Raw genomic sequence first — 144,179 nt, 5'->3', positions numbered from 1 at the left:
GCAGTGGTTGAGAGTCCGCCTGCCGATGCAGGGGACACGGGTTCGTGCCCCGGTCCAGGAGGATCCCACGTGCCGCGGAGTGGCTGGGCCTGTGAGCCGTGGCTGCTGAGCCTGCGTGTCCGGACCCTGTGCTCTGCAACGGGAGAGGCCACAACAGTGAGAGGCCTGCGTACCGCAAAAAAAAAAAAAAAAAAAAAAAAAAAAAAATGGTGGGAGATAATGAATGAATAAAAAAATTAAATTGTTGCTGCAAATGATGGGGAATCATTGAAGATTTTAAATAGAAGACTGTCATGATCAGAATTGTGTTAGAAAGATCAACTGCAAAGATTTCCATTTTCACAGGATAAAAAAGGGATACTGTTGCTTCCTGGTATAAAATCCTTTGGTATCTGACATTTTTACTCGGGGTAAAATTTGTAATCTTTATAATTGCTTCATGTCCTTGTACTTGTCTGCTTATATAGCTTCATCTTTCACCAACTTTTGGCTCATAGTTCGTGTTCAAGCATACTGAATTTTAGCTCAGTTGTATCTTTTACCATTTGGTTCTAAAACTAGAACCAGTGTTAGAGTAGATTGTTGTTTTTTTTTAGAAGATGTTGGGGGTAGGAGTTTATTAATTTATTTATTTTTGCTGTGTTGGGTCTTCGTTTCTGTGCAAGGGCTTTCTCTAGTTGTGGCAAGTGGGGGCTACTCTTCATCGCGGTGCACGGGCCTCTCACTATTGCAGCGTCTCTTGTTGCGGAGCACAGGCTGCAGACACGCAGGCTCAGTAGTTGTGGCTCACGGGCCTAGTTGCAGCATGTGGGATCCTCCCAGACCAGGGTTCAAACCCTTGCCCCTTGCATTAGCAGGCAGATTCTCAACCACTGTGCCACCAGGGAAGCCCCAGATTGTTGTTTTTTTCATCAGTCAAAAATAACATTGAATCAGCAAATAAGAACAAGCCCATTAACTGGAATTTTGCTTGTGTTTTATGTTTAGAAGAGCAGTAAATCCCTTTTATGGGGGAAGAGAGTAACTATCAAACTTTTTGTTTGCATGCCTGGAATCAGTAAAAATTCAGCCTGATTGCTCTACTTAAGGACCTATGTCATGGTAATTCATGTTTATTGATACCTTCATTACCTACAAGATCCTTATTCATAAAAAAGTAGCAAACTTGGATTTTTTTTGTTTCATTATATTTGATAAGGAAAAGTAGATAATGATAGCAAAGATAAGACATTGTGGCCAATTCCTACATAGTAAATACTATATACTATATACATATTTACTATATACTATACTACCTAATGTATCTACTATATACATACTGTATATACTATATACCATACATAGTATGTACTATATATGTTATATATACATACTATATACATATATGTGTACTATATATACTGTATATGTATATGCATTATATATGTGGCATATATATACATGTAAACATTCGTACACTCATATTTATACATAATGCCATAAGGCTGCATTATAGATTATTCTGGTTAATGGAGGTATGAATTTAATTTTGATTATGGTTAGTTTGGTAAGAAACTGTCAATATTCTTAGAAGGGTTCAACCAATGGGCTAGTACAAGCAATAACATGTTATAATGAAAATAGTATCAGCCTGGTATGCAGGAGACCCAAATTTTGATTACAACCTTAGACACTAAAGTCTGTGTGACTTGACTCAGACACATCACTTCTCTGTGGTTCAGTTTTCTTATTCATAAAATAAGGACCTTGGAAATGTGTGGTTCAAAATAGATTTTTTTTCTTAGGTCTTTTTCTGCTCATATTATCTCACATGTACTTCTATAATTTTAAGAGTTTCAAAGCAGGCTGTAAAATCAAAGTTTATTAAAGTTTTTTTCAGGTAAGATGTAAAACAATGCTTAGGGTGTGGGAGTTATAAAGAAGTCTAAGGCTGACTTGAATATTTTAAAACAAAGAGCAGGAGTTTACAAAAGCAGCAGAAATTTCAATGGATGACATTAACATGGGAGAAAGAGTAAATAATAAAGAAAAATACAACAAGCTACATAGGACTTAGATCATTTAAATGCTAAAAGATGAAAGCTAGTTCAAAATAGCTCTAACTGAGAACAGTGACACATCTCTGCAAAAGGGAGTATCAAACAATTGCATATCATTAAGTCTAAGGTATCAAAAAGTAAAAGTGTAAGGTACTTTTGTGTATATTATTAAATATGGGTGATTGGTAATAATAAGTAATAAGATTTTTAAGAAGCCAAACATTAAAAAGAAAGAGCAACTGTAATTAAGAAGGACATGCAGAGTCTAAAGACTCACTTCACAATGAGAATCTCAATTATAGGAAAAATATGAAGAAACTAGGAGAAAGAATGTCAGAAGTGCTCCTACTAATAAAATAATAAATGGTTTCTATTAGGTATACTTTATTTCAAAAAGTAAAAGAAAACTTTGTCTATTTGCTAAAATTTAGGAACCTTTCTAGAAACTGTTTTCCATGTTCTTGCTTAATCTCAGACCAATTGAGAAAGTGAATATAGCAAGAAAGTCTTGGCTCTCCTATGTTCTGAAACTAGATTTGTATATTTGTTCATCTTTCACTAGTGTGGATTATCAAAGACTAATTGCTGGCAGTTAATCAGTTGGAGGCTGTGCCTTGACCAAGTCTTAACATTCATTCATGCAGTTCATACCTCAGATCCTCCCTAGGATAATTCCCTAAAGGATGTCAAGAGGGTGCAGGGGGGCTTCCCTGGTGGCGCAGTGGTTGAGAGTCCACCTGCCGATGCAGGGGACACGGGTTCGTGCCCCAGTTTGGGAAGATCCCACATGCCGTGGAGCGGCTGGACCCGTGAGCCATGGCCGCTGAGCCTGTGCGTCCAGAGCCTGTACTCCGCAACGGGAGAGGCCACAACAGTGAGAGGCCCACGTACCACAAAAAAAAAAAAAAAAAAAAGAGAGTGCAGGGAACAGTCCCTACCAGAGTTGATATGAACTTGCTCAGGCTGCCCTACAATTTATTTTCTTTCCTATAAATGTGGCTCTTGATAGTAATTTACTCTTATTTCATTTATACAGGAGCAGGCATGTTTTACTGTGTGCATGAGCATATGTTTGTGGAACTGAAATAAAAATTAAAAATAGGTGCATTTTCCCAGAGAACTTTCACACCTACTTATTATGCGCAGGTTGGAGATTAATCATTTGTCTCCTTCTTAAATCACTCTAGAGCTTTGAACCGATTGACAAATTAGTCATGAGGAGCAGATAGATAGAGATCAATGTATGGATTTCATCAAGAATAAAACTAATTAGAGACTGAGACTTGGACCAGTGGACAATGTGCTTCTGAATCACTGCTCTCCCCCACCTTCACCCTCACTATCTTTGGCAGAACTGCTTCTTGCAGAGTCACTGGAAAAGTCAGAGACTGAGCAATGTGAGTTCTTTCCTTTGCCCAACCAGACAAATGAAGACCAGTTATAGTTTATAAGAGGCAGAGTACTCTCCTGGACAGTGGAATAGAAGTTCTTTCCCATCCATGAGGAACGTAAGTTCCTACCCCTACTTCCCCAATTTAGGACTAGTCCATCTCAGGACACCAAGGCAACACAGTAATGACATTGTCATTTGAGTGGATCTGATTCCACTTTGACATTTCTTACTTCCTTTTTGATTTTTTAGTCATTTTACTTTAACCTTTCTGTCACCTGTCAAGTGTGACTCTTGTAAGGAACATTTCTTTTTAACCATGTCTGACAATATTTTCACTTAATTGTGATAGTCCGTTTACTGTCAGTGAAGTCACTGATACACTGGGTTTTGATCTACCATCTTTCCGGTTTTTATTTGTTTCACATGTATTATGTCCCTTATTCACATCTTTCTCGTCTTGTTTGGATTAATTAATTGAGGTTATATTTGTCATTATTATTTCATTATTCCTCTCAATTAGCGTGTAAGGCTTACATTATTTAACTATTGTTTTTAAGGGTTAGCCTAAGCACTGCAACTTGTATCCTTGGCATATTTTGTCCTAATATAAAATAGTACTTTTACCACTTTGTAGATAATTCTAGGAAATTGTAATACTTAACTCCATTTGCACCTCTCCTGTATTTTGTTTACTGTAGTCATGATTTTGTTGTTGTTGTTGTTTTGTTTTGTTTTTTTGCGGTACACGGGCTTCTCACTGTTGTGGCCTCTCGCATTGCAGAGCATAGGCTCCGGACTCGCAGGCTTAGCGGCCATGGCTCACGGGCCCAGCTGCTCCACGGCATGTGGGATCTTCCCGGACCGGGGCATGAACCCGTGTCCCCTGCATCGGCAGGCGGACTCTCAACCACTGCGCCACCAGGGAAGCCCTGTAGTCATGATTTTAATCTCACATATATTTTATTTCATTTTTGAGACATTATTATCATTTTTGTAGTCAATGTTCAGTTATATTCATACACATGTTAACCTTTTATTTTTGCTTTTTATTTTTTCCTACCTTTTCATGTTTCTACCTAGAGTCATTTTGCTTCTGCCTGAAGAGATCCTAAAGTAATTGTTTGGGTATATTGGCTGGTGACAAATTATATCAGATTTTTATTCATCTAGAATCACCTTTATTTTGCCATCATTTTAAGTACTGTTTCTTGAGAAAGATTACTAACTTAGCACTTTTTTCCAGCACTTTAAAATGCCATGCAATTGTTTTCTGGATTTCATTGTTTTTGTTGAGAAATCAGATCCTCTTTTTTTTAAAAAAATAGACACCTTTGTCTGGTTTTGGTACCAGGGCGATGGTGGCCTCGTAAAATGAGCTTGGAAGTGTTCCTTCCTCTGCAATTTTTGGGAAGAGTTTGAGAAGGATGGGTGTTACCTTTTCTCTAAATGTTTGGTAGAATTCGCCTGTGAAGCCATCTGGTCCTGGACTTTTGTTTGTTGGAAGATTTTTAATTGCAGCTTCAATTTCGTTACTTGTGATTGGTTTGTTTATATTTTCTATTTCTTCCTGGTTCAGTCTTGGAAGGTTGCACCTTTCTAAGAATTTGTCCATTTCTTCCAGGTTGTCCATTTTATTGGCATATAGTTGCTTATAGTAGTCTCTTATGATCATTTGTATTTCTGTGGTATCAGTTGTAATTTCTCCTTTTTCATTTCTAATTTTATTGATTTGAATACTCTCCCTTTTTTCTTGATGAGTCTAGCTAAAGGTTTATCAGTTTTCTTTACCTTCTCAAAGAACTAGCTTTTAGTTTCATTGATCTCTGCTATTGTTTTCTTCATTTCTATATCATTTATTTCTTCTCTGATTACCCTGTTACAAAAACCAGACAAAGATATTACAAAAAAAAAATTACAGACCAATATCACTGGTGAACATAGACTAAAAAGTCCTCAACAAAATACTAGCAAACAGAATCCAACAACACATTAAAAGGATCATACACCATGATCAAGTGGCATTTAACCCAGGGATGCAAGGATTCTTCAATATACACAAACCAATCAATGTGATACACCATATTAACAAATTAAAGAATAAAAACCATATGATCATCTCAATAGATGCAGAAAAAGCTTTTGACAAAATCAACACCCATTTATAATAAAAACTCTCCAGAAAGTGGGCATAGAGGGAACCTACCTCAACATAATAAATGCCATAATTGACGGACCCACAGCAGACATCATTCTCAATGGTGGAAAACTGAAAGCATGTCCTCTAATATCAGGAAGAGACAAGGATGTCCACTCTCGCTGCTGTTATTCAACATAGTTTTGGAAGTCCTAGCCATGGCAGTCAGAGAAGAAAAAGAGATAAAAGGAATCCAAATTGGAAAAGAAGAAGTAAAACTGTCACTGTTTGACAGTATCACTGACATGATACTACCCATAGAAAATGCTAAAGATGCCAACAGAAAACTACTAGAGCTAATCAATGAATCTGGTAAAGTTGCAGGATACTAAATTAATGCACAGAAATCCCTTGCATTCCTATACAGTAACAATGAAAGATAAGAAAGAAAAATTAGGGCTTCCCTGGTGGCGCAGTGGTTGAGAGTCCACCTGCTGATTCAGGGGACATGGGTTCGTGCTCCAGTCCGGGAAGATCCCACATGCCGCGGAGTGGCTGGGCCCGTGAGCCATGCTGCTGAGCCTGCGCCTGGAGCCTGTGCTCCGCAATGGGAGAGGCCACAACAGTGAGAGGCTTGCGTACCGCAAAAAAAAAATAAAAATAAAAAAAAATTGAAGTATAGTTGACTTAAGATATTTTGTTAGTTTCAGGAGCAAAAAGTTTTCATTTTTGCTTAAGAAATTTTCAGCTGGCTTTCCTGTCACTTATAATAAGAACAACATGAATAAAATCCTAAATGTAACAGCAAAAAAAATAGCAGTATGGTACCAGTATAAAAACAGAAATATGGATCAATGGAACAGGATAGAAAGCCCAGAGATAAACCCACACACATATGATCACCTAATCTATGACAAAGGAGGCAAGAATATACAATGAAGAAAAGACAGCCTCTTCAATAAGTGGTGCTGGGAAAACTGGACAGCTACATGTAAAAGAATGAAGTTTGAAAAATCCCTACACAAAAACCATACACAAAAATAAACTCAAAATGGATTAAAGACCTAAATGTAAGACTGGACACTATAAAACTCTTAGAGGAAAATATAAGAACACTCTGACATAAATCACAGCAAGATCTTTTTTGACTCACCTCCTAGAGTAATGAAAATAAAAACAAAAATAAACAAATGGGACCTAATTAAACTTAAAAGCTTTTGGACAGCAAAGGAAGCCATAAACAAGATGAAAAGACAACCCTCAGAATGGGGGAAAATATTTGCAAATGAAGCAACTGACAAGGGGTTAATCTCCAAAATATACAAGCAACTCATGCAGCTCAATATCAAAAAAATAAACAACCCAATCCAAAAATGGGCAGAAGACCTAAATAGATATTTCACCAAAGTAAACATACAGATGGCCAAGAGACACCTGAAAAGATGCTCAACATCAGTAATCGTTAGAGAAATGCAGATCAAAACTACAGTGAGGTATCACCTCACACAGGTCAGAATGGCCATCATCAAAAAATCTACAAACAATAAATGCTGGAGAGAGTGTGGAGAAGAGGGAACCCTCTTGCACTGTTGGTGGGAATGTAAATTGATACAGCCTTGTGGAGAACAGTATGGAGGTTCTCTAAACAACTAAAAATAGAACTATCATATGACCCAGCAATCCCACTACTGGGCATATACCCTGAGAAAACCATAGTTTGAAAAGACACATGCACCACAGTGTTCATTGCAGCACTATTTACAATAGCCGGGACATGGAAGCAACCTAAATGTCCATTGACGGATGATGGATATAGAAGTTGTGGTACATATATACAACAGAATATTACTCAGCCATAAAAAGGAATGAAATTGGGTCATTTGTAGAGATGAGGATGGACCTAGAGACTGTCATAAGGAGTGAAGTAAGTCAGAAAGAGAAAAACAAATATCGTATATTGACGCATATATGTGCAATCTAGAAAAATGGTACAGGTGAACCTATTTGCAGGGCAGGAACAGAGATGCAGATGTAGAGAATGAACGTGTGGACATTGTGGGAGTAATGGGGGGTGGGATGAATTGGGAATTTGGGACTGACATATATACACTACCATGTGTAAAACAGATACTTAGTGGGAACCTGCTATATAGCGCAGAGAGCTCAGCTTGGTGCTCTCTGGTGACCTAGATGGGTGGGATGGAGCGGGTGGGAGGGAGGTCCAAGAGGGAGGGGATATATGTATACGTATAGCTGATTAACTTCATTGTATGGCAGAAACTAAACATTGTAAAGCAACTATACCCCAATAAAAAAGTATATACAATGACATGTATCTACCATTATAGTAACTTACAGAATAGTTTCACTGCCCTCCACATGCTTTGTGCTCTACCTGTTCATCCTTACCTCTCCCCTAGCTCCTGGCAACCACTTACCTTTTTACTGTCTCCATAGTTTTGCCTTTTCCAGAATGTCATATAGTGAGAATCATATAATATGTAGCCTTTTCAAATTGGCTTCTTCACTTAGAAATATGATTCCTCCATGTCTTTTCATGGCATGATAGCTCATTTATTTTCAGTTCTGTATAATATTCTACTGTTGGATGTGCCACAATTCATTTATTCATTTACTCACTGAAATATATCTCGGTTGCTTCCAAGTTTTGGCAGTTATGAGTAAAAGTTCTTTCTATAAATATCTGTGTGTAGGTTTTTGTGTGGACATAAGTTTTCAAATACTTTAGATAAACACCATGTAGCAAAATTCTCTTTTTTTTTTTCAAGTTAAAAACAAGTTTTCATTTTCTTAAATAATTCTCATATGTACCATTCCACGCTGTGGAAAAAACATACAGTCTGGACACAATATCAAGATTTCAGAACACTGGCACAAATACTTACATCTGTGTTTTATGAAAAATTTTCTTTTTAAAGAAATTCATATCTGTGTGTATGTGTGTGGTGTGTGTGTGTAATATTTTATCTTAGTCACGGGAAGTCAGCCGTTTTACAATCAAAACAGCAACAACAACAGCAACGACAAAACACCTTTCTGTGTTTTTTTTATACTTCTTGAATTCTTAATTTGTGAGAGAAATTTTCAGCTATTGCTTTTTCCCTATTCTCTGTCAATATTCCTTACTGGGACTCAATTTAAATGTGGTTTAGTCCCAAATGTTTGTTATATTTTCCACCCCTTCCTCTTTCCAACCCTTATCCTGCTTTCTACTGATCTATTTGCCACATCACTAACATTTTCTTCTGCTGTGTTAAATCTGCATCTAAACCCATCTATTTAGTTACTTTCAATTACAGACTTCTATTTTCCTTTTAGATATTCCATTTAATTAATATAGTTAATTTTTTTTAAAGATTATGGTTAGTGGAATTTCTGTCTTGTCATTTATTCTTTGGAACGTACGTATTACTGTTTTTTTTAAGAACTATGTTTTCTAAACCCAATACCTGGGTCCCTTGTAAGTCTGCTTCTATTTTCACTTTTCTGTTCTTTTTTTGGTGATATGAATGGCAAATTTTATTTGAATATCTAACATGGTATATAGAAAACTATTTAGTCTTTACATCTGTAATAGCTCTCAAGAGAGAGTTTATTCTACCTTTTAATAGACAGGTTGAGTGGATGAAAAGCACCTTATATTTAGTGAGAGACTGAGCTGACTTGTGAGTTGGGTTAAATTGTTTTTAAGGCTTGATCCATTTCTATTTCCTCTAATTCATTGTCTTTGGCTCACTGTCTTCATGCCAAAATCATAGAGTTACAGAATCTTGGATATGGGAAGTACCTTAGAGATCATTAACCAAGTGCTTTCATTTTTACTGTAGAAGGAATGCAACAAGAATGTGTATTACTTGACAAGATTTTGCACAGGTACTAAGTAGAAATTCTGAAACTGGAGCCCGTATACCTTGCACCTCAATTTGCTGTTCTTATTTCTACTGAAGTAGTCAATATTGTGCTCTCCTGGTACACTGGTCAAGATGTTCTAACCTAATTCAGAAATCACCTCCTCTTAACTTAGGCTGATATACACTTTGCTAGAGTTTTATATGCTAGCTTATAGCATTGCTGGAAGTCTGGAGAGCAAGGCTCAGAAAATGCTCAGGGTCTAAGATAGGCAACAGAATATGGACCGTATCATCTGCAGGAGCAGTCTGCTTAAGGGTGCCTCCAACAGTGGTCCTCCTGCATCCTGCCAGATGCTGGCACAGTGGACAAACCTGGAATTCTTCATTTGTCTTTGCCTTGCTCACTCACAGTTCAGACTTCTGGGGAAAATCACCTTTTTAGCCAAGCTTTGATTGCATGATGTTTCCATAGCAGTCCAGGGTACAGAGTAAAGAATTACACGGTCACATTAAAAAAAAATATATATATATATATATATCTGAATCATTATTTTAGTGTGGTGTACAGAGCTCTTTCAGTGAAGAGACTTGGTTTTTCATTTAGAACCCAAAGTGTTCAAACATTTAGACAAATAATAGGAACACTGTCTTTCTTTTCTTACCTGTAAAATAGTGATAGTAATCCTTGCCTTTTTGTAGCTCACAGAGACATTACAAAGATCTTAGACGTCATGCAAAGTAAATGGGATAAACATAATTTTGGATATAAACTATCACAAGATAATAGCTATATTACTAAAATGAATAAAGACATCATAAGCTTCCTTTTTTTCCCGTATACCTATCTTACCTATAAACTAAAAGTGAACTCTTTGGCAAAATCAGGAAAGCTTTCATGAAGATTGGAGTAATAGATTTAAGCAACCATAAGTTGATTTTTAAATATTTTCAGTACATGCAAAAACCATAATGTATGGTTAAACTGAACATTATTTGTAGCCAAACGAGGTCCATATTTTTAGTTTCATTCAGAGCCCAGTGTCCAAAATCATTTTCATTATTAAGGAGACAGTATATCTGGATTTCACTTTTCTCTATCAGTTACTAGCAAGACATTTTAGTTTCTAGGCCAACATTCTTAAGTCCTCGGTATGTCGTCCATTATAAATATGTCCATGTGACCAATTACACAGCAGAGTAGATCTCTGTGGCAATGGAATATATATGAGACTGTTCATCCTGTAGACAATCACAGCAAAGAAGTCAATAAGAAATTGAGTATTAGACTGAAGTCTTTTTTTCTCCATCAGGTGTTTGTTCTCTGTCAAGATTAAGATTCATCAGCATTGTTATGAAATAAAATTGCAGTACCATTACTATAAATTGCTTGATACTTACTTTTCAGATTCTTTGATAGAAACCTATCTAAACAAAACATTCACATATGTAAACACTAACACACATAGTTCTATTCTGGGTCAAAGTTTTCCTCTGTATTTAATCAACCTATTATGACCATTGAAATAATATATCTATCTCCTAAAAGTATATTAGTGTAATAAAATAGCAGGTGATTTTAGGATGAACATTTATTTTAAATCAGTGACTCCAAAAGTAACAGTTTAATTTATAAATTCTGCAAGAAAAGTTGTACTACATTCCAAGATGTTAATTTGAATATTGTGATAGTTAATTTTATGTTTCAAGTCTACTGGATCACAAGATGCCCAGTTATTGGTTTAAACAGTCTTTCTGTGTGTATCTGTGAGGATGTTTCTAGAAGAGATTAGCATTTGAATCAACAGACTGAGCAAAGTGGATTGCCCTCTTCAATGTGGGAAAGCATCAATCCATTGAGAGCCTGAATAGAAGAAAAGGATGGAGGAAGGGAGAATTTGCCCTTTCTCTGCCTGACTACTTGAGCTGGGACATTGATCTTCTTCCCTCAGCATTCCTGGTTGTCAGGCCTTCAGACTTTTATCTGGAATCTACACCATCTGCTCTCTGGCTCTCAGACCTTCCTTCAGACTATACTACTGGCTTTAGCTTGTAGACATGTGACTTCTCAGGTTCCATAATTATATGAGCCAGTCCTTTATACTAAATATCTTTATATGAATCCTTATATCCTATTGCTTCTGTTTCTCTGGAGGACCCTGTAGCCTATAGCTGTAGTAGGAAGTCGTAAATGATAAACAGAACAAGTGGCCAAATTTTCTCCTTTTAACCATATCTTCTAATATTATGTTACAGAAAATAGAAATAATTTAATGATAATTTACTGACTTTCATAGGCAAGGAAAGTTTAGAAAGTTTTTCTGTGAAAAAAATTTCAAGAACAAACTAAAAGCTGTCACCTCAAAATTATCCTAAAATGATAAACAAATATGCTTTTCTCTTTGCATAGTGAGTCATTAAAGTGACAGACAGTGATATAATAAAATCCATATCATATTAATAGTTCTTGTTTAATATTTGACATTATGCCAGCAGACTAATATATTTATGTTTACTAAAATGTCTTAAAAATTTCGACTGCATTTCCTGAACATGTATAAAATCATTGATATATTTTGTTAGAATCAAAATTTGGCAAAAATATCAAAATTTGATTTTATTTAAAAAATCAATATAAAACTGAATTATTGGAAAACCTGGTTGAAAATGAAAGCATGTTTTTGGAAGTGTGGAGGTTGCTTCATTTTAATGTTTGGTGGTAATATAATGACACATCTGGTATATAGTGTATATGCCAGAATACATAGCATAAAATGTAGATCCAGAGTTTAGAGGTTAGAAATATACTCACAAAAACAAAAACCAAAGATATAAACTGAAGGCATTATTACAATTAATGTCCTGATTAAGCACACATAAGCGAAGAATTTGTCTTCTAAGCCTTATTGTATTGCATCAAATTGAACAGGTCCTACACTTGTCTGGTCATTTGAAGCTACACTTATACTTTTTAAGTATGCAAAACCAGTTTGAGGAAAACAATTGTAAAAATTATGCAAAATTCAAAGGTTTAAGTTATTTAGGTAGATGGGTAATTCAAAAATCCTTATCTGAAAATGCTAACTTTGTATTCAAGGCTGAATGGAATTTACACTCTTCATGAAAAGAGCTAACTGAACTTTAAGGTGAAAAGCCACAAAAGTCTGGTATGTATCCATGATACTATACATAGAACACCAAGAAAACCTCTTCTTCCATCAGATATTAAATGACTTTATGAATAAACATAATTGAGAATTTTCTAGAGAGCTTTGGACTGAAAATGGTCACTCTATATCACTGAGTCAGTTCAGGCAATATTAGAAAGTATTTTTGGCCACACCTGTCTAACTGCAGATCATAACCTCCTCAGCGAGAGAGCCTATCTTAGTCGCTGCCTTTAATCCTTACTTTTGTGCATAGTGCAATATTTGGGGGTTATGTTCTAAGCCTTCTCTGAAACATCATACATTTATGAGATAAGGAGGCTTTAATATGGTCTCATGAAATTTTCCTGGTCAATGTTTCTATGTCTAAAGTGGGTAATAAGGTTGTGCTGAGTTTTCCTGGGGGCACTAATTGTGCAAATTGTTGCCTAGGATTACATTCTGGGTTTCAGTGATCCTCAGAAAAGGGAGCATTATGAAAGCAACTTGCCTGGAGATCAAGCAGTACATGTGCAGAATTTAGTGAATCATGGTTGATCAGTAGAGAATCAGCCTTACATTTTAAGGGCATTCCTATCTTTATGCTTTTTAACTTAATAGCTGGTGAAAAATTGGAATTTGCAAACCCTTCAGAAAAACAAAGATGACATTTTTTTGTTTTGTTTTGGTGTCTGAGTTTTGTATGTAGGGAATGTTCATGGGTGGGTGAGAAAATAATATAATTCTGAAGTTATTCTCGTGGTAGGGTTATAACTGATAATCTGGGAAGTGTGAATTGTGAAGATACTCATAAGAGATGGTGTGATTCACAGCATTGGAAATAAATATTCAAAGTGCAGCGTTTTTTTGGGGGGTGTGTAAAGCACAAATTTGAAATTTTCCTATCATGTTTTTATTTGAGAATGCATAATCACAAATACATGAAATGTAATCATTGCATCACTTGGCTATAACAGAATTAGCAACATATGTATGTTTTAAAACATCAATTTCTCAAGTTACATATTTATTATACCAAAATTCTGAGAAATAAACTTGAATATAATTGACTAGCAGTTGGCGTCAGAATCTACCAGGCTGCAGTCTGGCATGGGTGCAAGAACCTGAGATTCAGAGATTAAGTTAAATTTCTAGCTCTGTTATTTATTAGCTTTGTTTTGGAGAAACCCCTTAGCCAATGTGAACTTCGGTTTTGTCTTTTGTCCAGGGGAGATAACTTTCTACCTCTTGGGGCTAATAAAATATCATGGAAGTTGACATACATAAGAACATCATATAATTTTTACTTACACAACCATGAAAAATGAACCTTGAATACACCATAGTTATATGGATATCAGCACTGTTCAGCTGTCTTGATTCAATCATCAGTAGAATTAAAATTTACTTAAAATCCATTGTTAACCTCCTGAAATCTTCTGATTACCAGCACTGGTGATTTCGGTTTTTTGAGTCTTGGGAATATTCTTATTCAGTTCAATTAAACACATTTATTGAGCACTTTTTAAGTATAAAGACTGAGCTGAATATGGGAAGAGAAGGAGTGAGAACGAGAGAGTGAGAGGACGAGGAGAGAGAAAGGTTTCCTGGAATAAAGATATCTGGAGATAACCCAAACTGATAATTTCAATAAAATAATAAGGATAATATGATAATAGTACCAGTTTCTATTGTGTACTTTGGGCAAGGAAAAGACCTAACTGTACTTTATTTTGACTACAACGCTGTTTCCTCACAGTAAATCTATGCTGAAGATACAAATATCTTCACATTCTTTAAGAAGAAAACTAAAGCACAGGTATGATTAGTTAGATTGTTAAATATTGCACAGCTAGCCTGATTAATTAAATTGTGATGGGTTGCACAGCTAGTAAGCATAAAATCTTGATGCAATCTCCAGTGTAACGGGCTCTTTCAGTAATTTTGGTTTGAAAGTTCATAAGTCAGGGTTTCATATTTGTTTTTCTCTTTCTGACTTACTTCACTCTGTATGACAGTCTCTAGTTCAATCCACATCTCTAAAACAAATATCGTATATTGATGCATATATGTGGAACCTAGGAAAATGGTACAGATGAACTGGTTTGCAGGGCAGAAGTTGAGACACAGATGTAGAGAACAAACATATGGACACCAAGCGGGGAAAGCAGCGGGGGGATGGGGGGGATGTGATGAATTGGGTGATTGGGATTGACATGTATACACTGATGTGCATAAAATTGATGACTAATAAGAACCTGCTGTATAAAAAAATAAATTAAATAAAAAAAAAAGTTTCAAAACCAAGGTTTCAAAACCAAGTCAGAGAAGATTTGTGAAGGAGTTGATATTCAAATCTGACTCTTAAAGAAAAGAAACACAAAGTAGGCAAATGTGTAAAAGTGGGGTTTTAAGTTTGAAAAGTATGTGAGCTGAGGCACTGACTGAAAGACAAATAACCTTATGTATGCAAAAAACTCAAGATGCTTGGTGCTGTTGCTGATAAAGTGGTAAGGTTTTAGGTGTAAAAAGGATTGTGAATGCCAGTTTATAAAGGCGGGGCATGCCCTATTTGGAAACTCTGGGTTTAGCTCAAGGACAGTGATAAGTTTAAAGGAATTTTATGTGAGAAAAGAGACAGTTGAATTTTGAATATTTATTGCTCTTTGACTATTTTAGGGAGGATGAATTAAAAGATGATGAGATTTGTGTTAGGGGGACCAATTAGAAGGATTTTGAAGTTATCCAGTGGATTGTAGCTAAAACAATGAGAGTAGAAATGGAAAGAAGGAAATGAATTTGAGAAATAGAAAGTCAAATCAGCAGGATTGGGTGATTGTGTTGGGGAACAGGGTGCAGCCTCGGAGGGGAAAGTTCTGTGATAACTCCCAGTATCATACTTAACATTATTGAGAGTAGTGCCCTCAAAAAAGGCAGGAAGTACAGTGAAGATAATGAGCTTATGGGGCCCATAAACCACTAAAGAGACTTGTTTCACAGGTGTTTAGATGTAACAATCTGAAGCTAGAGGAGTCATCTAAGCAGAGATTTGGGAGTCATTGGCATACACATAGTCATTAAAACCATGATAGTAGATGAAGGCACTCACGGGCAATTTGGGATAATGAAACTGAGAAACCCCTTCTTTCCAAGGATGGTGGCATCAAAGTAACTTGAATACCAAAGAATTCAGTACACTTGAACCTTTCCTCCTTCCTGCACCCAAGACTAATGAAGCCTTAAACCTGGTGCACTGTCAAAGGGGACCCTGGCCAACAGCTGCTTAGGAATCACCTGGGCCACTTGTTGAAAATGGTAACTTCTTTGTTCTGCCCAGACATAATTAAAGTCCTCTGAAGGTAGAACCCAGAAACACACATTTTCAAACAGTTCTCCAGGTGATTCGGTTCATTTCAAACCTAAGAAAGAGCAACTTTAGTCGGTGCTTCCAAAATAAGATTGAGCATACAAATCACCTGGGCATTATGTTGAAAAGTAGATTCAAATTCTGTCTGGGATGAAGCCTGATGGGCTTTATTTTTAGTTAAGATTCTCAGGACGCGCTGCTCCTCCAGACACACACTGAGAAGAAAGGCCTTGGAGCACATAAGGCCCTCTCAAATCAGAGCTTATCAGGTGTAAATAATCACTATATTTTGGTTATTTTTATTTTATTATTGGTACTGTTATTATCTAAAAGTAGATTATAGTTTCTGCTCCATTGATTTATTTTGGAATGCCATTCTTATTCTTTTGAGTCAATTTCCAATTTGGAGCCACAATTTAAAAGAAAAATCTCATTAATAGTACTGGCTTGAGAAATGTAATCACTTTTACTTAATGCTTTTTAAAAAGAACTCTTCAAAACTCAAAATATGAAATATGAGTACCCAAGGAGGGGAGGCAATAGGCTATTTTACAAGCGTATTTGATGACTAGACCTTTCTGTCCAGAATGCTTATTAAGATCTCAAGGGAACACAGTTGGGGAACATTGCCTGAAGCCACACAGGAGTTGACTTGAGAATTATTTTTGCATGTCATTTTCAGTTTGCTGTAATATATCTATACTTAGGCTATCGAAAAGCAAACTCTTCCCAGTGTTGTGCATCTACCTATGAACAAGGCTGCCTGGTTTCAAATCCTGACTTCATGTCTAGTTTGGATGTGCTTCAGCGAGTTGCCTAGCTCTTCTGAGTTTCACTTTACTCATGTGAAAATGGCATAATAATAGTTCGTATCTCAAAGTAATAAACACTCAGCATGTTGCCTAGTATATAGTAAGCATTCAATAACTTCTACCTTATAGCTGTTGTGAATTTAGTCCTTCTTAATTATTTTTTTACACATGGAGTTCAAAGTTTATGTTTTCAGTTTTATATATATATATATATATATATATATATATGGTATAGTTATTACCTAAGTATTATATTGGGCCTTCTTATAATTAGAAAAGAAATATAAAAAAACAAGTGAAAAAATGTGACACCTCTTACAGAGCCCTTCTTGAGTATCCCTTCTGGAGTATATAGTACTAGGATTTGACCCAACTGCCTCTTCCTTCCATATCACATGGTATTTTGAGCTCTAAGCACTTATATAGGTTCTCAACTCTACTAATTTTGTTTTTACTCCCCTACATTCATTTGTTCTTGCTTGGTTATTCCTTATAACCAAGTTACTTTTTAAAATTTAACTTAAAGTGTATATCCTTTCAGTTAATTTATGAACACCATGAATCTGAGAATAATGCCGCTTCAGTATTTACTCATAACTTAAAAGGTGATTAACAAAGGTAAATGGTTAAGTAATTTTCCACGTAACAAAATAAACATCTAAACTTTGTAAAGGAAATTTTCATGCAGAATTTATCTGAGAAGATGTTTTGCGTAGCTCTACATTTTCTGCTTTTTAGTGTATCAGATACAAAATGTACATGAATTATTGATTAAATTTGAGTCTGCTCTTAACCATTGTACTATAATAGGGAGAACCATGAGAATAAAATTACAGTGAGATATAGTATGGCTTAGTTTAGGATTTCAGAAGTGAAGATGGATACAATTTGGATTTTTAAGTCCTTAAGGGTTTTTTTTTCTGATAAATTTAACATGAGATAAGGAGAAGAAATCCAGGATTTCTTTAGGTATTATACTTGACTAACTCAGTGGGCTTTCGTACCCCTTACTGAGATGGGAATGACAAGGGAAGAAGCATTTTGGGTTACAGGTGAATCAAGAATTGTTTCTGGTATTGTTAGTTTTAAGTTGCCTGTCGACATAAAGAAAAATGCACAGATGAGAGATGTTAGTTTAAGTTTTATTCAGGTCTTACTGAGGCCTATAGCCTGGGAGACAGCCACTTAGTATCTCTGAGTAAATTGCTCCACAGAGGTAAGGGAGAAGCCAGTGTATATATGATTTTTGGGGGCTAGGAAATCCACGTAGTCAAGCACACATCTTGGTAAAAGTTTACTGCTAATCACAAAGAACAGATATCTCAAGTTAATGCTTAGTGCTTTTCTATGTATTGGAAGATGCAGAAATCTGAGGTCATTGAAATTCTTCCTGATATATGCATGAAAAGCACAAAATGCCTCTTCCTGTTTTTTATACTGAATTCTTCTCAGGGTGTACTGTCAGTGGGCCACTGCAGTGAATTTCAGCTTAACCCTTGTAGAATTGGTTGATGAACTAAACTCTTTGTGTTTTTCTTGTTCACATGCCGAATAAACACCCATGTGGGTACGTCAAGTAAAATGGCTGTGCTGGAGTCTGGAATTCTAGGCAAAGTTAGTGCTTGAAATTCAGCTTTTGGACACATTGGCATCTACTGACATTAAATGCCACATTTTGAACAGAGTCGCTTAAAGAGACGTGATTCATTGAAGATATAAGGGGTCCAATAACAAAGTCCTATGTGAATATTCTCCGAAAATAGAGGCTGAACAGCAGAAAGGAAACTGCGATGAATTGGGAAAAATCACAGTCAATAAAATGGGTAAAACAAATGAAAAACTGGAGAGTATGTTGCCACAAAGCTTAGACAGCAAAATGTGTCATGGAGGAGAATGTGGCATCGTGTATCGAACACTGCACAAACTCTAAATAAAGTGTGAACAGAAAGGCGACAACTGGATTTGACCGTGTTCATGTAATTGGTGGTCTTGAGAAAAGTTGTTTCATTGGAATGTTAGAGAATAAGGTCTGTTCGGAGAGGTTTGCAGAGAAAATGTGAGGTGAAGGAGTGGAGATAACAGTAAAATACCTTTTTTTTTTCCCAAGAAGGTTTACTGTGTTGTGTGCCAGACTCAGGCTATTGATAACCAATGTTGTGGCTGGATCGGCCCTTGTGGTTCTTATTATGATGGCAAGACACCCTTCAGCAATAACTATCAGGAAGCCGTGGAAAAACAAGGTTTATTACTTACAGATCCTGGAAATTACATGGGACACTTGGGGCCACACAGTGAGATGGGGGAGAGAGAGTTGGGGAGGGAGATTGGGGGAAGGGGGGATAACACAAACAAGAGTGTTGGCCTGGAGTTCTGCATTTATTGGGGTTGAGGGTTCCCAGGCTCCCTGTTTGTTGGTGAATTTAAAACATAAGAGGGGAATTTAAAGCATGGGAAGAGAAAAATAACAACAACCAGTGGACCAAAGGGTCTGTTATGGAAACCAACCAAGATCTCTAGAATAAAGGAGGCTGGTGGGGTAGGCAGCCTGGCTCTTTGTCTGGCAGTATATTTATTGGAGATTGCCATCTTTGAAGTGGATGCCTCAGCCATGAAAATCAGGCACTTGCATTACAAAAATGAAAAACCAACTGCACTAAGCTTGCACTAAACACTGTGAATGGCTGTTAGTATGGTTAACCAGGTAAAGTACAGGATAACAAGTTTAAATTTGAATTTCAAATAAACAACTTTTTTAGAATAATTATGGGGCATACTGACAAGTATTTATTGTCTGTTAATTATTTATATATTGAGTATGTCCCATACTTATTGCTCTATTTCTGTTTGCTGAATCTGTCAACCTTAAGTTAAAGATGACATTGTTTTTTCAAGGTCGGAAATAATAAAATGTGTATATTGTAAGTAGAAGGTCCTATAGAAAGAGAGAATGATGAAAAAGCAGATATAATTAGAGAAGTTGGATCGTCTAGATACTCAGTTAGATTGAATGAAGGCCAGAACATAAGAGGTGAGTTGGTTTTGAGAAGAAATGGGGCATTTCCCACATAGTAACCCAAAGTAAAACCAAATATGGGGCCAGGTGCAGAAAGACAAGTAGTTTGGGTGGTGAGAAGATAAAAAGCCTATCTAAATACATTATTTTTAATTGAAATATTATGACCAAGTTCATAATAACATTGTCTAAGATAAAACATCCATGAAGTCAACAGTGTGTTATGTTAGTTTATATAAATGAAACATTAAAATAAATGTATATGTGATTTAATTGGTATTGTAAGATAATGGTTATTTGGCTCATTGGCTGGGTACAGCCTGCCAGTACAATGGGACTGAAAGACACTACACCTTGTAAGTCAAACTCTTTAAAGTCTTGCCAATGTTTAAGGGATTCGTTTCACTGATGATGTTTTTCATATTGTTTCATTAGTCAGATTTAAATTGTACATAAATACTTAAGAAATTTATAATTACACATTTATTTTAATCATGCATATCAGCATAACATTGGTTACTTTGTGAATAATAAACATATTATTCATATATATTCTAATATCTATGATTATTCATGGATATAATAATGAGGTATTCATAGGCATCGATAAAATCACCAGCTAGAGTTTTTTATCATATTATATATTTATAGGTAAAACAATATGGTAACTGTCACAGGTTAAACAGGTCCACTTAAGTGTTCAGAGGCTAAAGAAGAGAGGTTCTAGTAGACTGTATTCATTGAGTGGAAGTAAATATGTTTGCTTTGGCTAAATGTGGAGTTTACCTTGTTTTCCCACATGCCTATTACCTTCTTTTTAGATGAAATGAATTCTATTATAACTTGTATGATGTTGAACAGACCTGAGTTTGAAGGCTGACTCCAATTTTTTTTGGTATAACTTTAGTGATTTCTCTGAACTTCAGTTTTCCAGTCTGTAAAACAGGCATAAAAATATTTGTATAGGCTCAGTTTGAGGATTAAAGAGATAACAAAGAGCCAAGCAGAGTGGTACCTAAATTGACTTTCAGTATAATAACTTTAGTAATTACTAGTGAGAGCCTGCTAGGGGGCAGCTATTATATTAATAAGTAGTGTGTATATATATAAATTCAATCTTTGTACTAAGTTACTAGATTAGTTCTATATGGACAGAGACTGACCATTGGCACATAATAAATAAATAATTTGTGGAATGAGTGATTGAAATGAACAAGACTGTGGAGCAGGTGTTGTAATTATATGAAATAGACAAGGAAACTAGGCACAGTGAGGGTAAGTTTAATCAGCCATAGAGTGATGAAGCAAAAATCTGACAACAGGGTTAGTTCACTCTAAAGTCCACAGAGTTCACCACCATGCTAATAGCTTCACAACTAATAGATTAATAGAAGTTATAGTTTTTTTTTAAAGAAAAAATACTTGAAGGTATCTATTAGGAGCATACAGTAATTTACCTCTACTGAAACAACGAAAATGAGATAAACCTAGTTCTATGGAAATGCAAGCTTTCATGTTCCATGCCTGTTCAGTGTCCTCATTTAAACCAGTGATGTTCTCAAAAAGGATCATCACAGTCTGGAAATATTTTTTGCGGGGTGTTTAGGTGGGAGGTGAAAGGCTTGGAAAGGTTGGTGTTGATGAGCTGGAAGATCCTGTCCCCAATTTAGATAGTTATGAGGGAAAATTGAGGCTTTTTGTTCTTTATTCTTTGTGACATTTTTGAATTATACTAAAAATTGTACACTGTCCAGGAACAGTCAGAAAATACATTTAGAGGTGCAGGAAGGGATGTTCAGTTAGTTTAGTTCTGAGAAACAAGAATAGAAGGAGCTTACTCTGGGAACCTTGTGTGTATTTCAGTTACCTGATTATCAAACTGCTTATAAATTGCATGCAGATAGAGCTTGAAGTCTCAAGGCCATATTTCCACTTACTCAATGACCCCCAAGTTCTTGTTTTTTTAGGTCCCAACTTTCCATGAGAACATGAGAGACAGTGTGGTATAGGAACAAGCATATAAACTGAGGGGTTATAGAGATGGAGATGCAACAGTTATGATTTTTTTTATTGATAATAGGAAGGAAATTTTAAAGTACCTGAGAGTTTCTTGTTTTCAATACACATCCAACCACGAGGTGGAAGACTGGAGTTCATTTGTTTGGCTGTCTACCTATTGATCTATTTACCTGGGCATTAGAAGAGATAGACTTAGAGTATACTAGAATTTGGCATTTATTTCTAAATATGTTTCATAAGCTCTTAAGAGAAATTGCAAGGGCAAAGTCATAGAGAAAAGACACTGTGATTACGTATAATTAATTGGTCATTGATCAGCAATGCCATTTCCCAGATACATCAGGTAGAATTCTTTCTGTTATTTTTATAAGACATTATATGTCCTATAGATGCAACCCAATTGAGGAGATAGAAGGCATGCACTTCTGCACACGTACACATATTCACATACAACCATTGTATATACACACAACAAATTAAGAGGAGAAAATTGATGAGTTTGTTTAACCAATGGGTTATTTAGAAACCAGTGGGTTTCTAATTGACAGTTATTTGGTTGAGTTTAACTAGTTGTCTTCAAAGTAAATACTTAAAGGTCAATCTCCTTTTTTTACCATGTTGATTTGTGTGTTGAGACAAAATTAGAGTGCAAAATTCGTCATCAGACTTGACTGAATCGGCTACTTGATTATTGTGCTCTGTGACTTTGGGTCATCTTTAATCTTCCTCACAATTAATGTACTTGAATATTGTAACCAAGTGATTAGTTAACATGGTCATTTTGTCACGGTGAATGGGTCAATCAGTCAATCAAATAATGAATATTTACTGCTTGATTGACTTAAGCTTAACCCTGTGCATGAAATAGCATTATTTTATTTAAATTCTTCACACAGATCACCAGAGAAGAAAACAGGGGCCCTGAGATTTTGGTGTAACTTTTCCACCAACTAACTGTGTGATCTTGTTCTAGTCATTTATCTTTGAATGTTCTCAGTTTTATGAATAAATATCGTCTGTGACAAGATAATCATAGTGTTTTTAATGTTCTGATATTCTAAGGGATTCTATACATGATAATCATAATTATGGAAAGGTGATAATAGCAAGTAATACATACTGAATATTTATTATGTTCCAGTAGTATAAGTCTTTTACATGTATTGTAATATTTAATCTGCACAAAAATCTCAGGATGTAAGAATAGTTAGTTTTCTCATTTTATAGATAAGGAAACTGAATTTGAAAACCATTAATAGTTTAACAAATGTTCCCATAAGTGCTAGAATGGAGCAAAATCAATTTCTGCTCACACAAATTCTGTGATCCTCTCCCTCTATTCTACAGCCACTCCTCACACATACCATCCACTAATTTTCTCTTGTTCTAGGCATGCATAAAACATAGGTTACTGTCTCAAACCTCAGCAAGGAAAATAAGTCTACCATGACTCCGACCATGGGGATGGTGACTTTACAATCAGAATTAGAAAAGTGGAGAAACTCTCACATGTGAGGTAGGAATTGCGTCTGTGCCCAGCTTTTACCACATGGGCATTATTCAGAAAAGACAACTGCCTAGACAGTTGGTACAGGCTTGGAAAACTTTAGAAACCCAGACACAACCGCAGACATGAAATTCATTAAACCTAACTACTTTAACCAAGTGGTTTGACAGCACCTCCTTCTTGAAACTCAGAATAATTAGGCAGAAGATGAGACTTCTTTATAAAGAAGGCTCTCTCTGCTGTTCACTGCTGACCTAGAATTTGAAAGCTGCTTCAACATGTATTGGCTCTTCAGAGCAAACTTGATTCCACTGATATATTCCCCCCGCCTTTGCACAGGGGAGATCAGCATAAAACCCAGCACTTTTGCTAATTCCCAGTGGAGCACAGACACCTGGAAGAAAGAAATAGTTTTACCACCTACAGGTTTCCATTGGTGAGCAGGGAAGAGAAAGAGAACCATTGAGACCAGGAGGAGGAAAAGATTAATAAGTGCTGCCGTCAACGCAGGAAAGATTTTTAAAAACAACAACAATAAAAAGTGCCTCTAGGACAGCTGTGCAGTATTCTTTTCTTCTCCTAAAAAGGAAAAACATGCCAAAACAGAGAAACAAAAGAGAACTGGAAAGAGATAAACGAAGTAAGAGGTCAAGCTCCTGGAGTTGTTAAAAAAAGTATAAAAGCAAAAAAAGGAGAAAGTGAGAGGAGAAGCAAATTTAATTTATTTTTTCGTGTGTTATATATGTGCAGGTATTTGTGACTGGGGCCATGTGGGTATCATGTATCTATGTAGAAAACAGCTCTGGTTATAAAAATAGATTATGCACATAGGAGTTTATGTACTCCTGGCATTTGTGTGTTACAGACTGTCAAGTACAGGCTCTCTAAATGACAGATTCCAAAGCAAGACTTTGAAAAGAAAACAGTAACAAGTAATTGATTTAGAAAAAAGAAACAAAGTTTGATCCTTTCTAACTACTCAACACTATTGATCTATTATTTACATGTTCTTCCTTGGCAGGTATTAGTTTTCCCCTCAAAATATGGTTGTTTGCTCTCTCTCTCTCTCTCCCTCTCTCTGTTTCTGTTGCAGTTTTAAAATTGAGGATCCCTAATTCTGTATATTTTTCTGGAGGATTCTACCATGTTAAAATGTCAGTCTAATTGTTATATTCATTTTCATATAAACACTGGAATGTGTTTTCCTTCTACACGTATTTTTTCCATTTTTAAAGGATATTCTAAAATTGTTATTAGAGATTTTGTGAATACCTACCAGAATCTAGTTTTAAAAAAACACACACTCATATCAATATATTTAAAATGAAATAAGGATTCCATATTTAACCTAATATCGCCAACCTCTTTTTCTGTATCTCTGTTGATGAAAATTAGGATGCCCCTCTCTGATGCCATTTTAAAAATTAGAGAACTATGCTGCTTCAGGTTGTATACGCTCTAGTTTACACATTTTAGTTACTTAATAATATATTTCATTTATTAATAAAAGTATGAAATGCCTTCAATCATAGTCCCAGATGCTGCAAATCATGATCTTGGAAGGAAAAAAAAAATAAGCTGCCTGGAGCCTCAGAACAGGCTTTTCTTGCTAGTATGCCCACAGAAGCAATGCTACAGAGAGAAAAGTGACATTCCAGTGATTTAATTATTGTTCCACTCCTCATTACATATGCGGCTTAATATAGCATACAGAACAGCAGAGATGACAGTATAGGTAGTCATCTTCCTCCTATTGAAACCTATAGCATACTCACACTCATAAATAAAGCTCTCAATTTATTTTTGTTGCTGCAGAGATGCCCACATTTTCCCTGGAAGGAGAAAGCGCTACTCAGATGCTATATTGCCAGTTTTACTAGCATGCGGTACACTGAGGGAATGCCCACACATTTCAGTGCTACTTTAAGTATTAGCATAATGAGTCATGTTATATATGTCCTTATGAATTATCAGATAGCTCTAGAGTTGTATATTTGCAAAGGACATGAGATGTTATCAAATCTTTTCCATTTCTGCATTATTAAATAAAGGGGCTTGTGAACATACCTCGGGAATGGTTACTGGTTGCTAAGCACCCTTGTTTATAACCGGACTTCTCACATTGCTGCTTACAGCTTATTTCTTGACTTCTGATATTTGCAAATTACTTGCCAGTCTGTCCCATCTTCCTCTGCTACATTCATCATCCTAACAAAAAGTTTTTATACTACTACTACATTGTATAAAAAAAGAAACTGTATTCTTTTTCAATGCCTGTTAAATGAAGGATGAACTCTTTTGGGTCTGCTTGCCAACCATAGCTGACTCTTTCTGGACCCTCTCTCACTGTCCTTGCACCATGACATGTATCACATTGCCCTTTATTCTCCTTTGTGGGCTCCATACATACTTCCCTCTGGTTTATGATGATTTTTCTGTTGCACTAGCATAGAATTTTCAACTGCTGTCTGCTTCCATCACTCTTTAAGTAAGCAAACCCAGCCTTTCAAGATTCTTCCAAAATACAACAGTATTTGTTTATTCTGTCTATTGATTTAGCCATCATTCATAGGCATCTATCATGTAACAGGTACAGCATTTACAGTGGTGAACCAGATGGATTCAGCAGTTGTTTCCATGAAATTACATGCTAGGAATATTTCCTCTCCCAGTAGCAATTTCTTCTTTTTTGTATTTTCTTTAGCACTGCAGTTATACTCCTATGACCCTTTCTTTCTAAAGTCCATTTTGCTTTTTACCTCATATGAGCATGTGTAACACACATATGCATATTTATGTTAAATTTGTATTTATACTGTAATGCATCTTTTCCACTTATGTATTGCTATCTAAAAGACTATTCCAAAGCTAAGTGTCTTACAATTTCATTTTCTGTCTCATAATTCTGTGAAACAGGAATTTGGTTTAAACATGGCAATGATAGCTTATCTCTTTTCTGTGATGCCTGATGACTCAGCTGAGATGGCTCAAATGCCAAGGAGCTGGAAAATCCAGGGACTAGCCAAGCATCTTTCTCTATCTTTCTCCACATAGTCTCTCCATGAGGAAGCTAGCTTGAGCTTCCTCATAGCATGATGGACTCAGGGAAGTTGGAGTTCTTATACAGCTGTTCAGGATGCCAAAGATGAAACTTCCGAAAAGCCCAAGTAGAAACATCAGCTTTCTAGAGACTGGACATCAGAAGGCACTCATTCCATATTTTATTTTTGAGGCAAGTCAAGAAAGCTAGCCCAGATTTAGGATGAGTTTAGCATCTTGAAACATTAGTCAAGGATTCTGGTTGCCCATGTAAGGAGTTTGGAAGTTGCCACTCTGTCCTAAAAAGTAAACAGCTGTACAGAAACATATTTTCAAACTATAAAAAAAATCAAAGATACAGAAAAAATTCCTAAAAGAAGCCAGAGAAAAAATTGCCTTATTTATAGGGGAACAAAGATAAGAATTCTACTTCTCAGAAACCATGCAAACAAGAAGACAGTACAGTGAAATATTTAAAGTGTTGAGGAGAAAAGTCACCAACCTAGAATTCCTGCTAAATTACCCTTCAAAAGTGAAGTAGACTTCCTCAGACAAACAAAAATTCAGAAAATTTGTTTCCAGTAGACCTGCCTTGAAAGAAATGTTAAATGAAGTTCTTTGGAGAGAAGGAAAATAAGGTAGGTCAGAAACTCAAATTTACATAAGTTAAGGAAGAGATACAAAGAAGGGATAAGTGAAAGTAAAATAAAAACTTATTCTCTTATTCTTAACTTATCTAACAGATGTTTGTTCAAAATAATGATAGCCATAATATATTTGAGTATGCATGCTTAATAATATGCAGGGAAATACAAATTAAAACAGTGGAGAAATCACTACACATCTATTAGAATGGCCAAAATCCAGGACACTGACAACACCAAATGCTGGTGAGGTTGTGGAGCAACAGGAACTCTCATTCACTGCTGGTAGAAATGCAAAGGGTACAACCACTTTGGAAGACAGTTTTATGTTGGGCCAATGTAGATTCCTCAGTTGTAACAAATGAGCCACTCTAGTGGGAGATGTTGATAATGGGCAGCGCTGCGTATGTGCAGGGACAAGGTGTGTATGGGAAATCTCTGTAACCTCACCCCCCCAATTGTGCAGTATACCTTTACTTGCTCTAAAAAATATGAAGTGTTAACAAAATCAATCCTCATCATCAAAAAATCTACAAACAATAAATGCTGGAGAGGGTGTGAAGAAAAGGGAACCTTCTTGCACTCTTGGTGGGAATGTAAATTGATACAGCCACTATGGAGAACAGTATGGAGGTTCCTTAAAAAACTATAAATAGAACTACCATATGATCCAGCAGTCCCACTACTGGGCATATACCCTGAGAAAACAATAATTCAGAAGGACACATGTACCCCAATGTTTGTTGCAGCTCTATTTACAATAGCCAGGACATGCAAACAACCTAAATGTCCAATGACAGATGAATGAATAAAGAAGATGTGGCACATATATACAATGGAATATTACTCAGCCATAAAAAGAAACAAAATTGAGTTATTTGTAGTGAGGTGGATGGACCTAGAGTCTGTCATACAGAGTGAAGTAAGTCAGAAAGAGAAAGACAAATACCGTATGCTAACACATGTATATGGAATCAAAAAAAAAAAAAAGTCATGAAGAACCTAGGGGCAGGACAGGAATATAGACGCAGATGTAGAGAATGGACTTGAGGACATGGGGAGGGGGAGGGGTAAGCTGTGACAAAGTGAGAGAGTGGCATGGACATATATACACTACGAAACGTAAAATAGATAGCTAGTGGGAAGCAGCCACATAGCACAGGGAGGTCAGCTTGGTGCTTTGTGACCACCTAGAGGGGTGGGATAGGGAGGGTGGGAGGGAGGGAGATGCAAGAGGGAGACGATATAGGGACATATGTATATGTATAACTGACTTACGTTGTTATAAAGTAGAAACTAACACACCATTGTAAAGCAGTTATACTCCAATAAAGATGTTAAAAAAAATCAATCCTTTTATGTCCCATGATTTTATGAAATAGGAATTTGGTCAGGGCATAGCAGTGATGATTTGTCTCTCAAGGATAAGAGTACTAAAGCACTGTTAGCCATTCTTAAACTACCATAGTGTATATTTTGTGTTTTCCAGTAGAAAATAATATCTTTGAGTGCAGGGTCTGTCTGAACCATCTTTGTTTCACCTCAAGATGAATATTAAGATGGTAACTAACGTTAACTTCCACAGCAGAGTCCACAGTCCCAGTGGCTTAATATTACCAAGTTAAGTTTTCATTTACATTAAATTCCAGTGCTTGTTATGAGCTCTCATTATATATATCATATATTGCTGCTCTCCTCTAAGTAGTGTCTCAAATGTGGACTGCTTCAGTCTTGTAGTTAGGCCACTGAGAGCAAGCACATGGCCTACTCGTAACCACAACAGGGAAGCAGAGAGATAGCAGATTGTATGGGGTTTTATGGGGCACATCTGGACCTAGCTTACCTCGCTTTTACCCGCATCCCATTGGCCAAATTTAGGTACATGTCTCCATCTCAGTGAATAGGAGACTAGAAGACATCAAGGAGCACTTAAATATTTGACCTAGCAGTTTTTGTCATAGACCTTTGTTTTGCTATATATACACATAACTTTGTTTCTTTATATAGGTATTGTGTCTAATCTAATATCAAGAATGTCTGGGTGATCTATAATCCTTTCCATTAGCATAATCTGCTTGTGAAAATTTGTGGGCATTATCCCACTCCTACCCCCAAGGGTAATCACTGTGCTGACTTATAATACTATAGATTAGTATTGCTCAATTTTAAAATTTACTTAAATGGAATCCAACTGTATATATCCTCCTGTGTCTGGCTTCTTTGATTCAACATTATGTTTGTGGAGTTCAGCTATATTTTTTATGTATTATGCTGAATAATATTCCATTTTGTGAATATTCCACAATGTATTTATCCAATCTAATGTTGATGGACTTTTGGGCGTTTTCTAGTTTTTGACTACTATGAAGGGGGCTGCTATGAACATTAATGTATTTTGGTGAACATATATACATATTTCCTTTTGTGCGTACTTGAGAGTGGAAATGCTGAGTCATAAATGTATGGATATTCGGTTTTATAAAATGTTGCTGGTTCCCCAAGGTGGTTGTACTAAATTATATGCCTTCTAGCCAGGTATGGGAGTTCTCTTTTCTTCAAGGCCCTAAATCTCTGTCTTCAATTATCTCTTTATTTCCTTCTATTTCGGCTTGTACTCAAGACAGCATTTTCTGATCTTATGTGTTTTCTTCAGGGTCTTGCCAAATGCAGCCAAAACACAGTACAACATTCTGTTATTTGATTCCCTTCCTCTAGATCTCCTGTCCCAGAAAGCCCATGGCTTGTCTCCTCATTTAGAACAGTCAGTGGGTTTTACAGATATCTGTCCACAGCTCCCCACAGACAACGGTTTTCTATCTGCCAATATCTGTTGCCCCACTATAGCCTGAGCACTCATTCAGTGCTACATGTTTTAGTTTTTAAAGCAGCGCTGATCTTCAAGGACTGATTACAGTACTCAGAGCAAACTGTCATTTGGTACTGTAATAAAGGAAACCTGAAATCTTAATTGATTAACATAATAAAGGTTTACTTCTTGCTCATATCTGGTTGTAAAACAGTTGGCTCTCTCTCTCGGAGCCGTGTGTCCTCTATGGTCACCACAGCAAGGAAAGAGGAAACTCGAGGTTCATATGAGATATTTTTGGATTTTTTATAAAAGTAGCTTTCATCTAAACCCTATTTTTGAGTACTCAGTCCCATAAATTTCAACCTAAGTGCATAATTGAGAAGTTAAGGAAAACATGGATACTTGGTAGCAATAACAATCTCTGCACAAGGGAGCTTGTCAAAACTTCGTAAGCATAAGTTGAATGAATGAACGTGAGGGCATAAATGTACCCTCTGTGCTATACCTTGTTACATTTGTGAGGTATTAAAAAGAAGTAATTTCTTAAACTACTTTCAAACTACTTGCTAATTACCTTCCACTTCTAATAGAGATTTTATGTATGTGTGTGTGTGTGTGTATATATATATACACACACACAGAGCTATCTATAGATATATTTGTTGATTATATTTATTATATAAATTACATATATATAAATAATAGAGCACACATCTCAGCATCAAGTAGTCAACAGCATGATAGAAGTATCTAAACTTCAGATGATGACATCAGTTTGACTTTATTTTTCCACAGAAGCACCCATTAATGTTCATAATTCTAAGAACTAAGTAAATGAAATCAAGAAATCTTCTGGACACTTATTACTCCTAAATTTCACTAAGGGGAAGTCAGTGTGAGCTGATCCCAGATTAATAAGATTGTTCCTTCTGAATACTTGTCTTCATGTGCTACCTATAGGAATTAATCCTTACTCTCCAACTCTCTACCTGATCAGAGCTAGCCACAATTGTTGGCTTTCCTGAAAGCACCTTTATAATTTATTAAACATGTTTTAATTTCTATTTGTTAATACACAAATTTGTTTAAAATAAAGCGTTTAAAATAGCTGCTCTCTATGATTTCTACCAGTTTTACTGGTGAGGTTTTTATTATCATTGCCATTCTTCAGTACTGCTGTATTTTAATTAATTACTAGTTATTTTCACCTTCAAAGATTTATTCTTTTCTATAATGAGCTAATGCTTTTCTCTACTTCCTATAGTGTTGACAGCAGCAGTGCTTACCAGTGGTTCTTCAGTGAATGTTTAGTGAATTGAAATGGATGCAAACATTGATTTTCACGTATTACCAGTTTGTAATAGTATTGTATGATTTAAATTAAGTTCAGTTGCATATAGTCAAAAGAAAAAAAATAAAAGTGAATGCACATCTTTGTTCTCTTTTCTAAAAGATGGCAGGGGAAGGCAGTCCAGGGTTGCTTTGAGAGTATGACAAATGTTTCCAGGTCTTAGGCCATTTTCTTCTTTCTATTCCATTGTTCCTAATGTGTGGCTCTTGTTCCTGTGTTTTCTTCTTTTTTTTTGGCAGTAAATTCTTTTACTTATTTATTTTTTAATAGAAGCATAGTTGATTTACAATGTTATGCTAATTTCTACTGTACAGCAAAGTGAATCAGTTATGCACATACATGCATTCTTTTTTTATATTCTTTTCCATTATGGTTTTTCCCAGGAGATTGGATATAGTTCCCTGTGCTATACAGTAGGACCTTGTTGTTTATCTGTTCTAAATGTAATAGTTTGCATCTACTAAGCTCAAACTCCCAGACCATCCCTCTTCCTCCCCACACCCTCTTTGGCAACAACAAGTCTTCTCTATGTGTGTGAGTCTGCTTCTGTTTTGTAGATAGGTTCATTTGTGCCATATTTCATATTCCACATATAAGTGATATCATGTGGTATTTGTCTTTCTCTTTCTGACTTGTTCCAGTGTTTTAAGATGGTTGGTGGAATGTCAGCCATCACATCTGCATTCCAGGTACCAACGTGGAAGAAGATACAAAGGAAAAATAGGTAAAGGACCCACACAAACTCTTTTGAGGTTGTCCAAAAAAGGCCACACGCATTCTACTTACATCTTCCTGGAATAAGCATATTTACAAAGTAACACCTAATTCCAAGGGAGTTTGGAATATGTAGTGTTTTTTTGGAAGGTCAATGCTGGGTAAAAATGTGGGGTTTTAGAGCTGTGGAAGGAAGTTTTCCACAGATATAGATCTAGGGAACCTTCAATCTTCACCAGAATCAGAAGTGGAAAAGCCAGAATCCTGGAGTAAAGCATGAGGTTCAGAGTAGTCGTTTATGATCACTGGCTTGGAGGTCAGGATGATGTAGATTTGAAGTCAGGCTTGACTGGTTTTTAGCTGTGTGGATTTGAATAATTAACTCTTGCTTAAGCTTCAGTTTTCATATATGTATAATGAGCATACTATTTCTCCTTTAATTTTTTGTGTGTTTGTGAGGTTTTAATGAGATTATTTAAGGTGTAGTGGGTTCAACTAAATTTTCTTCTCAGTATCTTTGTTGTTTTCTTATTTTTTCCAGCAATTGCTTTATTTAGTAGAAAAAAAATGGATTTGTAGTTGGAAGACATGTTGAGATTCCAGCATATACCAATCATATAACCTTCCTGAGGATCAGTGTTCTTATCTGTAAAATAGGTCTACCAACCCTGTTATGGCTGTGTTGAGAATTAAATAGAATATTGTATATGAGGTTTTCCTCTACAGAATATGATACAGAATACAGGCATAGAAAATGTTGATTCAGTATTTTTCCCTTATTTGAAATAATGTATTTTACCCTTTTATGTAAATATCGATAGATTTAAATAGATTTATTGAATTCTCAAAAACTAGAAATAGATTTATTGACTCCCCAAAACCCAGAATATGTTGAGACATTGGTGATGGCTGCTGATCTGAGTGGCATGCAGATATTTAGAGTATAGATCAGGTCTATCAAAAATATACTGTTCTATTGGGGTTTTCCTATGAAATTCAATAGCGTGAGTTTTAGAATAGAGAATGAGTCACTTCTTATCTTTACTGTGTAATAATTGCTGATTAGAGATCAAGAAATGACCTTTATTGTACTAAATTAATATAAATGTACAAACATGCAAAGAAAAATGCCTGGTGTGACACATAGTAGGGACTCGATAAATATTTGATGAGTGAATTAATTCATTCATTGGGTCTTTTCTACCAAGAAATTTTCAAGAACTGATGAGTTGGCCTCTGCATGGCTGCAGTTATGTTTCTTGTGTTTATTAGATTCTAAGTCATACTGACAGCTCTCCTCTTTACTTTTAGGTTTGGTGAATGTTACAGATTCGACTAAATGAACCATAGCAAATGTAAAATAAATCTTTGCCAAGGGGATGGTATGAATTGAGACAATTATTTCTTAGCCGCATCAGTTTCAGTAAAAACCACATAGCATTGGCGAACAGCATCGCAATAAAAAGGCTTGTTTTCCTGAAGTAACTTGACAATCATTAGATTGTTGGTTAAATTGACTTGAGAAATCTGAATCATTTTTTTTCAGTTCAATGAGTATTAATGATTTTTCTAATTAAATTCTGCTTCATGATATTAAGTAGACAGACTAACTTCTATGTTCTAGTTTCTCATCTTTAAATGAGAGGAACATGAGTGTATTATCCAAGGTTTCTTTCATCTCTAACATTTTCTCATTCTGTGATTCTAAAAATTTGCTTGGGTAACCCCACAGGAGCCCCCAAATCCAATCTTCCTCTTCTACAGAGCAGTGCCCCCCTTTTTAAAGTCTTTGCCAGAGGGCCATGCAGTTTTAGCTTGAAAAATCTCCTGCTGCATTATAGAATGCCTTTTGGGTAAGACAACTCCACTGTCAGATTCTTCTAATTATGAGACAGTTCCTCATTTTGAGACACAGTTTCTTTCTAGGTAATTTCTACCCATTTGTTACTTTTCCTCAAGGAAGCAAAACTTATAATAACTCTTTGACATTCTATCAAATGTCCACAGCTGTCATGTCTACCCTAGGCTTCTTTGAGCCAAGCTCATTCCATTTCTGTAGTCATAACCTAGCGTGACAAGATTTCCAGTCCTCTGTAACAATCTCTTCTAAATCCAGAATTAATGAGCTTCAATAGATTTACCACAAATCTGTGCCCCCTCAAACAAACAAAATCACTAAAACATGGTTCCATGGCATGGACAATAAAAATGGATTATTTATATATTTAGTCCTTTTATTTTGAAGTTAAAAAACTAGCTCTTAATTTCACTTTATAAAATATTGCTTGTAAACTTCTCCAAGTCACTTAATTAAACTTTCTGAGAATGCTTTCTCAACTGTAAGATCATTGTTATCATCATTATCATTGTCCTGTGTATCATATCTGTTATTCTGCTATAATGTAAAATGCTCTGAAATTTTAACGTGTTATACATCTGCAACTGTATAGCTTTAACAACCACTTTTGTATTTGTGCATAATATCATTGCCACATAATTTTCTTCTAAAAACACATTTAAAGATAATAGAAATAGAAAGTATCAGATCAAGGAATGTTCCTAAGAAGAGAGAGAATTTAAGCTGTATATATATGCACAAACATAACACACACATATACTTCAAAGTTTTAATAGATATAATTATTTTGTTTAGATGTAATTGCTAATCACTTTAAATTACAAACATGAAAATTAAGTGGTCATAAAAACAGCAGTGTTTATATTTACTTTTGAAAATTATAATGATGACTACCTTTAAGCCATTTAAATAAACTCTAGAATATGCTATAAATGATTTCTTTTTGCAAATTGAAAAGTTCAGAAAATTAGGCAAGTGACATTTTAAATACACTGAAGGAGGGCTTCCCTGGTGGTGCAGTGGTTGAGAATCTGCCTGCCAATGCAGGGGACACGGGTTCGAGCCCTGGTCTGGGAGGATCCCACATGCCGCAGAGCAACTAGGCCCGTGAGCCACAACTACTGAGCCTGCGCATCTGGAGCCTGTGCTCTGCAACAAGAGAAGCCGCGATAGTGAGAGGTCCATGCACCTCAATGAAGAGCGGCCCCCACTTGCCGCAACTAGAGAAAGCCCTTGCACAGAAACGAAGACCCAACACAGCCAAAAATAAATAAATAAATTAAATACACTGAAGGAAAAGTTTACAAATCCTGTGTGTGTGAATTCTCGTGGAATGCTAGACTATAGCCTGTATTCTGTGCATAAGCACCATTAAGAGGATTGCACACTACTACTCCTCTCAAGTTTAATTGGTGTCTGACTATTCTTTATATGACTTGGCAGTTCATAGGTCAGGGAGGGAATAAAAAAAAAACAAAACTCTTATTCCAAATTTATACCTTTTTTCTCTAGTAAAATTACATATATAGCTTTTAAAGGAGAGAAATTTAGTCCCTTTAATACCAAATCATCATAGAAAATTAACAGATAATGATAATATTGCAATGCATGCAGTAAACACATTTACTGAGATTTCAGCTTTGACTGCAAAATTCTAGTGGAATATATTTCATAATAATTATTCTTTGTGCAAATTTGTTTTTAATTTGTTTTTGTCTTTTGATGTGTAAGAAATCATTTAGATAAGAAAAGAAAAGTCATGTCCTGTGTGTTTGTGTGTGTATGTATGTATGTGTGTATATGTGTATATATGTAATTGTACTTAAGCCATCACCTGGGCTTTAAATGAGCTGACCAGGTTGCTTTAATGCTCCAAATAAACTTCACCACACATAGTTTTAGAGTAGTTTTGCTATTTTGCAGTCTGGTCAGTATAAGAGTTTGCTCTACTAAGAGCAACAAAAGAATCCCTCTCTTCCAGGCAAAAATGAATCAGTTCTGTGAGAAGAGTTGAAAAGAAAGTTGGGACAGCAACTGATTCATGAGTTCAAATAGTTAAGTTTTCCTTTAGAAAATGGGAACTCCATTATCATTTTAAGGCAATCAGCCTTTTTTAAGATCTTAGCTGACATTTAGTACATTTAGTACATTGTAATCCATACTCTTGTTCATCTTCTATCAAATGACATCATCAAGCAATCATCTTCCAGCAAACTTTGGTACCTAACACCATTTCATCTCAGCTTCTGGCCACAGAAAGTTTTTTCTTTCCTTCTCCCAGGAGTCCACAGGCTGTAGTATGTCTGGTTTGGAGATATTGTCTGACTGTTTTACAGAAGCTTAATCCAGTGCTGTATGGTTTTTCTCTTGGGATAACTGGAGAAAGTTTATGCTGCTGGTCACTGACATTGATGTGTATAGCATCTTGCCAGGTGTGAAGGAGGTATGAAAGTGGGTCCATCTATTAGGATCCACTGGTCGTATTGCATAATGCACCATCTAAGACTTGCCAGTCTGATACGATTTTAGAATGGCCTGTTAAAGCCACTGTAGTAGATCAGAAGAAATATTCTGTGAATAGGATGCAGTATACACACTGAACAGAGACCTTTAAATGGTTGTGTTCCCCAAACAGATGACATAGGTCCAGAAGCCAAGAAATAGACCTAGCAGTAGCCTCCCTCACCATTACTCCAGTGACATGCTTGAGGTCTTCGTGCTTCTTGTCCACAGGTCTGGGCTCTGCAACGGAGCCCTCTAGCCAGTTTCCACAGCACAAGGGTCTCATTGTAATACAAGCTACTTATTCTCTTTGGTTCTTATTAAATAAGATACTAGCTCTTTCTACCTGAGTTTGTTGTGAAGATTAAAGTAGATCAGGTATGTAAGTGATATAAGATACAGGTAGCTGCTGAATAAATATTGGTTTTTCATATTTTATTTGAAATTATATTTAATAAAAAATGTTTTGGAAACATACTATTGAGACCTTTTGATTTTATTGTAATTAAAATCTGTTATTTGGATTGTAACCCAGAAATGTTTAGAAGAGAGAAATTTGAACTCACTCTACTTTGTCTTAATGTTTTTTTGTTTTTTTTTTGCGGTACATGGGCCTCTCACTGTTGTGGCCTCGCCCATTGCGGAGCACAGGCTCCGGACGCACAGGCTCAGCGGCCATGGCTCACAGGCCCAGCCGCTCTGCGGCATGTGGAACCTTCCCGGACCAGGGCACGAACCCGTGTCCCCTGCATCGGCAGGCGGACTCTGAACCACTGCGCCACCAGGGAAGCCCTTGTCTTAATGTTTTACAATGACATCTTGAGTAGAGTATATTATTTGGGAATTCAAGATTGACTTTTCTAGCCCTGCTGTAAAGAAAAATGTCTGTTTTATAAAGATGATTCTTTTCAAGTTACTGATGACCATAAATAATCTGTGTTCTCATACATATATGTGTGTGTGTGTGTATGTATATATATATATATATATGTGTATATATATATATATATATACATACACACACACACACATGACATTTGTATTTGACTGCAAAATGCCACTAAGATATTATGCATATATTAGGTTCTGCTTCAGCTTAGAAAAGCTGAATGACTGTGTGTTTATTTTTACTATTTTTTACTTTATACTGTCTTTTGTCATAATCATAAAAAATAAGAACTTCTTTCTTATTTTTCTGGGGAGAATCATTAGAGCAGGAAAAATGAAAGAAATCTATAGTTTTAGTGAAAGAGGAGTTATTTAGCATTACTACTAAATTTGCATAACCTTAAACAACCATTTCTTTCTTCCTGGACACCAATATCTGTAGTAGACATTGGTCCATTCCAGTACAATGTTTCCTTTGGGGTACTATCACCTCCTCCACTCCCCCTTTTCTTTTCAATTTAGCAAATAATAAATGTGTTGTATGCCTACCAGGACAAAACACTGAAAGCTCTGTATGAGGTTATAAAGATGCGTAGGCGATGAGCCCTGCCTTCAAAGAGTTTACAATCTGAGCAATTGGTCACACGAGTAAGTTGTGGCATATTGCTTCAGGTGACTTAAGCAGCATTCATTAAAATATTCACATCCTTTGAGTACTTCTCTTTTCAAATTTATAAAGAATCTCTTCAATAGGAAAGGCTAAGCAGTGGGGAAAAAGACCTTTTATTGGAATAAATTGGTGGCCTTGGTTTTGCTTATGAGCATCTTTCTGTTGCTGTAACTTTCTCTCTTATGACATTTTCAGCATCATTACTAACGAGAACTTTGGAGAGAATCTCCATGTTTCCTGAGCCTTCACCAGGGTTTCTTGGTTCCTTGTGAATGGCTCAGTTGCAGTTTGGTCTTGGAATGAATTGCAGTGATTTTTTCCTTCAACAAATCAATATTTTGATTTTAGTCGGTGCTAGAATGATATACTTTGCAATATGTGGTTTTTAGGGTGAGCGAGATTCAATAAAAAGGAACACAGGGAAGACTTTTTCCTTGATCTAAACATTTGTTAGTATACTTACACATTATATTCTGTAAAGATATAGTGCAAGTTATAAAATTCTCCTTATTTTTAAAGTTAGAGTGTATTCATGTAAAGTGTATGCACAGTAGAAAAAAGAAAATCTTGAAGTATAAAACTCAAAAGAATAATTAGGTATAAATACAAGTGTGTGTGTATACATATATGTATGTATGTAATTTTAAGACTTTATTTTTTAGAGCAGTTTTAGGTTCATAGCAAAATTAAGAGACAGGTACAAAGATTTCCCATGTACCCCCTGGTCCCACATATGCATAGCCTCCAAATAGTTCAATCCAACTCAATTAGTATAAGTCCTGATACTTTAACTGGAATAGGAATAAAAAGTACTCCCTCCTTGGGGGTTGTTGAAATAATTAAAATAATACAGTGTACACAGGAAGTTGTCAGATTGGCCACCATTGGAGAAGAAAGTGCCTTAAGTTAAAGAATAGAACATTACATCATTACATCATCGTGTTCCATCACATCACATCATAGCTAAAATATGGAGAAAAGCAGAGTACTGACAATATCATCTGAACACTCATATCAAATCATGCTTGACACCGTCACTGTATGGGAACATTCTAGTAACATGGGTCAAAACTACATTCAAGTTTAGGCTAGTTTGAGTGGTTGTCTTGGTGATTTGCAACTAAAATTATCCCAAATTCTAGCATGTTTACATGTATAAAAACAAGATTTGGCTTTTTCATTGTTATGTTTCCATTTCACTCTAAAAGTACACACGTTTCTTTTGCATAGTTGCATGTAGTACATAAACTATATGGGAAGCTACTAAAGTACTTTGAGTCATAAGCTCATTCCCTATGACCAGGCTCCTATTTCTCAAGGACATTAAACTTGAAGTAAGAAGACAAATCACAAAGCATAAAGCAGTTTGAAAAAATTATCAGGGACCATATAAATAAATATATGAAATGAGTAGACAGTGTGCATATTAAATAAGGCAAAATGGATTATAGAGTAAATAGATAAAACACACACACATATTAATTAAGAGGTTATTTGAAACTGGCCTTTGAGGAGTATCATCACTCAAGCCAGTAGGTAGTTATTGTGCTTTAAAAAGTGTTTTAAAAAGGACTCATTTCTATGGGAAAGAAAATATGCAAATGAATGTTTTCTGCACTCAAGCTACTTGGAGTCTAGAGCAGAAAGTAAGATACATAAGGTAACGTGGCTTAATAGTTTTTGCCTGCACATATTTGCATTACATGGCTTTGAGTCAGGTTTATTTGCCATTTAATCCTAGTTTGCCAATTCAGTGGGTATGTGTCATTGCACCAATTACTTAACCCTCCTAAGCTTGTGCTTTCATTTATAAAAATAGCAATAACATTTTTTCATTCTTCAAAGTATTTTTGTAGAGATAAAATAATATATACAAAGTGTTGCTTTCCTTTAAATATTAGTACTCAGGCTGCTATGCCTTGTATCTTAAGAGCTATGTCGGAATTAAATGATGAAACAGTTCTATACATTCTTGCAAGATAGCAGAAATCTTTTTTTTATTGGAGTATAGTTGATTTACAATGTTGTGTTAGTTTCTGCTGTACAGCAAAGTGAGTCAGTTATACATATACATATATCCACTCTGTTTTAGATTCTGTTCCCCTGTGGGTCATTACAGAGTTTTGAATAGGGTTCCCTGTGCTATTCAGTGGGTTCTTATTAGTTCTCTATTCTATATATATATAGTTGTGTGTATATGTCAATACCAATCTCCCAATTTATCCCTCCCTTTCCCTTCCCTTCCCCCCCCTCCACTGCCTGGTGACCACAAGTTTATTTTCTATATCTGTGACTCACTTCTGTTTTGTAAATAGGTTCATTTGTAGTATTTCTTTAGATTCCACATATAAGAAATATCATATTTGTATTTCTGTGACTTACTTCACTCAGTATGACAATCTCTAGGTCCAACCATATCACCGCAAATGGCATTATTTTGTTCTTTTTTATGGCTGAGTAATATTCCATTGTATATTTGTACCACATCTTTATCCATTCCTCCATTTAGGTTTAGCAACGTTTAGGTTGCTTTCATGTCCTGGCTATTGTAAATAGTGCAGATCTTTAAGAATGATCATCAGATGAGGGTTTAAGCCAAGGCAAATGAACTCAATTTGCATATGGAATATTTGAAAAATTAAGTAACCCTAATATCAATATGAATAATATAAATATCAATTGAGTAAATAAATTGCAATTTAACCAAATTAATACCAATTAATGTTACAATTGATATATTTGTATATAAATATATATGTTATATATAATGATAAAATCAGATAAATAGGTGAGACATAAAATATATTGTAATTCATGTATTCTTTTTCTTTGGGTTATCATTTTTGTATCTCAGGACCTGGCTGTCAAACACAGCCACAGAATATTTTGAGGATTCTGGGTCAATGATCCTGCTTTCCACATGAATATAAGCCAGAAAATGTAACATTCTTCCTTATAAAGCTATCATTCTCAACATAGAGCAGGAAAAGAGTGATGGTTGGAGTGAGGAAAGCATAGTCATATATCCTGATAAATATCTAAAATGGCAGAACTATTTTATAAGATTTGTTAAAATAAGGGCCATCATCTGTTCACGTGTTTCTGATCTCTCGCTTATTAAATAGCTCTTGGATTCAACAGAGAGTAGCAGCTCTGAGTGTTTTCCTTTAGTCTCTTAAAAATATCCTAGGTTAACTGAGTGTTGGTTCACAACCTCTGGAATTCCTCTATGGAGGGCAAAGAGAGACAGAAGAGAGAGGCAGCCGCTCCAGATTGGTGGTACCAGATTCAGTAAGCAATGGAACTTACATACGAGGCTTGTCGTGGGTGGTGCAAGATGAGGAGACCTCCATGCCTTCTGGCTAGAATTTTAAAAGTTTATATAGAGGCCTTAATGGGGCTCAGTCACGTATATTGTCCAGATGGTCTCAACAACACATTACTCTTTCAAGGCTGCATCCTTGAAACAACTCCAGCTGTGGGAACAGTGGACAGCTTGTAAATTCCAAGGACAAGGGAGGGGCGTGAGGAGTCTCCAATTGTCTGGGTCCAGCTCAAGGGTCAACCGGCAAACACGTCCTCTTCAGGACCAAGTCATCATTATTTTGGGTATAATGGTGACAGTATTGTTTTAAATAATTCTTTAAGGAAACAAGAGAATCTTGCTCAAAATCTTAAAGTATTATAACAAGAAAACACTTTTATTTATATAAACATTTATATTCATATATTTAGTAAATATATTTATTCCAAGGGATCACTTGGAATTGCTTCATTGAGCTTCTTTTACTGTACTTAGAATTAGTGGTAATGATTTGCTCAGGTAGGTTCCAGGAGCAGTGTGAAGATTATCACCCTCAGTTAGCTATTTTCCAATTCATGTACTTAATGAACTTTAAAAAAAAAGCAGACTCTTTTTTAACTCCCAGTGTGAATTGGAATAGTTTTGTATGGAGAGTTCCAGGGATTAATAAATAAGTCTAATTCAATAATCAAATCTTTTATAAAAGAATACCTATGCCTACACGCTGCTTGAAAAATTTGAGTTCCAATTCATTATATAGTTGATCCTTTAACAACATGGTCGTTAGGAGAGCTGACCCTGCGCATGATCCAAAGTCCACACATAATTTATAGTCTGCCCTCAATTCCTCTGCATCTGTGGATTCCGCCAACATGGACCCTGTAGGGCTATAATATTTACTATTGAAAAATATCTGCATCTAAGTGTACCTGCATAGTTCAAACCCGTTTATTCAAGGTTCAGCTGTATATAGTAACACTCTTCAAGTCTCCTTTCCTTTCCTCTTTAATTCTCTCATGGCATAAAATCGTTCCAGGGCACCTCCTTTATCAAGTCTTTTAAATTTTCCCAGTAACTAATTCAGGAAGCTTTTCAACAACTCTTCCTCAGTTCAGATTTCCCATCTCTTTTACTCCTAGCTCTTTATTGTGTAGATAAATCAGTCTTCTCCACCTAAATATGTTTTTCTGTCCTTCACTTGTTCTGCCCTGTCTCTGTCTGAGTAAATGCAATTCTAATGAGATGGAAATATGGGGAAGGGATCAGAGCAGGGAAAGACAAAAGTCAGTAGAAAGGAGTACTCAGACATACATAAATTGTGTCCTGATCAGATGTATTTTAAATAGTTTTAAAACAAGAAATGTTCAAGATGAATAGAAATAATGTCAGGGAAGCTAAATTTTTCCCAATAAAATTGATGTTCTATTTTTTATAAGACGTTCTACACCATCAATATAAAAATGCACTTAAAGCAAAATAAAGATATTCTTGGTGATTTTTTTTTGTATGTAAAAAAAAATCACTGCAAAATGTCTACTGTAGTTTTGCTTTAAAAATTCAAGAATCAAACCTTAATGAGTGTCAAAATGAGAAGCATCTCTTTGAAGCACCATGAGTCTTTTAATGTCTCTGTTAGACTATTTTTCAGTGATAATCGGTATCTATAACAAGAAGCTCATTTCAAAGTCTCTGCCTGGGCCAGGTACATTTCACCTCCTCTGCAGGATTTTTTTTTTTTTTAACATGTTTATTGGAGTATAATTGCTTTAAATGGTGTGTTTGTTTCTCTGCAGGGTATTGTTGCACTCAGTTGGTAAAAGGTCAATCTTAAACATAGTAGTTGTATATTTTTCTCCTTTTTTGTCAATTTGAGTTTAATTAATTTAAATTAGCACACTTTTTTTTTCTATCAGCACACTTTTTTTTCTATTAGTAAGGGACTTTATAAGGATGATAATCCCAGCAGTGAAGAAAAAATAAAGTCTGAAATATTACAATATTTATTACATGCTTTTATTTTTCAAGGCAATGATCCCTAGTTGCAGGAGTATGAAATAAATGAACCATACTTAGCAAGGAGAACTTCTTGAAAATATGTTCCAAATTCCAAAGGACAGATTAGGAAGGTTAAAATATCAGGAGGAATAGTGTGTAATAGTCAAAAACTATGTGTTTTGGAGTCAGAAACACATTAGTTCGAATTATAGCTCATATAGTAATTTTTTTTATTGTACAGTTACTGGGATATACATGGTCCTTTTGTGCATTAAATCATTTAATATGTATATCAATTTTATGAATTTGCTATTACTGTTTTTCCAAGTATAAAATTGGTGACTGAGTCTTAGAGAGGTAAAGGTTAGTGAACCATAAATATATACTAAAGGAATGGAAAAGAAAGGGTTCAAGCACAAGTTGAAATTCTAAAGCCCATGCTTCTAATTATTAGAATATACTGCCACTTTATTCTTGTGACTGAACTATCAGCTGCAGGATATAGAATGCTCTCTACTTCATTTAAGCAGAAGAACCATTGAATAAAGTGTATTGGGAAGCTCACAGACTCTCCAGAAGGGACAGAGAGTCAGGCTTGGAGGCTGCTCTTCAAGGACAAGCTAACCACACTGTGGGGAAGTCCAGGGAGGACCCACCACAATATCTGTTGGGCACAGATACTGAGGGTCACATCCCTCACTTCTTCACTGCCACTGCTGCCACTCCAAGGCATAGATTCTCTGTGTGCTACTTCTTCACATTGTTCTGATTAAATCCTCACTCAAGTGTCTGAGGGAGTCTAGCTGCAAGGGAGACTGGGAAAGAAAGTTCAGAGAAAACCCTTCCCAAGGCCTCCTCAGTAGCATTCTTTTCCTTTGTCCCCTAGGGTTCTTTGTATATTTGTAACTGAGCCAGAACCCTGTGGAGCCTTCCTGGGACTGGGACAGATACCACCCCCCACCCCAGCCATGTCCTCCACTTGCCTCTTTTCTGTAAAAAAACTTTAGCCAAAGATAAATTTAATCAGAGAAGTGAGAAAATGCAGAAACAAAACGGTTAAGCAAGACAAAATAATAAGTTTAGCCATTAAGCAAAGTCAAGGACCTCTAGTTCCTCCTCAAGGGCTATAGATAATATTCTGAGCCATATCCTTTGAGCTGTTTTGCAGATACTGAAACCCCTACCAGGCAGAAGAAGTTAACTACATGATGACCACACTGTAGCCATGACATAAGCTTCTCCGTTGTACACAATTCCAAGAGCTGGCCTCAAGGAAATGGGAACAAACCAACCCTGCAGTTAAAGATTAACTGTACTTAAAACAATCACGATGACACTGATCAGACCACCACATGACCAATTTCAAGATGACTGTTGGAGTTATCTGTGCTGTTCTGCACGTAGCTCCCTTCCCCACCTCCTGCTATGCCTATGTATACCTGAAACTCTGTTTTAAAAGCTCTTTCCCCCTGATCAGCAGTGGGACATGAGTCCACCTTCTCCTCAGGATCACTGGTGTCCTCAATAAAGTTATCTTTCCTTTTATCCAACACTTGTCTCTCAGTACTGCATTTTTGAGTGACAAGCAGCCGAACCTGAGTTCAGTAGCATTTTGTGTTCAAAATATTTACTTTGTATTATACCTAACCTTGTGTGCATTCACATTTGCCAGTATATTATGAAATCTTTAGTTCAGGACTAGGTCTAACCATCTTTGCCTCTCCCAAGGATCCTAGCACAGTACCTGACATATAATTTATTTATCATCATTTCTTTCAGTGGATTGAACTGAATGCCTCTCCTGTTCCAGAACACTTTAATCATGCAATACTAAATTATTTTACTTAGATACAGTTTCCTCTACGTTCCTATTCATAGGCAGAACTTCCCTCTTAAGGTTTTTAGCAGTATCCTTCTAATTATGTGGTTAGAGAAATGGGTACATTGTCTTTACTCATAGTCATTGAAAGTAGTGATAGTAGAATTTCATTTGATACACTTTAAAAAAATAAAATTACAGGCTCTTCAGGCTAAGGGCTAAAAATCATTTATTATAATGTTTCTCATTTAGAAAATTGGAGGAAAAAAAGAAAGACTGAGCCAAGAGATTATGAAATGACTTCTGCCTCCAATACTGAATTAAGCTGGGATGCTGTGGGTTCCTATTGTACTTTGTACTTACACCATAAAAGCCCTTTCTGCTGTCCATTGCATTTATTTATCTGGTTAGTAATTGTAACATGCACTAGACTCAGAATTTAATTAATTAATTAAATCAATTAATTCTGTTTTGAGGGATTTTTTATTCGCTTTTAAAGGTTACTTTCTGTTTACAGTTATTACAAAATATTGTCTTATATTCCCCATGTTGTATAGTACATCCTTTAGCATACCTTGGGAGGTACAAATTATTGGGTATTAGATAGACTCAGGACTTTTTGAGATCAAAGACTGTGTAATGTTTATGGCTAGAGACCCGTCACCTAGGATCATTCTTAACTCATAGTAGTTGCTTAGTAAATCAACGTTAATTGTGGGTGAAAACAAACCTTTTTTATTATGATATTCTTTAGGGGCTTAGGACAGATACCCATTATCTGTCCCTTATTTGGAAATAATTCAAATCTCACAAGGCACCAAAATATAAGAGATTTGATCTTAGAGGTAATTGCATAGTCTTAGACATTCTTGCTCTGGATGAAATTACTCAAGCTAAAAGACCTCTCCCAAATCTTATAAGGTAACAGCAGGAAGACCTTTTTGGTTATAGTTATAAATATAAGAGTAATTCAAACCAAGCTCATTGCAGCAGCAGTGGTGAGAAGTCTGGGATTCTGAATATATTCTGAGACTAAAGCTAATTGCATTTCCTGATGAATTGATGAAGATTATGAGAAAAAAAGCAATCAAGGATGACTTCAAGGTTTTCGGTCTGAGTCACTAGAAACAAGAAGGCGAAAACGTCTTGAGCTGGTGAAAACTGCAGAGGGGATAGATTTGATGAGAAGATTGGGAGTTCAGCATCAAACATGCTAAGTTTTCTCATGTTAATCTGTCTTTATCAGTTTCATTTTAGACCCAGCCAGGGACTGTAAGAGGGTAAAGGAAATTGTTTTCCTCCCCTACAACACTGTTTAGTTATGGAAAAACTGGTAGGTAGTGGATGTGGAAGCTAACTTTGGAAGTTGTGTTAATCTTTGCAGAGAAGTAGGTTTGGAATTTTGAGGAAAGAGAAAAAGATATGACGTGGTTATGTAGGAGAGATGAGTGGGTTAGGAAAATAGATTATTAGGAAGAATGAGGATCCAATTGAACTTATGGTTGTGAATTTAGTGAAACCAGTCATGATGGACATACAGCCATGTTTAGTGGCATGAGAACAGTCTGTTCAGAGGTAGACAAGTGGATTTTACTGCAGTATGATTTTTGCCAAAGAAATACAGTGAAGCTAAAGAGAAGCAAGTGTTTGGACAGTTTAGGCAGATGAGTAATTATAATAATAGACAATGTAATTAAACTGCCTAAAGTGGGGGTTGAGGCCATTAATGGAGGTGATAGACAATTATTTAATAGAGGTATCCATTCAGGTACAGAATCTGGCGTGGTGGAGTGCTTAAGAATTTTGGTGTTAAATCAAAAGAATATAAAACAACACAAATTTGCTACAACTTTTAAATACTAAGTTGGTCCAGAAGCAATCAAAACACACACACACACACACACACACACACACACACACACACACTGTTAACATTATTATAGCATCTTTTTTTCACTCTGTCTCGAGATATTTGTTTGGAAGATTGAAATTGTGGATAGCCCTACTCATGGAGAATATCTCACATCTGTTTTAATGAGAAAGAATGATGAGACACACTGCTATTACCACATCAAGATGGACTGTGTGGTGGAATATGATTGCCAACAAAGAAAAGGTACAAATAAACAAACATATCCTTGCAAAAAAAAAAACGTCCAGAGAATCAAATGTTCAGTGCTGCAGTTGTTACATTCCTTTCATTTATCATTTCAAGCTGCATTATTTTGATGGCTTTTCAGCTGTGAGACTACTGGTGCTGATGCAGAGATAATGAAATACTGAAAGCCCCAAACACCAGAAATGTCTGTAACTGGTAATGGGCATCCTCCTTCAGTTTATTGACTCCAGCTGTGCTGTTTGACTGTTTTTGTGAAGAGGTGCCACATGAGGTGAATATTGGATGGGAAATAAAGGATCAGATGTCAGAAGCGATGGATCACATGAAGCCTGTATTACAAGATAGGTTGAGGAAATTGCCCCCGCCACTCCCCACTTGAAGTACAGCTCTGTGTTCATCAAGATAAAATGTGACCAATGTAAGTTTCTTTCTGTTGAGGTGTGTCAACCTCAATGTTCACAATGGCACTTAATAATAAACCTACTGATTATACCCAGACAGTACTCTGCGCAATATCACAGAATAGTCAAGGTATCAATGTATGACTGAATATTTCCTCATATCAAGGCCTCCTGATAGAATAAAACCTAAATAATTTCACTTAGAATAAAACTGAGAATGCTTGCTACCTTATTCTTCACCTTTCTCTTTAAATTGATTCTTAACATTCTGATGTCATGGGCCATCTTAATTACATAAAAAGAATAAAAACTAAAAAGCAAGAAGTAACTTAGGGAATGGAAAGAGTGTTACTCTCAAAATTACAACAAAATAACTGAATAAAGAGCAAGTTTACAACTTTTCATGACCTCTCAGAGAGCTGAGGTTGCAGGATAACCAACTGGCCCAAAATCTAAGGAGAGTAAGGAGCCAGCAGGGAGAGACAAGACATGAACTTGGCTTACCTGGGCAAAATGCAGCAGGATGCTGGTGAGAGGAGTTCCTCCAAGGTGATTGGCAACTGTTGGGAGGTCGACCAAGTAGACACTATAGAAAGAGAATCTTGAGAAAATCTCTCTTGGGAAAGGGGGCACCAGCCAGTGCAGGAAGGATTTAAATCTCCCCTGGGACCCTCCTCCCCTTAATCTGTGGGAAGAAGTGCTGCAAACACTGTTACCTTCAAGGCACTAGGAGAGGGGAATAGTAAAAAAAAATAAATGAATAAAACCACCTCTTTACTCCTGGGACAGAGTCATGAATACATGCTGGGCTCAGACCTAAATGAGATGGGGAGGGTTGAGAGCATCAAGAACACACCTTGAAATCCAATGACCTGGTGCCCACCTATGTCTAAGAATTAATCAGAATAATAGATCTTGTCCTCCCTTGTACATGTACACACACTTCACTTGTAATCCCCTGTCAGGCTATGAAGAACTGAGCCATTAGTAATTAGTAAGATAGAATCCCTCTCTGAATTTTAGCTCAAAGGGAAAACCTAAAGGTATGTATGGGTCCAAAATAGAACACACACACACACACATTTATACAACATAAAAATTAAAATTAAAACAGAAACCTTTGACACACCAGCCTTTCCTCTCTCCCTTAAAAAAGAAAAATATTAAAGAGCATTCTTTAGGCAAAAAGAATATAATACCATTCACAACCTTGTATCTACATAAAGAAACGAAGGCAAAGATAATGGAATAAATGAAGGTAAAATAAAATTATTTTTGTCTTAGTTTTTTATTGATGTATAATAAATTACCACAGATTTTGTGGCTTAAAATGTCACCCATTTATTATTGCACAGTTCTGTAGGTCGCAAGTCTGGGAATGACAAGATTGAGTTCTCTGCTTGGGATCTTCTGAGGCTGGCAATGAGATCTCATTTGAGGCTCAGGATCCTCTTCCAGACTCACCCATTATTGCCGAAATTCAGTGTCCTGAAGTTGAAGCATTTAAGTCCCTATTTTCTTGCTCGTTGTCAACCAGGGTCTGCTCTCAGCTGTTAGAGGCCAATGTCAGATGCTGATCATGTGGTCCCTCCATGTGTAGTTCACAACATGTCTGTTGCTGCTTGCAGGCCAGTAGGAGGCCCTTGGAGAAACTTCACCCTCTTTCAATAACCTAGTCATGAGGTTACATCCACCCAGAATAATTCCCTTTTGATTAACACAAAGTCAAATGATTAGGAAACTTGTTTATATCTGAAAAATATTTTCTGTTATATAGTATAACACAATCTTGGGAATGACCTCTTCATGTACGTAGGTCTTCCCCAAGTCGAGAGGTGTGGATTGTACTGTGCATATGTATCAGGGGACTAGATTCTTAGAGGTCATTTTAGAATTCTGCCCACCATAATTTTTATTCTATTTTTAATTGCTCTAAAAGGTAATTGATTATCTAAAGCAAAAATGGTAGTGATATATTTTGTGTTTGTAGCCTGTAGAAAAATAAGATGAATGACAGTAGCAGCACAAAGGATGGAAAAGAAGAATTGGCATTTCACAAGTTTCTTACATTATACATGGAATAGCGTAATATTATCTGCGTGTAAATATGAACACTGAAAACTCTTGGGAACAACTATAAAAGTAAAAAACAAAAATAGGTATAAATAATAAGACAGGGGCTTCCCTGGTGGCGCAGTGGTTGGGAGTCCTCCTGCCGATGCAGGGGACATGGGTTCGTGCCCCGGTCCGGGAGGATCCCGCATGCCGTGGAGCGGCTGGGCCCATGAGCCATGGCCGCTGGGCCTGAGCATCCGGAGGCTGTGCTCTGCAGTGGGAGAGGCCACAGCAGTGAGAGGCCCGTGTATCGCAAAAAATAATAATAATAATAAGACAATAGAAGAAATGAGGTGGAAAGGTATAAAAAATGCTCAATTAACTCAAGAGGAGGCAGTAAAACATAACCTGAACAGATGAAAAACATATAAAACATATAGCAACTTGGTAGATTTTCATTTAAAAATATCAATAATTATACGTAAATGCTTTAAAATCCCATTAAAAGACTGAAATTGTAAAGTTGGTTGAAAATGTAAGACATTGCTATATGCTATCTGCAAGAAACCTGCTTTACATTTAAAGACAGATGAAAGTTAAGGTATGGTGAAAGATATACCACATAAACACTAAACAAACTACAGCTGGAGTGTATACAAAAAATAAGGCAAAGTAGACTTCAGAATAAGGATTATTACTAGGGGCTAAAAAAGACATTACACAATGAGAAAAAGTTGTTGCTGTTGTTTTTCTCCAAGACATAGCAACCTAAATGTGTATGTATCTAAGAATATTTCTTCAAATATATGAAGGAAAACTGACAAAACTCACGGAAGAAATAAGGAAATCCAAAAGTTTAGCTGGAGGCTTTAACACTCCTCTTTCAGTAATTGATAAAGAAGTAGGTAGTAAATCAGTGAGTATACAGATGACCTGAACAATACTATGAACCTGCTAGACCTAGTTGATGTAGACTCTTTTACACCAAAACAGTGGAATATACATTCTTCTCAAGGGCATGTAGAAAATTAACAAAGATAGCAATATACTGCATCATAAAACAAACAGTAATACATTTAAAAGAGCACAAATCAAACAAAAATTATTCCTGCACCATAACAGAACCAAACTGGAAATCAATAACAAAAAGATATCCAGAAAAATCCTCAAATATTTGTAAGTTTAAAAATATAAATAACCTATGAATAAAAGAGGAGGTCTCAAGAAAAATTTAAAAATATTTTGAACCCAATGAAATTAAAGGATAACAAATTTGTAAGATGTAGCCAAAGTTGACAAGGAAATTTATAGCAATAAATACTTACAATTTAAAGGAAGAAAGAGTTCAAATTAGTAACCTCAGAGCCCATCCTATGAAACTAAAGGAGAAATTATACTGGAAGCAGCAGAGTGAAGGAAATAATAAAGAGCAGAAGACAATGATACAGAGAGTAGAAAAACAATTAAGAAAATAATGAAACTAAATTCTGGTTCTTTGAAAAAGAAAATCATTAGAATTAATAAACTGTTATCAAATTTGGCCAGAATGAAAGAGAAAGACCAAACCCTAATTAACAATATCAGAAATTAGAAACATCACTACAGACCACACAGGCATTAAAGAATAATGAGGGAATACTATAAACAAATTTATGCCCATTACTTGGAAAAAAATAGACCACTTCTTTGAAGTTCACAAACTACTAAAATCAAGGTGAAAAAAAAGAGAAAATTCCCGTGTATGTTGAAAAAAATTGAACTTGCAGTTGTAATCTTCCAACAGAGAAAACTTCAAGTCCAGAGTTTTCCACTGCCAAATATTTTTTTTAAAAAAGTATACACATTTTACACAAATTCTTCCAGAAAATAGAAGAGGGGGAAACACTTCCCAAATCATTTTATGAGCCTAGCATTTATGCCAGAAATGAAAGGCTGGTTTAATATTTGAAAATCAATCAATGCATTATAATAACAGATTAAAGAAGGAAACTCACTTGTTCATGTCAATAGATATAGAAAAAGCATTAGAAAAAAAATCCATTTATAAAAACAATTATCAGTGAATTAGTAATAGAGTGGAACTTCATAATCTGATAAAGAATATCTATTAGAAGCTTACAACTAACATTAGTTTTAATAATGAAAAACTGAATTTTTTTTGAAGATCAGTAACACATCAAGGAAGTCTTGTTTCACTATTCCTGTTCATCATCATATTGAAAATCCCAGTGTTTCATTAGCCTTTTCTTCACACTACTGGTGAGGGAGAGATTCCTATCCTAAAATTTGGGGGATAGTGAGATACAGGACACCAGACTCTGGACAGATGAAAGGGACTGTAGTTTATTAGTGATATAAATTACAGCCCAGGGGCAGGAGGACACTGCATGTTATGCAGGGCCCCAGGGGTTACACTTGGGAAATAAATAATTAAACAGAGGTTGTAAGAGGCATATTTTGTATTAACAAGAGGATGTAGTGACCACTGATTTTTGTGGAAGAATGTGATTGTTTTGTTTGAATAATATCACAAGCTGGCAGGGAAATAGAACCCATTATTCAAGGATAAGTAGGTGCAGTGCCTGATCCCCATGATAAGGAGTGTGGTTTGGCTAGGGGACCTTATCCACAGGAAAAGAGGCAGAGGGGAATTTGTGGTCAGGTTATTTGAGGATCTCCCAATTTTATCAGGTATTATGGATTGAATTGTATTCTCCCACAAAAAATATATTGACATCCTAATCACAGTATCTCAGAATATGAATTTACTTGGAAATAGGGCCATTTTAGATGTAATTAGTTAAAATAAGTTTGTACTAGAATAGTGTGAGCCCTTAATCCAATATGGCTGAAGTCCTAATAAGAGGAGATATATAAGGAGAAGACAGTTATTTGACAATGGAGACAGAGATTGGAGTAATGCATGCATCTATAAGCCAAAGGATACCAAGGATTTCCAACAAACACCAGAAACTAGAATAGGCAAGGAAAGCTTCTTCCCTAAAAATTTTGGAGGTAGCATGGCTGTGCCAACATCTAGATTTTAGATTTCTAGCCTCCAGAACTGTGAGATAGTAAATTTCTGTTGTTTTAAGCCACCTAGTTGGTAAATACTTTTTTATGGCAGCCCTCAGGGCTAATACATCAGATGTCAAGGTAGCACTTAATATTGAATCTTAAATTCAGACCTCACACCACACATAGCCAGTGCAATATAGCAAGAATAAGAAATAAATAAAATACAAATTGGGGAAAAATGACATAAAATTGTCTGTGTTCACAGATGCTTTTTTTTTTTGGAAATACCAAAAGAGTCTACCAAAAAATATTCTAGAACTAGCAAGTGCATTTAATGAGTTTGCAGGATACAAAGATAAATGTACAAAATAAGCATTCCCTATTAAAATTCCAATGGCATTTTCCACAGAACTAGAAAAAGAAAACAATCATAAAATCCTTATAGAACCACAAAAGACCCTGAATAGCTAAAACAATCTTGAGCAGGAAGAACAAGGCTGGAGGCATCATATTTCCTGATTTCTAATTATATTACAAAGTTTTAGTCATCAAAACAGTATGGGCATAAAGACAAGCACATAGGCCAATGTAACAGAACAGAGAGCCCAGAAATAAACCCACACATATGTAGTCAAATAGTTTTCAACAACATGGATGAACTGGGAGGAAATTAGATTAAGTGAAATAAGCCAGACAGAGAAAGATAAATATTCCATAATCTTTCTTGTATATGAAATCTAAAGAAGTCAAACCATATCAACAGAGAGCAGAATGGTGATTACCAGGTTTTGCAGGAGTGGAGGAAATGGGATGTTAGTTAAAAGGTACAAACTTCCAGGTATAAGGTGAATAATGTACAACATGGTCACTATAGTTAATAATAATGTGTACTTGAAGTTTGCTAAGAGCTTAGATCTCAAATGTTCACACTACACACACATAGAGAAGTAAAGAGATAAGGTGATGGAAATGTTAATTAGCTTGACTGTGGTAATAATTTCACAATTATACATATATCAAAACATGTTGCACATCTTAAATATTTACAATTTCTATTTTTCAATCATACTTCAATGAATCTGGAAAAATAAAATTAAACCTTATTTCTATATACTAAAAATGAAAAATTGAAACTAAAAATTTTTCAGTAGAACTAAAAATGAAATACTTAGCAATAATACACTCATATATGTTTAGGATTTCCATCTGTATATTGAAAATTACAAAACACTTTTGAAATAAATCAATGAGCCTAAATAAATGGAGCAAAATACCATGTCCTTGGATTCGAAGACTCAATATTATTAGGAAGTCAGTCTCCCCTCTTTAATCTATAAATTTAATGCAATCCCAATAAAAATCCCAGACTTTCTTTAGATAGCAGCAAGATGATTCTAAAATTTGTATGAAAAAGGCAAAGGAACTGGAATATTCAAAAACAATTTTAAAAAATAAAAATGGGAAAGATTCATGCTATCTAATATCAAGACTTACTATAGGGCTTCCCTGGTGGCGCAGTGGTTGAGAGTCCGCCTGCTGATGCAGGGGACACGGGTTCGTGCCCCGGTCTGGGAAGATCCCACATGCCGCGGAGTGGCTGGGTCCATGAGCCATGGCCGCTGAGCCTGCGCGTCAGGAGCCTGTGCTCTGCAGTGGGGGAGGCCACAACGGTGAGAGGCCCGTGTACCGCAAAAAAAAAAAAAAAAAAAAAAAAAAGACTTACTATAAATCTACAAGTTGGTTTGGAATTTTTGCTAGTATAGATAAAAATCAAGTTGGTTTGGAATTTTTGCTAATATCAGTAAAAATCAAGTTTGCTAGTATAGATAAAAAGATCACTAGAATATGATAGAGTCCCCAGAAACATACCCATTCATATACAGATTACTTATAAAAAAGGCAATCCCAAATATAACCAGAATTTGAACAGGGCAGTTGAATAGTCACTTGGGAGGAATGTAGAACCCAGCTAACACCAGTGAGTAATAATACTCTCCCTACCTGCCACTTTGCAGTGTATGTGAGAATTAGTTCAACTAAGGAGCTCCTCTGTACTCTGTGAATGGGAAATACCTACTTTAAACCCTCCCAAAACATTACTTGAACAAGAGTCCTAAAGTTTCCTAAATCACCTGTGTGCCATTGGAACTTCTCTGAAATGACTGATATATATTTGATCACCACAGTCATTTGAGAGAAAGTTTGGAAGATTTTCTGAGGGCTTTCAAGTCATGTCAACATAATTCTTTTTCTGTGTTAGGCTTCTGCCTAGCTTTCTAACACCCATATTTAATAGAAAAGAAAGAAAAAAAGCTACCTTGGGCTTGCAACTGATATCCTTAGCAATATTTACAACTACAGCTACATTTTTTTCTTTACAAGTGTTACTTATCCAGAGTTTTCTGAACGTGGGAGGTGAAAGATAGGGCATATTTTAGTTTCTTTTTCTATGAAGAGGCTTAATAGTTCCATTTTCCATTTTTTATCTCCTTACACTAAAACATATTTTACTTTGCACGTATCTGGAATCTTTTGACTTCATTTTCAACATATCCAACACTCCACATAAATGTAACTTCCTCCACTAAAACTGTTTGCCTCAATGGGCAGTTTTGTCTTTCAACTGGTGATTATTCTCTTCTTTGTGTTATAGGTATTTATATACACAAATCATGATTCCGTATTAGTTTTTAAATTCCTTAGTTGTAACTGTCCATAGTATAGAAAACACAGCACTGTATATGATGCCTTGAGTATTGTTATAGGTCAGAAGATTTTTTACTGAGAATAATGAAAGAAATATACCAGATATAGGTCTCTTCTTAATAAAAATCCTTCAATAAAGAGGGTATATTTTGGAGAAACCAAGATAGCGGAGTAGAAGGACGTGCTCTCACTCGCTCTTGTGAGGACACCAGAATCACAACTAGCTGCTGGACAATCATCGGCAGGAAGACACTGGAACTCACCTAAAAAGGTACCCCACATCCAAGATAAAGGAGAAGCCACAATGAGACAGTAGGAGGGGTGCAATCACAGTAAAATCAAATCCCGTAACTGCTGGGTGGGTGACTCACAGACTGGAGAACACTTATACCACAGAAGTCCACCCACTGGAGTGAAGGTTCTGAGCCCCACATTAGGCTTCCCAACCTGGGGGTCCGGCAATGGGAGGAGGAATTCCTAGAGAATCAGACTTTGAAGCCTAGTGGGATTTGATTGCAGGACTTCGACAGGACTGGGGGAAACAGAGACTCCACTCTTGGAGGGCACACACAAAGTAGTGTGCACATCAGGACCCAGGGGAAGAAGCAGTGACCCTAGGGGAGACTGAACCAGACCTACCTGCTAGTGCTGGAGGGTCTCCTGCAGAGGTAGGGGGTGGCTGTGGCTCACCTTGGGGACAAAGACACTGGCAGCAGAAGTTCTGGGAAGTACTCCTTGGCTTGAGCCCTCCCAGAGTCCACCATTAGCCCCAACAAAGAGCCCAGGTAGGCTGCAGTGTTGGGTTGCCTCAGGTCAAGCAACCAACAGGGAGGGAACCCAGCCACACCCATCAGCAGACAAGCAGATTAAAGTTTTACTGAGCTCTGCCCACCAGAGCAACAGTCAGCTCTACCCACCACCAGTCCCTCCCATCAGGAAACTTACACAATCCTCTTATATAGCCTCATCCACCAGAGGGCAGACAGCAGAAGCAAGAAGAACTACAATCCTGCAGCCTGTGGAACAAAAACCACATTCACAGAAAGATAGACAAGATGAAAAGGCAGAGGGCTATGTACCAGATGAAGGAATAAGAGAAAACCCCAGAAAAACAACTAAATGAAGTGGAGATAAGCCACCTTCCAGAAAAAGAATTCGGAATAATGATAGTGAAGATGATCCAGGACCTCAGAAAAAGAATGGAGGCAAAGATTGAGAAGATGCAAGAAATGTTTAACAAAGACCTAGAAGAATGAAAGAACAAACAAACAGAGATGAACATTACAATAACTGAAATGAAAACTACACTAGAAGGAATCAATAGCAGAATAACTGAGGCAGAAGAACGGATAAGTGACCTGGAAGATAGAATGGTGGAATTCACTGCTGTGGAACAGAATAAAGAAAAAAGAATGAAAAGAAACGAAGACAGCGTAAGAGACCTCTGGGACAACATTAAATGCAACAACATTCGCATTATAGGGGTCCCAGAAGGAGAAGAGAGAGAGAAAGGATCTGAGAAAATATTTGAGAGATTAGAGTCGAAAACTTCCCTAACACGGGAAGGGAAATAGCCACCCAAGTCTGGGAAGCACAGTGAATCCCATACAGGATAAGCCCAAGGAGAAACACACCAAGACACATAGTAATCAAATTGGCAAAAATTAAAGACAAAGAAAAATTATTGAAAGCAGCAAGGGAAAAAAAAATAACATACAAGCGAACTCCCATAAGGTTAACAGCTGATTTCTCAGCAGAAACTCTACAAGCCAGAGGGAGTGGCATGATATACTTAAAGTGATGAAAGGGAAGAACCTACAACCAAGATTACTCTACCCAGCAAGGATCTCGTTCAGATTTGATGGGGAAATCAAAAGCTTTACAGACAAGGAAAAGCTAAGAGAATTCAGCACCACCAAACCAGCTCTACAACAAATGCTAAAGGAACTTCTCTAAGTGGGAAACACAAGAGAAGAAAAGGACCTACAAAAACGAAGCCAAAACAATTAAGAAAATAGTCATAAGAACATACATATCGATAATTACACTGAACGTGAATAGATTAAATGCTCCAACTAAAAGACACAGGCTTGCTGAATGGATACAAAAACAAGACACATATATATGCTGTCTACAAGAGACCCACTTCAGACCTAGGGACACATACAGACAGAAAGTGAGGGGGTGGTAAAAGATATTCCATGCAAAGAGAAATCAAAAGAAAGCTGGAGTGGCAATACTCATATCAGATAAAATAAACTTTAAAATAAAGAAGGTTACAAGAGACAAGGAAGGACACTACATAATGATCAGAGGATCAATCCAAGAAGAAGATATAACAACTGTAAATATTTATGCACCCAACATAGGAGCACCTCAGTACAAAAGGCAACTGCTAACAGCTATAAAAGAGGAAATCGACAGTCACACAATAATAGTGGGGGACTTTAACACCTCACTTACACCAATGGACAGATCATCCAAAATGAAAATAAATAAGGAGACAGAAGCTTTAAATGACACAATAGACCAGATAGATTTAATTGATATTTATAGGACATTCCATCCAAAAACGGCAGATTTCACTTTCTTCTCAGGTGCGCACGGAACATTCTCCAGGATAGATCACATCTTGGGTCACAAATTAAGCCTCAGTAAATTTAAGAAAACTGAAATCATATCAAGCATCTTTTCTGACCACAACACTATGAGATTAGAAATGAATTACAGGGGAAAAAACATAAGAAACACAAATACATGGGGGCTAAACAATACGTTACTAAATAACCAAGAGATCACTGAAGAAATCAAAGAGGAAATCAAAAAATACCTAGAGACAAATGACAATGAAAACACGATGATCCAAAGCCTATGGGATGCAGCAAAAGCAGTTCTCAGAGGGAAGTTTATAGGTATACAGGCCTATCTCAGGAAACAAGAAAAATCTCAAATAAACAATCTAACCTTACACCTAAAGGAACTAGAGAAAGAAGAACAAGCAAAACCCAATGTTAGCAGAAGGAAAGAAATCATAAAGATCAGAGCAGAAATAAATAGAAACAAAACAATAGCAAAGATCAATAAAAGTAAAAGCTGCTTCTTTGAGAAGATAAACAAAATTGATAAACCATTAGCCAGACTCATCAAGAAAAAGAGGGAGAGAACTGAAATCAATACAATTAGAAATGAAAAAGGAGAAGTTACAACAGATACCGCAGAAATACAAAGCATCCTAAGAGACTACTACAAGTGACTGTGTGCCAATAAAATGGACAGCCTGGAAGAAATGGACAAATTCTTAGAAAGGTGTAACCTTCCAAGACCGAACCAGGAAGAAATAGAAAATATGAACATACCAATCACAAGTAATGAAATTGAAGCTGTCATTAAAAATCTTCCAACAACAACAACAAAAAATCTTCCAACAAACAAAAGTCCAGGACCAGATGGCTTCACAGGTGAATTCTATCAAACATGTAGAGAAGAGCTAACACCCATACTTCTCATATTCTTCCAAAAATTTGCAGAGGAAGGAACACTCCCAAACTCAGTCTATGAGGCCACCATCACCCTGATACCAAAACCAGACAAAGATACGACAAAAAAAAAAAAAGAAAATTACAGACCAATAACACTGATGAATATAGATGGAAAAATCCTCAACAAAATACTAGCAAACAGAATCCAACAACACATTAAAAGGATCATACACCATGATCAAGTGCAGTTTATCCCAGGGATGCAAGGATTCTTCATTATATGCAAATCAATCAGTGTGGTACACCATATTAACAAATTGAAGAATAAAAACCATATGATCATAGATGCAGAAAAAGCTTTTGACAAAATTCGACACCCATTTATGATAAAAACTCTCCAGAAAGTGGGTATAGAGGGAACCTACCTTAATAAAGGCCATATATGACAAACCCACAGCAAACATCATTCTCAATGGTGAAAAACTGAAAGCATTTCCTCTAAGATCAGGAAAAAGGCAAGGATGTCCACTCTCACCACTGTTATTCAACATAGTTTTGGAAGTCCTAGCCATGGCAATCAGAGAAGAAAAAGAAATAAAAGGAATACAAATTGAAAAAGAAAAAGTAAAACTGTCACTATTTGCAGATGACATGATAGTATACATACAGAATACTAAATTTGCCACCAGAAAATTACTAGAGCTAATCAATGAATTTGGTAAAGTTGCAGGATACAAAATTAATGCACAGAATCTCTTGCATTCCTATACACTAATGATGAAAAATCTGAAAGAGAAATTAAAGAAACACTCCCATTTACCATTGCAACAAAAAGAATAAAATACCTAGGAATAAACCTACGCAAGGAGACAAAAGACCTGTATGCAGAAAACTAAAAGACACAGATGAAAGGAATTAATGATGATACCAAGAGATAGAGAGATATACCATGTTCTTGGATTGGAAGAATCAATATTGTGAAAATTACTATACTACCCAAAGCAATCTACAGATTCAATGCAATCCCTATCAAATTACCAATGGCATTTTTTATGGAACTAGAACAAAAATCTTAAAATTTGTATGGAGACACAAAGGACCCATAATAGCCAAAGCAGTCTTGAGGGAAAAAAACCAGAGCTGGAGGAATCAGGCTCCCTGACTTCCGAGTATACTACAAAGCTGCAGTAACAAAGTCAATATGGTACTGGTACAAAAACAAAAACATAGATCAATGGAACAAGATAGAAAGCCCAGAGATAAACCCACACACTTTGGTAAACTAGTCTATGACAAAGGAGGCAAGGATATACAATGGAGAAGAGACAGTCTCTTCAGTAAGTGGTGCTGGGAAAACTGTACAGCTACATGTAAAAGAATGAAATTAGAACACTCCCTAACACCATACACAAAAATAAACTCAAATTGGATTCGAGACCTAAATTTAAGACCAGACACTATAAAACGCTTAGAGAAAAACATAGGAAGAACACTCTGTGACATAAATCACAGCAAGATATTTTTTGATCCACCTCCTAGAGTAATGGAAATAAAAACAAAAATAAACAAATGGGACCTAATGAAACTTCAAAGCTTTTGCACAGCAAAGGAAACCATAATCAAGATGAAAAGACAACCCTCAGAATGGGAGAAAATATTTGCAAATGAATCAATGGACGAAGGATTAATCTCCAAAATATAGAAACAGCTCATGCATCTCAATAAAATAAACAACCCAATTCAAAAATGGGCAGAAGACCTAAATAGACATTTCTCCATAGAAGACATACAGATGGCCAAGAAGCACATGAAAAGCTGCTCAACATCACTAATTATTAGAGAAATGAAAAATCAAAACTACAATGAGGTATCACCTCACACCTGTTAGAATGGGCATCATCAGAAAATCTACAAACAAATTCTAGAGAGGGTGTGGAGAAAAGGGAACCCTCTTGTACTGTTGGTGGGAATGTAATTTGATACAGCCACTATGGAGAACAGTATGGAGGTTCCTTAAAAAACTAAAAATAGAATTACCATATGATCCAGCAATCCCTTTACTGGGCTTATACCCAGAGAAAACCATAATTCAAAAAGACACATGCACCCCAATGTTCATTTCAGCACTATTTACAATAGCCAGGTCATGGAATCAATCTAAATGCCCATCGACAGACGAATGGATAAAGAAGATGTGGTACATATATACAATGGAATATTACTTAGCCATAAAAAGGAATGAAATTTTGGGTCATTTGTTGGGATGTGGATGGATCTAGAGACTGTCATACAGAGTGAAGTAAGTCAGAAAGAGAAAAACAAAAATCGTATATTAACGCATATATGTGGAACCTAGAAAAATGGTACAGATGAACCGGTTTTCAGGGCAGAAGTTGAGACACAGATGTAGAGAACAAATGTATGGACAGCAAGGGGGGAAAGCCACGGGGGCAGTGGTGATGGTGGTGTGATGAATTTGGCGATTGGGATTGACTTGTATACACTGCTGTGTATAAAATTGATGACTAATAAGAACCTGCTGTATAAAAAAAATAAAATGAAATTTAAAAATTAAAAAAAACCCCACAAAACTATCGTGTGTAGAATGGGTAAACAAGGAAGTCCTACTGTATAGCACAGGGAACTATATTCAGTATGCTGTGATAAACCATAATGGAAAAGAATACAAAAAAGAATGTATATATATATATATATATATATATAAAAAACCAAATCACTTTGTTGTACAAATTAACACAACATTGTAAATGAAGTGTATTTCAATAAAGCAACTGTTTTAAAAAAGGAAAAGGAAAAAAAAAAGGGTATACCTTTTTTCCTTTTTCTTTTGGCAATAGTTGCTACAATCTCCCCCCCCTTCTTCTATGTTCATACCTTTTGCAAATGTGGACTTAACACTTCTCTCAGCAAGAGGTAGCCTATATTTTTCCACCCCTGTAATCTGAACTGATCTTGTGATATCCTTTAAAATATAAAATTCAGTGGAGGTGATAGTGTTCCAGTTCCCAGACCATAAGAGGACTTGTGCTCCTCCACTTTCTCTCTCTTGGAACCCTTCTGCTGCCTTGTGAACAAACCCTAGCTAGCCTGCTAGAGGAGAAGAGACCATGTGCATCAAGAAACGCCAATTTGTTGAGAGGCAATCCTAAACTAGTTAGCACCTACCAACTCCCTGGCTGTCTGTAGATGCATGAAGTCAGCCAGCCTACATCCGCCAAGCCCAGCCGAGATAACTGGATTTTCCCAATTGGCTAACTGATATGGAGCAAACACAAATACTGTTGTGTACCACTGAGGTTTGGTGGTTGTTTGTTATATAGCATTATTATGGTAATAGGTAATAAATACAGATATAGAAGCTGTCACTAATTTTAGGTTAAATACTGTATTTCATATTATACCTACTAATTAGTGGCTTTAATTTAATAGTTGCCTTCCCTCTTAAACACTCTTCTTGTTATAATTCCCTAGTCAGTGGGTCACTACCATATACTAGAACTATCATCATGCCTTACTCAAAATGGAAAACAAATATTTTTAAAAGTTCCTACTTCAAGGTTTGTTTTGGCACCAAAGTTTGCATGTAATACATTCAATTCTCAGAATCCCCCCTTTTTTACTCTGTTTTCTCTAGGGTCCTTAGCTAAATTGTCAATCCCATGTGTTTTTAGCACACCATGGACTAAAAGATGATGATGACACAAATGTAAACTTCTTTACACAAAGGTCATACCAAAAGTCATGGTAAATGATTAGGTGGCATCTGCTGCCTCAGTGGTACAAGACTGCTTTCATTCATACCCTGCAGGTTTATGTCACCAGTTTTCCCAGCAAGGCACTTTACTGAAAATTCATTTGAAATTCTTCACCTGACTACAGCCTGTCAAATGGAGTCAGATAATCCTAGCCTAGTTTTAAAGAAGAGTAAAAAATCTGACAAAGATGAGGACACAGGGAAATTGCTCGGAAGGAACATTCAGAAAGTATTGCTCATTGTGCCGCTTAGAAAGAACTACGTTTGGTTGGAGAGCAAAGCTGTTAGGTAGAGATATACAATATTGAAAGTGATTTAATAAGGTAAATGACAGTTTTCCTTCTGTCCTTTCCCTGTATGGCTGTCAAGATTCAGATAGTGCTATTTCACCTTGTTTTGTCAAGTATCCAGATGATTTAGTAAGATTAGATCATTAATGACGCTAGCCCTAGAACAAGGAGAGAATTTTATTCACTAGTCCATCTGTACAGAACTGTTATGTGTATAAAGTATGTGAACAGCCTTGAATATCAGAGGTTACAAAGGCCTAGGCATTGTTATAATTTTAAGAAGTGCTGGCATGGACTACCATTTTATAGTTGTCATTTTTTTCCCCAGCACTGTTATCTTCCTTAGTTCATAGAGAAATCTGAGATAGGAGGTCAGGGAATAAGATGAGGGACATAAGATGTGGTTAAATTTGTTGCATGGCTCCCCTCCCATGTCCCTGTCCTCTGAGCATTGCAGTCTGATCGGTGTGAGCTGCTTGACCCACCTGGAGACAGAGGTAAAATGGAACTAGTCCATCAAGACCTGAATCTGTCTTATAGGCATCTAAGTTTTATTAAAAACCTAGTATGCACCAGATAACGTATTGGACACTTTCATATTCCATCTTGACAGTGACTCTGCAAATTTGGTATTATTAGCAGTATATGAGTAAACAAATTGAAAGTAAACACTTTTAAACAAATTAAATGCTACGCAATAGATTAATAGTGTAGTAACTCTACTTTTCCTATTAAACTCATGAAGATATTGAGGGTACAAAATATTAAATAATTTGGCCAGTGTTAAATTAGTTTTCCCTTGTTTTATGTAGACTGGCCAAAGTCTTTAAGTTACATATTATCTCCCCTTGGAACTAGATGAACTCTAAATGGGACTCTAATATGTAGTGACTGAGATGTGGGCTATATTGTCATTTACCCCATTCTGTATAATTGCTTGATGACTATTTTCAATTAGAGTTGACCAGAAAAAACAAAACAAAACAAAACTTGTTTGAGTATTTGATACATCAGAATCTTTTCCCTTGGTGGAAGCAAGCACACTGACCATGGCTCTGTAACTAAAGATATCTACTAGGGGACACCACCAAACATTTCTAAATACCCACCCCTCTTACTCTGATGTGATATCCAACATCCAGATCTTCTCCCTTGTTCCTACCTAAATTCCTCTATATTGTTCCCATTCTAAGTTTTCTATATATTGGTGTCTCAACATATCTCTGAACTTTTGCCTATATTATTTTGTTATTCTTGTAATGCTCTTCCAGCCCTACAGCTAGCGCACAGCCTCCCTCAAGTACATCATCTCTTGTCAGGAGCCCATTCTCAGCACTCTGATAGTACTTTCTCATACTTTTGTGGCACCTAGCCATATGCTACCTGGTGCCATTTTAAAAATTTTGTGCCTGATTTGTGTTGACATGTCGTGTCTTGATATAAAAATAAAACTCACATTCAGTGAGTCTCTGGCATATAATGAAAACTCTATAAATAGTATTTAACTACTACTATTGCTAAACATATTATGTATATTATTTCATTTAATCCCAGGTTTAAATTATTCCCAATTTAAATATGAGAAGCAGAATATCAGAAAGACAAATGACTTACCCGAGATACCACAGCTGATGGCTAAAGGAGTTAATATTAAAAATCAAATTTATTTAATTTCAAATTATCTTTCTAGCTATCTTATTATACTTCCTCAAATGTAGAGAGAGTGCCTTATAAGTTTTTGAGTACACACTGGCTGGCATAGTAATCCACACTTAATCAATACCCAATAATTATAAAATATTTAAATAAGTATTTTGTTTATTCCACTGACAGAAAGTTTTACTATGTTCAACATCTCATTTTCTCAACACCTGAATATTTAAGAAAGAAACATAATATGGTGGAAAAAAATGAGTGACTCAATAGCTGTGTAAGCATACTCAGGAATTTCTCATTTCGTAATCTATTCTAAGAAACCAATCCTAATTAAGAAAAAAAATTATAGTGAAAAAAATATGTTCATCATAGCACTATTTAACTTTAAAATCTGAAAATATTCCATTTAATAGATTAGCTTCTAAGTATTAAAATTCCACTTACAAAATGGAGGAAACAACCTGAAAAATAGGATAATGTAGTGCCTTCACCACTGAGAAAATATATTATAAAGATTCAGTAGTAAGTTAAAACTAAAGCCTTCCAAGTCTGTCACCAGCTTCCAATACAAATGTTTTGTTATGAGCCCTAGTATCATTCATGTTTATCTATCGACATTGAGGTTCATCAACTACCAAGGACCCGACTCCTGGGCTTCCCTACATTAGGCTACACATTCACAACTAATGTACTTCCTTCTCTAGACACTAAAAGCTAAGCTATGCTCCTTACTTTGGTAATGCCATTTCGTTGGCAGCATGACATATATTATCTCATTGATCCCTCCCGATGACCCTATAAGGGTCTATGCAAAAGGAACTTCCAATTTCCCTCTGGGCACCCAGGAAATCTGCATTTCTATGCCTTCTATGCAATTAGGTGGAACAATGTGATTGAGTTTTAGCCAATGGAAGGTAGTGAGGAGTGATGTATGTTACTTCTTAATTTGGCCATAAAACACCTTCTGCAGTCTTTTATGCTATCTTTCCTCCAACCAAGGAGGCTGAAATCAAAGGACTCCAGGAAAGCATAGTCACAAGAGAAAGGAGGGTGAATACCTGGAAGCATCACTTAGAGGAGAGCCACGCAAGAGAGCTGTTCCATGAAGATAGCTGAATCGACTTTTGTGTGAAATGAAGGAACACTCAAAGTTTTAAAATTTCAAAGTTTACTCTGCCATATCATAGTCTAGCCTTCCATATCCAATGCATGATCATTGCCTACATGCTTCATGTGAAGAAACTAAGGTGTAGAGATGTGAAGAACTTGTTCAAGGACATGTAGCAACAGTAAAGCTAGAATAAGTACAGAATCAGTCTGACATCAAAGCTTGTGTCTTCCATTATAAAAATCAGTACTGTCACTTTGATTACAAAAATGTACATATTATTATCTATAATAATGACTTGGTAAAAATTAAAAGCTTAGTTAATGGGGTAATGTGGAATGTATATTGTTATAACTAAAAAATAACATTGCAGGAAACTGAAAATCAGGTTTTAAAGAATACTTTGTAAAAATAATGTTCATAGGAAAAAAGGAAAACACAATTACGTATATATATATGTGTGTGTGTGCGTGTGCATGTTCTGAGTTCAACTTGAATATATGTGACATACATAGAAAATGACTTGAAATAAAATCTATTAATGTGTTGATAGGGGTTTTCTCTAAAAAGTAGGAGCATAGAACAATTTCACTTTTTTCCTTTATTATGTATTCTTCAATTTGCCTGAAGTAATTATGCATTAATTTTTTTTTGGATGACCACAACAAAAGCAAAAATGATTGCAATTACCAAACACTAAATATGCATTAATTTTTAATCCAAAAATTATGTATTAGTTGGAAGACATAGACAATATATACCCCTTTGACCTCGAGGCAGCACTTTAATCACAGGTCCATTCATAATCCTGTGTGTTTCAGAAACACCTGAGCATGTGAATGAGAGCCCTTTTTGTTGTCCCCAGCAGCCATGTTTGCAGGTGGTGATATTCTTCTGTAAAGAATTCATAATATTTTTTCTGTACTGAGACGCCTTTCTAAGTGGTTCGTGATGTGTGTCATGAATATCTTTTATTGCTGTGTCTTCACTGAGCCAAAATGGATTGCTATTAGTTTAATGTAGTCAATATGTACAATTTTTTTTTTTTTGGCTAAATGATTGTGACTATCAGCATATAAATTATTTGGGTATTTTTGATTTTCAATACTGTATGGAATGTTATATAAGCCTTCTGCAAACTCTTGAGGTAATTTAATTCCTGTATAAAACATGGTGGGCAACTTTAGCGCTGACAAACTATCCCAGCCCAAATCAACAGCAAATCAGTCAAAACTAATCCAAGGTTCATTAATCACTTAATATGCAGAACGAGCATTCCCATTACTGCATTCTACAGAAGACAGTTAAAACGACAGTTCTGCCGTACTCAGTGCCTGATTCTTGAAACTAAGGAAGAATACAGTGTTTCTCAAATCAGTTTGCGGGCAAAAGACAAAACCAAAAAAAATGTTATTTAGAAAGGATTATTCTATTTTCTCTTAATCATATTAATATTCTGATGATCTAAGTTAATTTCTTTTTAATCATATGAAGCTAATCTTTGTTTTTATTTTATTGTCCTCAGAACTTTTTGCTTTTGAAAACAGAGAGGCAGCAGTAAATGTGAAAAATGAAATTTTATCCTCAAAAGATCTCTCTGGAGGCATGGGTGTGTTTATGAATTAAAGTCAACCGAGACCAATTTTAGGACTTTTAGAGAGCATTCGTTAATCCTTTGAGTGAAATGTTGGGCACATACTGAAAAATTGGAGACCTAAACTAAAAGTATAGAACCACCATTCTTTTCTTAATTCTGATTCTATTAGCATTCTACATCTACTAATTTATTAGTTCTATGTTTGGCAGTTGAGGCTTTAAGCAGAAATTATTTCTTCAACTGATTTTTTTTTGTCAGGTTGATATAATTTTTTAAAGTTACTAATCAGACATGTTATTTTCATCTCAATGAGAATTTTGGAAAAGTATCAAGTTTTGACTTCATTAATTGAATTAGAAATAGGTAGTGTAGAGGAGACAAAAATTTTCTTTTACCCTCTTAGGGTCTTTGAATGGGTCTGAGAATTAAATTGACATAAGACATTAACAGGAGAAAAACATACTCATTTATTTAATATATGTTTTACAAGACATGGAGCCTTTATAAGGAAATGAATACCCGAAGGGGTAACAAAACCTAAATGTTTCTATATGAGGTAGAACAAAGGAGACAGTTGTGGAAAAGTAACTAAAATATATGAGGAAGCTAAAGGATAAGAGCTATTTTAACTGTTTGTACAGGATTTTCTTAGCCTCAAGTCTTCATCTCTGCTATTAAGAATGTTTTTTTTCCTCCTGGAATGTGGAGGACATCTTACGCTTGGGAGTTTTATCTTCTGCTTTCAGGAAGAAAAGGGGAGGTCAAAATGTTCTTCTTGCACCTGCTATTTTTTAAAAGTGCCTTTAGCTCAAAATAACTCCTGTGCCAAAGTGCGATATTTTGGGGTGGCATATTCTGCCACCCTTCAGTAGTGAACCCAATGCTTTGATACTGTGAGGTTGTCTTTTCTTGTCTTTTTTTTTCTCCCTTAATATATTTTCAAGATTTGCCCTTATTCATAATCTTTGTGTGCTCGGAATTAATTGCTTCTTTACTTTTTACAGGCAGATTCCTTTCCTGTCCATATGTTAAAATCATGTGTATGGAGATAGTTTTTGGTCCCTTTCATTAGAAGCCAGACTTGTTTTGACTAGTGAAAAGCTACTCATAAAATGATGGCCAGCCATGGAACACAAGTGTCTAGGGGTCCAGACTTTAGAATATGAAAAACCATGCTATGTCTTGCCCATAGCATATTATAACAAAATGGGACCTAGTGGTTTTTTAACTTACCAGCTTCTTTATTTATAAGCTGGGGATGATAAAAATGCCCATGTTATGACGTTAGAAATCTTATGAATCACTGACATAAAAAATACAGTAATGCATAGAAAGTGCTTCTTTGCCACAGTTATACTACTATAATATACACAATTAATTTTTTAGTGTTTTCTTTTGGTTCTTCCATGAGCATGCCACCTCATACACCATAGCAAACACACCTTTGTCAGTTCCTCCTCTGAATCCTGCATTCTTTTGACTATACCAGTAGAACTGCTAGAAATGTGAGAATTCGTAAGTGATACCTTGTAGAGTTATCATGACTGTGCATAGTGAATTTGCCAATGTGATAATTAATAGAGATTTGAGGTTGATGAATTTCAAGTTGACTGGATTTTCTGCACTAATAATCCTACTAAATTCCATTCCTGAGACCAAGTATGCAGCCCAGAATATATTGTTTCAGACAAAGCATGAGGAGGATTATATTCAATTACAAACTTTACCACATGACATTTTAGGTGAATAAAACAGCTTACCTGTCTTCCCTCTGTATTAATTAATCTCTTCTAGGAAGGGGAATACCAAGGTTTCCTCACATTAGCAATAAACAAAAAAGGAAAAGAAATACTAATTCTGCAGGAATAAGTATTTCACCAAATAGAGTACTGTTAAAAAGTAAGTGTGAGACCTGCTGGTTAAAAAAAAAAAAAAGCTGATTAGAGTTTTGTTTTAACCATAGGGCTGTTCAACATCTTTAATTTATTAAATTGAATCGTGACTTGAATTATGGGTTTATCATTCACCTGCAAATTTCTACTTTATATCTTCCAGGAATAGTGTTGGTCGGAAGCACTTTGCAATATCTGGGTTTATTCAGTCATTGAAAATATGTATTGAAGTCTTTCTGTGTGTAATATGCTGTCTTCAGTGCTGTGATTTCAGTGATGAGCAAGAAAGAGAAGATTTCTGCTCACAAAACCTTACAAACTAGTGAGGAAGAAAGGCAATTAACCTGTATTACAACAATTGAACAAAATCAGTCAGAATAGTGCTGAGTTCTGGGAAGTAAATGTAATGGTAAAATGGAATCTGAAGTGACTGGAGTCAGGCAGCCTTGTATTGATTGATTAGAGAAGAATATAATATTTTAGGCTGAACCTAAGTGGGTTCAGTGGGGAAAAGAAGTCTATCATGTTATGATCTACGTGAGAAGTATTCCAGGCAGAAACGTTTAATGAATTCAAAGGTTTTGATACTTTAGTTTATTATAAGGATATACAAGATAGCTAGAAAGCATGGGGATTTTTCTTGCTAGCAATACAGCCACTCTCAGCTTATAGTAAAATCACTTATCTTTGGAACTGTTCCTCATTGGTAGGTCCTTATAAAATTATGTACCTTGAGAGCAATTTTTATACTGTTTGGTCCTAGTTGATTATACACATAATAAGCACCTGGCCAAAGTGAACTTTTCAGGTATGGATTTTATAATTTCCGTTGGAAGACCAAGAACTCTAGGTAGATGGTAGTAGCCCCGTGAACCAAAAGGTTAAGTGTGGACAGCACATGTGGCACCATTTGTCTTCCAGATGACAACCAGCTATTCTTCCAGTTCTTTATGAAGATTACTGAACACTTAAGGCCTGAAGCACTGAAACTCTTAAGTGAAAGATCTTTAAATTTTCAATTGCAATAGACAGTTGGATCTAATTTTAGAGATCTCAACATAGATACCTAACACGTTTCACAGAAATCTAGAAATTGAACTGCAACAATCCTGAAAAACAGAAATTCAACATCAAAAGATGTCTCAAGCTTTCATAAAACATAGGGTTTTCAGCAAATCTCATGTCCTGTAGGAGACATATATGGATGTATATAGTTCTGGTGATATTGATCAGACCTTCTGACACATAGAATTAGGGATCTATTACTGCCAACTAATCTTTGCCATGTTTTCTTTCTGCACATGATTTTAAAAAAATTATTGTATAAAGAACACTTAATGAGATCTGCCCTCTCAACAAATTTTTAAGTGTGTAATGTATTATCACTGACTATAGGTGCAACCACCATTCTACTCTTTGAGTCAAATTTATAGAATCAAAGAGTGAGATGGTGCTTGCACATGAATTTTATATACCCTTTTTAATATAAAGGGTAGCTCTTGGGTGATACCTTAAGCCAAGTTACACAGAGATGACCTCTCTTATGCCTGTCCTGTCCCTGTTTGCCTTTTGGCTCATGCATCCATCCCTGGGACAAGAGGTTTTGTTAGCGTGTCAAAATCATATTGAAGAAGGCAAAACCTTTTAGGAGGAGGCCTGAGGCCTCCTTTTCAGGAAAGAATGTGAATTTAACAGGCCCTTTATATCTCAGGGATACTTCATTATTGCATACCTCCACAGTGTGATTGGGGAATGTACTAGATATCCAGACAATAGAAACCAAAACTAATTTCCATTAATCATACAGCTTAGACCAAACAGTGCTTTTCTAATTTAGAATATCTAATAAACTAACTCGGTTCTTCACTTTGCCTAGTGTGTATAAGCATTTATCCAATGCCTTATCTTTAAACTTCGAATAAGAACTTCATTCACTTTCTCTCTCAGGATATTTTAAAAATAGATGACAGGATATAAAAATACGTATTTCTTTTTTCTATTTGGACAAGTTTTTACATATTCAAACATAGAGGCATATCTCATCTGGCTGAATAGAAATGTTTCAGCATAGTTGCCTATAAATCAAATTCCTGTGTATTAAAATTGATTTTCTTATTGGCTTTTAGTAAACTTAGATATGCCTGGAGAGATACTCCTCTAAGGAATTAAAAATAAACTGGCTTTAAAATGTAAATGAGTGACATCTAAAACTGCCGCAAAAATGTTAAGACTCAGACATTTAAAAGAAACAATATCACTTTTTTTTTTTTTTTTTTGAATTAACATATAATTTTATTCAAAAGTAATTTTCTTTTTTTTTTTTTTTTTTTTTTTTTTTAACATCTTTATTGGGGTATAATTGCTTTACAATGGTGTGTTAGTTTCTGATTTATAACAAAGTGAATCAGCTATACATATACATGTGCTCCCATGTGTCTTCCCTCCTGCATCTCCCTCCCTCCCACTCTCCCCCTCCCACCCCTCCAGGCTGTCCCAAAGCCCCGAGCTAATATCCCTGTGCCTTGCGGCTGCTTCCCCCCAGCTATCCACCCCACCACGTTTGTTAGTGTGTATATGTCCATGACTCTCTCTCGCCCTGTCAAAACTCACCCTTCCCCCTCCCCATATCCCCAAGTCCGCTCTCCAGTAGGTCTGCGCCTCCATTCCTGTCTTATCCCTAGGTTCTTCATGACATTTTTTCCCCTCAAATTCCATATATATGTGTTAGCATACGGTATCTGTCTTTGTCTTTCTGACTTACTTCACTCTGTATGACAGACTCTAGGTCTATCCATCTCATTACAAATATCTCAATTTCATTTCTTTTTAAGGCTGAGTAATATTCCATTGTGTATATGTGCCACATCTTCTTTATCCATTCGTCCGATGATGGGCGCTTAGGTTCTTTCCATCTCCGGGCTATTGTAAATAGAGCTGCAATGAACATTTTGGTACATGACTCCTTTTGAATTTTGGTTTTCTCAGGGTATATGCCCAGTAGTGGGATTGCTGGGTCATATGGTAATTCTATTTGTAGTTTTTTAAGGAACCTCCATACTGTTCTCCATAGTGGCTGAACCAATTCACATTCCCACCAGCAGTGCAAGAGTGTCCCCTTTTCTCCACACCCTCTCCAGCATTTATTGTTTCTAGATTTTTTGATGATGGCCATTCTGACTGGTGTGAGATGATATCTCATTGTAGTTTTGATTTGCATTTCTCTAATGATTAATGAGGTTGAGCATTCTTTCATGTGTTTGTTGGCATTCTGTATATCTTCTTTGGAGAAATGTCTGTTTAGGTCTTCTGCCCATTTTTGGATGGGGTTGTTTGTTTTTTTGTTATTGAGCTGCATGAGCTGCTTGTAAATTTTGGAGATTAATCCTTTGTCAGTTGCTTCATTTGCAAATGTTTTCTCCCATTCTGAGGGTTGTCTTTTGGTCTTGATTATGGTTTCCTTTGCTGTGCAAAAGCTTTGAAGTTTCATTAGGTCCCATTTGTTTATTTTTGTTTTTATTTCCATTACTCTAGGAGGTGGGTCAGAAAGGATCTTCCTGTGATTTATGTCATAGAGTGTTCTTCCTATGTTTTCCTCTAAGAGTTTGATAGTTTCTGGCCTTACATTTAGGTCTTTAATCCATTTTGAGCTTATTTTTGTGTATGGTGTTAGGGAGTGATCTAATCTCATACTTTTACATGTACCTGTCCAGTTTTCCCAGCACCATTTATTGAAGAGGCTGTCCTTTCTCCACTGTACATTCCTGCCTCCTTTATCAAAGATAAGGTGTCCATATGTGCATGGGTTTATCTCTGGGCTTTCTATCCTGTTCCACTGATCTATCTTTCTGTTTTTGTGCCAGTACCATACTGTCTTGATTACTGTTGCTTTGTAGTATAGTCTGAAGTCAGGGAGCCTGATTCCTCCAGCTCCTTTTTTCGTTCTCAAAATTGCTTTGGCTATTCGGGGTCTTTTGTGTTTCCATACAAATTGCGAAATTTTTTGTTCTAGTTCTGTGAAAAATGCCAGTGGTAGTTTAATAGGGATTGCATTGAATCTGTAGATTGCTTTGGGTAGTAGAGTCATTTTCACAATGTTGATTCTTCCCATCCAAGAACATGGTATATCTCTCCATCTATTTGTATCATCTTTAATTTCTTTCATCAGTGTCTTATAATTTTCTGCATACAGGTCTTTCGTATCCTTAGGTAGGTTTATTCCTAGATATTTTATTCGTTTTGTTGCAATGGTAAATGGGAGTGTTTTCTTGATTTCACTTTCAGATTTTTCATCATTAGTATATAGGAATGCCAGAGATTTCTGTGCATTGATTTTGTATCCTGCTACTTTACCAAATTCATTGATTAGCTCTAGTAGTTTTCTGGTAGCATCTTTAGGATTCTCTATGTATAGTATCATGTCATCTGCAAACAGTGACAGCTTTACTTCTTCTTTTCCGATGTGGATTCCTTTTATTTCCTTTTCTTCTCTGATTGCTGTGGCTAAAACTTCCAAAACTATGTTGAATAAGAGTGGTGAGAGTGGGCAACCTTGTCTTGTTCCTGATCTTAGTGGAAATGCTTTCAGTTTTTCACCATTGAGGATGATGTTTGCTGTGGGCTTGTCATATATGGCCTTTATTATGTTGAGGAAAGTTCCCTCTATGCCCACTTTCTGGAGGGTTTTTATCATAAATGGGTGTTGAATTTTGTCAAAAGCTTTCTCTGCATCTATTGAGATGATCATATGGTTTTTCTCCTTCAATTTGTTAATATGGTTTATCACATTGATAGATTTGCGTATATTGAAGAATCCTTGCATTCCTGGAATAAACCCCACTTGATCATGGTGTATGATCCTTTTAATGTGCTGTTGGATTCTGTTTGCTAGTATTTTGTTGAGGATTTTTGCATCTATGTTCATCAGTGATATTGGCCTGTAGTTTTCTTTCTTTGTGACATCCTTGTCTGGTTTTGGTATCAAGGTGATGGTGGCTTCGTAGAAGGAATTTGGGAGTGTTCCTCCCTCTGCTATATTTTGGAAGAGTTCGAGAAGGATAGGTGTTAGCTCTTCTCTAAACGTTTGATAGAATTCACCTGTGAAGCCATCTGGTCCTGGGCTTTTGTTTGTTGGAAGATTTTTAATCACACTTTCAATTTCAGTGCTTGTGATTGGTCTGTTCATATTTTCTATTTCTTCCTGATTCAGTCTTGGCAGGTTGTGCATTTCTAAGAATTTGTCCATTTCTTCCAGATTGTCCATTTTATTGGCATAGAGTTGCTTGTAGTAATCTCTCATGATTTTTTTTATTTCTGCAGTGTCAGTTGTTATTTCTCCTTTCTCATTTCTAATTCTATTGATTTGAGTCTTCTCCCTTTTTTTCTTGATGAGTCTAGCTAGTGGTTTATCTATTTTGTTTATCTTCTCAAAGAACCAGCTTTTAGTTTTATTGATCTTTGCTATCGTTTCCTTCATTTCTTTTTCATTTATTTCTGATCTGATTTTTATGATTTCTTTCCTTCTGCTAGCTTTGGGGCTTTTTTGTTCTTCTTTCTCTAATTGCTTGAGGTGCAAGGTTAGGTTGTTTATTCGAGATGTTTCCTGCTTCTTAAGGTGGGCTTGTATTGCTATAAACTTCCCCCTTAGAACTGCTTTTGCTGCATCCCATAGGTTTTGGGTCGTTGTGTCTCCATTGTCATTTGTTTCTAGGTATTTTTTTATTTCCTCTTTAATTTCTTCAGTGATCACTTCATTATTAAGTAGTGTTTGTTTAGCCTCCATGTGCTTGTATATTTTACAGATCTTTTCCTGTAATTGATATCTAGTCTCATGGCGTTGTGGTCAGAAAAGATACTTGATACAATTTCAATTTTCTTAAATTTACCAAGGCTTGATTTGTGACCCAAGATATGATCTATCCTGGAGAATGTTCCATGAGCACTTGAGAAAAATGTGTAATCTGTTGTTTTTGGATGGAGTGTCCTATAAATATCAATTAAGTCCATCTTGTTTAATGTATCATTTAAAGCTTGTGTTTCCTTATTTATTTTCATTTTGGATGATCTGTCCATGGGTGAAAGTGGGGTGTTAAAGTCCCCTACTATGAATGTGTTACTGTCTATTTCCCCTTTTATGGCTGTTAGTATTTGCCTTACGTATTGAGGTGCTCCTATGTTGGGTGCATAAATATTTAAAATTGTTATATCTTCTTCTTGGATCGATCCCTTGATCATTATGTAGTGTCCTTCTTTATCCCTTTTAATAGTCCTTATTTTAAAGTCTATTTTGTCTGATATGAGAATTGCTACTCCAGCTTTCTTTTGGTTTCCATTTGCATGGAATATCTTTTTCCATCCCCTTACTTTCAGTCTGTATGTGTCTCTAGGTCTGAGGTGGGTCTCTTGTAGACAGCATATATAAGGGTCTTGTTTTTGTATCCATTCAGCCAATCTGTGTCTTTTGGTGGGAGCATTTAGTCCATTTACATTTAAGGTAATTATCGATATGTATGTTCCTATTCCCATTTTCTATATTGTTTTGGGTTCGTTATTATAGGTCGTTTCCTTCTTTTGCATTTCTTATCTAGAGGAGTTCCTTTAGCATTTGTTGTAAAGCTGGTTTGGTGGTGCTGAACTCTCTCAGCTTTTGCTTGTCTGTAAAGGTTTTAATTTCTCCATCAAATCTGAATGAGATCCTTGCTGGGTAGAGTAGTCTTGGTTGCAGGTTTTTCTCCTTCATCACTTTCAGTATGTCCTGCCACTCCCTTCTGGCTTGTAGGGTTTCTGCTGAGAGATCAGCTGTTAACCTTATGGGGATTCCCTTGTGTGTTATTTGTTGTTTTTCCCTTGCTGCTTTTAATATGCTTTCTTTGTATTTAATTTTTGATAGTTTGATTAATATGTGTCTTGGCGTATTTCTCCTTGTATTTATCCTGTATGGGACTCTCTGTGCTTCCTGGACTTGATTAACTATTTCCTTTCCCATATTAGGGAAGTTTTCAACTATAATCTCTTCAAATATTTTCTCAGTCCCTTTCTTTTTTTCTTCTTCTTCTGGAACCCCTATAATTCGAATGTTGGTGCGTTTAATGTTGTCCCAGAGCTCTCTGAGACTGTCCTCAGTTCTTTTCATTCTTTTTTCTTTATTCTGCTCTGCAGTAGTTATTTCCACTACTTTATCTTCCAGGTCACTTATCCGTTCTTCTGCCTCAGTTATTCTGCTATTGATCCTATCTAGAGTACTTTTAATTTCATTTATTGCGTTGTTCATCGTTGCTTGTTTCATCTTTATGTCTTCTAGGTCCTTGTTAACTGTTTCTTGCATTTTGTCTATTCTACTTCCAAGATTTCGGATCATCCTTACTATCATTATTCTGAATTCTTTTTCAGGTAGATTGCCTATTTCCTCTTCATTTGTTAGGTCTGGTGGGTTTTTATCTTGCTCCTTCATCTGCTGTGTGTTTTTCTGTCTTCTCATTTTGCTTATCTTACTGTGTTTGGGGTCTCCTTTTTGCAGGCTGCACGCTCGTAGTTCCCGTTGTTTTTGATGTCTGTCTCCAGTGGCTAAGGTTGTTTCAGCGGGTTGTGTAGGCTTCCTGGTGGAGGGGACTAGTGCCTGTGTTGTGCTGGATGAGGCTCGGTCTTGTCTCTCTAGTGGGCAGATTCACGTCTGGTGGTGTGTTTTGGGGTGTCTGTGGCCTTGTTATGATTTTAGGCAGCCTCTCTGCTAATGGGTGGGGTTGTGTTCCTGTTTTGCTAGTTGTTTGGCATAGGTTGTCCAGCACTGTGGCTTGCTGGTCGTTGAGTGAAGCTGGGTGCTGGTGTTAAGATGGAGGTCTCTGGGAGATGTCCACCGTTTAATATTATGTGGAGCTGGGAGGTCTCTTGTTGATCAGTTTCCTGAAGTTGGCTCTCCTACCTCAGAGGCAGAGCCCTGCCTCCTGGGCTGGAGCACCAAGAGCCTTTCATCCACACGGCTCAGAATAAAAGGGAGGAAAAGTAGAGAGAATTATTAGAAGTATGAGGAAAGAAAGAAGGAAAGGAGGAAAGGAAGGAAGGAAGAAAGAAGCAAAGAAGGAAAGAAAGGAGGGAGGGAGGGAGGGAGGAAGGAAGGAAGGAAGGAGGGAAAGAAGGGGAAAATGTAGAGAGAATTATTAGAAGTTTGAGGAAAGAAAGAGGGAAAGGAGGAAAGGAAGGAAGGAAGAAAGAAGCAAAGAAGGAAAGAAAGGAGGGAGGGAGGGAGGGAGGAAGGAAGGAAAGAAGGAGGGAAAGAAGGAGAAAATGTAGAGAGAATTAGTAGAAGTTTGAGGAAAGAGAGAAGGAAAGGAGGAAAGGAAGGAAGGAAGAAAGAAGCAAAGAAGGAAAGAAAGGAGGGAGGGAGGGAGGAAGGAAGGAAGGTAGGAGGGAAAGAAGGAGAAAATGTAGAGAGAATTAGTAGAAGTTTGAGGAAAGAAAGAAGGAAAGGAGGAAAGGAGGAAAGGAAGGAAGGAAGAAAGAAGCAAAGAAGGAAAGAAAGGAGGGAGGGAGGGAGGGAGGAAGGGAGGAAGGAAGGAAGGAAAGAAGGAAAAAAGACAGAAAGAAAGAAGATACAGTAAAAATAAAATAAAGTATAATATAGTTATTGTACTAAAAAATATTTAGAACAAAAAAAAAAAGAAAAAGAAAAAAAAAAAAAAAAAAAGAACAGATAGAACCCTAGGACAAATGCTGGAAACAAAGCTATACAGAGAAAATCTTACACAGAAGCATACACATACGTGTTCACAAAGAGAGGCAAAGTGGGAAAAATCATAAATCCTGCTCCCAGAGACCACCTCCTCAACCTGGGGTGATTCGCTGTCTAAAGGAGGGAAGGAAGGAAGGAAAGAAAGAAAGAACGAAGGTAAAGTACAATAAAGTTATTACAATTAAAATTAATTATTAAGAAAAAAAAATTTTTTTTTTTTTAAAAAAAAACCATGGACGGATAGAGCCCTAGGACAAATGTTGGAAGCAAAGCTATACAGAGAAAATCTTACACAGAAGCATACACATACACGTTCACAAAGAGAGGCAAAGGGGGAAAAATCCTAAATCCTGCTCCCAGAGACCACCTCCTCAACCTGGGGTGATTTGCTGTCTAAAGGAGGGAAGGAAGGAAGGAAAGAAAGAAAGAAAGAACGAAGGTAAAGTACAATAAAGTTATTGCAATTAAAATTAATTATTAAGAAAGAAAAAAAAAATTTTTTTTTTTTTTAAAAAAAACCATGGACGGATAGAGCCCTAGGACAAATGTTGGAAGCAAAGCTATACAGAGAAAATCTTACACAGAAGCATACACATACACGTTCACAAAGAGAGGCAAAGGGGGAAAAATCCTAAATCCTGCTCCCAGAGACCACCTCCTCAACCTGGGGTGATTTGCTGTCTAAAGGAGGGAAGGAAGGAAGGAAAGAAAGAAAGAAAGAACGAAGGTAAAGTACAATAAAGTTATTGCAATTAAAATTAATAAGAAAGAAAAAAAAATTTTTTTTTTTTTTAAAAAACCATGGAAGGATAGAGCCCTAGGACAACTATTGGGAGCAAAGCTATACAGAGAAAATCTTACACAGAAGCATACACCTACACGTTCACAAAGAGAGGCAAAGGGGGAAAAATCATAAATCCTGCTCCCAGAGACCACCTCCTCAATTTGGGGTGATTAGTTGTCTAAAGGAGGGAAGGAAGGAAGGAAAGAAAGAAAGAAAGAACGAAGGTAAAGTTCAATAAAGTTATTACAATTAAAATTAATTATTAAAAAAAAATTTTTTTTTTTTTTTTTAAAAAAAAAAAACCCATGGACGGATAGAGCCCTAGGACAAATGGTGGAAACAAGAGTATACAGACAAGATCTCACACAGAAGCATACATGCCCACATTCACAAAAAGAGGAAAAGGGAAAAAAATCACCGATTTCGCTCCTAAATTCCCCCTCTTCAATTTGGGCTCACTCCCTGTCTATTCAGGTATTCCACAATGCAGGGCACATCAAGTTGATTGTGGAGCTTCAATCCGCCGCCTCCGCGGCTGCCGGGAGAGACCTCCCCCTCTCCTCCCTGCTCTCACAGCTCACAGGAGCTCAGCTTTGTACCCGGCCCTGCCCCTGCGCGCTGATCGCTGGAGGGCGTCTGTTTTTTTTGCTCAGACAGGACGGGGTTAAAGGAGCCGCTGATTCGGGAGCTCCGGCTCACTCAGGCCGGGGGTTGGGGGATGGGGGAAGGCGGGGCACTGCGTGCGGGGCGGGCCTGCGGCGGCAGAGGCGGCGTGACGCTGCGGCAGAGGCCGGCGTGACGCTGCACCAGCCTGAGACCCGCCGTGCGGGAAGCTGTCCCCAGATCCCGGGAACCCGGCAGTGGCGGCCTGCACAGGCTCCGCGGAAGAGGGGCGCGGAGAGTGACCTGTGCTCGCACACAGCCCCCCTGGTGGCGGCAGCAGCAGCCCCAGCGTCTCCCGCCCGTCTCTGGGCTCCGCAGTTTCAGCCGCGGCTCGCGCCCGTCTCTGGGGCTCGCGCTTCCTGCCGCGGCTCGCGCCCGTCTCGGGGGCTCGCGCTTCCCGCCGCGGCTCGCGCCCGTCTCGGGGGCTCGCGCCCTCAGCCGAGGCTCGCGCCCGTCTCTGGGGTTTGCGGTTTTTAGCCGCGGCTCGCGCCCTTCTCTGGAGTTCCTTTAAGCAGCGCTCTTAAACCCCTCTCCTCGCGCGCCAGGAAACAAAGAGGGAAGAAAAAGTCTCTTGCCTCTTCGGCCGGTGCAGGCTTTTCCCCGAACTCCCTCCCGGCTAGTCATGGCGCACCAACCCCTCCAGGCTATGCTCAAGCCGCCAACCCCAGTCCTCTCCCCGCGCTCCGTCCAAAACCGAAACCCGAGCCTCAGCTCGCAGCCCCGCCCGCCCCGGCGGGTAAGCAGACAAGCCTCTCGGGTTGGTGAGTGCCGGTCGGCACCGATCGTCTGTGCAGGAATCCCCCCGCTTTGCCCTCCGCACCCGTCGCTGTGCTCCACTCCGCGGTCCCGAAGCTCCCCCCTCCGCCTCCCGCAGTCTCCGCCCGCGGAGGGGCTTCCTAGTGTGTGGAGACCTTTCCTTCTTCACAGCTCCCTCCCACTGGTGCAGGTGCCGTCCTTATTCTTTTGTCTCTGTTTTTTCTTTTTTCTTTTGCCCTACCCAGGTACGTGGGGAGTTTCTTGCCTTTTGGGAGCTCTGAGGTCTTCTGCCAGCCTTCAGTAGGTGTTCGGTAGGAGTTGTTCCACGTGTATATGTATTTCTGGTGTATCCGTGAGGAGGAAGGCGATCTCCACGTCTTACTCTTCCGCCATCTTCCCGCCCCTCCAATATCACTTTTTAATTTTAATATTATTTAAAATAATAGCCCAAAGAGAAATCTTACTTATTGTATAATTTCTGATATTCCATATCTTAAAAGTTGGAAGGTAAAAATAAGATAAACTACCTTGGAAAAATATGAAATAAAATATCCCTTCCATCTTTTGCCAGCCTTCCTCTTCTTTGTTCTATAATCAGAAAGGAAAGTGCAACCAATTTGATTCCAAAAACTCTGTACAAACTAGTAAAGTCTGTTGAGCTGGAATAAATGGAGACTCAGAAGGAGTCCATTCAAAGTGCAGCAATAAGCGAACAACAGAAACACATTCAGGATGATGCATAATTACTGTCAAATCATGTTGGATGACTTTTGTCTTGGCAAGAGTGAGGAGTACACAACGCAAATGCCAGTCACTGCAACTAGTTCCTAATTGTTGGTAAATCAAAAATTTGATTGATTTGAAGGGATTCCTTCACTGGACCTTGGTATCTTGTCATTGAAGACAGAGTTTGGGGGTTAGGGAAGGAAAATAGGTGGGGGAGGGAGAAGGAGTAACATCTATATGAAAAACAGAGTTAGAAACTTTACAAATTTTATTTCACATAACTCTCACCACAGACCCGTTAGGGAGTTATGATTTCCCCATTTATCATTGAGAAAACCAAAGCCATCTGGGCAAGATCAAGTAGCCAGGATATAAATTCAATACTGTTAGACTGCATATTCTATATTCTTTCCATAATAGAGAATACTTCTAATATGCAAGTTGCCAGGCTAAGTACTAAGCAGACATGAGGTCCATATCTTTACATTGTGAGGAAACTGAGACTAGGGAGGGTAACTAAATGTTTCTATGACCACAAACCTGGATAGTTGAAAAATGTCTCTCTGGTGTGCAGTCCTGTGTTAGGTACAGGATTTTTTTTCAACAGCCCCTGTACATTTATTTCAATGCGATAGGCAAAGACTAAAGAGAAATAGCCTGTCCTCACCGGAAAGATTGACTTGGCTTCTGATCTTGTATCATGATTGATATGCTAACTTAGTATACATGTTTTATTTCTTTCATCTAAAAATGGAATCCTTGAGGAATTAGATTATATGGCATGGGTTTGTGGAAAAACTAAAGCAACCAAAAACAACAAAACGAAACATCAAAAAAACTCAGTATTCCTACTAAGTAAACTGGTCTTTTTTTCTGCTACACCTTGGTACCACAGCAGTATTTCTTACTTTACCTTCTATTTCCCTTTTCCTTTTGGGGGAGAAACGTACACTGTCATCATTATACATTTTAGAAGTCTTGAGAAATAGATTATTTGACATCATTTGAGATTACTCTCCTTATTCTAACAACATACTTATTAGAAATGGGAGATGTAAGATTTAAATTTTATGTTATTTCCAAAATAAGTATTTTTCTTCCAGTAGTAATAATGCAGAATCATACAAGTTTAAGATGGCACAATTAGTTGGGGCACCTTAGTAATAAAACCAAAAATGTATGTGTTACAAGAATAAACAGTTGTTACCTTGGCTAAAGTGTCAGAGAGACATTTTACCTTGCCCTGTATGTTTTAATAGCATGGTGTGGCAAGGAAACCAGAAGTCCCTCCAGATCAAAAAAGCTAATATTCTGAGTAATTAAAAAGGTAATAAAAATGTGTCCCTGAACTGGCATGGAATTCAGAATTAAAGAAAAGATGAAACTAGACATTTTATTAGTTAGCTAGTGCCAAAATGATTTTACCACTGAAAGTGTCTGCCAGATCTTGAGTCAAAGAATGTACACCCTGAATTTAGGATTTGTAAATAAGAGACAAAATCTTTAGATGCAACCAATGTGAAGAATTTCATAGAAAATTCACAGTCTCCAGCTGTAATGTAAAGGGTGATAAATAAAATAAATCCGACTGGGAAGAGGCTTTCCTATTCGAAGTTGGCACTAGAGGAGGAGGAGAAGTTGTGTATTTTCACTGAGAGTTCATAACCATGGGCACGCCATGCCTTTGCAATAAAATTCAAGCTTCTCCTATTTTCAAGAAACTCCAAAAAGGATATTTTTATTTAAAGCAATGCCAAGATGGTACAGCCCACTGGCAGAATCCAACATACATTTCTCTGAAAAAATTCATTTTTAATAATGTTTCTCTACTTTCTTATATTTGTGGAGTAATCAAATATTTGTTTTAGACTGTATCTTTTATATTAACTAATTAGTTAACTTTCTCTATTATTTCAATTAATACCCAGGGCTATGCCTTATGATAGCCACTAGCTACACAGGTCTGATTAAAATTTAATTTGTCAAAATAAAAAAAAATTAAAAATTGGCACACAGGCCACATTTTAAGTGCTTACTGAGGCCAGCCACAGCATTGAATAGTGCAAATACATACCATCAGCATCATCACAGAACATTATTTTGTGGAGTACCACTCTAGAGATTCAGACATGTATCATTGTCATATTACAAATTATTGCTCTTTGCATTCCTCTGGTCATGACAGAGAATTAGATATATTTAACTCCAATATGTTTTCTGTATTTTGCATCATTTTTTTCATGCTTTTTAAAATTCTGCATATACTTTAACTGCATAAGTCAACACTAGTACTATTTTGTATAGTGAATATTCATATCTACTCTTTCTCAAACTCTTCTTTCCTTCCTCTATTTCTCTGGTTATATCTGGGATCATTTTCTTTCTGCCTTTGATTTTCTTTGAGGATATGTTGATGAGTAGTCTGTTTCTGTTTGTCATCATTATTGAATAGCTGTTAGCTGGGCATGTAAAATAAACTTTACAAGGTAAACACTAAACAAAGAAAGCTGGAAGGAATGCATTAATATAAGAAAAAAAAACAGAGATTAAAGCAATTATTAGTGAAGACAATACATAACCTAGGACCTACTATTCTATTCCTAAGTATATAAAACATTTCTTATAAGCATTCATAGCAGTACAAATATGTAAAAAGTACTAATGTTCATCTGTTAGATAATGGAGTAAAAGCTCTGAGGTTTATTTATATAATGGAATAAGTACTTCACCGTTTTGAAAATAGATCAGCTATAGCTAACACATCGAGTTGTATGCATTAAAGCATATTTAAATATAATTATGAAGAAAAGAAAAATGCAGAATACACATAGTGTCATTCAATTTATATAAATTTTATAACAGGCAGATATAATATATATATATATTAGAAGGTGATATAATCAGGTCAGGAGAGTGAGCTGTTCTAGAAGAACTATTCAAAATACTGGGAAAATCTTATTTTATTATTTGAGTGGCATTTCTATTCTGTTGTCCATTTTATTGCTAATCTGATTTTCTGTATACATGATGTTTTAGTATATTCATTTTAAGATGTGTTTCCTGATTAAAATATACAAATATATCAATTCATATGTTTTCTGCCTTTTCCTTAAAGGGCAAGTAAGAATCTTATCTTTCCATCTAAGTAGATAACTCTGAAGGTTTCTCTGAAGAGTGCATCAGTACAGTGTTTTCTGGTTTGGATCATTCCCCCTTATAGCATTTGCTTCTCAACAGGAGCTGAGAGTGGGGTCCTGTACAGTAATTGTGTCCAGTAAATGCTGCTTGGGAAATTACATCAATAGTTCTGACTTCATTAAAGTCAAACCTGAGGATGGAAATTGTCTCCAGGGTTTGAGGCTTCAATAGGTGTGTCCTGTGTTTTTCTTATTACATACTTTTTAAAGTTTTTAATTGATAACTAATAATTATTTCCTTTTCAAATTTCTACAAAATTTTATTTAACCTCATATAAGGACATACACTGGAAACTTTTATAACCTTTCTTTTGGAAAAAATAATCTCTCCAAATATTGCTTCAACATCTTCAGTCTCTGCATATGATTGTCTTACCGTATTGTGTACACTTTTGTATGGTTTCATTCAAAATTAGAGTAACAGCTCATGGGACAAAAAAATTACTTGAATTTAGAATTATACTAATTAGCAGTAAAAAAAATCAAGATTCAAAAGACCATTTTTATATGATAGACAACATTTTCTGACTAGAATTTAAGCTTGAGATCCAGAACCTTGTCTGTCTTATTCATTGTCACTTTCATGGCATATACAAGCCATTTGTAGGTGATATCTAAATCCATATTGATATCTCTATATAGGTATATAGCTTATCTATTATTAATGACATTTTTATAATACATTCAACCAGTTTAAAATCCAAACAATAGACAAAGAAACACATAGAAAAGTCTTATTCTATCTCTGTTTTTATCCATCCCCAGTAATTCTTTTTTATTTTCTTCCATTTTACATTGATAATATCTCCTAGAAATATGTTTATATCCATGGAAGGATCATCCCAATCCCATTGTATGCCATTGTGTGGGTATACCCATTTATTTAACCTAGGCACGTGTGTTTGTTTTCAGCCTTTCTGATTTTAACCACTTCTCCAATGAGCAGCATTATGCACACAATATTTTGTATGTATGCAAGAAGACCAATAGGATAGAGCCCCAGAAATGAAATTGTTGGATCAAAAGTAAATTTGTTTGTAATCTTAACAGATATTAGATTGCCCTCCCTAGGAGCGACTACATTTTTGCACTCCCAGGAGCAATGTAGAAGAGGGCCTATTTTCCGATAGCCTCTGTAGCAGAAGCAGGCAGTGAAGTTTAGATTTTGGCTCCTCTGAGCTTATAAAGTGTTATCTCAAAGCACTTTAAATTTGTATGCCTCTTATGAATGATACTAAATGTTTTGTTTATTTGTAATAATTATACTTCTTACATTTAAGAATGTTTGTATTTTTTGTTATAGTGGACACCTTTATCCAAAACTTCTGTGTAATATACTCCATCTTCATTTTTAGACAAATTCTAATGGCTCTCTGACATGGGCAGGAAGGAACACAACAAATAAGTTTGTGTCCTCTTTTCCTAAATTTAGTTAATAGGATTAACTTTCTTAATATTTACAATTTGACATAAACATGGTTAAATATCTTTTGACATGTCTGCTACTGTAATTATCTCTTAGTCTTTGCACCTTTTGTTCTTTCTTCTGAAATGTCTTTTCTCTAACTTGTCGAAATGAAACTCCCTGGGGAGGAAATTACACCCATATATTATAACAGACTTTGGTTGTATGAATCTTTCAGAACTTATTTCAGTGTATTGTTATTTGAATTTTTGAACCTGGATGTGGGTATGTGGGTAGGTGTAGTTGAATGATGGTAAAAGGGTTGAACTGCTCCTATTCATTGCTCACAGTATTATTGTTCAAAGGGTAGAATTTGCATCTGTACATTTGGGAAATGATATGTACTCTTTCTGCATCATGGCACCAATGGTAGAGTAACACGAGAAAATAAATACATAATCACATCAAAGGTAAGGATAATGCTAACATAATAGAGCATTTTGATCATGCAGAGCAGGGAGCTAATATGCAGATTGGTATCAAACATATTTTATAACAGTTTAAAAAATTAGCTATATTAGCTCTAACTGCACAGTGCTTAGGGACAGAATTCTGTTCTAGGCATTTATGACATATTCTATCAGGTCTAAGCCTGACAGGAAAGATCATTTTCAATGCATATTTAATGTGAGTCAAATCTTCTCGGCCAAAAGAGCATTTTTATGAAGCCTAATAATACTTTCTTTGGTGAACAGACTTTTTATCTACAGCAGGTGTCATAAACCTGAAAGTTTCTTCACATTAGGAAGAGGCCAATGCATCAGAAAATAGAATCAATCCTAGGGAACATCAAATATTAGCTTTATGAAAAAAATAATACCATTGGAAGAAATTAAGCTATATTAGTTCCAAGGTAGAGCTAAATTCCACTGAACTTTATTATTAATTATAAAGGCCAAATCCATTATTGGGTAATACAAATATCATTAAAACTATATAACAGAAACTCATTACTTCTGCTTTTAAATACACCTGTGCTAATATCGCCTTTTCACCAAGCTTTTCATTTTTCTTCCCCAAATCCAATACATTAAAAGATTTTTCTTTCACATTTTAGAGTGACTCAAATCCATAACTTTTTATCATAATGAATACTCTAATTCTGAGTAAATTTAATTTTGAATAAACTAAGACTGTTGGTCTTCTAATTCAAACACGGGGCACACATTCAACCCTATCTCCAGCCATCCTCCACTTCCAGAGCATAGTTCTTTTATTGGCAGGCAGACTCTCAACCACTGCACCACCAGGGAAACCCCAGAGCATAGTTCTTAAAACAGGTATCACTTCAGTTATCACTGTCTTAAAGAGATCAGAGAAATTCTACCTGCTCAACCTGAATTCAGGCTCTATCAGCACAGTTCCCATAGAGGGTGTTTATCCTGTATTTCATCCTATTTCTCCTATAAATTTGAGAAATATGCTGAGATAGTTTTACAAGTAGTTAAAACTCAAAGCAGAAAGATTTTTAGCTAAAAGCGTAGTTGTGGGCTGAAATATAATGCCAGATTGTCACATTAGATGTTGCAACTTAGTTTAAATTAACCATAGCATTGTGAATTAGATCCCAAGATTAGTTGATATGCAAAAGCATTTCCTCCATCTTCATTTTAATCAAAATAGTAAAACAAAACATATTTTCAGGTGGTGTACAGTAGAAGACCTCTCATTCTACTTTATCTGGACTAATAACTAGTTAGTCAAATAGTAACTAAATAAAAGAATCATAAAAATTAATACGTATATACCTTACATATTTTTACTTGAAACATATTAAAATGGAATGAAATCAGTCTTAACTGAAAAAAAATAGACATGAATGTCTTAAACACTTTAACTTAAAACATATCATAACGTACAGAATCTCTCTTAACTGATCTCATAATTTACTCACCAATGTTCTAAGTCCTTTTTCTAAAACATGATAGTACATTCATCATGGCTAAGTAAGATACTGTTGAATATGCCCATGTTTCTACCAGACAAGTTAAATATTTAATGAGTCATTTGTGTTTATTTTCATATCTGTTTTTGAGCACTTGACTTTTATATTGTAATTAGGTAATAAGACTAACTCAGGGCTGCCATGTAGTAAGACTCCAGAGAGATAATCACATTGTGTTGAAGTTCTGAATACTGGTAAAATATGAGAAAAGCAGAGATAATATACTTTGAAAATACCTGATAAAGTCAGGTAGCTTAAGAAATTTTGCCAAATTAAGGTTAGGTGAAAAAATTATAAAAGTTCAGAAACTATTTAGAAGGTAGTATTATCTTTCCACCTGAAAGAAACTGAAATGAAAGTTCTAGTCCATTATGAATGCAAGTTTTCTAATAGAATTAACTCCAAACTGGTAATGTGATACATGTAGTTTTACTATTTCTTCAAGAACAGATGGAAATGGAATTATTTTAGATTTAAAGGGGCGTTATTTCTCCAAGTGACTCTCAGAAGTTTCAAAAATTTATGTGTGAATGAGTGAGAGGGAGGGAGAGAGAGAGAGAGAGAGAGAGAAAATGTTGGAGTAATTGGAGCAAAATGGAAAACAATGTCTTCATGCCATGTGCTCTGCCTAGACATCTTATTCTCTTTGTCTTGCTAACTCCTATGCATTCTGCAGAACCAAGATTAAAAGTTAGCTTCCATTATTGGGACTAACCCCATGGTTTGAGGAAGATCTGTAAATTGATAATTTTTAAAATTACTGGTCTGTTATCTTTCTCTTTGCTAGATAGATAGTAAGCTCTATGAAAAGAGAGTTCATGGCTTTTAATTATTTCTCTATCCATAAAACCTAATGCACTGTCAGTGCATGATGAGTCCTTAACAAATTGGATTATATAAGTTAATGAAGATGGTCAATAGCTCTTTCTCATTCTTTGTAACATCTCAGGCTCAGGAATTTGATAGGCTATCCTATCAAAGGATAAAATGCCTTCCTCACCCTTCTGTATTCCTCCATCTTAACATATATAAACCTGTGTCTCTCCATTAAATATTCAAAAACTGTTATTAACAAAAGGTGAAACTGATGGCTGACCCATTTTTTTGGGTTACCCTATGAGCAAAGGTACATGGTTGAGATTGAGCATACCTTCTATGCGGGGCTAGATTGTTAGATGACACAGCTGGGTTTGAGTGTTTTGTTCACAGAGAATGAATATAGTGGAGCCAGGTCTTACTGATGAAGGAATGGAGATGATTGAGAAGAAGGAAAGACAGAAGGCAAGACATATTTTCCTGCTGTGGTACAAGACAGAAGTTGAAAATTGTTTGACCGTATAACTGATTAGTTTGGGCTGCTTAGTGATTTAAAAATAATTAGATTTGTTGTCAGCATTTTATAGTAAAGAAGGTTAACGTAAAAATCACATACTTTGTCTTTTCTTAAAAAAGCTAATCTAAAATATTGGATTTATGTTTGTGCTCAGTAACAATTAGTAAAGCTAAGGAGCTGCCTCTCATTTTTTAAAAGAATCTACTCTCCAGTTTGCCAGGTTCCCAGCCCTGCTGCTTTTACTCATTTTACCTGCCTGGCCCCTGTTGACATTTGAGTCTGTAAATCCCACTATAAAGGAATTTTAAAGAGCCATGAAAATAGGAATATTTTTTGAAGTTAAATTTAGGTTGATCAACTTAATATTTCACTGTTATAGATTTTGGAAATAGTCTACATTTTTTCATTTTATATATAATTACATTTTTTAAAAATGTATTTATTTATTTTTGGCTGTGCTGGGTCCTAGTTGCTGTGTGCGGGCCCACTCCAGCTGCAGCAAGCAGGGGGGCCACTCCTCGCCGTGGCACTCGGGCCTCTCGCTGCGGTGGCCTCTTCCACTGCTGCGCACAGGTTCTAGGTGTGCAGGCTTCAGTAGTTGTGATGCACAGCCTCAGTAGTTGTGGCATGCAGGCTCAGCAATCATGGCACACGGGCTTAGCCGCTCCGAGGCATGTGGATCCTCCCGGACCAGGGCCCGAACCCATGTTCCCCGCACTGGCAGGTGGACTCCCAACCACTGTGCCACCAGGGAAGCCCGATTTTACATATAATTACATTTTAAAGTAATCATCTGTGTTTACTGATCAGTGATACTTGTAATTAAAAACAGCTCCTTTCTTTCTTTCTCTCCTTCTTCCTCTTTTCCCTCCCTCCCTCCCTCCCTTCCTTCCTTCCTTCCTTCCTTCCTTCCTCTCTCTTCCTTCCTCCCTCTCTCTTTCTCTTTCTTTCTTTCTTTCTTTTTTTTCTTTCCTTTTCTTTCTTTCTTTCTTTCTTTCCTTCCTTCCTTCCTCCTTTCCTTCTTTCTTTCTTTTCTTTTCCCTTTCTTCCTTCCTTCCTGCAGGCTTTACATCTGTCTTCAGTTGAAACCTATATAAATATATACATTTAATCCTGATAAAGTATTCTGGGATTTAGAATGTTCACATTTATTCACCTTGCTAAGAATGAACTATTGATTATAGAATATTACTACAGTTCATTTTGTTTTGATTGGGGACTCAGGGAAATTTTATATCACCTTGAGAAAAGATGTAATTAAAATTTGGTTGCTGACTGCATTATTAAATAAATTATTGTCTCTTTGGGAAGCACAGTTCTGGAACTATATCAGAAACAGATATCTATAGGGAAATAGAAATTTGAACATTTTAATAATCTTTGGTCTTAATTTAAGTTAATTAATAATTCCTTATATTTTAATTGACATTCATATCTTTCAGAGTGTTTTCAGGTTTATGATAACATTTGATCCTTTCAACACCTTGGGTGTGTTATGAAAAACTTATTGTTATTATCAATTCCCAGGCAGAGAAAGAAGCCCAGCAAAGTTAAACAGTATGTCTCAGGATGCAAGATAATATATTTGTGGAGCCAAGAATAGAATCCAGTTATGTCTAATACCCTTTCAACCAAAATGGATCGTCTTTTCCATTTATATGGAGTCAAGCTTGAAAATGTCCAGTAAGAATTACATATAAGCCACATCTCAAAACGTTATAAATTTAATAAAACAGGGTACTTGAGAATTAAGAAAACACTAGTAGGAGAAAAACAGATGTATCAGAATGTTTTGATTATCATAAGTGAATAATATATTTGGTTTTGATATTCATAACAACCAAGATAAAAAGAAGAAAAATATAGGTTATATAATTCTTACTTTCATTTAAAAGGAAGAATATAATATCACCCAGAGAGACTAATTTTTGCTGGAATATACTTTTGTTTATACAAAATATAAGCATTTCAACGTGTTTAAAATGCTATTAAAATGTTATTCTTTTTTTTAGCATCAAATGAAATTGTATGGCAGTTTCTAATAGCAATGTTAGCATTTATTGAATGTTTGCTATCTAGTTTTGTTCAGAGTACTTTACATGAACTAAATCACTTGCTCTTCATTACAATCTGTGATATAGGTACTATATTTTATGTTTTACAGAAGGAGAAACTAAAGTGCAAATGTTAAATAACTTTCCCAAGGTCACAGAAATAGTGTATTAGTTGTATATAATGCAGTATAACAAACAACTCAGATGTATGAGTGGTTTACATTCACAATGACTTCGTGCTCAGGACTGTGTAGGTTGGCTGCAGTTCATGTGAGTTTTGCTACACTAAACTTAGCCAGCTCTACTCCAAGCTTTGGATGTGGTTTAGATCTGCTCCACATGTTTCTCACTTGGGGACCCAGTCAAAAGGGACACTGGCTCGAGCAAGCATGCTGTTCTCTTGATGGAGGGCTGGTCCCCTTAGATTGATGGTACCAACCTGCCATACCTCTAAAAGCCTCAGCTTATAACTGGCATCTGCATTCCATGGGCAAACTAAGCCACCTGTCCAAGCTCAGTGTCAGAGGAGCAAGTGAGTATGTGCTCCTAAGGTAAGACTATGAAACACTTGGTGAGGAAAAAGTGAATTTTGAACAATATGGCAAAGCAAGGATACAAATCCAGGTAACCTGGTTTCAGAGCCAATACACTTTCCACTGCATTCTGTTGTTTTTCTGTTATATTCTACTAATGTTAATAGATTCATTTATTTTTAACTATCCCTAAATTTACAAATTAAACAATAAGTAATATTTTGTCTTTTACTTTTAATATATTGCTGAATTCTATGCTAATACTTTCATACTTCTATATTTATATTCATAAGAGAGATTGGCCTATGGTTCTGGTTTCTCTGTTTTTTTTAATTAGATTTTAGTATCGTGAGAGTCATGTTTGCTGTGTAGAATAAATTAGATGGCTCCACATCTTTTTATACTATTCTAGAAAAAAGAAAAATTATACGATTGCATGAGAGAGAAAATGTATGTGAAAATGTTATGTAAATTGGGCATGGCAATAATCATTAAAATAACATTTAATGTGTAAGCAGTTTAAGATTATGTTAGATATGGAATACACTCTCATCATTTCCTCCTTTCTAACTTAAATAATTCTTCTCTTTTAGTTATTTCCTTCTTCAATTAATTTATAACTTTATTCTTATAAATTACCTTTTATATTCTAATTCCTGATAAGTTCTCTTAAGGTATCTGTAATTATATTTTGCTTGTTTTCCTTTTCTGTCTATAAAATTGAACAGTTGAATGATTAAAAATTGAGCATCGTCATAGCCAACATATATACTTGCTTTCAACTTCATCAGTTTTGTATGATGACCAGTCTTCTCAAATATTAATACATAAACTACAGTTAGCCATAATAAGAATGTTTTCCTCAAGAGTCTTAGAAAAAGCCATTAAGGAAAAAAATATCAAATTCACCCAATATTTTCACTTTTTTAAAAAAGGCAGAATTGGTGTGCTGGAGCTGGGTTATACCAACTCTTGAGAGACTCTTCATACATCAGTTCCTAACACTATACCTAGTAACATTGTGTTGGTAGCTTGAAACTGGCCATGGTGGGAGTGTTTACATGATAAAAATTGCAAACACTGTAAGTTGATGGACCTCCTGGCCCTCTTTGAGCTATACTTCTCTGTGTCTGCATGCATATTTATGTATCTATGAGTTGTGTAGTATTTTCATACCTCCGTATGGTGTTACCAAATTAGATTATACAATCTCTTAAGGGAGTTCTATTCTGACTGGCTTAGAGATAAATAAATGTTTATACTAATTGAATATTACTAAAATTCCCCCAAATTCAGAGAATTAAATTTCTAATACTTTCAGTGTGAAAAATGTATTCCTTTAGAAACTTAACTCCAGTGTTTTAAGAATTCAGCTTCACATAATTTGGGGAACTCTTTGGCAAACAAGACTTTTTAAATATTGTTGGTATAATATAAACAGTTGTCTTCTGACTTATCACCGTCCATAAAAAATAAACATACATTTTATTCCACTTAGATATGTTATTTCTAAACTTATGTAGCTTTACTCCTTGAATAAGCTAGATTTGAAAAATGTAAATTTATGCTTAACCAAATTAAAGCATTCTGCAAATTTCTTTCAACCATCGTATTTTTTAGTATGTCAGCTTGAAGATAGTTTCCAAGATCTTTGGGTAATTTAGAATCTCAAACTTAAGCTAATTTAAGTAAATTAATGAGTATTCATTAGCTATCTAGATGATTTGTAAGTAAGAGAAAATACTGAAATATTAAATACCAAGCATAACTTTAAATTTGTATACTTTTGCCTCTTATTTTTAAATCTTACAGAGAGAGACTTTATATACATCTGGGTCTATTAATGAATGTGCTCATTTTTGCCACCTTGAGAAGTTTCACTATAAAAGATGTATATGGCTGTAAAAAGTTCTGAGATGCATATCCATAAGCTATGCTGGTCTGCTACAAAATGCTGGTGTATGACAAACAGTTCACAGTCATGCAACTTTTAGTTTTCTCTATGAAGTAAAAGTTACTGTGGTTAAAATTTATAATCAATACATGAGTGTCACTTCAAAAGGAAACAACAATAGGGTAATTGGGAGAAATCCCTGGAGGGAATCACTGACTCTCTTTTTATGTGCCCTTTAAGAGCCATTATACCATTATGAAAATTACGTTACCAAACTAAAGTTGGGTCTGTTTGCCCACACTCAGTAAAGCCAGTCTACTGACATCAGGTTGTGGTGAAGGAAAGTTCAGTGTTTATTGCAGAGCACCAAGCAAGGAGTCCAGGACAGCTAGTGTTTAAAAGAACCAAACTCCTCGAAGGTTTTCAGAGAAAGGTTTTTAAAGACAGGGTGAAGGAGGTGGGTTGTGGAGTATGTGGTCAGCTCATGGATATTCTCCTGATTGGTTGGTCATGAGGCAGTTGGGAGTCAACAACATCAACCTTCTGGTTCCAACAGATCTGGGGTCTAGGTGCTTATGGGAAGCATACAATTAACTTCCTACCTGGTGGGGATTTCAGTATCTGCAAAACAGCTCAAAGAACATGGCTCAGAATATTATCTATAGTCCTTGAGGAGGAACTAAATGTTCTTGACTGTGTTTAATGGCTAAACTATTATTATTTTGTCTTGCTTGACAGTTTTCCTTTCTTCTGCATTTTCTCACTTTTCTGATTAAATTTATTGTTTGACTAAAGTTTTTCTACAGACGAAAGGCAAGGCAGAGGACATGGGGCAGGGAGTCCTGTTCTGGGAAGGCCCCATAGGGTCCTGCCCAGTTACAATTAGATGATTAGAAAATGTGGTTTAAACCTCCTTACCTGTTTGGTTGAGCCTTTGACTCTGCCAAAGGATGGTGATACTTGTCTTCACATTAATGAATTGAACCTGACTCAGGAATGCAGCTTTTATCATACTTTATTAATAAACGAATAAAAACAAATACTTTACTCAGATCAAATCAAATTACTCTGTTAGAATAGTACTCTGGGGCAATATTTCTGACAGAAGAAACAGGATCCACTTTCTGGATGTCCAAATCCAAGGTTTTTTGGACAAGTAAGAGTATCTCACAAGAGTATGACCTTCTGAGGGTAGTTTTCATACCGTTTAGGATTAATTTTATTATTAATATTCAGTTGTCCTAAATTACAGCAGTTTGAATGTAAAGCTTATCTCTAAAATTTCATTATTGTAATTGGATACTGCTTTTTCAGGAGTGAAATTGGGCTAGCTGGCCCAAGGTGAAAACTAGTCAGGACAACATTTCTTGAATTTTATTAAGCAAACATTTGCTTGATAAAAAATAGAATTATTTCTTTATTTCTGTTTTGTATGACAAGTGTATATTAAATTTATGTTTTTAAATATGGCACAGAGAACATCTTCAACACACAGTAAAACCTTGAGAGGCAGCATTATATAGTTTTGAGGACCTTAGTCACAATAGACAGTGCTTAATCTGGTTTCTTTTCATTTTTATGATTTTTGAGAGTTTACCTGCTTATAGTTCAGCAGAGGTTAGAACATTTTTTTGGTATTTCTATATATGTTGTAAAACCTTAGCCCATTTACCCTTTAATGTAGATGTTTATAAAATCTTTCAAGCAGAATTGAAGTACCTATAACATCAACTTCCTTTTTTCTATATAGGAACAGGGGTAATTCAAGGGAAGGCAGTTTTGTTGTAACACACAACTGAGGGCTTGAAATTTAATATCCATTTGTAAATTGAAACTGAGAACTTAAGGATATTTTTTTATCAAGCATCTTTGTAAATCCTGTACAACCAGACAAGTTATAAGCGTTTTGCACACTGAGCAACTTGAAGCTTTATAGGAATGTGTAGACTCTGTTCTCCAGCACCTGCCACCCCATCTTCACCATTGTAGGGTCTTTCTCATTCTCTCTCTCTGCCACACACTCACATCCACACACTTGTAAATTTCTTTTCTCTTTTTCTCTGTTTTCTTCCTTCTTTAACTTCTTTCTCTCTTTTTCAATAGTTTCTACTCAGGTTTTTATTGATATATTAAGATAAAATTTTCTTTTAGGAAAATAAAAGCTTTCAAAATATTATCATGATTGATGGAACAATGTGACATAAAAATTAACAAAGCAAAATAACTTATATTTACCAGTTACAGCTTCCAGATTTCTACCCTCATATGACCACCTGCACCAAAATCTATGTACTAAGGGCAGTACATTTGGGGCCTGTTTGTTCGTTAGCTTCTAGTGTAAGTTCAAGTCTTCCCAGTTCATTAAAACCGAAGGAAAATCTGCCCTTAACCATGGCCTGTAATTAGCCCATGAGGAGGAAAAGTCCTGTGTGTAACATGTCATTTCATTTAAATGGTTCAAAATTTTATTAGGGACCTCAGGTAGCAATAATCAGGCTATAGAAATCACACCAGTAATTTGAACAGGAAGACTTAGTGAAAGATGAATAATGTTAAACAGGAGGATTCTGTGGGGTGCAAAGTAGGAAGTGACAAAGCAGCTATTATTCCTACACTGAGGGAGAGTAAACAGGGAAGGAATTTAGGAAATTGAAAGAGAGCCAAGCTCCCCAACTGATAATCAGACCTGGGAAGATGAATGGCTACTGTAGAAGCATGTAACCTTCTGGTGGAAAAGAAACTCAGTAGAGGGCTCAGACTTGGATTAGATGTCAGAGGGCATGAGCTGCAGCTGGAATACAAGAGCAGCTAAATGCTTAGTGGTGGAATGAAAGGGCTGGAGCTGAAGTCTGAGGGTTGCCACTGTGGTCTCGGGAAACTTGAAGAAGGGACAAAGGGGACTGGCCACACACACACAGGGATACTCTGGATGCTGTGTCAAACAAACACACTGGAGGAAGGACGGGAAGTCCTTCTCTCTGTTCTGGCCTGGGTGCCCCTCTACACACATTCGTACCCATATGAGCACATTTGTACCATCAGACAACTGTCAAACAACTGTATGTGGCCACCTAAGAGGAACTGTTCTTCATATCTGTGAAGTACTCACTCTCTCCCTCACATGCCCCAATGTCATTGTACCGGTTGTTAGTTACATTCGTGTCTATTCAAATTCATTCACATTTTCACTGGATATCCCATTACCTAAAGATTAAATTATAAAGTTAATATTAAACTACTTATATAACAAGAGAAAGAAGGAAAAACCTAGTTAATACATAAAAATGAATATATACACTAGGGAGCAAAATGAAAACACGTAAACCTACCACTGTCACTTTTTGTAATTTATTACAGTGTTATTGTGATGTTTATGACTTGCTTTTTCCACCACCCGCTTTCATATTTATTTTGCCATCAGTCAGAATCTCAGGTTGTTGTTCTTTTCTAGGTGGGGTAACCCACAATTTTTTCTTGAAAGTCTGAGGTCTTAATAGACCTGTCTTCCTGTCTTTTTTTTTGGTTGCTGTCATTTTCCATTAACCTTTATATTGAATATGGAAGTAAGAAGGAATGCTCCAGAAAAACATCTGAGTTCCAGATGTAGTGTGCCCTGCTCTCATTATACAGCAGCAAACCATCAACCCCTATGTAATCAGCATCTGTTATTCCAGCTTGGAGAGTACCACCCTTGAAAATGTTTGTTTCCTATCTAAATACCTTTGAATTCTGATATTTTAGAGTTCTTAGTTCCCATAGGGTTTATGTTTCTTATCAGAGTACAAACAATGGTTTCATTGAATTAGAAGGTGAGACCACTGCCTGGACCTTATGACTTCAGAATGTCACTGAAGCAACACAGAAAAAGGCGGTACTCTTTAGTTAGCAATGTTAGCAAAGGTAGAAATTGCTAATTTATAACTTCCATTTGATGCTTCATTAGGTAATGAATGTTTTAGAAAGTAGTTTTAACAACTCTCACTGTTAGCGATGTTCCATATCATCACTTATATCTATATATTCAAACATTCTTATTATAAATCTGTTATATTTATATAACACAATTTTTTATGTATACATAAATTATAATCTTGTATAAGACGTTTTCACTTTGGATTTCCGTGGCCATTAGCGAGGTTGCACATTGTTTTGTATATTTGTGATTCATTGTTGTTTCCATTTGTTTGAAATCACTATTCATTTCCTTTGTCCTTTAAAAAATCTTTCTTATTGATTTGTGGAAATTCTTTATATATTTTGACAGTTTATTCCTTATTGTTTATGTGCCACATATAATTCCATTGGAACTTGTCTTTGTGCTTTTGTTTATATGCCTTTTGCTAACTTTTTTTTAACATCTTTATTGGAGTATAATTGCTTTACAATGGGGTGTTAGTTTCTGCTGTATAACAAAGTGAATCAACTGTACATAAAGATACATCCCAATATCTCCTCCCTCTTGCGTCTTCCTCCCACCCTCCCTATCTCACCCCTCTAGGTGATCACAAAGCCCGGAGCTGATCTCCCTGTACTATGTGGCTGCTTCCAACTAGCTATCTGTTTTACATTTGGCAGTGTATATATGTCCATGCCACTCTGTTACCTCATCCCAGCTTCCCTTCCCCTTCCCCGTGTCCTCAAGTCCATTCTCTTTGTGTGCATCTTTATTCCTGTCCTGCCCCTAGGTTCTTCAGAACCATTTTTTTTTTGATTCCATATATATGTGTTAGCATACAGTATTTGCTTTTCTCTTTCTGACTTACTTCAATCTGTATGACAGATTCTAGGTCCATCCGCCTCACTACAGATAACTCAATTTCATTTCTTTTTATGGCTTAGTATTATTCCATTGTATATATGTATATACGTGCCACATCTTCTTTATCCATTCATCTGTCAGTGGACACTTAGGTTGCTTCCATGTCCTGGCTATTGTAAATAGAGCTGCAATGAACATTGTGGTGCATGACTCTTTTTTGAATTATGGTTTTCTCAGGGTATATGCCCAGTAGTGGGATTGCTGGATCATATGGTAGTTCTATTTTTAGTTTTTTAAGGAACCTCCATACCGTTCTCCATAGTGGCTGTATCAGTTTACATTCCCACCAACAGTGTAAGAGGGTTCCCTTTTCTCCACACCCTCTCCAGCATTTATTGTTTGTAGATTTTTTGATGATGGCCATTCTGACTGGTGTGAGGTGATACCTCATTGAAGTTTTGATTTGCATTTCTCTAATGATCAGTGATGTTGAGCATCCTTTCATGTGTTTGTTGGCAATCTGTATATCTTCTTTGGTGAAATGTCTACTTAGATCTTCTGCCCATTTTTGGATTGAGTTGTTTGTTTTTTTGATATTGAGCTGTATGAGCTGCCTGTATAATTTGGAAATTAATCCTTTGTCAGTTGCTTCATTTGCAGATATTTTCTCCCATTCTGAGGGTTGTCTTTTCATCTTGTTTATGGTTTCCTTTGCTGTGCAAAAGCTTTTAAGTTTCATGAGGTCCCATTTGTTTATTTTTGTTTTTATTTCCATTTCTCTGGGAGGTGGGTCAAAAAGGATCTTGCTGTGATTTATGTCAAAGAGTGTTCTGCCTATGTTTTCCTCTAAGAGTTTTATAGTGTCTGGCCTTACATTTAGGTCTTTAATCCATTTTGAGTTTATTTTTGTGTATGGTGTTAGGGAGTGTTCTAATTTCATTCTTTTACATGTAGCTGTCCAATTTTCCCAGCACCACTTATTGAAGAGGCTGTCTTTTCTCCATTGTATATTCTTGCCTCCTTTATCAAAGATAAGGTGACCATATGTGTGTGGGTTTATCTCTGGGCTTTCTTTCCTGTTCCATTGATGTATGTTTCTGTTTTTGTGCCAGTACCATACTGTCTTCATTACTGTAGCTTTGTAGTGTAGTCTGAAGTCCAGGAGCCTGATTCCTCCAGCTCCGTTTTTCTTTTCAAGATTGCTTTGGCTATTCGGGGTCTTTTGTGTTTCCATACAAATTGTGCAATTTTTTGTTCTAGTTCTGTGATAAATGCCATTGGTAGTTTGATAGGGATTGCATTGAATTTGTAGATTGCTTTGGGTAGTATAGTCATTTTCACAGTGTTGATTCTTCCAATCCAAGAACCTTTTGATGGTACTTAATTTCAATGTATTTGAATTGATCTGTTTTTCTCTTTATGGTTTATAGTTTTGTGTCTGGTTAAATAAATGTTTTCATACACCAAGTTTTAAAATGTTCTGTACATTGAAGTGCATATTAGTTTAATGATTTATACTAATGTTTTTCAAAGAGTCATCTTTTCAATAAAAATTTTTTCTACGTTATTTCCTAATTCTTTTATTTTTATTACTTCATTCAGTTTTTCACCCCTTTTTCTTATATTGTTTCTCAAGCTTTTTCTTTGAACTTTATGTTTATTTTTTTCTTTTACTGATGTAAGTATTTAGTGCCATGAATTTTCTTCTGAGCATTTCCACAGCTCTTGCCTAAAAATTATCTTGGGTTAGAATTCCCTTATCCATATATTCTAGGACTTCACAATTTCCTTTTATATTTTATCTTAGACCCAAACGTTATTAAATAAGAACTCTATCTATCTATCTATCTGTCTATCATCTATCTATCTATCATTTATCTATCATCTTCCAAATAGAAAGTTCTTAATTGTTTAACAGCTTATTGCATTGTGTTCAGAAAATACTGAATGTTATTATTTCTATTTTCAAAATATAATTGCCTTTGCCTTTCTGGCCCAATATATCTGCTTAGATAACTTTGGTAAATATTCCACATACCCTTGAAAGGAAGGTGCTTTCTTTGTTATATCAGTGTATAGTATACGATAGATATATGAGTTTGAGAATGTATGGGTATATGTATATATTTATTACATTTACCTTATTGATTATGTTATTTAGGTTCTTTATATGTTCATGCTTTTTAAGTCTACCTGAAATATATGACTGGTAGCTTTTTTTTTTTTTTTTAAATGACCATAGTGGTAACTTTATTCTCTGGTTGTGGCAAGCTGGGGCTACTCTTTGTTGCGATGTGCGGGCTTCTCATTGCAGTGGCTTCTCTTGTTGCAGAGCGCGGGTTTAGGTGCACAGGCTTCAGTAGTTGTAGCATGTGGGCCCCAGAGCATGCAGGCTTCAGTAGTTGTGGCGCATGGGCTCTAGGGCACACAGACTTCAGTAGTTGTGGCTCACGGGCTCTAGAGCGCAGGCTCAGTAGTTATGGTGCATGGGCTTAGCTGCTCCACGGCATGTGGGGTCTTCCAGGACCAGGAATCGAACCCATATCCCCTGCATTGGCAAGCGGATTCCTAACCATTGTGCCACCAAGGAAGTCCCTAAGACTGGTAACTAATATTGGTGTGTGTCTTTTTGTCTGTTTTCCTGTTATGTCCTGTACTTTCTGCTGCATGAAATTTGCAGCTGAGCTGTTTGAACAGTATATCCTGCCAATGTGATTCTGGTTGGAGATATTTTTATATTGATTTTTGTGTTTGGTAAGAAATAGTGTATATATTTTTAATTTTTTTCATATTTATAACCACATATTTTAAGCTCTGTTTTATTGAAAATGTTTTCCCTTTCTATGGTGATCTGAAATATCTTCTCTCATGTGTTAAAGTTTATATTTGTATGAGTAAGCTCTAGGCTTTCTTTTCTATTTGTCAATTTATCTATTCTTTTGCCAAAGACTACGGTATAAATCCCATAGCGTATAACAATTTATTGCTAGTTTATTATAAATATCTACTCTCTCAGGTTTATCTTTTTATATTTTCTACAGTAACATTTTCTGAGCTTTTAACAGACAGAGGCTAATTCTCAACCTTTTGAATCTGGATAGACTTTGGCTTGTTTTGGCCAGAATAATATGGTGGAAACAACACTGTCCTAGTTCTGAGTCTAGGCCTCAAGAAGGCTCATCTGTTTTCTCTCTCAGAAAACTGCCATTTGAAATATGTACACATCCATGCTCACCTGCTGGATAAGGGGAGATACAAGGCTCAGGCAGCATCATTGCCCCAGCCAGTAGTCAGCCATCTAGCCGTTGATTTAGCAGTTGACCCAGGATATATTAGTAAGCTCAACTCAGACCAACTGAGCATACCAGAGCAGCTGAACTTCCTAGCTGACCCATAGACTCACAATTAATAAGACGTATTTGTTGTTTTAAGCAGCTAAGTGTTAAGGTGGGTTTAATTCTGCAATAAATTACTGATATAATATGGTAAAAATTAATTAGTATTATTTACCAACATTTTGTTTTGTGCCTTGCACAATCTATTTTGAAAAAAAAATTTTGTTTTGCTATCTAAATAACATGTCATAAAGCATTTATGTTTTCTGAAAGTTGTGTCATGTGCCTTTCTCATATAAGGTTTAAATAAACTGGAATTGATTATTCATGTAAGATGTGAAGTAGGTCACCAGTTTAGTCTTTCTAACATGGAGACTTAATAATTGTCCCAAGAAAATTTATTGAGGATTTCTTTGCTCATGTATAACGCTACCTCTTTTATATATTAAATCTCTGTGTAAGTTTTGGGCTTTTTCGGCCTCTCCATTATGTTCTATTTATCCTTTATTTTCCTGTCCCTGTGCCAATAACACCACCCACCACCACCCTATTGTTCTTGCCTATTTTGAGCCATTTTAATTTATACATAAATATAGAATTAGTTTATCAAGTTCTTCAAACAATCCTGGTGTCATTTTTTTGTTTCTGTTCGTTTTTATTTTTGTGGTATGCGGGCCTCTCATTGTTGTGGCTTCTCCCATTGCGGAGCACAGGCTCCGGATGCGCAGGCTCAGCAGCCATGGCTCACGGGCCGAGCCACTCCGCGGCATGTGGGATCTTCCCGGGCTGGGGCATGAACCTGTGGCCCCTGCATCGACAGGCGGACGCTCAACCACTGCCCCACCAGGGAAGCCCCTGGTGTCACTTTAATTGAAAATGAATCACACTGAATATGAAAATGTTGATATTGTTCCAACTACTCTTTAGCTTCTAGAAACATAATATATGTTTAATATTTGTTTCTGGATCAATTTTAAAAAATTTTTTTCTTATCTGTATTTCATGTGTGCTTAAAATAAATTATATACAAAACACTTTTTTATTTACCATTCATCTTACTGATCCTGACTTTTTCTTAAAAATACAATTCATCACATATTTCAAGAAGCGGTTTTGGTCATCTACTTTATTATTTCCATATCTTCTACTTAAAGCTTCTGACACTAGAAATTTGCCTGCTTCTTTTCGTACTCATTCTTAATTTCTCCATGCCTCTCATCTGCACTTTAGAGAACCACATTTCAAAGGATAAATTTAGTTGGCTTCCAAGAAGGTCCAGCCAATGAGAAGAGAAAGAAGCAGGATATATTGTTCTTCTCTTCTTCTGTCTCAGCTGTTTCATCTCTACTTCTGATGTGGGCTCTCACTCTTGCCTCTGTAACTCTAGTTATCTTTCTCCGTTCTCTCAAATCCCATCAGGTCACTCTCTGTCTCTTCCCAAATGTGGTCTAGATCTTCCCTGTTGGATCTGGTTTCTGGGGTCTAGTAATACCATCTCCCTCCATTATCCTTTTAGCCCTCTTATGGATGTGGCTTTTAATGTGATGCTTTTAATAGCAAGGCTATCTCACTGAAACTCTTGGTTAATCAATGTAGTAACCAACTGACTGTATTAAAATCTCTCTGTTTGAAAGACTTAAAGATTTCTGTTTTTTCTGACCTCTCATTGCACTTTGGGTATACCTCTCACATCTTTTACTCTAATAAATGGCTCACTATTTTTTCCTCTCACTAGACTATCTCTGCTTAATAGAAAGAACCTCATCTTGATAATTTTTAAAAAACAAGATTTAGCAAAAATATTTTGCTGTTCAAAATTACTGTGTAAATTAGAGAAATATTCGAAATTACTTACAAAGTCTGCAAATTTCATTTAAAGTGTATCACACGTTACTTTTGAGGCTCTGTTCCTTACCCCCTCAAATCTACTCAAAACTTATACTCCAGTTATGCCACCTTCTTTCTCTTTTCCTGAATAACTCTTCATGCTCTAGTTCTCTTGAACCTTTGTTCCCATTTTTCCTTCTGAGTGGACTTTTTCCTTTATCGACTGATTACATTTTATCCTCAATTAGTGATACCCTTTGTCCTTCTAGACTTCTCACCTGGGAGTCTATACTAATAATTATGTAGCCAGTCCAATGGTGTTCTTATAATATTTGCCAAAAAGTTATTTTCTCTTACTTTCAGTTATTCTGTATACTAATAGTTTAGTTTTTCTTTTGAAAGCAGCATTTGGCTAGATTTTATTAAATTTTAATAACATATAAACTTACCCCTTACTTTTTGCTATTTACCATGCATTTTCTTTACTCTTGTATGATCTCTATTGGATTCATCAAGGTGTCTTTATTTTCTAATCACCATAAGGAAATTATGCATTTTATTTTTATTATTGTTGAAATTTTTCTTGATATTTAACCTATACACATGACTTTTAGTATTTCATAGTTAACTTTCTCTTTTTATGCTTGAAGCATATATATGTAAATGTGCTGGTGAATCACTTTCTCTGCAAATACTTGTCTAATATTCAGTTGGCAGGTAAGTGCTGATATAAAACCAGTGCCTGAAAATATCTGACCTGTAAATAATTAAAACCTAATCCTGAGCTTACTATGATTAGCAATAATTTGCATAACAGAGCTTATCTGCCATATTACTGAATAATTTTTTTCTTCTTCTTCAAAGGTCATGTTTCCTTAGGTAGCATAAGTTCCATTACTTTTATGCACAGAGATTGGCTCTTTAATGTGTGTGGTTTCCTGGATAGCCATCTTCTATAAAAAAGGCCTTATTACAGGTTAAAAAAAGGAGGAAAAACAGTATAATGCAAAGCAATAAAGAACAAATGGTATTTCATGCTGTTTTCTCTGAAGAATAAGTTTGTTGATTGTTTTAAAGACAGTGTTTAAACCACAGGGTTTAAATGATCTGAGATTTTAAATATTATAGTAAAAGTGCTTCTGACAAGGCACCACGCATTTTGATCATTTATCATGACTATTGATTTGTTAGCTTGATGCATCATTCAGATATTTGCAGCAGGCTGAGAAATTGTTTAATCTTTCATCAGCCAAGAGTAAATTCATGGGAGCCTCTCCATTCAGTACAAAAACCTTGCAATAGTACACCCATCAAATATTTTTTCATAGTAACCAAATGAAACTGTTGTTCATAGTAACCTTTGAATTTGTTGTAAAGAGAGCCTGGTCTACCTCAGTGCCATCATATAGCACCCTTGACTTCTAACTAAGATTGTAATGTCTCAGGAGTTTTGTAATTGTGTAGAAAGCTATGCTAAGAACTGGAATGTTAATTGAAAAAAACTAAATGTAGACAATAGTAAATTATTTTTGAATACTGTGGTTGTAAAGTGTTTGAGTAAAGCATCAAGGACTGAATCTTATTATTTTAGTGGGCCTGTGTTCCTGGGCTCTGCCTTTAACAAGTATTCTTAGCTCCTTCTTTTGATGAGACTACCACCGCAAGGGTAAAGAAGCAAAGGATTTTGTGGTGATTCAGAAGCTTGAAATGTAGCAGCTAGTAGGGGCAGCTGGAACCCCACAGGGAGGTGTAGTTGCATGTAGCTTGTAGTGTACAGGCTACCTGAGTCTTCAGAGGATGGGAAATCATCTTGAAAGGGATCAGACTATCTATGTAAGGAGAACAAAACTGGGGGGCATAAGTAATTGAAGATAAAAATGCCCAAGAACACTACACTTTCAGCTCTGACTATACCATGTCTATCGTTGGTTCCCTGTTAATTTATCATTCCTTTCAACCTTAATGCTTCATAGACTTTCAGTCTCAGTCATCTTCTTGTCTCCCTCTACACACTATATTGACATCTCACTTGCTCCTATTGTTTTCACTACTTCCAAATGCTAATAACTCCCCCAAATTGTGCCTTGACTTAAAATCCCATTGTCAAATCTTGGACGTCCTGCAAGGACCTCAAAATTAATATGTTCAAAACTGAGTTCTTATGTTTTTATCTTAACCTGATATTCCTCTCAAACTTAATTAAATCCCTCTTCTGTATGTCCATTCTCTTTTCTCACTGCTTTTGCTGAGGTTTGAGGCACACTATTTTCCCTTTAGGTTAGTCTTCTAACCTGCATTTTGTTGACCTTGAAAGCTGTCTTTCGTTTTGTTTGACTAATCTTTCTATATCCTCATTCTGATTAGGCTGCTCTATTAGGTACCATGTTTTTGTGACTTTTCATTGTGCCAGTATGGCTGCAGCTTTACTGATGCCTTATCTTTAGATTTTCATTAGTACTCTTATCACCAACCAGATTAAAATATTTAAATTTCTCTGAGAACATTGTTTTTATATATCCATATTTTTGTACATGTTCTCTCATCAGTCACATTTTTTTTCCTTGTCATTTACCTAATTGCAGCTTGTCCAGGAAGATACATTTTAATCACATCTTCAAGGAAGGGTTTTCGATCTGTATGTTATTATTTATATATCCTCTACTTTATGTCCCTGGTGCTGGTTATTTTCCTGCAGACTTTCATTTTATAGGTATTGTTTTTTTATTTTTCCCTGGCTCTGATTAGTATTCTGGGAGACCACATATCTCTCCCTATTGTCTGCCATCGAGATATCTCTGGCATTGATTTCCTTGGTAGCTCTGATTCCAGCTAAATTATTCCACCTTCAATGGTTTCAAGTTCCATAATTCCACCTCCCACTGTGGTATTGACTCCCACCAGGTGGTCCTGGAGTCTGGGCTCTGAAATCACCATGGCTTCCCTTTATCCCTTCAGCTCTATTTTGGTAGTGGCTTCTGTGCTTTAATATCTGTTTAGCTTCTTAGCACTTTATGCACTGGCATAAGCAATTACCCATATTAAACTCCCCCTATTTCAATGACATAAATTGTGTTCTGTTTTTCTAAACGCTTGCATAGTCCTTTAGATATACCTCACATTCTCACATCTACAATAGCTTGTTCACTAGTTTGTCTTCCTCTCTAGGCTGTCAGCTTTATGACGGAGAGGATTCATTTTTCTATCTCAAGTCTAGCTAATTTTTATATCCACCATGCCTACCAAAACTTTTGATTTTAAAAATTGTATAGTTATTATCTAAGGTTTTACTCATGGACAAGTTCTAAATTTTTAAATTATGTTTTTCAAACTATAGCCCCAGTCAGATTTGTACACGCAGTTTCCTATCTCTACTACTCCCTATCCCCACTTCCCGTAAAAGTGTATGGCTCAGCCATGCTACTTTATTCCATTATTCTAGCTCACACTTCGTAGTCCAGTACCTGTGACCTTTGCTCCTGATGATTCATCTAGAATTTCTCTTTTTTTTAGGCTGATGAAATTCTCCTCCCTTCACCCAGATAAGATGTCACATTTTCTCTAAAGCTTCCCTAGAATAAGTTTGTTCCTCCTTCTGTGTTGAGGTACCATTGTATAATTATAGAACTAATCAGAATATGTGATTATCAGTCATATACCTAAATCACTATAGAACATCGACAAGATAATACACTTTGTTCATGAACAAGTAATTTTCAAAATTATAAATATAAGTTGGTTTTGGCATTTTCATGTTCTGTTTCTTGTGAGATTTTATTCTCTTAAATGTAAGGAGCATCTATTGTCCTTCATTAGATTTGTCCACAGTGTTTAGCAGTATTTTGCTATCCTTATTTGTTTAATAAATATTTATTGAAATATTTGACCACCTATTGGATAAGTGCACTGGGCTAAATACAGGTCAAAAAATGCTAAGTGGTAAATGAATTATATCTTTAAGAACCTGAGCATATATCTGGCAAGGCAATATTTTATAATATCATAATGATACATACTTATACATGCAACATGTTCTGCAAATGTAATACAATTTAAAACAAGAAATTTATATGTGAAAGAGAGCACACATGACTATAACAGTCTTTTGGTGTGAAGAAGTGATGTGCAGCCCTCATGATGGCAAAAGGTGACTTCAAGTTAAAAGAGAGAAGGAGAGAAGGAATTTTTCCATCATTTACTCATCTATTTACTCATTCAACAACACTAAACCCTCCTTGTATGTCAAGGATTTATGTAGGCAATTATTAAAATAAGCAAAATAAGGAGTAAAGAGAACCTAAATTAAGGATGACCCTTAAATAATTGTTATGCTTTAAGAATTACTTATGTTCAAATTATGATCAATGTGGCATGTGTAAAGCATGTCTTAATACAACTCATACTTATTAACAAGAAAGACAATTTTGTTTGTTTTCTTCAGTACTTTTTTTTGCCCAAAGTTACCTTTTTTTTTTTTAAGTATTTATGCTGCTGCTCTCATTATGCCATGAATTTTGTCAGTAATGTTCATTCATGTATTAAGAGACGAATTTCAGCAGTGTTGGTTATTTTAAAAGCACCAGCCCATTCCAGAGCGTGTTTTATGTTTTATTATTGTTCCTTGTGGAGCTCTGGAAAGCACTTTGCCTTCAGCCTTAGTGAGATTGGGCCCATTGTATTGTAATACGCACCCTGAAGGGAATTACATTGCAGTTAACTCTTGACCTTCTTTCGCATATAGAATAGGCTAGCATATAAAAATGAGGGAACCAAGGAGCTTACCACAGGAACTTAAACTTTGTATTTTAAGTGGTGTACATTTGACTCCAAAGCTATTCATTCAATCACTGGAACTGATTGAATTCATATTTCTGCCATCTTAACCTAATTACCCAACCATTCCATAGCCAGATAATTTCTTCAAATTGATTGTGATTAAAAATTAATCAATTTCAAAATGATTGTATGATCTGAAGGAAACAAGAATTTCTTGCTATCAGAAGAAGCTATGGCTAAATTATTTAGCTGAATTTTGGATCTTTTGATACAACTTCTGGAGAGCTATGTAGCATCAGAGAAAGTATATCGAGCCAAGAGGAAAGAAATAGTAGCTTGGCTTTTGGAAAGGTGCCTGAGAGTAGATATACATAATAAGATTCCAAAGGAGTTTCAGTCGATAAAGCAGACTGATATGCTCTTCTAATGTTCCTCAGTTAGCTTGACATTTTTCTCTAGTGTTTTATTGGAGTGACATAGTTTGGGCAAGGGAGAAGTCCTCCATATTTAAAATGTACCTACAATCTCTTCCCTTCCTTCCTTCTCTCTTTCACTTATTGAAAGATAATTTATTGAAATATTAGGATATGAAATCAAATAAAATAACATTTTCATTGATAAGCCTACAGTGTAGAATAGGAGAAATGCTTAATGAAATGAGTGTAATTGTAGAAATAAGTACAGGATGCCATGAAGCTCACTGCCCAGTATAAAGGCTGAAAATGCCAGACATCTACTTTCCCAGCCTTCTTTGGTTTTATGGCATAGTCATATTAACCACGCTGACGAGTGATACTGGAGGAAATGGCTATTGAGGGACTATTGAAAATATTTTTCTCTCAAACAAGCCAAAAAAAACTATAATAACTTATGTAATGTTATAAACCAAGGTTAGCTCAATATATAAGACAATAAATAACAAAACAGCAAATGCTCCTCTTCCTTGCCCAGATATTGTACAGTCTATATAAAATACCAGAAGCTGTGACAACCATCGTATATCCTGATGAATCACATCTAAGAACTAAGGCAAAATACTACTAAGTATAGTTGAAGGATAAGATGGAAAAAGCCAGGTCATTAATTACAGTTACTGAGTGCTTGAACCAACCCAGGGACACCTGCCCTAGGGTTCTTATTGTGTGATAAAATACATTTTAGCCATTTCAAGTCAATTTTAGTTGGGTAACTGATTATTGCAGGTAAAACCATCTGAACTGGTTCATTTTCCCTGTCTTCATGAAGTTCCAAATTCCTATCATCTATGATGTGTTTCCTCTTAATATGTAACTGTTTGTAGAAGGAACCTTAAGATGTAAATTACAATGTAGCAATATGATTTTTCCTTAAATTCCTTAAATTTTAAATTCTTTACATTTCCATAAATTATTTAAATGTCCTTAAATTTTAAAATATTAGAGATTGAAAATGATTCTGTTCTATTTACACACTAGATTGTCCTTTTACTATACACTGAGAAAGTCATGTGCTTCCATGTTATAGCTATTAACTTAAAATTTAATTTTCACGAATAGGCCTGAAGCAGATAGAGCACAAAATTAAGTTCCTGATTTCCTTTCAGATTCTATAGCTCATTGAATATTGCAGTAAATGCTATTATATTTATTGTGTTGGATGGGAATTAGTCTTATTCTTATGGGATGAAGCACACAGGGTTCTGGTCCCAATTTTTATTAGTAATTATCCCCTTATTTATAATGATAAATTTCAAGAAGTTTGTACTATGAGTCTGAGTCCCAGTTAATCCACTTCTAAATATTTTTAAATATTCTAGTTTTCTTAATTGGTGTGGTTGACAACCTATGAGCCTGATTTATCTGAATTTTTATCACAGACTTCATATTAATTTAATGTGTGGCTCTGAGTAGGCTTCTAGATGTCTTCATTTTCATCTGTAAATTTAAGCAAGAAAAGCACCTACAGAGAATGAGGCACTTGTTATCCTAAATACTTGGCCTATAAAAACGTAGAGGATATAGTCCCTTCCCTCACATAATTTACCACATTGGCTATAGATCATCAAGGAACCAAAATATGACGAATTAAAATACAGTTTGGTAAGTTAATTTGATGAAGCACATGAGAAAAAATAAAATCATTCTTCTGGAGTAATTGAAGGGTTAAAAGCTAGTATATATTTGAGCTCATCCTTGAACAGTAAATGATTTTGCTGGGCATAGCAGTTGTAGCTAGAGAAACAGTATATGTAGCTGCATATATAAGTGACAGGACTGAGCATTTTAAGAAAAAATATTATTTTATTATGCTAGAGTTTAGGGTACTTGAGAAAATATTGGAAAGATAAATTCAGGACACATTAAGGGGAACTGGCCTGTCAAGGGTTTGATCTTCATTCTGAAAGCAATCAGGACCATTTAGAAAAACGATTCTTTAGAGTTGGGGAGAGGGTTTCGGTGATGATTATATCTATATTTTAGAAAACAAGTTAGGCAAAATATCCAAATGTGATCCACTGACATATTCCAAGCAGGAGAAAATAAGGGATTTAATTGCAGCAGGATTGTTTCATTGGATGAAACAAGACAGGAGATTCAAAACTAAGATTGTAATAGTGAAAAATTTTTAAAGTCTTATTCCAGACCAATCAAGGGGCTAAAATTGGCAAGATATATTAAAAAACTTAGGCGTTGCATTAGTTAGGCAAAGTTTAAGCTGCTGTAACAAAGAGACTCCAAAATATAGTGGAGTAAATAAGTTTATTTCACAGACCTGTTATATTCAGACTAGACCACGTTAGTAGAATGGCTTTGTTCTATGGAGTCTGGTGGACTCAGGTTTCTTCCATCTTGTTGTTCCATTATTCTCTATAGGTAATTGTCATCATTTGCATATTTGATGCTGAGTTGCTCACATGTCTGCATTCTACCCTACATGTAGGAAGGGTAAAGAAAAAATGTATAAGGCAGCACAACTTTATGAAAGTGAGGCAAATATCACTGTATCTATCACTGATATCATACATATCACTTACTGCTCAAATTCCAATGGTTAGAACTTTGTCCCCTGGGCAGTGACTAGTTGCAAAGAAGGCTGAGAAGCCTTCTCCAGCTGGGTGGTCAGATTTTTAGCTATAACTGTAATACTCTGGAAGGGTGAGAGAACAGATTTTAGGGGCAACTATCTGTCACATATGAGTCAAGCATGTATTCTAGGTTTATGATCTGGGAAGTTGAGTAGATGGGGATGTCATTCCTCGAGACTGAAATATTTTAGGGGAAGTAGATATGGCAGTTGTGGGAGGGGTCATGAAAGTTAAAGATGAAAGGTAATACTTTGAACTCATTGAATTGGAAGAAACTGTGGGGCCTCCAGGTTAAGATATCCAGAATAAATTTCTGATATATAGGTATAGATATAGATAATCAATATATTTGAATTATCAGTGAATCCAGGAGAGTTAAAGCCATGGGAATAGATGCATTGATTGCAGGAGAGTGGATAGGGTTTGAAGAGAAAAGAATTGAGTACATGATTCAAGTCTCTGTGACTGAGAAAGCTCTGTCCAAGAGGTTAATGTGACTACATGAGGAGGGAAAGCGATTACTGTAGTGTAATGACATAAGCTTTGTAGGCCGATGGGTTTATATGCAAGGTGAATGAATATTGGTCTTGGTGAAGCACTAGGGAATCAAGGAGAATGTCAGCTGTATCCTGCATTTCTCTGATTAAAGAGTATTGAATATTGCTGTACATCTAGTTAGGATGAGTGCAGAGAAAGAGAACCCTCAAGTGTGAGCTACTCTTTTTAGTTAAAGTGAGCAAATAGACGATGTGTTCTTGAGTTAGTTGGAGTGTGTCTTTCAGAGAGTGATATGGAAAGGAAGAAGAAAGCTGCAAGCAGACGGTTAGGCCAAGAAGCAGCTCCTAAGACTATGTGAAAAGGAATACAGGATAAAAAAAGATAACCAGAGGGAATTATACTTTTTGTGGAAAAGCCTGAATGGTGAAGGCATAATAATGGGCATGATACCATTCCTCAGCAGGTGAAGATAGTTTCAAATACTTTGTGTCACAAATCTAGTTAATAGTAATTTGAAGACTGGGGTCCAAGTCCTCTGACTCTATATCTGGAGCTTTTAATATATTTACAGCTTCTAATAAAAACTACTCTTGGGCTTCCCTGGTGGCGCAGTGGTTGAGAGTCCGCCTGCCGATGCAGGGGACACGGGTTCGTGCCCCGGTCCGGGAAGATCCCACATGCCGCGGAGCGGCTGGGCCCATGAGCCATGGCCGCTGAGCCTGCGCGTCCGGAGCCTGTGCTCCGCAACGGGAGAGGCCACAACAGTGAGAGGCCCGCGTACCACAAACAAACAAACAAACAAACAAAAAAACCTACTCTTCACATGTGTAGGCTATGGATAATTTGTCCCCATTAAAATCAAATCTGGAGACCCAGAAATTATACTGCTCAGGAGAGTTTAAAGATCTTTGAGTAGAGTTGCCTCAGTTCTGAGCTGCCTGTCACTTCAGATATGGTCATATGACCATAGGACCAGATCCCTGAAGGATATGAAGGCTGTAAAGGATCTCTGACCCATGATTAGGCCCAAGCCATAATATGCTCTTGGCCTTTCTCCTTTTCTCCTCCTGTCTGGGTACTTTCAAACTTAATTTTTTCCCTCCCTCCCCCCTTCCTTCCCTCCCTCCCCTTTTCTTCCCTCCATCCCTCCCTCCCTCTCTTCCTTCCTTCCTTCCTTTTAAGCAGATAGGTTTTGCTGAGTGCACATTAGGAAGAAATCTATTTCATAAGAGTACGGAGGCTGGAGAACTAGCTGTTGCAGGGAGGAGCATATTTGCAAACAGGTGGAAAGTGACTGTGTTTTAGATGTTTTTAAGAGAGTATTCCTCTTGTGCTTGCGTTAAATATGCACATACAGTAAATAATCTCACATATGTTTTTTTAATAATATATTGTGATAATTAAGTAAAATTATAGTTACAGAGACATTCATCTTCTCACTGGATGTTTACACTAGAAATGGCCCTACCTTAGAGACATTTCCAGGAAACCATGAATTGTGAGCAGTGTAGCTTTCAGCTTCTGGAAGATGACCCTCCTGCTAAGATACTATCCTTGACTTTTCCCATCTTCAACATTTGGAGCATTCTCTATCTCCACCCACTGCCTTCACTTCTCATGACATTTTGTTCTTCCTGATTTATAGCTAAATTTAGCAATTCTTATTTATTATGCTCTACACCTCTGCCTATCATTTTTATCTTTTCATTGGACTCAATCATTTGATAGATTCATTTGTTTGCATTTACAGGTCTAGTATCTGTTTATACAGCAGCAAAAATACTTTAGAATTAAGAAAAATTTGTTAGAAACAAAGTGATCTGACTTTAAACATGTAGTCATGTGTCTATTTTGATCTCCATTTACTCCAGTCCCACTGACACTGTGATAATAATTTACTCTAAGAAAAGTTGACTATATGCAAAGAAGGGCAAATATCTGACCAGCATTCTGGTGCTTTCTACTTCAGAGCTTAAGCAGTCCTAGCAAATTTATCATTGTCCTACTTTCCTTGGGGCTCTAAGTGAAGCCTAAAACGAATTTTCGTGTACCTCCAATGGAACAATTGATTGAAATTGTTGGTGAGATATAATCTCTTTGATATCTTTTGTTTCTAAGTTCTGCTTTTATGTAAAAGTTATCAATAAACTATTTTATGACTTGTATATTGCAAACCAGCTAAATTTGTCTGTATTGATATATGATATCTCAAACGATATCTTTCTATTCCAGTGTCCTAAAACATTTGTGTTTATGATATTTGTGCAAAAATGCTAATTCCATTGACTTGTGTGTGGTTTGATAGGTTTTTGTCAGCATTTAGTCTTGAGACTGAGAGTGCATTCGGTGTCTTTTCTAATTTTTTTACTGTATGGGCTAATATTTTCCTCATAACTATGTACATACACCTTTTATGCTCTGTCCTCTTGTTCTTCCAACAGTGTCAGTGCAGAATTTAGCTTGTACAAAGGTAGTTTAGGATCCTTTCAAGTATACACAAGTTTGAAATCAAAACCTAATTTTTAATTACAACTGGTCATTTCAAAACTTCAGATTTTTTTGAATAAGCTTCATTTCCTTTCTTTTGAGGCAGAGAATTATAAATAGTCTTACATTATTGAATTAATGGGTGAATTGAAGTGAGTGAGAAATTGGATATAAAGTCTAGATTAGTGAAATACTGATTACTGATAAATACAGGCAAAAGTAAATAGACTCCTCTTAGCGCCAGTATTCCTACACAGATAAGAAAAAAACACATTTAGAACCATGCTAAACTATATATAAGTTATAAGTTATGCTGCATTTTCTTAATCAATAGGCAGACACTTAACAAATATTGTACCCAACACACACACATTAGGTGAATATGAATTCACCTAATGAAATGGCCAGTGATTTGATGAGATTGGTATCCCAGTTATTGCATTATAAACTTAGGTACAAAAAACTATATTTGTCATTTTCTTAGAGCCAGTTGGATGATAAAACCTTTTTCAGATTAGTAAACTTTCTGGAATTAAAAACCACAACTTCAAAAGAAGACAGTATTTAGAGTTTTCACATGTGAATATTGTGAGCAATGTAAAGCACAAGTTATAGTAAAATTAAACAGTTTAAAAGTGCATATGTCTTACCTTTTAGGTAAAGCTGCACACCTTTAAGGATGGTTATCATTTTAAAAAATGGAAAATAACAAGTGTTGGCCAGGATGTAGAGAAATTGGAAATCTTGTGCATTATTGGTGGGAATGTAGAATAGTGCAGCTGCTGAGAAAAACAGTTTGTTTGTTACTCAAAAAATTAAAAATAGAATTACCATACAATCCAGTAATTCTGTTTTTATCTGTATATGTGCAAAATAATTGAAAGTAGAGACTCAAACAGATACTTGTACACCAGTGTTTATAGCAGCATTATTCACACTAGTCAAAAGGTGAAAATAACCCAAATATCCATCAACAGATGAGTGGATAAACAAGATGTGGTATATACATACAAGAGGATATCATTCAGCCTTATCAAGGAATGGTATTCTGACTCATGCTACAACATGGCTGAACCTTGAAAACATACTAAGTGAAATAAGCCAGTTACAAAAGGACAAATATTATATGATTCAATTTACAAGAGGTACCTAGAATAGGCAAATTCATAGACCCAGAAGGTATAATGAAATTTACCAGGGACTGCAGGAAAGCGAAATGCGGAGTTATTTTGTAATGGCAACAGAGTTTCCATTTGGAATGATTAAAAAAAAAGATCTGAAAATGGATAGTAGTGATGGTTGTACAACATTGTGGATGTGCATAACACCACTGAATTGTACACCTAAAAATACTTAAAATGGAAAGTCATATGTATATTTTGCCATAATAAAAAATAAGCAGTGCATATATCTCTTTAAAAGGGCTGTTTACTATAAGATGCAAATAAAATGAAGAATACAGAAATCTTTCATCATTATAAATCAGTTAAAATAGCTGAATGGTACCTGTCATATAAAGTTACTTAAAATTCACCATATTTAATGATAAAGCACATTTATACATTTTATTTATTGGTCCTTGCACTAAAAATTAGGTTTTAAATGCATACTCATTTCCTTAGAACTGTCCAAATATAAAATTTACCTACAGTATTCTTCAAGAAATATTTATTGATTTTGATGAGACAAAAACTTTTTCAAGATATTTTAATACTTTGTTATACTTATTTTCAAATCTTGCTCATGGCCTGTAGTGCTTCCTTCTCAGTATTAGTTACCTTAGTTTACTGAAATGTTGAAGATTTTAACATTATGAAATAGCTTCCAGTAGAGTCCTTGTGAAACATTTTTGTGATTTGCATCAGCTTGTCCATTCTGGGTTACATCATCAACTGGTCATCCAGTGCCTGGAAGAATACATCATCACCACAGTTGTATTGTCTGGATGGTTCTGGGGATTGCTGTGCCAAATAAACCATTTTTTGCTTTTGAGTGCTGTCCTCATGAAGGGTGATAATCACAGGGAGGAGCAAACATGATGAAGTACTCTAACTAAAGGGCTTTTGGAGGGGAGTCCTGGGGTGGTTTGTTATCAGGACCATTTAGAGTAATAAGTGATGTACAAAACTAGAGCAGAACAACTGTTGGCTAAGGAATGTCGTAAGGCAGAAAAATGTACCAGTCAGGACACCCGACTGGAAATCTGTAGCAGGAAGAAATCAGAGCTGTCAGAAGTGGTCATCAGTCAATTGTCAGTACACATTTAGTAGCAGTGATAGTGCTGTGAGGATAGGTCAAGTGATGGTTTACCTCTCTTCTCAAGACCAGGTCAGTGATAGACCCTCTTTTAACCTATTAAGTTCACTCTGCTGGTGGTAGAGCCAGATTCAACCACTACAGAAAGCAATATGGCTACAAATAGCAAGAGTCATATATTTAGGTCTAGGGATACTACGCTAGGGAATTTATTCTGGGAAAATAATATGAGACAGGGAAAATCAAATCTTTGCTTAAAATTATGTTCATGTCAGAATCATTAATAAGAGGGTAGGAAAATGAAAAACAAGAAAATATTTTAGTAAATTTTGGAACTTTGGCAAAGTTGGGATATTATCTTGGAAATAAAGGCATCGTTATGGAAGCCATGTAGAAACACAAAATTTTTGAGGTCATATTAAGCGAATAAAAGTGTATGAAAATGACATTTTTGAGGCATTTTTTGTCATTTAACACATATACTGGTATGTTGCTAAGAATTGGATTTTATTATATGAAACTAAAAAATTAAAAGGTATCTGGAAGTGGTGGGGTATCTTTACAAATATCTTTGATGACTCTATGAATATATGTGTGCATATATGTGTTTAAGTATGTGTGTGTTTATAATCACCAAAATTATTTTGTTATAAAGTTCACACTCAAAAGTACAATGGAAAGCTTTTTATATGATTTAGAATTAGGATACCTTACTTTTAAAATTTCCATACCATAAACAATCAACCTAATTAATTGCAATGAAGAGGAATTTGTTAAAAGTAGATGAGTAGTTTTCAGCAATTATTGCTGAAATGGTACAGATGGAACAGATCATGTTATGGCCTTGGATCGAACAACAGGAGAATAGATTCCTCTCGGCTATAGCCAGGCCGTATCTAATATGTTCTAGACAATTTTTACTCCCTATGACTGGGAGCATCTGAGGAACAAAGACATCTCCAGTATTTAGTGATCAGACTTCCAAAGAGCTTCTCAAATAAAATAGAAAGTGTGCAGCTAAGTTGCTAACATCACCAGAAAATGTCACTTTTAATTGGATAGGAATTAAGCAGCCAGGTGTGACAAGGGGGAAGGGGTTTTCATGAGCTAATAATTTGACAGAAATGCAGCCTCCTGCTTCTAATCCCTCCAGAGTGTTATCTCATGATTACCAAATACCCTGCTTAGATATGCCTTATTAGTTTCTCCTTTGGATATCTTCATTCTTAGGAAAACCATACTTCTGTGTGCTAGAATATGATGATGTTAGCGGTTTAAAATATGAGCAGCTGTTTCAGCTGAACTGGTGGTTCACAAAAATTAATCTACCCTTTACATTAATCTGTGCACCAATCAGAATGCTTCTTTAATCCAAGGAGCTTTATAATGCAGTCTAAATCACTCCGGTCCAGGTGCCTTGTGCTGCTTAAAGAAAAAGTAACAAGAAAATTTAATCTGAAGATTATTAAGTATTTTAGGCTAGTGCTGGCTGGTATCACCTAGCAACTATAGAATGTACTGAGCACATCTAACAAATAGCAACTCATCCTTTCTGTCACCACAGATCAAATAATTAGGAGAGAGTTAAGTATGCTTGCTGATGGCAATAAGGAGGATCATGATAAGACACAAGAATTTTAAGAAGACAAAAAGTGGTTTGAGATAACAGCTTGTGGCCACTGCCATTATTAAGATGATGATTAGCTGAATAGCATTCATGAAATCAGTTCATAAGGTGACTTGGAGGTTTTACAGGTACACAGTTACAGAAACTGAGGGAACAAGGCATAGGCCAGAAACGAACTCAGTTAAATAATCCATTGGCAAGGAATTGTTATTAGTCAAGTTTACAGAGAAAAAAATCAAAGGGGTTAAAATTTCACCAGATAGAATGTGGACCAGAAGTGTTTCTGCTTCCTGCTATTTTTTCCTTTATGGGTTTATGTTTATTATTTCTCTGATTTATTTTGTACAGATTTCAGGTTGAAGTGGAATTAACTATGAGGGTTCAGTCTGCCAATTGTAACCAAAGGCTCCAACCACTCCTCCTTTTTTTATTGAAATATAGGTGATTTACAATGTTATGTTAGTTTCTGGTGTACAGCAGAGTGATTATATATATATCTTGTTTTTCATATTTTTTCCATTATGGTTTATTACAGGATATTGAATATAGTTCTCTGTGCTCTACAGTAAGACCTTGTTGTTTATCTATTTTATATATAGTAGTTTGTATCTGCTAATCCCAAACTCCTAATTTCTCCCTCCCCAACTCCCTTTCCCCTTTGGTAACCATAAATTTGTTTTCTATGTCTGTGAGTCTGTTTTTTAAATAAGTTAATTTTTGTCACATTTTATACTCCATGCATAAGTGATATCAAATATATTTGTCTTTCTCTTTCTAACTTACTTCACTTAGTATGATAATCTCTAGGTTCATCCATATTGCTGCAAATGGCATTATTTCGTTCTTTTTTATGGCTGAGTAGTATTCTGTTGTGAATATATACCATATCTTCTTTATCCATTCATCTGTCAGTGGACATTTAGGTTGTTTCTGTGTCTTGGCTATTGTAAATAATGATGCCGTGAACATTGGGGTGCATGTATCTTTTCAACTGAGAGTTTTCTTCAGGCATATGCCCAGGAATGGGATTGCTGGATCATATGTCAACTATAATTTTAATGTTTTTTGTTTTGTTTTGTTTTTGCGGTACGCGGGCCTCTCACTGTTGTGGCCTCTCCCGTTGTGGAGCACAGGCTCCAGACGCACAGGCTCAGTGGCCATGGCTTACGGGCCTAGCCGCTCCGCAGCATGTGGGATCTTCCCGGACCGGGGCACGAGCCTGTGTCCCCTGCATCGGCAGATGGACTCTCAACCACTGTGCCACCAGGGAAGCCCTAATTTTAGTTTTTTAAGGAACCTCCATACCGTTTTCCATAGTGGCTGCACCAATTTCCGTTCCTACCAACAGTGTCACTTTGGTGGGACACACACTGTCCAGCACTTGTCATTTGTAGACTTTTTAATGATGGCCATTATGACCGGCTTGAGGTGATACCTCATTGTAGTTTTGATTTGCATTTGTCTAATAATTAGAGATTCCAACCACTCTTCTTTGTCATCACCACCTAAACTCCTTGATTAGGACATTGTGAACTATCCAGCAGAAAGCAGGGCTGTTCCAGTGTAAATCTACAGAGGATTCTGACACCCTTTTTTTTATCTTTTCTGCTTTTTTAACTAAATACTAAATACCTATTAATAGCTTAGGCATTCAGATTTTTCACACTACTCGAGATTTCACCAGTCATAAAGGAAAGCAGCATGAACCGTTATAAGAAGATGCCAGTATTAATTTAATTTTGCATACTTTCATCTAGAAAACATGTTTGAAGCACCACATACGCAGGTCGTATTGTGTTCAATTCTTTGAACACTAAGCATAGCAATAATAATGATGATGATTATAATAATAATGACAGTAAGAACAACAACTATAAAAAAGACATGTTCACTACCCATACAAAATGTAGCGTAGTAAGGGATATGGAAATAAAAACAATTTCAAATCAATATAACATGAGCTATTATAGAACAGCTGGTCTAGGGAGTAGATTTACCTGCGATAATCATATAAGGCCTCATATTGAGGGATAAATAGTGTTTTGACACTCAGAACATGAAGGGTGCTCCTGACAAAAGACAAATATGCATACAAGGAATCAAGTTAGTCTCAAAGAATTAGGACATAAAGTTCCACCGCTGTTCAGCTGTGTGACATTTAGTAAGTTATTTTGCTTCTTCAAGCTCTATTTTTTCATCTGTCAGATGAAGATAATATTAATACTTTCTTCATAGATTTACTCCAATGATTATTTGAAATGATGCACTTGACATTTAACAGAATTTCTGGCACACGGTAAATGCTCAGCAAAATGTAATAGTAATGTTATTATAAATATCCATTTCTTTGTAAAGAGGGGGTAATGATTTAGCCAAAAGAATAAATCTATGATAATATTTCAAACGCAGTGGTAGCTGTTGATAAGAAATATTTTGGAAAGGAAAGACTTTCTAATCATCCTTCAAATTACAGAAATATAGACGATTAATTACTTTTCCCCAACAGCTATGAATGGTCTGATAAAGGATGATTCAAAACTGTACTTTCTTGGTTTAGAATCAGGATCACCTGAATTCATGTTCATCCAAATTATTTTTACAATTTTCTTAAAATTAAAAATCTAGCTACTTACAATTTATATCTATTTTTCCTAGACAATCTTACCTAGCAATTTGGGTAGCTTTACCTGAAGGATATATAGATCAATATATTTTCCCTAGTTGCTACTACAACTTATGTTTTCTTTCATTTTGCTTGGTTTTTATTTTGAGAGGAAAACACTTAGCAATATCATACAGAATTGGTTGTTAAAGAAACATTGCAACATTTATTGATCTAAGTAGATCTAGATTAAAAATTTATGTGACATAATTTGGTACACTGTTGATTTAAATTTTTTCATATTCCATCACATTACCCTTTTACAAAAACAGACATTGTGACTGGAGATCTGGCATATTTCTAGAGTTTAGATTAGTGTGTTGTTTTGAACTATGATATTCCAAGTTAATAAAGACAGTGAGTGGTTCTATTTTGGTCTCTTTAATTCTCTATTGGAAGCATGCACAAGTGATTTTTCAGGACCTACAGAAGCAATCAGCAGGCTTGTATGATTGGAGTGTTTATATTTTTTCACTTTGGGTATCCATTTCTTATATAAGCTCAAATTATGCTTCATAGTATAACCCTTGACCTATACACATTTGTAGAAAATTTTTAGAGTCCCTTCTGTAAGGTATTAGAATTGCACAGTTAGATAATTTCCTTTGCAGAATTCTTGTGACGACTGCTTTTCTAAGCTTCTTAATCTCTCTGAACATGGCAAAGCTTTTTACCCATATTTAAGAAGAAATCGCTTTCCATTTTCTATAAGAGAAATTTTAAGCCAATGGAAAGGCTCCAAACCGAGCAGATATTTCAAGAGACTTAGTTTCAGTCATTGGAATGGAAACGATTGAAGGAAAATGTTCTTTTGGCTTCTGTAAATGTCATACTGGGAACAGACTCTGGGGCAAAGCATGTAGGGGCTACAGCATCAACAGCCTTTGAGGATAAAAAGGACCAGGATTGCACAGGATTGGGGCTGAGGAAACAGACTTAGTTTCAGGGGCTGGTCCTTATGAGAGCAGCTTAGAAGCCTAAAGCAGGGGGCTGATGAGCTTGGCAAGCTCATGCCCCAGCAGTGTACTCAAGGGAAAGAGGTCACATCTATTTGACATTTACTACATGGCCGTAAGGAAGTCTGCATGGTGATTGAAACAGTATAAAGTAATAGATTTGTTTAAAATATTCACTTTAGACTCATATTACCTCAGGATGCTCTGTATTTGCTTAGTGTTGGGAAAATTGATGTTGCTAATTCAAGGTAGCTTAGTTCAATGCAGCAGGTTTTGTTTTTTTTTTTTCATTTAATTTGTAATTTATATTCAGTTCTAGTCCAATTTAAATTTTCATCAACAAGCTTCCTCCACCCTTGGGTGGACTCTGTTGCAATAAAAAGCACTTGGCAAACTCATGCATGGCAATATATTCAAGGGAAAGAGGTCATGTACATTCATTACTTATGACAGCCTCAAGGAAGTCCCTGAGGTGACTCTACTCCAACAAAAGGTTTCTCAGGTATTGCAGAGCCAATGGGTTAGTGTGCGCGTGCGCGCACGCGCGTGTGTGTGTGTGTGTGTGTGTGTGTGTGTGTGTGTGTATGCTGATGGTATTCTTGACCTTGATCTCATTAAATTATCCATTCTGAAACAATACAAAAAGCAAGTGACTTCCAAATAATTGGCTGTTTCATCCTTGGCAGTTCTTGATGGTGCTTCCTGAGTTGTCTCCCATCCATATCCATGGCATTGGGGACCCCAGTAGCTATCAGTCTCTCACTCAAAAAAATGGATGTTGGGACTTCCCTGGTGGTTCCGTGGTTAAGATTCTGCACTTCCAATGCAGGGGGCGTGGGTTCGATCCCTGGTCAGGGAACTAAGATCCCACATGCCACGCAGTGTGGCCAAAAAAAAAAAAATGAATGTCACCCACATTCCTCTATTGCTGTGTTCTTCCTCTGGCAGTCAGTACTGGTGTGGCCTGGTGACTGTACTGTGTCACCTTTGTTATACTTACAACTGCATCAACCAGAATAGCCTTCCCTGTAAATTACCAAATTAGAATGGGCCATGAGAGAAATGTACGCAAGATTTGGAAGATAAAAGTGAGTCAGTAACTATTGCTTCTGAAGGTGTTTTTGAAGCAAGACGCAGTAAAAGAGACTCAAAGGTAACAGGTGGATTTCAATTTGTTTTCACTCTCCTCTGCTATATATGCAGTTTTTCTTCCCAGCTGCTGGCTCAGCTGGCAAGAGCATTGTCAGCCCCACCACTGCACACCCTCAACTGTGGACCCACAGAGGTTGGTCTGCACCGAGAGAACACGTTCCTATAGAGAACATGCCCCTATAGAGAACACGTTTCTTTGCACAAGCTGCCCCTTCATGGTCCAACTTCTGGCTCTGGAAATGCTTGGCTTCTCAGGTTAGCTAATTAATTACTCTTTCCCTCACCTTCCAGCCCTTGCCACTTCTTCACACTTTTAGACTTTCACTTCCCATCTCTTCCCCGAATTGGTCTAATTCCTATAATAATTCTTTATCCCACAGCATCGATAGTGATTCTCCTTGAGACAGGTCAAACCCTGATTGAGATGGGTGAAAACATTTGCTCTTCTCTTTGTTAAAATGGTGTGGCTTTACCTGAGTTCAAGGGAAACACGGATTTTTCTACATCATTCTTTGCTTCCTCACCTTCACATTTGGAAGCAGAAATCACCCTAAGATTGCCAACTCCTGGATTTCTGGATGGGTCAGATGTGGATGAGGGTTCAGACCATTATCCTTCCCAGCACCACCTCAAACATCCAGAGGATGTCACTGCACATCCTACTATTCTCATGGTTATTGGGGGTGGGGGATGCAGGAAGCAGAAACACTACTTGTCCACATTCTACATTTCATCTCATCTCTGTAGCAGTTCATAATATCTGTGCTATTTTTCCTTTTGTATTCCCATTCCTCTTGTATTATACCTGTTGTGGTGTCTTTTGAATTCCAAGATAAGATTTAGCATTTTTGTTCTGGCTGTCCTTATGAAGACTTCAGGAAAATAAAATTAAAATTAACCCTAATGTGACATCTTCATACTTTTAATGTTTAATCAGCTACAAGTAGCTGTTTACCTGCTCTAAAGCAGGTGAGGAGTATTGCTGAGTATGGGCTCTAGCTTGTGACTTCACTCCCTTAGGGACTGCAATAACTTTCTCGGGGAGGGGAAGCAGATTCCAAGGAGACAGTAGAAAATTGGCAAGATGTCAGGATACCGGATTTATATGCTGGGTTTCAGGTTCAACTTTGAATTTTTCTGAGGAGCAGAAATGTGTTGATGCAATCAGATCAACACCATTTCTGTTTTAGAAGCCTGGGTGATAAGGAATCTTAAGGAAATCTTAAGTGTCTGAGAGTCCAGGAATGCCCAGGATTTATCCACAATAAGCTGGACCTCAGGTGTGTGGGGAACAGCTTCAGGTTGTAGCATTGCATGGAGTTGTGTAGCTCCTGCTATTCTCACCCAACAGAAGACACCAACTCAGGAAATGGAGTGAACCTTAGGCTGCAGGGTCCTTCCTGAGCAGGTAGGGAGCCAAGAAACTGAGAAATGTGACAGAGGTGGTCCCTTTCCACTGGACTGCTTTTGCTTTAGTTGATGAGGAAAAGGTATTGTGAGCAGAAAGTAGGCCTTGGAGGCAAAGGACTTTGATCTCTAAAGATTTCTGTTAACTGTGGGCTGCTGTCTGAATTTTGACATTTAAAATGTCTGTTTATAAATTTGTCAGTCATCAGTAATGAATAGCAAATGCCAGAATGTTCTGCTTTTTGTTCTTCAGATTGAATCACCCTAAAATACCTTTCCTATTTGCATTTTGCTATCTTAATCATTTGCAACTAATTAGATATTGATTTCGCTTCTTAATCTTTTACATTTAAGTGGATTCATTTTTTCATAATGTTTCACGTGTTTGAAATGGTCATCATGTTACAGAACCAAACTTGGGTCCTCTTGCCCATGTGCAGTAAAGCGGATCTACTGACACTGGATTGTGGTGAAGGAAAGTACAACATTTATTGCAAGGCATCCAACATGGGGCCAAACAAGGAGAACAGGCAGCCCATGCTCAAAAGACCCTAACTCCCTGATGGCTTTCAGGGAAGTGTTTTTAAAGGCAAAGTGAAAGCAGAGGGTCATGGAGTACGCGATCAGCATATAGACATCCTCCTGATTGATTAGTGGTGAGGTAATCAATCAATTAGTGGTGGGTGGTATTTTGGAAATCTCAATCATCAGCCTTCTGGTTCCAACTGGTCTGTGGTCAACCTGCAGGTGGACAGCATGCAGTTAACTTCTTCAACCGAGTGGAAGTTTTTGTATCTGCAAAGCAACTCAAGAATATGGCTCAGGATATAATCTATAGCCCTTGAATAGGAACTAAGGGTCCTTGACTTTGTTTTATAGCTAAACTATTATTATTTTGTCTTGCTTGACTATTTTCCTTTGTTTCTGCATTTTCTCATTTCTCTGATTAAATTTGGTCTTTGGAACAAAGGGAAGGACTGGGAGGCTAAAGGTTTTCTACAAACAAGAGAGAGGCAGGGGGCATGGGGTTGGGGGGTGGGGGTTCTGTCCCCAGGAAGGCCCCACAGGGTCCTGCTTGGTTTCAATCATAAGAGTTCCTTTTATGGTAGTCCAGAAAGAGTTCAAACTTATCTGGTATCCCATCTGTATCTGAGTCCTAAGCCAATAACTGAAGTAAAAACCCTCCCTCAACCCTATCCAAAAGCATCTGAAAAGAACAGTCTGTATGGATTTCTTCCATCTGTTCTTCAAGAAGCTTTATTTGCCTGGCCAGCCAAGGAGAGAAGTTTGTGTAGGTAGCTTGGCATTTTCCAGGTGTCATAGTCATAGTCTCTGTCTCTGATGCTTCCATGCTCACTTGGTCTATGATAAACTTTTAACACTATAAGAAAAAAATGGCTACTGAATTCCCTTGGTTGGGTTATTCCAAATTCAGCCATACTGCCTGGAATCCTCAAACCAAAGAAAACAGGATGATCACATCATGAGCAAGCCTGTCTGTTCTACAATCTAAGATGTGAGTTTCTACTCCCTAGTGAAAACAAATGTGTAAGGATGTTCTATGTAATAAAAAAGGTTAACAATAATTGTCAGGCACTTTACATACATTGTTTGATTGAAGCGATCTGAAATATGCAAAGTACACCTATGAGGAGATTACTATGCGTGAGATTAACTAACACACGAATTGTTAGGTAACTGTTTCATGCCCAATCCAGCATGGGAACCTTAAGCTATATGACTGCAGAGCCTGTCTCCTAACTCTGTATTCTACTGTGTTGCTCAGAGCATTTATTTTTGCCAAATCCCACCTAGATAACTCACTACTGATTTGCCAAGGCAAGTACTCTCTAGAAGCCATTGGATAATGACTCAGTCTCCCCAGACTTCTTTTTGCTAGTAGATCTTTGGACTGCAACACCCACATGCCAACTCTCTGGGGGTGTCCCAGCCTTGTAATACACCTGTTCATGGCCTCTACCCCAGTAAGAATGCAGCAGATGCCGCTATTTGAAGATAAGGATAAGGTCAGTGAACATGTATAACATTGGTCAGAAACAATTGTTTTTTTAAAAACCTTTCATTTTGTATTTCTACTAAATTTCTCATTTAGGATAAAGAGAAGTGGATACCCTATGATATAAGAAAATCATTACTTAGTAGACCATGAACAAAGACATGGGAAATATCACTTCTAATTCTCTCCCATCCTGTGATATCAGTCTCCATCAAAAGCAGCTCATGCCCTTCCTGTGCTATAAAACCTTCTTTGACATTATCAGACCAAAGCAGTTAGTTTAATTTTAAACATAATCAGAGGATTACTTACCCCACTCAATCAGACACAATAAATGCTGGGAGGATCAGCTGAGCTTTGCAGCACTATGTGAGCTGTAGTGTTCTGGTGATATCTGTTTGTTGTAGACTATTGATTTCTACAAGTAGTACAATTTCTAAAAGGAGAAGAAATATGTGAGAAAATCCTTTAAAATGAAAATAAGTCCAGTGATGAGAAGGTATTTGATGAAGTGGATTTCTCTTTCATCCTGGGGGTTTCTAAGAGATCCAATCTGTTCATTCAAATAATGGTAATGATACAAATGTTAACAACATCTGAAAATTTGTTTTTCAGATTTATGTTATTAATGTTCTGAGTGCTTTACATATATTATCATATTTATTCTAACAGTCTCATGAGGCAGATATTATTACATTTCCCATTTTACATATAAGGAAAACATGCCTCAGAGTTGTTTACTAAATGCCCAGTATCACAGCACTATTAAGTAAGTCTACTAACATTTAAAATCATATCTGCCTGATCCCAGACACTACACTCTTAAATACTGTTTCTGCACTATAAACTGCAAACAGGTGAAAGTTGCACTCTGGGCATTGGCTATTGTCTCTGAATTTATTTGGACTAACACCTGCCCATTTCCCTTCCATTACTCTTTTCTATTGTCTTGGCTGGTTTTTTAGCACCCTGCATGTGTGATTATTAATTTTGTGTGTCAACTTGACGGGGCCATAGGGTGCCCAGATATTGAGTCAACATTATTTTGGGTGTGTCCGTGAGAGTTCTTTGGATGAAATTAACATTTAAATCGTAGACTGAATAAAACAAATTGCCCTGCTTAAAGTAGGTGGCCTTCAGTCAATCAGGTGAAAACCTGAATAGAACAAAAAGTGTGACCTTCCCCCAAGTAAGAGCATTCTTCCTGTCTGATTGCCTTTGAACGAGGACATTGGATTTTTTTCTTTCCTTTGGACTCAAATGAAGCATTTTCTCTTCTTGAGCCTCAAGCTGCTGCCCTTTAGACTGGTACTACACCATTTCTCAGGCCTTTGTTGAACTCAGACTTGAATCATCAGTTCTCCTGGGTGTCCGGCTTGCCAATTCATCTTACAGATCTCGACAGTTTCAAGCTTCCATATTCACATTAGCTAATTTCTTATAATAAATCTGTGTGTGTGTGTGCGCGCGTGCGCGTGTGTTTTTCTCCTATTGATCTTATTTCTCCGGAGAACCATGATTTATACACCAGTTGATCTAGAACCTCAATCACAGTAACATTGCCAACGCTTCTATCTTATTTGGATGCATCATTATGGCTCCATGTTGGTATTCAAATACAAAGGAATTCTGAGCATCTTTTCATGTGCTTATTGGCCATCTGTATGTCTTCTTTGGAAAAATGCCTATTCAGTTCCTCTGTCCATTATTTTAAATCAGGTTGTTTGTTTTACTGATACTGAGTTGTGTGAGTTTTTTTTTATTTTGGATATTAAACCTTAACAGTAATGTCATTTACAAATATTTTCTCCCACTCAATAGGTTGTATTTTCATTTTGTTGATGGTTTCCTTCAATGTGCAAAACCTTTTAAGTTTTACTAGGTACAGTTTTTTTCATTTTTGCACTTGTTTTCTTTGCTTGGGGAGACAGAGCCAAAAAAATATTGCTGAGACCTATGTCAAAGGGTATACTGACTTGTTTTTTTATAGGAATTTAATTGTTAGAGGTCTTATATTTAGGTCTTTAATCAATTTTAAGTTTGTTTTTGTATATGGTGTGAGAAAATGTTCTAATTTCATTCTTTTACATGCAGCTGTTCAGTTATCCCAGTGCCACTTATTGAAGAGTCTATCTTTTCCCCATTGTGTATTCTTGCCTCCTTTGTTGCAGATCAATTAACCATATGTGTGTGGGTTTATTTCTGGACTAACTATTTTGTTCCATTGATCTATGTGTCTGTTTCTGTGCCATTACCCTACTGTTTTTTTTTATTAACATTTTTTTGGAGTATAATTGCTTTACTATGGTGTGTTAGTTTCTGCTTTATAACAAAGTGAATCAGCTATACATATACATATATCCCCATCTCTCCTCCCTCTTGCATTTCCCTCCCACCCTCCCTATCCCACCCCTCTAGGTGGTCACAAAGCACCAAGCTGTTTTGATCACTGTAGCTTTGTAGTTTAGTCTGAAGTACAGGAACATGATATTTGCAGCTTTATTCTTTTTTTCTCAAGATTATTTTGTCTATTCAGGGTCTTTTGTGGCTCCATAAATAATCATCAGGGACATGCAAATCAAAACCACAATGAGATACAACCTCACAACTGTCAGAATGGCCATCCTCAAAAAGACAAGAAATAACAAGTGTTGGCAAGAATGTGGAGAAAAAGAACATTAGTACACTGTTGGCAGGAATGTAAATGGTACAACCACTATGAAAAAAAGTATGGAGATTCCTCAAAAAATTAAAAATAGAACTACCATATGATATAGCGATTCCACCCCTAGGTATATGTCAAAGAAAATGAAAACAGTAATTTGAGAAAATATGTGCAGCCCAGTGTTCATAGCAGCATTATTTACAATAGCCAAGATATTGAAGCAACCTAAATATCCATCAACAGATGAATGGATAAAGAAGATGTGGAATACATATACAATAGAATATTACTCAGCCAGAAAAAAGAATGAAAATTTTGCCATTTGCAACAACATGGATGGACCTGGAGGGTATTACACTTAGTGAAATAAGTCAAACAGGGAAAGATAAATGCTGTATGTTATCACTTATATTTGGAATATAAAATATAAAACAAAGGAATGACTATAACAAAACAGAAACAGACTCACAAATAGAGAAAAAAACTAGTGGTTACCAGTGCAGAGAGGGGTTGGAGCAAGGGCAAGATAGATGAACGTGTGTTAAAAGATACAGACTACTAGGTACAAAGTAAACAAGATACAAGGATATAATGTAGGGAGTATAGCCAATATTTTTAACAACTTTATATGGAGTATAATCTTCAAAAATATTCGATCACTGTGTTTGTACCCTTGGAACTAATATAATATTGTAAGTCAGCTGTAGTTCAATAAACATATATATGTGTTATATATACAATATATAACACATATAGATTACATTATAAATTAAAAAATACAAAGGAATTTTTCAATCACTTTATGGATTTGAAATAAGGAGAGGGTGAAATAATGTCTGTGTTCTGGATGCAAAATGTCATGTTCAGGAATTCAGAGACAATCACAGAAAGCAAGACCACAATAACAATAAAACACAGGCAGGGTTAATCCATGGTAAAATCTTAAGATCAGGCATCTTTTCTTGGGAGTCTCATCATTTTATTTCTTAGTCCATTCTATATTACCATATAGGAGAGGTTGAGAGTCCTAGTCCAGTGTTTCAGGGAATATCTCTATGACCTATTGATTATATTTGCATCCTGACCTTTATTCTCTTGCATTTTCAGACATAATAAATGCTGGGAGGATCAGCTGAGCTGATGCAAATTATTCTTGCATTTTCAATTTGCTTAACCTCTTTGAATTAATGCATTTTATAAATTGCTCAATCTTCCATTAAAGGTTCTGTCACATGCCCCCTTACTTCATACAATGCATCCCTTCTGAACTTCTCTATACTCACATTCACTCTAGACTCCCAAATCTGCAACTAGAATACCAAGTCCATTTGTCTAGAACAAGGGCTCAGACCATGCCTCCTTCAAGACTGTCCTCATGATTCTACCTTGAAAGTTGCAGAATTTCCACCAAGAAAGAAAAGCAAAAGCTTAAGTGTATATACCCTATTAAACCTCTCAGTTTATCTTTGCATATTCCAGAAGAAGGAATAGAGATAATCAGTGGGTATTTAGAAGACTTGAACCCAAAAGATAATATGAAAAAGCCACAGTATTACAAAGTCTGGAAATCTTGACAGCCATACGTGTTAATCCCATCTCGTTGTTCCACTAACTGAAGATATGTTAGTACTCAGGAATCCAACAAAGAGTCCTAATAGTCTCTCCCATATGTGATTTAATTCAGTCATGTCACAAAAGTATCTTTAGGAAGAATACTAGCACATTTATTTTTATTGCTCTAATGTCTATACTAAATTCAAAATATTTAAACCTGCAATACACATCTCAAAGTTAATACATCTAAATTTTTCACTTAAATTCTTCCCTCTGTTGTCTTAGATTCAGAATATAGTTCCCTCATTCCCCCAAATGTTTCATTCCAGAGCATAGTCTCGATGTCTCTGTTTTTCCTCACCGAACTCCATTTCCTCAAAAAGTGTTGAGTTGTAGTCCAAAAATCTGTCTGAAGTTTTTCTTTTTTCTTCTCCAGTGCTTCTACCCCATTATATCTACATTATCTTACATGTGGTCTACTGCAGTAGCCTCCTAATTATCCTTCCTACTTTTGCATCCTTATAATTTATTTTTCAAGGAGCAGTCAGAATGGCATGTTAACACTTAAATGAAATTAACTTCTCCTTGACTTAAAATTTTCCATTGGCTTTATATTAGCTTCGTATTGCTTCTCTAACAAAATCGGTGATTTAAAGTAACACAGATTTATTATCTTATAGTTCTGGAGCTCAGAAGTTTAAAATGAGTCTCACTGTGCTAAAATCCAGGTGTCAGCCAAACTGTATCCTTTCTGGAAATTCTAGGGGAGAATCTGTTTCCTTGCTTTTTACAGCTTCTAGAAGTTGCCTGCATTACTTGGGTCTTAGACTCTTTCCATCTTCAAAGTCAGCAGTGGAATATCACGTCTTTGTCAAATGCCATCACTCTGACACTGACTCTTCTGCCTTGAACTTTTAAAGCCCCTCATGATTACTTGGGCCCACCTGTGTAATGCAGGTTAAACTCCCTATTTCAAGGTCAGCTGATTAGTAACCTTAATTCCCCTTTGTCCTGTAAAGTAACACATTCACAGGTGCAAGGGATTAAGCCATAGCCATCCTTGGGCCATTATTCTGCCTACCACACGTTAATAAAAAATTTTTTTTAAATGTGGAAACCACTTTTCAAATTCTAAATTCCCCTATTGCTTGGCCTCTGCTCCACTCTCAGTCTCCACTTAAGACAGCTATCTCCTTTGCTCACTGGAATCTGTCACACTGACCTTGAGTGGACTTCTGATCTAACCAAATGTCACCTGCCTTAGGACCTTTGCACTTGCTGTTCCTTTGTGAGAAAGGTTGTCTCCAGATGTTCATGGGCTCATTCTTGTCATTCTTAGACCATTTCCCCAGAGAGGCTTTTCTGACTGCTCCATATAAAATAGTTCCAAATGTTACACTCTTAATTTATTTCCTTTATAGAACTTATCACCAGCTTAAATTGCCTTATTCATTTGTTCTCCTGTGTAATGTCTTTTTACCCTCCAGAAAGAAAAATACATGTGAACAGGAGTCTTGTCTATTGTTCTAAAAACTTTACCTCCAGAATTTACAACAGTGCCTTGCTTGTAACTTCTCAATATATATTTGTTGAATAAATGATTGAATAATTCCATGAATAAATTTTAAATGAATGTCACCAAATCATTCATGCACTTACATTTCTTTTCTTCCAGCAGGAAAATGATTTGTCCATCTTTTTCAGTCTCCACAGAGCTAGCCATAATTTCAAAAGGAAGAAACCTTCAATTCCTTGCTCCCTCTTGGGTACCATGCCTCATTCCTCTGAGGGCATTTTTAGCTCACAACAAAGTTGTCTTTATTCTGTAGTTCCTTAATCCCCTTTTCATCTGATGCTCTGGGAAACAAAAAAGTAGCTGCTCTCAGAGGAATGGACTAGAAAATTACATTAATTTAGAAAACAAGAGAATTTGTCATGAGGTTCTATAATCTAAATGGAATGTGAAGGTCACTCTGTGCCTCTCCATGCCTCTCCTTAAATTGCATAATGTGCTTCTCCCATTCTTACTTGCATTTCATGCAAATTCTTACTTGTGTTCTTTAGCTACAAATTTGGAAACGCAGTCAATCAAATACTGCTCCAGATAAATCTGAGGCAAAAGCTATTGCATTAGCTCTAATAGAGCATCTTTGCAAGCTTGACCTAACCCTTTCAGGATCTGTTCTGATTAAATTTTAGATTCTGTTATGTCTCTTGTCATACATTTCTCTCTTGTGACTTTAAAGTTTAGGAGAACTTGCTCATTCCTTCCAAGATCCTGGTGGATTCATTCCTATTATATGTACACCCTTTAAGGTGCTCAGGTTATGAGGAAAAAAATACCTATTCTCATTTCCCATTTGACTACATGTGTTACATGGTTTAAGAATTCAGTGTGGGCAGAGGCCATCTATTTCTTGTTTAGCAGGGCATGCTTAGTAAATAACAGAAACCTATACTCAATTGATATTTGCTTAATTTATTAATCGATGTCTTAAATATATGAGACTTCGGAATAGATAAAATTGATTAATTTTTGTTTGTTTTTTTAAAAGGAGACAACTCACTTGGACTGGTTACTAGTCACATTATTTTACTCCAAACTGTCCGTAAAGAACCATATTTTAATTTTGCTCATTCTATTAAAAATAGTTATACTAGTGACCTAAGGATTAGACAAACTTACCAAAGGCACTCCTATTCACTTCTGCTTGTAAAAACAGTGTGGATATGAAAGCCATGTTTTATTGGTGCATGTAGAACCTAGGTATGACACACTACAAACTTTCCAATAGCACTTATTTTTCATTAATCTCAATTTCATTGAGACATTGCATTATGTGGATAAGTCCCTGAAGAATTTGAAGTCTGGGGCAATTCTTTTCTATATAATTGAGTACAGTATATGATATTTATATAGTCCTACCTTCCAGGGAGCTCAAAGCACTTGATAAATATCATCCCACTGATCCTATCCACTTTTCTGAACAGTAAATGGCAAGAACTTGTATCACCATTTAGCAGTGAGAGAAAACTCTGGGAATGAAAATGAAAAAAGACTGGTAAGAGGGATGAAAGTATCTTGGTCATGGAGTTTAAGTAAAAGCTCTCCTGAGTCCCTAAAGTTTATCTTTCCTCTAAATTTTTTTAGCTCTAATAATTAAACAGTGTTTTTTACCTTTTCTGCTTTGATATTTTTTTAAAATATAAACCTTGATTTTAAGTCATCTTGATTACAAGTCTGGGAAATATGTAATTCTTCCTCTTGCTACACAATTTGTCTCTGAAATCTATCTAATTCTGCCCTTCTTTCTTATGTTTAATTAAGAATCACAGTTAAGTAACTTGAAATAACTGGAGAAGTCATTGCCCCAACTCCTAATGTTACAATTCCAAAAAGACAAGCCTAAAGTAAGAAAAAGATTTGCCTGCAGTCACATTGTTTGAGAAGAGCAAAGGAGATACTGGAATCAAGGCTTTCTGACTCAAGTGATTTTTGTTATTACTATACAGTAATTCAGAACCAGGAAAGAATTATATTTAAAGGCCATTAGTGTAACCACATGGCAGGGGAAAGATATCTCAGAATGCCTCCTATGTAGGCAGGTTTCATTGTCATTGCTGTTGTGTTCTTTTTCCACAATTGTATCCCTATTACTTAGCATAAATCTCGGATGACTGAATAACACAGTGTTCTTATGACAGTGGATGCTAAGGTAGATGTACGGCATCACTATCTTAGATGGCTTGATGGCGTTTGACATCCTGAAATGGACATGATAATGCTGTGGTTTAGATAAGCCAGAGCCATTTCAGTTCTGATAGAGTTTTGTTGAAATGTGCTCATTTTTCCTTGACTTCTCAAGATTATCTTAAGTAATTCCAAGTTGGAAGGCAGGGAATACTTAGGACATTTTAGCAGGACAAATAATTCTTCAACTATCTCATCAACATATTTTAATATAGATGAAGGGAGATTACAGAATACATTTGTAGTGTCTGAAAAATTTTTAAAAATAATAAGAACACATGGACCAGTGACTACATTCTTTGTGTCCACATAAATGGTGAGGTAGGCCCTTTGCTTTTTTTTTTATATATTTTTAAAATTTTATTTTATTTATTTATTTTTTAATTTTTGGCTGCATTGGGTCTTCGTTGATGCACGTGGGCTCTCTAGTTGTGGCGAGCGGGGACTACTCTTGGTTGTGGTGTGTGGGCTTCTCATTGCTGTGGCTTTTCTTTGTTGTCGAGCACGGGCTCTAGAGCACAGGCTCAGTAGTTGTGGCGCGCGGACTTAATTGCTCCACAGCATGTGGGATCTTCCTGAACCAGGGATCAAACCCATGTCCCCTGCATTGGCAGGCGGATTCTTCCTCCCTAGAAGTGCCACTAGGGAAGTCCCTATAGGCCCTCTGCTTTTAATCAGTTCCTACCTGAGGGACAGAAGATTCAGAATCAAACAACTTTTCCTGTGTGTTGTCATTGAAACCAACAATAAAGATGATTGACTCACCATAAACATTGCCAAATTCCTCTTGGTGGATGGGACCTGATGTTAAAACAATGACATAAACTGTCTCTACTAGAAGGTAAGCTTCGTGAAGGGAAGTTTGCTCTCTTTCTCTCTCTCTCTCTTTAATATTTATTGATGGATTTCCAGCACCACAATGAGTGCTCTCTAGTCAGAACCCTAATTCTACCTATTCTATTGTTATCTCTCAGTCCAAGTATCATCTAAAACAGTCCCTTTAGCTCACCTGTGGTCTAGAGGAATCTCATGCCCATAAGGCTCTATTCTAAGAAGCACAGGAAATCCCAGAGGGCAAAACTATACTATGTAAAGTTTGTCACATCACCTGGTTCTCAGAATGCTCTTAATAGATCTCTGTGTTATTATTTCCCCAAATCCTTATTTTACTTCCACTCTGAGCCAAGCACCTTAATGCAGGGCTTATTATGTACTTTAATTGCTAAACTAGCACACTTTGCTATAGATAGAGATAGAGATACATAGATATACAACATTCTCCTTTATTAGCATGTGAGATTCTGGAGCATAAAGCCTATCTTGCAGTAAGCTCTATGACACTAGGGCATAATTCAAGTGCTTGGCACCTAACAAGAGCCCAGGAAATAGTTATTAAATAAGCCAAATTAATAAATATTGGCTAAGTCAAATTAGTATATATGACAGAATTTCATAACTATGGTAATTTCAGGACATTTCTAGACATGGTAATAAAGGTTTAATGCCATTTTAATATTAAATCTAAACAAATGCAAAGTTCACAATTCACAGTGAATAAGAAATGCCTTCACATTGGGTTCCTACAGCTTCTGCCTCTGAGTGATCCTTTATTAGTGACAGATTATGCAAATCTCAAATGAGGCTTTGCCCTGGGTCCTAGAGGAATTAGATACTTTGTAGAGAGTGCCATAAGTGCCTAACTTCAATTTATGTTTCCAGAATGTATCAGTTAGTTGCCCTTAAGAAAAGAAAATCTTTGGAACTGGATTGTATTCAAACACGATAGGTGGAAAAACCAACTTTTTCTTATTACTATTTTTGTCAGTATCAATAGGTTTTCTAACTACTATCGTATATTCTAATTTAAAACTGCGTGTCCTCCCCAAAATGAGAACTGAGAATGAAAGGCAAGCTTTAAATGTAGAATGCTTTACTCTTAGAATTACTGCTGAGTACATAGAAAATGAAAATGCTATTTAAAAGTTCAGGAAGTGTCTGATAAGAAATAAAGAGGTCAGAAAATAGTTTCTCCTGATAAGCCTACATTTCGAATATATTTTATAGAGCAGTAAATTGCCTGGATATTCAAACAAATAACTAAAATACTTTACTCAAAATTTGTTTCCCATAATTATTGGCTTTGCAAAATTTAACTGATTGATTTCCCTGTCCCTGAACAAGATTAGCAAATTCCCTAAAATAAGAATAGCAAAAAGAAATAAAGATAGTGATTTTCCCTCCTCTTTTCATATATATATGTGTGTGTGAGTGTGTGTGTGTGTGTGTGTGTGTGTGTGTGTGTGTTATCAGTATCTTTAAAAAATGTACTGGTATAAAAGGTAGCTCACAAAATGTAGATTATTCTAATTTTGTCTTTGCTTCAGTTTAATAAAAGTTGAGGGTAAATACATGGGTATGTTTATAAGCTTGCTAAGAAAATATGAATTTTGGGTTTGTTAATTCACGTCTTTCTCTTTCAAAGTGACTTATTTGGGAAGAAATCCAGACCTAAGAGATGATGGCTCAAGTCATCTTTTTGCAAAGGATAAAAGGTTCCATTATGCATACATGTTCCCTACTCCTATATTTTCATATATTATTTAGAAACATTTATTGAGTCATTTCTATGGACCAGACACCATTGAAACAAGGATGAATAAAAATCAGACCGACTCACAAAAACCTCTCAGTTTATTGGGGAAGAGAGCAGGTACTTTATACACTGTTAGTAGTACAGTGAAGATTTGAACTTGTTCATATGGAAACATAGGGAAAAGGTACTTAAGGAATGCTCTTATATGCTGCTCTCATGGGAATGAGCAGGAAAGTGATGGTTGATGCTTGATCCAAACTACTCAAGCAGGGGAAAGCCATTGTAGAAAGAGTCAGTGTAATATCTAAAGACATGGAGTAGAGAAATATTTGCTTGTTCACGAAATTCTTTTTAGTTTGAAGTCACAGAAGAATCTAGTATCTATAGGACTATGGTAGAAGACAGAGATAGAATGGAAACCAATTAGGTAAAGAATGTTATTTAGATAGTGTGGTAGGCACTCGGGTTAGTGGTGGATGAAGCCGTCCTAATGCAGGGGTCTCCTCATGGGAGGCTTTGTATGCCATGACAACTCATTTCAGATTATCCTGTAAATGAAGACCGTCATGAAAGCATAATTAAGCTAAAGAATGTCATGATCAGGTTTATATCATTCAAATAGCTATGTGGGGATTGAATTTAACAGAGGACACAATACCAGGGTCAGGGAAACTAATTTGGAAGCGATTGCACTGGTCCTGGCAGGAGAATGCTAGGACTTGAGAGTGACAATGACAAAAAAAAGAGTAATTTGTCATGCATGTAGTGATGATTGTACACAGAACTTCATGTGTATGTGTGTGTGTGTGTGTGTGTGTGTGTGTAGATGAAGAGTTGCAGATTTGCAGATATACTTTTCTTGGTTTGTGAATTTATCAACTTGGTAGAAGTTAGGGTAACAAACATAATATGAATAGTGAATTTAAGAGGACTATACATGTTTTCATTTATTCATTTATAAATACTTTCAGTATTTTCCTTTGAGGGTCTATAAAACCGTTATTCAGTGCTGTCTTTTAGTACGTATTGAGGAGGTATGAGTATATTCATTAAAACCACAGAAGCACTAAAATATCCCAGAAGAGGATTTAGAGCACTGTTTATTAATTTTTGATTGTTATTACAGATAACAGCTTTGAGAATCAGAGTAAATCTATAACTCCTACATCTCAAGTTTGGCATTCATCATCAGGGGATTCATTTTCCTCTAAGAGCATTCATTGGCCCTAGGTTAAGAACCTTTTGCATTACATGAAGAAAGAGGAGGAATAGTAATGAAACCCTCAGGGAAACTACTAAGTAAACCATTAAAAACATTGACTTTAGTTTTGACTGAAAATATTTTCCCCATTGAGCTCATCTCTGTTGGATATTTCTCTTAAAGAATAAATCAACCATTGACTCCATGTATTAATGAATTAGGTCATACATCATGATCTTGCAATCTAGAAAATATAATTTTAAGAGAAAACAGTGAAAAATTATTTTCCAAGTCAGGAGACTGTTTTTATTTTGTCATAAATTCTAAGATCTTCAAGAAAATTCATAGTGTTCCTTGCCTGAAGCCTGACCATATTTTTTAAGCTTATATAAATAATATTGCTCTTTGATGCTTAATTAAGACTTTTGGCATGAGTACCACCACTGAGCTGCCTGCCAATATAAAACAATTAACTCCCTAGCTAAAAATAGCTCTAGCTAAATTGAAATTCACAGACAATGAACGAGTGGTTGAGAGTGTTTATTGAATACCATGCCCCAATTTTGTTAATGAAGGTGTACATCATTCTCCAGTTGGTACATTATTTATGAAGCCAGGAGTTATTCCAGTTTCTATAGCTTGTGCCAGGGTCTATAATTTAGTCAGTAAAGAGAAGACACATGGTGCAGACATATGCCATCATAACAGTGGAGAATCCTGAGCCCTGGGATAGAATTGGTCCAGGATGAATGTCTACCGGTTTCTATTGGGTTGGCCAAAAAGTTCCTTCGTCTTTTCTTAAGATGGCTCTGGTAGAGCTTAGTTGTCTTTAACTTCGTTCAAAACAATTTTGTAAGATTGTATTGTGACAGCTGTCATATCAGCATGCATTTAAAAAAGACATCACAATTGGTGAATTTTTGTGTAGCCATTTTAATATTGAAGATGGAAGAAAAACGCAACATTTTCAGCATATTATGCTTTATTAACTCAAGAAAGGTAAAAACACAACTGAAACGCAAAAAAAAAGATTTGTGCAGTGTATGGAGAAGGTGCTATGACTGATTGAAAATGTCAAAAGTGGTTTGCAAAGTTTCGTGCTGGAGATTTCTCACTGGACGATGCTACATGGTTAGGTAGAGCAGTTGAAGTTGATAGTGATCAACTCGAGACATTGAGAACAATCAATGTTATACCACGGGGAGAGAGTCGCCATACTCAAAATGCCCAAGTCAAGCATTGAAAATCATTTGCACCAGCTTGGTTATGTTAATTGCTTTGATGTTTGGGTTCCACATAAGTTAAGCAAAAAAAACCTTCTTGACTATATATCCGCATGCGTTTCTCTACTTAAACATAACGAAATAGTTCCGGTTTTAAAACAAATTGTGATGGGCAATGAAAAGTGGATACTGGTGGAATCCATAAGGTGGAACAGAAGAGATTATGGGGCAAGCGAAATGAACCACCACCAACCACACCAAAGGCCGAAGAATGTGATGTTGTGTATATGGTGGGATTGGAAGGGAATCCTCTATTTATGAGCTCCTTCCAGAAAACCAGATGATCGACTCATTCCAACAAGTACTGCTCCCAATTAGACCAAATGAAAGCAGCACTCGAAGAGAAGCTTCTGGAATTAGTAAACAAAACTCATAATCTTCCATCAGGATAATGCAAGACCACATGTGTCTTTGATGACCAGGCAAAAACTGTTACAGCTTGGCTGGGAAGTTCTGATTCATCCACTGTTTTCACCAGACATTGCACCTTTGATTTCCATTTATTTTGGTCTTCACAAAATTCTCTTAATGGAAAAAATAATTCCTTGGAAGACTGTAAAAGGCTCCTGGAACAGTTCTTTGCTCAAAAGATAAAAAATTGGGGGACGATGGAATTATGAATTTGCCTGAAAAAAATGGCAGAAGGTAGTGGAAGAAAATGGTGAATATGCTGTTCAATAAAGTTCTTGGTGAAAATGAAAAATGTGACCTTTATTTTTACTTAAAAACTGATGGAACTTTTTGGCCAACCCAATAGATTGCCCCACCTCACAACCTCCTACCCATTAAATTCTAATTTTTTTAATTAACATTTTCCAAATAGCACATGTCAGACATGAAACTAAGTGAGGAAGAAGGTAGAAAAGCTGGAAGTAGCAATCTTCACATGATATTCTCACTACTATTTTGTTCATTTAACACATGGAGATCACCTTCCTCCCCACAAATGCATCAAAAATACATCTACATGTGGAAAAACTCCTACAGAACACCTACTGAATGCTGGCAGAAGACCTCAGACTTCTCAAAAGGCAAGAAAATCCCCATGTACCTGGGTAGGGCAAAAGAAAAAAGAAAAAACAGAGACAAAAGAATAGGGACAGGACCTGCACCTCTGGGAGGGAGCTGTGAAGGAGGAAAAGTTTCCACACACTAGGAAGACACTTCACTGGTAGAGACGGGGTGATTGCGGTGGTGGAAGCTTCAGAGCCATAGAGGAGAGCGCAGCAACAGGGGTGCAGATGGCAAAGAGAAGAGATTTTCGCACAGAGGATTGGTGCCAACCAGCACTCACCAGCCTGAGAGGCTTGTCTTCTCACCTGCCTGGGCGGGTGGGGGCTGGGAGCTGAGGCTCGGGCTTCAGAGGTCAGATCCCAGGGGGAGGACAGGGGTTGGCTGCGTGAACACAGCCTGAAGGGGGCTAGTGCGCCACAGCTAACAGGGAGGGAGTCCGGGAAAAAGTCTGGAACTGCCTAAGAGTCAAGAAACCATTGGTTCAGGGTGCACGAGGAAAGGGGATTCGTTCCCTGTCTGCCCACAGAAGGCAGAGCACTGCCTAAACGAGTTCCAGAGACAGATGTGAGCTGTGGCTGTCAGCTTGGACCCCAGAGATGGGCATGAAACGCTAAGACTGCTGCTACAGCCACCAAGAATCCTATGTGCAAGCACAGGTCACTGTTCACACCCACACCCCCTGGAGCCTGTGCAGCCCACCACTGCCAGGGTCCCGTGATCCAGGACAACTTCCCCGGGAGAACACACGGCGTGCCTCAGGCTGTTGCAACATCACTTTGGCCTCTGCCGCCACAAGCTTGCCCCACATTCCAATTATAACTACAGTATCCCTTCCTCCACTGGCATGAGTGATCTAGAGCCCCCTAATCAGCCACTGCTTTAACCTCATCCTGTCTGGTGGGGAACAGAAGCTGGAGGACAATCTACATGCAGAGATGGGGCCAAAACCAAAGCTGAACCCCAGGAGCTGTGCAAACAAAGAAGAGAAAGGGAAATTTCTTTCTGCAGCCTCAGGAGCAGTGGATTAAATCCCCACAATCAATTTGAGGTACCCTGTATCTGGAGTACCTGAATAGACAACGAATCAACCCAAACTTAAGGCGGTGGACTTTGGGAGCAACTACAGACTTGGGGTTTGCTGTCTTAATTGGAATTGTTTCTGATTTTTATGTTAATCTTAGTATAGTTTTTAGCACTTGTTATCATTAGTGGATTTGTTTATTGGTTTGGTTGCTTTCTTCTTTACTGTATTTTTCTTTTTTTTATGACTTTTATATTTTCTTATTTTAATAATTAAACATTTTTTTCTATTTTAATTATTTTATTTTATAATTATATTTTTAAATTATATTCTTTTTTGTTCCCTTTTCTTCTGAGCCGTGTGGGTGACAGGGTCTTGGTGCTCCGACCTGGTGTCAGACCTGAGCCTCTGAGGTGGGAGAGCAGAGTTCAGGACATTGGACCACCAGAGACCTCCTGGCCCCATATAATATCAATCAGCAATGGCTTTCCCAGTGATGTCCATCTGAACGCTAAGACCCAGCTCCACCCAACAGACAGCAAGCTCCAGTGCTGGAAGCCCCACGCCAAACAACTAGCAAGACAGGAACACAACCCCACCCATTAGCAGAGAGGTTGCCTAAAATCATAATGAGTTCACAGACACCCCAAAACACACAACCGGATGCAGCCCATCCCACCAGAAAGACAAGATCCAGCCCCACCCACCAGAACACAGGCACCAGACCCCTCCACTAGGAAGCCTACACAACCCACTGAACCACACTTACACACTGGGGGCAGACACCAAAAACAATGGGAACTATGAACCTGCAACGTGAGAAAAGGAGACCCTGAACACAGTAAGTTAAGCAAAATTAGAAGGCAGAGAAACACAGCAGGTGAAGCGACAAGGTAAAAACTGACCACACCAAGCAAATGAAGAGGAAATAGGCAGTCTACCTGAAGAAGAATTCAGAGTAATGATAGTAAAGATGATCCAAAATCTTGGAAATAGAATGGAGAAAATGCAAGAAATGTTTAACAAGGACCTAGAAGAACTAAAGGGCAAATAAACAATGATGAACAACACAGTAAATGAAATTAAAAATTCTCTAGAAGGAATCAATACAGAATAACTGTGGCAAAAGAACATATAAGTGACCTAGGAGATAGAATAGTAGAAATAACTATCGCAGACCAGAATAAAGAAAAAAGAATGAAAAGAATTGAGGACAGTCTCAGTGGCCTCGGACAACGTTAAATACACCAACATTTGAATTATAGGGGTCCCAGAAGAAGAAGAGAAAAAGAAAGGGTCTGAGAAAATATTTGAAGAGATTAAATTTGAAAACTTCCCTAACATGGGAAAGGAAATAATCAAGTCCAGGAAGCTCAGACAGTCACATACAGGAAAAATCCAAGGAGAAACATGCCAAGACACATATTAATCAAACTATGAAAAATTAAGTACAAAGAATAAATATTAAAAGCACCAAGGGAAAAGCAACAAATAACTTACAAGGGAATCACCATAAGGTTAACAGCTGACCTTTCAGCAGAAAATATGCAAGCCAGAAGGGAGTGGCAGGACATATTTAAAATGATGAGAGTAAAAAACCTACCACCAAGATTACTCTACCCAGCAAGGATCCCATTCAGATTCAACGGAGAAATTAAAACCTTTAGAGACAAGCAAAAGTAAAGAGAATAGCACTACCAAATTAGCTTTACAACAGTGAATGCTATAGGAACTCTCTAGGCAGGAAACACAAGACAAGGAAAAGACCTACAGAAAGAAACCCAAAGCAATTAAGGAAATGTTAATAGGAACATACATATCGATAATTACCTTAAATGTAAACAGATTAAATGCTCCAACCAAAAGACATAGACTGGCTGAATGGATACAAAAACAAGACCCGTATATATGCTGCCTACAAGAGACACATGTCAGACCTAGGGACATGTACAAACTGAGTGAAGGGATGGAAAAAGATATTCCATGTAAATGGAAATCAAAAGAAAGCTGGAGTAGCAATTCTCATATCAGACAAAATAGACTTTAAAATAAAGACTATGACAAGAGACAACGAAGGACACTACATAAGGATCAAGGGATCAATCCAAGAAGAGGATATAACAATTGTAAATATTTATGCACCTAACATAGGAGCAACTCAATACGTAAGGCAAATGCTAACAACCATAAAAGGGGGAAATCAACAGCAACACAATAGTAGTAGGGGACTTTTAACACCCACTTTCAACAATGGTCAGATCATCCAAAATGAAAATAAATAAGGAAACACAAGCTTTAAATGACACAAGACTTAGTTGATATTTATAGGACATTCCATTCAAAAACAACAGAATAAACTTTCTTCTCAAGTGATCATGGAACATTCTCCATGAGAGACCATATCTTGGGTCACAAATCAAACCTTGGTAAATTTAAGAAAATTGAAATATTATCACATATCTTTTCTGAACACACACTATGAGACTAGACATCAATGACTGGAAAAAAACTGTAAAAATACAAACACAAGGAGGCAAAACGGTATGCTACTAAATAACTAAGATATCACTGAAGAAATCAAAGAGGAAATAAAAATTACCTGGAAACAATGACGGTGAACACATGACAACCCAAAACCTATGGGATGCAGCAAAAGCAGTTCTAAGAGGGAAGTTGATAGCAATACACTCCTATCTATATCTCAAATAAGCAACCTAACCTTACACCTAAAGGAATTAGAAAAACAAGAACAAAAAGCCCCCAAAGTTAGCAGAAGGAAAGAAATAAAGATCAGATCAGAAATAAATGAAAAAGAAATAAAGGAAACAATGGCAAAGATCAATAAAACTAAAAGCTGGATCTTTGAGAAGATAAACAAAATTGATAAACCATTAGCCAGACTCATCAAGAAAAAAGGAACTAGACTTAAATCAATAGAATTAGAAATGAAAAAGGAGAAGTAACAACTGACACTGTAGCAATACAAAGAATCATGGAGGATTACTACAAGCAACTATATGCCAATAAAATGGACAACCTGGAAGAAATGACAAATTCTTAGAAAAGCACAACTTTCCGAGACTGAACCAGGAAGAAATAGAAAATAGAAGCAGACCAATCACAAGCACTGAAATGGAAACTGTGATTAAAAATCTTCCAACAAACAAAAGCCCAGGACCAAATGGCTTCACAGGCAAATTCTGTCAATCATTTAGAG

The sequence above is a fragment of the Phocoena phocoena genome, chromosome 5 (genome assembly GCF_963924675.1).
Source record: "Phocoena phocoena chromosome 5, mPhoPho1.1, whole genome shotgun sequence".
NCBI lineage: Eukaryota > Metazoa > Chordata > Mammalia > Artiodactyla > Phocoenidae > Phocoena > Phocoena phocoena.
This window is presented reverse-complemented; position numbering follows the sequence as displayed.